Source organism: Mytilus edulis, chromosome 4, assembly GCF_963676685.1.
Source record: "Mytilus edulis chromosome 4, xbMytEdul2.2, whole genome shotgun sequence".
In the NCBI taxonomy this organism is placed as follows: domain Eukaryota; kingdom Metazoa; phylum Mollusca; class Bivalvia; order Mytilida; family Mytilidae; genus Mytilus; species Mytilus edulis.
The window spans coordinates 44,639,782-44,770,390 of record NC_092347.1 but is presented as its reverse complement, the minus strand read 5'-3'; the positions used below and the strand labels follow the sequence as shown (position 1 = coordinate 44,770,390).

Sequence of the window (130,609 nt, the reverse complement as noted above, 5' to 3'; positions counted from 1 at the left end):
GAAGCAATAGGACAGAAGGTTGATCTTTCATCAATTATGAGATGACAAAAAGATAGTTAATCACTTAAGCATTTAAATTCAACCAATAGATTTTATTTCAATAGAAGTGAACATAATTCAGTTCTGGTCAGTTACACCTGGAGCATGTAGCTTGATCAATTGATTTCTAAATAAAAGATTTGCATTTTTTTTTAGTTCTAGAAAAAAACAATGCTTCAGTTAATCATGCGTTGTTGTTCCTGAAATGCTTCAAGTATTTACAAATACAACTGATATGTAGTTGAAAATGCTCATAGGTAAATTTCATACCATAAATTTTAGAAAAGGAAGACCCTGTATACCTTTTCTAAACACTGGTACACTCTTAAACAGGGAATACCCCACTTTTTATACCCACGTCAAAGTTTTGACATATAATGGTATACAAATGTCTGGCTTCCCTCTGTCCGTCTGTCCCTTACTGTATTACTTTTTTGTCTGTCCAGAATCCACATTTCGCACTGTAACTTGAGAACCCCATGTCCAAATTTCATGAAACTGAAGATAGTTGTTTCTTATGATGGTCAAACAATCTTTATACTTTTTGGTGAAAATAGGATTTAAACTTTTTGAGTAACGGGACTCTATAACTAACACAGGGTGTGTTTTTTTCACATGTTGCGCTGTATCTCAAAAATGATTTCTGATTATTACTTTAAACTTTACACACTTCTTAATTATTCTAATCCAAAGATCTGTATACTTTTTGGTGATGATTTAAAATTTTATTTTAGAGTAATTGAGTTTTTTGTATAAAAGGGGGGGGGGTTGGTTTTTTAATGTCACTTTGTATCTCATAAATGATTTATAATTATTGCTTAAAACTTAACACACTTCTTAGTTATATCAATCTAAAGATCTGTATACATTTTGGTGATTCAAAATTTTACTTTAGAGTTATTGAGTTTTTTCTAAAAAAAAAAAAGGGGGGACTTTCACATGTTTCATCATATCTTAAAAACCATTAATGACTATTGCTTAAAACTTTACACACTTCTTAGTTATATTAATCTAAAGATCTGTATATTTTTTCCTTTTTTTACATGTCATGCTGTATCTCAAAACTATTTCTGCTTATTGCATAAAACTTCTTACACAAGACGAAGGCATATCATGCACTCGTGGCACAGCTATTTATTCTGACTTGACTATGTATTACTGGTAAATTATTAAACAAGGGATATCGTTACCATAAATTACTTAAAACCTTTACTAAATTTTTCCATAGATATAAAGATTTGGTTTTGAAGTTTGGTTGTACCTGTAGAAAACTTATTTCAAACAGGATAGCACATCCTCATTTTTACGGAAATGTTGTTAACCGTGCCTGGAAATTTAGAAAGGACCCATGTTAACTTGTCGCTCCTTTAAATAAACTTATTCTAAAAGGTTACATATTCAACACTGTAATGAGATCATTGAATGTTGTTTTTATTGGTATAAATATTGATTTTGTTATCAGTAAATTAAAAGCTAACTAAATATTCCTAGTTTGTTATATGTAAATACATATTCATGGATCTACAATCTGTCGATACCTGTAACTTGGCATTGCACAAGGTCATGTTTTTCTCTGGTTGTTTATGACGTCTTAAATACACTAAATCAATTGGATGTTGGATGTGTACGGATTGATAGTTTAGTCTTAGTTGCATGATTTTTTATTAGTTGTTAGTGGCTTTGAACTAGCTGTCAGATAACTGCAAGTACTCTCAGATCTGTTCATTGTGTCTTTTTTTGTGTCAGGATGTATAAGTACCGGGCCACATATTTTTGTCCATCTGATGAGTTAAGCCTTTTTCAACTGATTTTTATAGTTCGTTCTTATGTTGTACTGTTATACATCTGCCCCAGGTTAGGGGGAGGGTTGGGATCCTGCTAACATGTTTAACCCCGCCACATTATTTATGTATGTGCCTGTCCCAAGTCAGGAGCCTGTAATTCAGTGGTTGTCATTTGTTTATGTGTTACATATTTATTTTTCGTTCAATTTTTTACATAAATAAGGCCGTTAGTTTTCTCGTTTGAATTGTTTTACATTGTCTCATCGGGGCCTTTTATAGCTCACTAGGCCGTACGATGACCTATAGTTGTTAATGTCTGTGTCATTTTGGTCTTTTGTGGATAGTTGTCTCATTGGCAATCATACCACATCTTCTTTTTTATATTGACCCCAACTTGTTACATCTAAACAAAAGGTAGGGTACATTGTAGATAGGTAGGGATTTTAAATTTTTTTTACATTGAGTCTATAGTAGCAAATTATTCCGACTTAATGAAAAATCCCCTCATTAAATCTTTAAGGTAGGCTCTTATTAAGACTAAAATGTAAAATAGGTAGGGTAACTGGAAACACACAGATTTTAATTTGGCTTCATTAATATGTTTCATTCTTAAACATCATTCTTACTTAATTTTCAACTTCACTGACTTTCATGATAATTTTCATCTCACTTCAGTTTTTGAATTTTATGTACTTTATAAGACTTGCGGTTCCCTTATATAAGAGGATAGAAATGTTCTTTAACTCAGTTATCAAGCATTCATTTTCTGCTACTACATACTAATGAGTAAGTGTCAAGATGGTTAAAATTTGATCGTGATTTGTCAAAATATCCTAATCACAAATCATCAGAGATCTTAAATAACTAGGGTTACTGTTATTTTCTATAATGGTGGCCAATCAACTTTTTTGAAGAGAGTTATACCCCTTGGAAATTACAAATTTATGGAAAATGGCTGCATTAGCGCTCTTACAGCAATTTTTTTGACAGATTGTTATATATGACAGCAAACAATTTTGGTATAACATTGTAGCTGTCTAAGACACTTAGTTTCCAGACAATAACTTAAGTTTAAGTGAATGATTTTATGGGTTATGTTCACAACCATTTTGGAATTAAGGGCCTAAAAAGGGGTCCAAATAAGCATTTTTCCAGTTTCAAGACAATAACTTGTGTGTAAGTGTACAGATCTTTCTGAAATTGAACCACAAGGTTCCATACCAAAAATGGAAGGTTGGGATTAGTTTTTGGTGTTACAGCCCAAACTGTTTAGGAATTATAGGGGCAAAAAACAATACTTTTCTAATATTTTGTATAAATTTCTTGGTTCTTGACTAATTTCAATGGGGTTTTATTCTTGAATTCTTGGGGTTCTTTAATATGCTGAATCTAATCGTATATTAAGTTTTTGGAATTTGGGCCCCATTTTAAATTGGTCCACATGAGGTTCAAAGGGTCCAAAATTAAATTATTTGAGTCAAAGCTTTTACTTAGATTTTTAATTTTGGGTCCCGTTTTCAATTTGGTCTACCTTTAGGTCTTTTAAGTGTTCAAAACTTAACTTAGTTTGATTTCAATAAAAGTTGAATTCTTGGAACATTTTTTAGATTTTTTATTATGGACCCAGTTTTCAAGTTGGTCCAAATTGGGGTCCAAAATTAAACTTTGTTTGATTTCATTAAAAATTAAATTATTTGAGTCAAAGCTTTTACTTAGATTTTTAATTTTGGGTTCCATTTTCAATTTGGTCTACATTAAAGTCTTAAGGGTCCATTGATTTCATTAAAAGTTGAATTCTAGGGGTTCTTTGATATGCTGAATCTAAAACATGTTTTTAGATTTTTTATTATGGACCCAGTTTTCAGGTTGGTCTAAATTGGGGTCAAAAATTAAACTTTGTTTGATTTCATTAAAAATGAAATTATTTGAGTTCTTTGTTATGCTGAGTAATAATCTTCAATACTTGAAGGATCGCTAGAAACCTAAAGAAGAAGAAGAAAGCTTTTACTTAGATTTTTAATTTTGGGTCCCGTTTTCAATTTGGTCTACATTAAGGTCTTGAGTGTCCAAAACTAAACTTAATTTGATTTCAATAAAAGTTGAATTCTTGGAGTTCTTTGATAAGCTGAATCTAAACATTTTTTAGATTTTTTATTTTGAACCAAGTTTTCAAGTTGGTCCAAATTGGGGTCCTATATTAAACTTTGTTTGAATTTCATAAAAAAAATTGAATTAAAATGTATTGGGTTCTTTGATATACCAAATCTCACCATGTACATGTATATGGATTCTTAATTTTTGGTGCCATTTTAAAATTGGTCTACAGTAAGGTCCAAAGGATCTAGAATAAAACTTGAGTTTTGATTTTAACAAAAAATAATTTCTTGGGGTTCTTATATATGCTGAATCTAAACATGTACTTATATTTTTGACTATTGGCCCAGTTTTCAAGTTGGTCCAAATCGGGATCCAAAATTGAACTTTGTTTTATTTCAACAAAAACTGAATATAGGCTGAGTCTTGCAATGTATTTAGTTATTGATATTTGGGCCCCTTTATTAAATTGGTCCCCATTGAGGTCAAAAGGGTCAAAAATTTCAACTTTGTTTGATTTATTAAAAATTGAATTATTGGTGTTCTTTGATATGCTGAATCTAACTGTATTTAGATTTTTAATCTTGGGCCCAGGGTCCTTTTTCAAATTGATCTACTTTAAGGTCCAAAGGATCCAAAATTTAATTTAGAGTAATTCTTTAAAAAATTGAATTTTTAGGGTTCTTTGATATGTCAAATCTCACCATGTATTTTAATTTTAGCCTTTTTTTTTGAGACCCATTATTAAATTGGTCCACAACATTAAACCTTGTTGGATTTCATCAAAAAAATAATTCTTGGGATTCTTTGATATACTGAAACTTACCATATATATATATTTAGTTTTGGGTACTAGACCATAATAGGTTAATTTGTTTTTTTTAAGTTCAATTGGAACACATTCATTTTGTGTCAAAAACCTATGTTGTGTAAAATATTTAAACACAATCCAAACTCAGAGTTGTATAACGCTTGAATGTTGTCATACTTGTCCCAACTGTTCATTAAGGACAATTTTTACACAATTTCTTTATCATGTGTTCTAAATTTAAAAAATCTCCTCTACTGAACCAATTCCAACTAAATTGAAGAAAGTATGACAAAAAACTACATTTTCAAACACTTATCAATGTATATTAAAAAACCCCAAACTATGATGAAATTGGACACTTACACTCTTAAACGGAAGATAAATGCCAAAAATATAAAGGTGAGCGATTCAGGCTCTTGAGAGCCTCTTGTTTTTTTTTTGACAAACTCTTTAATTGGGGCCGATAAACAATTTTTAAAAGTGTTATGTCCCTTGGAAATATTGAATTTGTGGAAAATGGCCTCGTTAGTGCTCTCTTGGATACAATATTTGCCAGATTTTTATAAAATCTATACTTTGTAATTATCAGCAATATCAAACTACTTCTAAAATGGTGGTTGATCAACTTTTTAGCTCACCTGGCCTGAAGGGCCAAGTGAGCTTTCTCCTCATTTTGCATCCGGTGTGGTCCGCCATCGTCGTCCGTCTTTGTTTATCGGACAACCCGTTGTTAGGTTGCTGCCCCTGAATTGGTAATTTTAAGGAAATTCTACTGTTTTTTGGCTATTATCTTGAATATTATTATAGAGATAAACTGTAAACAGCAATAATGTTCAGCAAAGTAAGATCTACAAATATGTTTATATGACTAAAATGGTCAGTTGACCCCTTAAGGAGTTATTGCCCTTTATAGTTATTTTTTACCAATTTTTCTTATTTTTTTCTAATCTTTTACAAAAATCTTCTCTAAAACTGCTGGTCCAAATTTAACCATACTTGGCCATAATCATCATTGAGGTATCTAGTTTAAAAATGTGTGCGGTGACCCTGCCAACCAACCAAGATGGCTGCCATGTCTAAAAATAGAACATAGGGTAAAATGTAGATTTTGGCTTATAACTCTGAAACCAAAGCATTAAGGGCAATTCAAACATGGGGGTAAAATTGTTTTGCAAGTCACGATCTATCTGCCCTGAAATTTTCAGATGAATCCGACAACTGGTTGTTGGGTTGCTGCCCCTGAATTGGAAATTTAAGGAAATTTTGCTGTTGTTGGTTATTATCTTGAATATTATTATAGATAGAGAAAAACTGTACACAGCAATAATGTTCAGCAAACTAAGATCCACAAATAAGTTAACATGACCAAAATGGTCATGTGACCCCTTAAGGATGTACACTTCTGAGGAGTCAAATTTTCCTGTGTTAAACTTTTTAAATGGTCATTATATTTTGGAAGATAAGTGTTTTCTGAAGTGAATTCATAAAAAAAAATCATAGGCTTGTGCTCTTTTTAAGAAACTATGGCCATCTGAAAAAGGGAAATTTACAGAGTATGAGAAAAATGCTAATTTCCAACAAAAACAGCAATATATGGATTTTTTCAAAATCTATCTAATAAAAATTCATTTTGGACGTTTCATCTTTTCAATACCTTGTATCATAGACAAGAAATCATAGAACACATAATATATATGAATTTTCCAAAACTGTCTAATAAATACTTATTTTGGATGTTTCATCTTTTTAATAATCTGTCTCAAAGACAAAAAAATCATAAAACACAGAGTATAAAAACATACAAATTAACAATTTTCACCCCAAAAATCAGAAATTTTCAACCAAAACAGGCCTAAATTCAAACATTTACATAAAAAATGGCACACTTCCTCTGTTCACTTTTTTCCACAGTTAATATGCAGTTAAGCATAGACAAACATTTTAAGCCAAAAAACATTAGGGGTTAGTGCACATTAAAAAAAGTTCTTAGTTATTTACTATCACCAACCCGCCCAAAAAATTACATTTCTAACAAAAACGCAATATATGGATTTAAAAAAGAAAAATATAATAATAACCGAATTTGGGTGTTTTATCTTTTCAATACCTTGTTTCATGATCAAAAATCATACATCACATATGCAGTTGAAAGCATAATTACACTTAACATTTGAAACAATTTTAAACAATTAGATATGGGTTAGTGTGCGTTTTAAAAAGTTTCATGATATTTACTATCCTCCTATTCTAAAGTTTCATGATATTTACTATCCTCCTATTCTAAAGTTTCATGATATTTACTATCCTCCTATTCTAAAGTTTCATGATATTTACTATCCTCCTATTCTTAGTTATTTACTATCACCAACCCGCCCCAAAAATCACATTTCTAACAAAAATGCAATATATGGATTTAAAAAAGAAAAATATAATAATAACCGAATTTGGGTGTTTTATCTTTTCAATACCTTGTTTCATGATCAAAAATCATACATCACATATGCAGTTGAAAGCATAATTACACTTAACATTTTAAACAATTTTAAACAATTAGATATGGGTTAGTGTGCGTTTTAAAAAGTTTCATGATATTTACTATCCTGCCCCAAAAATCTCATGCTGTGCAAATACAGCACGTCGACTAATTATGTGTTATTAGATTAGTCTATAATTTTCAGATAAGATAGATATTTTTATTCTGAAACTCCCCCATTAAAGATATTTGTCCATCTGTCACATTTATTTAGGTTTAAAGCCTAAAAATAGCCAAAGTTATAAATTCAAGGGAAATAATCCCAAATTATATATATATATAAGACAAAGATTTTTTTCAAAATATAAATACCTTTTTCCCGCTACAGAAAGCCCAAACAAGAATAAAATGCAATAAAGTTCACCGTTAAAGAAAGATATAAAACAACAATAAAATGCAGCACTGTCATTTTATTTAAAATAGGTTTTTTTTTATATCTAAAATCAAAGATTTTTCAAGAAAACAAACCAAGTCGTTAACCTTTGACCTACAACTTTATACAAGAATTATGACACATCCTCTGTTGATTTATATACGTGTCAAGTATAAACACTGAAAGCATAAGGGTTGTCAGTTATAGAGCATACACGATCTTTACCATACATAGGACATAGGTTTCTGAACTGTAAATTAATTTAGTTAGTTTTTGACCTTTGACCTATAAAGTTGAATTAAATTATGGAACACTCTTACAGACAGATGGACAGAAAATTTTTATACAAATATAATGTTATTGCCCTTTATAGTCAACCTTTTAATAATTTTGTAAATTTTGTAAAAAAAATATTTTCCTCTTTAACTAATGGGCCAAGTTCATTATAAATCGACAGCAGCCCACAGTTCAAAACTTAAGTTAATTGACCTTTACCCAAATTGTCTTATTTATGTGAAACTAAATATATATATTTTTTTGTTTTTTACAAATACGGGCGGGGTCCAGACCGCCAGCACAGCTCCACAGTTCAAAAGTTAAGTATACCTTTATGTTAATGGACCCTTTTTCCAAAATTGTCGTATTAATGTGGAACTAATGTGCACTTTGTTTTTTCTTGCAGATACAGACCTACAGACCTACAGACAAGACGGAAGGGGTCTAGACCGCCACTGCGCAGACTCCCCAGCTCAAAAGTTAAGTAGACCTTAATGTTAGTGGCCCCTTTTTCCAAAATTGTCGTATTAATGTGGAACTAATGTGCACTTTGTTTTTTACTTGCAGATACAGACCTACAGACAAGACGGAAGGGGTCCAGACCGCCACTGCGCAGACTCCCCAGCTCAAAAGTTAAGTAGACCTTAATGTTAGTGGCCCCTTTTTCCAAAATTGTCGTATTAATTTGGAACTAATGTGCACTTTGTTTTTTTCTTGCAGATACAGACCTACAGACCTACAGACAAGACGGAAGGGGTCCAGACCGCCACTGCGCAGACTCCCCAGCTCAAAAGTTAAGTAGACCTTAATGTTAGTGGCCCCTTTTTCCAAAATTGTCGTATTAATGTGGAACTAATGTGCACTTTGTTTTTTTCTTGCAGATACAGACCTACAGACCTACAGACAAGACGGAAGGGGTCCAGACCGCCACTGCGCAGACTCCCCAGCTCAAAAGTTAAGTAGACCTTAATGTTAGTGGCCCCTTTTTCCAAAATTGTCGTATTAATGTGGAACTAATGTGCACTTTGTTTTTTTCTTGCAGATACAGACCTACAGACAAGACGGAAGGGGTCCAGACCGCCACTGTGCAGACTCCCCAGCTCAAAAGTTAAGTAGACCTTAATGTTAGTGGCCCCTTTTTCCAAAATTGTCGTATTAATGTGAAACTAATGTGCACTTTGTTTTTTCTTGCAGATACAGACCTACAGACCTACAGACAAGACGGAAGGGGTCCAGACTGCCACTGCGCAGACTCCCCAGCTCAAAAGTTAAGTAGACCTTAATGATAGTGGCCCCTTTTTTCCAAAATTGTCGTATTAATGTGGAACTAATGTGCACTTTGTTTTTTTCTTGCAGATACAGACCTACAGACCTACAGACAAGACGGAAGGGGTCCAGACCGCCACTGCGCAGACTCCCCAGCTCAAAAGTTAAGTAGACCTTAATGTTAGTGGCCCCTTTTTCCAAAATTGTCGTATTAATGTGGAACTAATGTGCACTTTGTTTTTTTCTTGCAGATACAGACCTACAGACTTACAGACAAGACGGAAGGGGTCCAGACCGCCACTGCGCAGACTCCCCAGCTCAAAAGTTAAGTAGACCTTAATGTTAGTGGCCCCTTTTTCCAAAATTGTCGTATTAATGTGGAACTAATGTGCACTTTGTTTTTTTTCTTGCAGATACAGACCTACAGACCTACAGACAAGACGGAAGGGGTCCAGACCGCCACTGCGCAGACTCCCCAGCTCAAAAGTTAAGTAGACCTTAATGTTAGTGGCCCCTTTTTCCAAAATTGTCGTATTAACGTGGAACTAATGTGCACTTTGTTTTTTTCTTGCAGATACAGACCTACAGACAAGACGGAAGGAGTCCAGACCGCCACTGCGCAGACTCCCCAGCTCAAAAGTTAAGTAGACCTTAATGTTAGTGGCCCCTTTTTCCAAAATTGTCGTATTAATGTTGAACTAATGTGCACTTTGTTTTTTCTTGCAGATACAGACCTACAGACCTACAAACAAGACGGAAGGGGTCCAGACCGCCACTGCGCAGACTCCCCAGCTCAAAAATTAAGTAGACCTTAATGTTAGTGGCCCCTTTTTCCAAAATTGTCGTATTAACGTGGAACTAATGTGCACTTTGTTTTTTTCTTGCAGATACAGACCTACAGACAAGACGGAAGGAGTCCAGACCGCCACTGCGCAGACTCCCCAGCTCAAAAGTTAAGTAGACCTTAATGTTAGTGGCCCCTTTTTCCAAAATTGTCGTATTAATGTTGAACTAATGTGCACTTTGTTTTTTCTTGCAGATACAGACCTACAGACCTACAAACAAGACGGAAGGGGTCCAGACCGCCACTGCGCAGACTCCCCAGCTCAAAAATTAAGTAGACCTTAATGTTAGTGGCCCCTTTTTCCAAAATTGTCGTATTAACGTGGAACTAATGTGCACTTTGTTTTTTTCTTGCAGATACAGACCTACAGACCTACAGACAAGACGGAAGGGGTCCAGACCGCCACTGCGCAGACTCCCCAGCTCAAAAGTTAAGTAGACCTTAATGTTAGTGGCCCCTTTTTCCAAAATTGTCGTATTAATGTGGAACTAATGTGCACTTTGTTTTTTTCTTGCAGATACAGACCTACAGACCTACAGACAAGACGGAAGGGGTCCAGACCGCCACTGCGCAGACTCCCCAGCTCAAAAGTTAAGTAGACCTTAATGTTAGTGGCCCCTTTTTCCAAAATTGTCGTATTAACGTGGAACTAATGTGCACTTTGTTTTTTTCTTGCAGATACAGACCTACAGACCTACAGACAAGACGGAAGGGGTCCAGACCGCCACTGCGCAGACTCCCCAGCTCAAAAGTTAAGTAGACCTTAATGTTAGTGGCCCCTTTTTCCAAAATTGTCGTATTAATGTGGAACTAATGTGCACTTTGTTTTTTTCTTGCAGATACAGACCTACAGACCTACAGACAAGACGGAAGGGGTCCAGACCGCCACTGCGCAGACTCCCCAGCTCAAAAGTTAAGTAGACCTTAATGATAGTGGCCCCTTTTTTCCAAAATTGTCGTATTAATGTGGAACTAATGTGCACTTTGTTTTTTTCTTGCAGATACAGACCTACAGACCTACAGACAAGACGGAAGGGGTCCAGACCGCCACTGCGCAGACTCCCCAGCTCAAAAGTTAAGTAGACCTTAATGTTAGTGGCCCCTTTTTCCAAAATTGTCGTATTAATGTGGAACTAATGTGCACTTTGTTTTTTTCTTGCAGATACAGACCTACAGACCTACAGACAAGACGGAAGGGGTCCAGACCGCCACTGCGCAGACTCCCCAGCTCAAAAGTTAAGTAGACCTTAATGTTAGTGGCCCCTTTTTCCAAAATTGTCGTATTAATGTGGAACTAATGTGCACTTTGTTTTTTCTTGCAGATACAGACCTACAGACCTACAGACAAGACGGAAGGGGTCCAGACCGCCACTGCGCAGACTCCCCAGCTCAAAAGTTAAGTAGACCTTAATGTTAGTGGCCCCTTTTTCCAAAATTGTCGTATTAATGTGGAACTAATGTGCACTTTGTTTTTTTCTTGCAGATACAGACCTACAGACCTACAGACAAGACCGAAGGGGTCCAGACCGCCACTGCGCAGACTCCCCAGCTCAAAAGTTAAGTAGACCTTAATGTTAGTGGCCCCTTTTTCCAAAATTGTCGTATTAATGTGGAACTAATGTGCACTTTGTTTTTTTCTTGCAGATACAGATCTACAGACCTACAGACAAGACGGAAGGGGTCCAGACCGCCACTGCGCAGACTCCCCAGCTCAAAAGTTAAGTAGACCTTAATGTTAGTGGCCCCTTTTTCCAAAATTGTCGTATTAATGTGGAACTAATGTGCACTTTGTTTTTTTCTTGCAGATACAGACCTACAGACCTATAGACAAGACGGAAGGGGTCCAGACCGCCACTGCGCAGACTCCCCAGCTCAAAAGTTAAGTAGACCTTAATGTTAGTGGCCCCTTTTTCCAAAATTGTCGTATTAATGTGAAACTAATGTGCACTTTGTTTTTTCTTGCAGATACAGACCTACAGACCTACAGACAAGACGGAAGGGGTCCAGACTGCCACTGCGCAGACTCCCCAGCTCAAAAGTTAAGTAGACCTTAATGATAGTGGCCCCTTTTTTCCAAAATTGTCGTATTAATGTGGAACTAATGTGCACTTTGTTTTTTTCTTGCAGATACAGACCTACAGACCTACAGACAAGACGGAAGGGGTCCAGACCGCCACTGCGCAGACTCCCCAGCTCAAAAGTTAAGTAGACCTTAATGTTAGTGGCCCCTTTTTCCAAAATTGTCGTATTAATGTGGAACTAATGTGCACTTTGTTTTTTTCTTGCAGATACAGACCTACAGACTTACAGACAAGACGGAAGGGGTCCAGACCGCCACTGCGCAGACTCCCCAGCTCAAAAGTTAAGTAGACCTTAATGTTAGTGGCCCCTTTTTCCAAAATTGTCGTATTAATGTGGAACTAATGTGCACTTTGTTTTTTTTCTTGCAGATACAGACCTACAGACCTACAGACAAGACGGAAGGGGTCCAGACCGCCACTGCGCAGACTCCCCAGCTCAAAAGTTAAGTAGACCTTAATGTTAGTGGCCCCTTTTTCCAAAATTGTCGTATTAACGTGGAACTAATGTGCACTTTGTTTTTTTCTTGCAGATACAGACCTACAGACAAGACGGAAGGAGTCCAGACCGCCACTGCGCAGACTCCCCAGCTCAAAAGTTAAGTAGACCTTAATGTTAGTGGCCCCTTTTTCCAAAATTGTCGTATTAATGTGGAACTAATGTGCACTTTGTTTTTTCTTGCAGATACAGACCTACAGACCTACAAACAAGACGGAAGGGGTCCAGACCGCCACTGCGCAGACTCCCCAGCTCAAAAATTAAGTAGACCTTAATGTTAGTGGCCCCTTTTTCCAAAATTGTCGTATTAACGTGGAACTAATGTGCACTTTGTTTTTTTCTTGCAGATACAGACCTACAGACCTACAGACAAGACGGAAGGGGTCCAGACCGCCACTGCGCAGACTCCCCAGCTCAAAAGTTAAGTATACCTTTATGTTAATGGACCCTTTTTCCAAAATTGTCGTATTAATGTGGAACTAATGTGCACTTTGTTTTTTCTTGCAGATACAGACCTACAGACCTACAGACAAGACGGAAGGGGTCTAGACCGCCACTGCGCAGACTCCCCAGCTCAAAAGTTAAGTAGACCTTAATGTTAGTGGCCCCTTTTTCCAAAATTGTCGTATTAATGTGGAACTAATGTGCACTTTGTTTTTTACTTGCAGATACAGACCTACAGACAAGACGGAAGGGGTCCAGACCGCCACTGCGCAGACTCCCCAGCTCAAAAGTTAAGTAGACCTTAATGTTAGTGGCCCCTTTTTCCAAAATTGTCGTATTAATTTGGAACTAATGTGCACTTTGTTTTTTTCTTGCAGATACAGACCTACAGACCTACAGACAAGACGGAAGGGGTCCAGACCGCCACTGCGCAGACTCCCCAGCTCAAAAGTTAAGTAGACCTTAATGTTAGTGGCCCCTTTTTCCAAAATTGTCGTATTAATGTGGAACTAATGTGCACTTTGTTTTTTTCTTGCAGATACAGACCTACAGACCTACAGACAAGACGGAAGGGGTCCAGACCGCCACTGCGCAGACTCCCCAGCTCAAAAGTTAAGTAGACCTTAATGTTAGTGGCCCCTTTTTCCAAAATTGTCGTATTAATGTGGAACTAATGTGCACTTTGTTTTTTTCTTGCAGATACAGACCTACAGACAAGACGGAAGGGGTCCAGACCGCCACTGTGCAGACTCCCCAGCTCAAAAGTTAAGTAGACCTTAATGTTAGTGGCCCCTTTTTCCAAAATTGTCGTATTAATGTGAAACTAATGTGCACTTTGTTTTTTCTTGCAGATACAGACCTACAGACCTACAGACAAGACGGAAGGGGTCCAGACTGCCACTGCGCAGACTCCCCAGCTCAAAAGTTAAGTAGACCTTAATGATAGTGGCCCCTTTTTTCCAAAATTGTCGTATTAATGTGGAACTAATGTGCACTTTGTTTTTTTCTTGCAGATACAGACCTACAGACCTACAGACAAGACGGAAGGGGTCCAGACCGCCACTGCGCAGACTCCCCAGCTCAAAAGTTAAGTAGACCTTAATGTTAGTGGCCCCTTTTTCCAAAATTGTCGTATTAATGTGGAACTAATGTGCACTTTGTTTTTTTCTTGCAGATACAGACCTACAGACTTACAGACAAGACGGAAGGGGTCCAGACCGCCACTGCGCAGACTCCCCAGCTCAAAAGTTAAGTAGACCTTAATGTTAGTGGCCCCTTTTTCCAAAATTGTCGTATTAATGTGGAACTAATGTGCACTTTGTTTTTTTTCTTGCAGATACAGACCTACAGACCTACAGACAAGACGGAAGGGGTCCAGACCGCCACTGCGCAGACTCCCCAGCTCAAAAGTTAAGTAGACCTTAATGTTAGTGGCCCCTTTTTCCAAAATTGTCGTATTAACGTGGAACTAATGTGCACTTTGTTTTTTTCTTGCAGATACAGACCTACAGACAAGACGGAAGGAGTCCAGACCGCCACTGCGCAGACTCCCCAGCTCAAAAGTTAAGTAGACCTTAATGTTAGTGGCCCCTTTTTCCAAAATTGTCGTATTAATGTTGAACTAATGTGCACTTTGTTTTTTCTTGCAGATACAGACCTACAGACCTACAAACAAGACGGAAGGGGTCCAGACCGCCACTGCGCAGACTCCCCAGCTCAAAAATTAAGTAGACCTTAATGTTAGTGGCCCCTTTTTCCAAAATTGTCGTATTAACGTGGAACTAATGTGCACTTTGTTTTTTTCTTGCAGATACAGACCTACAGACAAGACGGAAGGAGTCCAGACCGCCACTGCGCAGACTCCCCAGCTCAAAAGTTAAGTAGACCTTAATGTTAGTGGCCCCTTTTTCCAAAATTGTCGTATTAATGTTGAACTAATGTGCACTTTGTTTTTTCTTGCAGATACAGACCTACAGACCTACAAACAAGACGGAAGGGGTCCAGACCGCCACTGCGCAGACTCCCCAGCTCAAAAATTAAGTAGACCTTAATGTTAGTGGCCCCTTTTTCCAAAATTGTCGTATTAACGTGGAACTAATGTGCACTTTGTTTTTTTCTTGCAGATACAGACCTACAGACCTACAGACAAGACGGAAGGGGTCCAGACCGCCACTGCGCAGACTCCCCAGCTCAAAAGTTAAGTAGACCTTAATGTTAGTGGCCCCTTTTTCCAAAATTGTCGTATTAATGTGGAACTAATGTGCACTTTGTTTTTTTCTTGCAGATACAGACCTACAGACCTACAGACAAGACGGAAGGGGTCCAGACCGCCACTGCGCAGACTCCCCAGCTCAAAAGTTAAGTAGACCTTAATGTTAGTGGCCCCTTTTTCCAAAATTGTCGTATTAACGTGGAACTAATGTGCACTTTGTTTTTTTCTTGCAGATACAGACCTACAGACCTACAGACAAGACGGAAGGGGTCCAGACCGCCACTGCGCAGACTCCCCAGCTCAAAAGTTAAGTAGACCTTAATGTTAGTGGCCCCTTTTTCCAAAATTGTCGTATTAATGTGGAACTAATGTGCACTTTGTTTTTTTCTTGCAGATACAGACCTACAGACCTACAGACAAGACGGAAGGGGTCCAGACCGCCACTGCGCAGACTCCCCAGCTCAAAAGTTAAGTAGACCTTAATGATAGTGGCCCCTTTTTTCCAAAATTGTCGTATTAATGTGGAACTAATGTGCACTTTGTTTTTTTCTTGCAGATACAGACCTACAGACCTACAGACAAGACGGAAGGGGTCCAGACCGCCACTGCGCAGACTCCCCAGCTCAAAAGTTAAGTAGACCTTAATGTTAGTGGCCCCTTTTTCCAAAATTGTCGTATTAATGTGGAACTAATGTGCACTTTGTTTTTTTCTTGCAGATACAGACCTACAGACCTACAGACAAGACGGAAGGGGTCCAGACCGCCACTGCGCAGACTCCCCAGCTCAAAAGTTAAGTAGACCTTAATGTTAGTGGCCCCTTTTTCCAAAATTGTCGTATTAATGTGGAACTAATGTGCACTTTGTTTTTTCTTGCAGATACAGACCTACAGACCTACAGACAAGACGGAAGGGGTCCAGACCGCCACTGCGCAGACTCCCCAGCTCAAAAGTTAAGTAGACCTTAATGTTAGTGGCCCCTTTTTCCAAAATTGTCGTATTAATGTGGAACTAATGTGCACTTTGTTTTTTTCTTGCAGATACAGACCTACAGACCTACAGACAAGACCGAAGGGGTCCAGACCGCCACTGCGCAGACTCCCCAGCTCAAAAGTTAAGTAGACCTTAATGTTAGTGGCCCCTTTTTCCAAAATTGTCGTATTAATGTGGAACTAATGTGCACTTTGTTTTTTTCTTGCAGATACAGATCTACAGACCTACAGACAAGACGGAAGGGGTCCAGACCGCCACTGCGCAGACTCCCCAGCTCAAAAGTTAAGTAGACCTTAATGTTAGTGGCCCCTTTTTCCAAAATTGTCGTATTAATGTGGAACTAATGTGCACTTTGTTTTTTTCTTGCAGATACAGACCTACAGACCTATAGACAAGACGGAAGGGGTCCAGACCGCCACTGCGCAGACTCCCCAGCTCAAAAGTTAAGTAGACCTTAATGTTAGTGGCCCCTTTTTCCAAAATTGTCGTATTAATGTGAAACTAATGTGCACTTTGTTTTTTCTTGCAGATACAGACCTACAGACCTACAGACAAGACGGAAGGGGTCCAGACTGCCACTGCGCAGACTCCCCAGCTCAAAAGTTAAGTAGACCTTAATGATAGTGGCCCCTTTTTTCCAAAATTGTCGTATTAATGTGGAACTAATGTGCACTTTGTTTTTTTCTTGCAGATACAGACCTACAGACCTACAGACAAGACGGAAGGGGTCCAGACCGCCACTGCGCAGACTCCCCAGCTCAAAAGTTAAGTAGACCTTAATGTTAGTGGCCCCTTTTTCCAAAATTGTCGTATTAATGTGGAACTAATGTGCACTTTGTTTTTTTCTTGCAGATACAGACCTACAGACTTACAGACAAGACGGAAGGGGTCCAGACCGCCACTGCGCAGACTCCCCAGCTCAAAAGTTAAGTAGACCTTAATGTTAGTGGCCCCTTTTTCCAAAATTGTCGTATTAATGTGGAACTAATGTGCACTTTGTTTTTTTTCTTGCAGATACAGACCTACAGACCTACAGACAAGACGGAAGGGGTCCAGACCGCCACTGCGCAGACTCCCCAGCTCAAAAGTTAAGTAGACCTTAATGTTAGTGGCCCCTTTTTCCAAAATTGTCGTATTAACGTGGAACTAATGTGCACTTTGTTTTTTTCTTGCAGATACAGACCTACAGACAAGACGGAAGGAGTCCAGACCGCCACTGCGCAGACTCCCCAGCTCAAAAGTTAAGTAGACCTTAATGTTAGTGGCCCCTTTTTCCAAAATTGTCGTATTAATGTGGAACTAATGTGCACTTTGTTTTTTCTTGCAGATACAGACCTACAGACCTACAAACAAGACGGAAGGGGTCCAGACCGCCACTGCGCAGACTCCCCAGCTCAAAAATTAAGTAGACCTTAATGTTAGTGGCCCCTTTTTCCAAAATTGTCGTATTAACGTGGAACTAATGTGCACTTTGTTTTTTTCTTGCAGATACAGACCTACAGACCTACAGACAAGACGGAAGGGGTCCAGACCGCCACTGCGCAGACTCCCCAGCTCAAAAGTTAAGTAGACCTTAATGTTAGTGGCCCCTTTTTCCAAAATTGTCGTATTAATGTGGAACTAATGTGCACTTTGTTTTTTTCTTGCAGATACAGACCTACAGACCTACAGACCTACAGACAAGACGGAAGGGGTCCAGACCGCCACTGCGCAGACTCCCGAGCTCAAAAGTTAAGTAGACCTTAATGTTAGTGGCCCCTTTTTCCAAAATTGTATTAATGTGGAACTAATGTGCACTTTGTTTTTTTCTTGCAGATACAGACCTACAGACCTACAGACAAGACGGAAGGGGTCCAGACCGCCACTGCGCAGACTCCCCAGCTCAAAAGTTAAGTAGACCTTAATGTTAGTGGCCCCTTTTTCCAAAATTGTCGTATTAATGTGGAACTAATATGCACTTTGTTTTTTTCTTGCAGATACAGACCTACAGACCTACAGACAAGACGGAAGGGGTCCAGACCGCCACTGCGCAGACTCCCCAGCTCAAAAGTTAAGTAGACCTTAATGTTAGTGGCCCCTTTTTCCAAAATTGTCGTATTAATGTGAAACTAATGTGCACTTTGTTTTTTCTTGCAGATACAGACCTACAGACAAGACGGAAGGGGTCCAGACCGCCACTGCGCAGACTCCCCAGCTCAAAAGTTAAGTAGACCTTAATGATAGTGGCCCCTTTTTTCCAAAATTGTCGTATTAATGTGGAACTAATGTGCACTTTGTTTTTTTCTTGCAGATACAGACCTACAGACCTACAGACAAGACGGAAGGGGTCCAGACCGCCACTGCGCAGACTCCCCAGCTCAAAAGTTAAGTAGACCTTAATGTTAGTGGCCCCTTTTTCCAAAATTGTCGTATTAATGTGGAACTAATGTGCACTTTGTTTTTTTCTTGCAGATACAGACCTACAGACCTACAGACAAGACGGAAGGGGTCCAGACCGCCACTGCGCAGACTCCCCAGCTCAAAAGTTCAGTAGACCTTAATGTTAGTGGCCCCTTTTTCCAAAATTGTCGTATTAATGTGGAACTAATGTGCACTTTGTTTTTTTTCTTGCAGATACAGACCTACAGACCTACAGACAAGACGGAAGGGGTCCAGACCGCCACTGCGCAGACTCCCCAGCTCAAAAGTTAAGTAGACCTTAATGTTAGTGGCCCCTTTTTCCAAAATTGTCGTATTAATGTGGAACTAATGTGCACTTTGTTTTTTTCTTGCAGATACAGACCTACAGACCTACAGACAAGACGGAAGGGGTCCAGACCGCCACTGCGCAGACTCCCCAGCTCAAAAGTTAAGTAGACCTTAATGTTAGTGGCCCCTTTTTCCAAAATTGTCGTATTAATGTGGAACTAATGTGCACTTTGTTTTTTTCTTGCAGATACAGACCTACAGACCTACAGACAAGACGGAAGGGGTCCAGACCGCCACTGCGCAGACTCCCCAGCTCAAAAGTTAAGTAGACCTTAATGTTAGTGGCCCCTTTTTCCAAAATTGTCGTATTAATGTGGAACTAATGTGCACTTTGTTTTTTTCTTGCAGATACAGACCTACAGACCTACAGACAAGACGGAAGGGGTCCAGACCGCCACTGCGCAGACTCCCCAGCTCAAAAGTTAAGTAGACCTTAATGTTAGTGGCCCTTTTTTCCAAAATTGTCGTATTAATGTGGAACTAATGTGCACTTTGTTTTTTTCTTGCAGATACAGACCTACAGACAAGACGGAAGGGGTCCAGACCGCCACTGCGCAGACTCCCCAGCTCAAAAGTTAAGTAGACCTTAATGTTAGTGGCCCCTTTTTCCAAAATTGTCGTATTAATGTGGAACTAATGTGCACTTTGTTTTTTTCTTGCAGATACAGACCTACAGACAAGACGGAAGGGGTCCAGACCGCCACTGCGCAGACTCCCCAGCTCAAAAGTTAAGTAGACCTTAATGTTAGTGGCCCCTTTTTCCAAAATTGTCGTATTAATGTGGAACTAATGTGCACTTTGTTTTTTTCTTGCAGATACAGACCTACAGACCTACAGACAAGACGGAAGGGGTCCAGACCGCCACTGCGCAGACTCCCCAGCTCAAAAGTTAAGTAGACCTTAATGTTAGTGGCCCCTTTTTCCAAAATTGTCGTATTAATGTGGAACTAATGTGCACTTTGTTTTTTTCTTGCAGATACAGACCTACAGACCTACAGACAAGACGGAAGGGGTCCAGACCGCCACTGTGCAGACTCCCCAGCTCAAAAGTTCAGTAGACCTTAATGTTAGTGGCCCCTTTTTCCAAAATTGTCGTATTAATGTGGAACTATTGTGCACTTTGTTTTTTTCTTGCAGATACAGACCTACAGACAAGACGGGAGGGATCCAGACCGCCACTGCGCAGACTCCACAGCTCAAAAGTCAAGTAGACATTAATGTTAGTGGACCCTTTTTCCAAAATTGTCGTCTTTTTAGCATTACATATAGTGGCAGCTGAAGCTGAAACAAACAATTACTTTTCTCAGGGTCAAAAAGAATTTATGTTTTTCTCCAAAAACTGGAAAAAAGTTTATTTTCCAAAAATATCAATAGCCCCCAATCCCCCCAATCCCCCCTCCCCCCTCCGAAAATCAAAATGATTAGAGCTAAGAGCCTCTACTTTTATTTGGAAAAATTAATCAGGTTCAGGGCTTATATTTATAATAATTAATGAAATTTAAATTTTCAGAATTACACACTTGTAGTTCCCAAGATGTAAGTGGAAGTGAAATTATACAATGAAATGAATGAATTGATTAGATATACATGTAGATGAGACCCTATAGTTACAGTACATGTAATTGGTATGTATTTGTTACAGTCTATTTGTAGTGGTATGACAAAAATGCTGAATCATGTGCAAATTTAAAAAGGAGTTCACGCAAACTGACGAAATAAAAAAAACCACTTACCAATCAACAGATCAAGGGAAAAGTTAATCTGCTATATATATGTATGGAATAGGCATGTAGTTACATTTATTTACCTCTGTAATTTTCAGTCCATGTACATTTATGAGATTAAAATTTTATATTCTGGATATCCTAAAATTTCAATTCTTATTTCATATTAATATTATTCCCATGTGCTAATTTATGCTTGTAGTTTGTGGAAAATTATCAAAATAGCACGACTAAGATTAAACAATTATTACTGATATCATGAACTAGGTAATTTTTGCCTTGTCTGAAACTGATTGTATGGTGTACAATACTGTCTGGGCAGGGTTCATTTGTCAATATAAAGTGTCATATTTTGGTCTGTTTATTGTATACTACACAAGCTATAATCAATTAAGAAATCAGCTGTTTTTGGTGTAAGCTATGATTGTAAGGGGCTAAGACATGTAAGAAGGGGGCTTGAAAATGATGAGTTGTGTTTTTATAGGTACTAAGTATACTTATATATATACAGGTTATATGTAGTACACATATATAAGTATACTTGAAGACAGTTTGTTTTCATAAGTAATTTATTATAAATTATAAAACATGTAATGTGGTACGACTTCCAATGAGAACTATCCACTAAAGTCTAAATGACTGAATACTGCCAACTATAAATGATCATCTGTACAGCTTTCAACAATGAGCAAAACTGATACAGCATAGTGAGCTATAAAATGTCCTGAAACAGGGTTGGAAATTCAAAAACCTGGGTTTAATGAGTATTGCAATGCCCAGCCCAGTGGGAAATACTAGTAAAAAACCTAGGTCTGGGTTTTACTAAAAATCACCATAAAGTCACCAATTGATCATGTCAGAGCTTGATCGAGCTTAAAATGCAGTACAATTTTCTCCTAATTATAAGTTTAGTAAATCATTGGAGACTAAATTGATGTAATCTTTTTTGCTTGAACCTTGCTCACAGAAACAAACATTACATGTGGATTTTATTATATTACAGGAACTGTAGGAAGTTTTCCAAGAGTCTGATTGCTAAGTATGCATTACAGGATTTTATCATTGGAGCAACATCTTAGGAGGATAAACTTGTGCAAATGCATGAAGGAATCTTTGAGTACAAATAGCAATTATATGCAGAAGAGGGCTCTTAAACATTATTAACAGACATGAAGTAATAGTAGTAGTGTAATCAAGAATTAAGTGTAAACCACCTGGAATAAACTATTGTGTATATTTTTTCAACCACAAGTACTTTCAGAATATAATACAGTTCAAATTCAAATTGTTGTGTCAACAGACAAGTAATGTTAAAAAAATGAAAATGCATGTTGTTTTAAAATGAAATTTGTATATAAAAAAAACGAAATAACTATTTTTTTTAGCTTGTTGTGCAGCCAAAATTTGAGATCCTTTACTGGTATTATGCTTGTTGTTTTGTCAACATTTTCCTTAAATCTTAAGAGTTAAAATGAGAAAAACTATTTTTGCATATATGATAGTTATCAAAGGTACCAGGATTATAATGTAGTACGCCAGACGCGCGTTTCGTCTACATAAGACTCATCAGTGACGCTCATATCAAAATATTTATAAAGCCAAACAAGTACAAAGTTGAAGAGCATTGCATGCAGGATCAAAAATTCGAAACAAGAAGTAAATGGTTGTAAATAACAGAGAGACTTTCAATTTGGTACATTTGTATATCATCTTTATTTCACAGAACTTTCTATTTTAGTGTATTCGTACAATGAGATATGAGGTATACACCAATCAGACAGCAATAAAACAACAAAAACACCTGGAAGGCACTTAGTTTCTAACATGCAGTCCTCAAAAATTGATGACCACACAATATGACTTAATTGTACATACATATTAAAAATCAATTCAAATGAAATGTACATCATTGCAAACATCTTTTATAGCCAGTTCATAAATCATTTACAAAAAAGGATTGAGACTTGAACTCAATCCAAAAAGTTCTAGGAGTGAACTGATTGGTGCCCTGGATATTGTTCATAACTGTGATGCATTTGCTTGCCTTCTTTATTTTAAGACCAAAAAGTTTTGAATAGTAAGAAAGAGAAATAGAATGGAAGTATGAACACATTTTCATAGAATATTTTTCATGCTTATACATATCAGAATTTGTACTAGATTATGAATAAGCTCAAATCCTATGAAATTTGTGTGACTGAGGGCAAATTCACTATAATTTCATTTTAAAAAAAAGAGCTTGATTCATGTTAATTTCACGTGAAATCTCAATTCATGTGAATTTCACATCAGATACACGTGAAATTAACGTGAAAATTTTCATGTGAGTTTCATGTATGAAGCTCGTTTGAGGTGAATCTCAAGTGAAATTTACGTGAACAAAATTTGCCTGTAAAACTCTGTAAAATTAGCTGAATGTTTAAAACACAATCTATTAAGGAAATATTAAGCTCCTCAATGATCAAAATTGGTGTTTTCCAAATTGCTATGTATGATGTATCCAATGAATTTTTTTCAGACAAAGTGTGTGGTCCAAGTTTTTTGAAATTTTTATATTTTTGTCAAATGGTCAAAAGTAAATATTTTGTCAAATGGTTAAAGTAATAGACATACAAAAGTTTTTTTCAATGCAAGTGTGGACATAGATTTAAACTCTTATATTTTCTCGAGGAAAAATTTCAGAAAAAGACAAAATGTTATTTTTGTAATAAAGAAATAGAAATTGTCAAAGACAACTAGTATCTTGGTGTATATTTTGCTGGAAATGGATTTATCAAAATCATTTGGTAATCAAATAAATGCAATTAATGTCTCCATGATAATCTTGAAAATAACTAAATATTAAATAAACAATACTGCTTATAGTAAATGCTTGGCTTAGGTTAGCTGTTAAGCAACACAGTTAAATAAATTACCCTATGGGAAAAACAGAACTCTTTTTATCAGATTACACTGACGAACATCAAAACATACTATCCACACTGATCTGTGTCCACACTTGTATTGAAAAAACAAAAATCATGCAGAAATGAACCTTATGTTTTCCTCTGCATGCTATTCAAAATCAAAGATGTGGAACATAATTCATCATAATCAAATAAATGCAATTATGTCTCCTCTATGACAATCTTGAAATAAACTAAATATTGAATAAACAATACTGCTTATGTTTAATGTTTGGCTTAGGTTAGCTGTTAAGAAACACAGTTTGATATAGAATCCTTTGGGCAAAAACAGAACTCCTTTTGTCAGAAAAACGCGGTCAAACATACTATCCACATTAATATGTGTCCACACTTGTATTGAAAAAACAAAAATCATGCAGAAATGAACTTTTTTTTCTTTAGATTAGACCGTTGGTTTTCCAGTTTAAATGGTTTTACACTAGTAGTTTTTGGAGCCCTTTATAGTTTGCTGTTCGGTGTGAGACTAGGCTCCTTGTTGAAGGTCGTACCTTGACCTTTAATTGTTTACTTTAATAAATTGTGACTTGGATGGAGAGTAGTCTCATTGGCACTCTTACCACATCTTCCTATATCTATTTATGTTTTCCTCTCCATGATATTCAAAATCAAAGATGTGGTACATAATTTATCATAATTAATTGATTGATTGATTGATGGTTGCTTAATGTCCAGTGATAAATATTTCATACATGTTCAAAACGAGAACAAATTAACAACAAATACAATAGGTAGATCTTGTCATAATAGAGGACATTCGGGATTATGGTCGGGGAAATTTGGACTGCCTCTGGAAAATGAAGGTATATTGGATAGGGACAGAAATTTTGCCTTGGAACAGGCCGCCTACGGACCCCTTAAAGAGTTTTTGCAAGATTCTTAACGTACAAAGAGCGTGGCACTCTATTAACACGAGGCATGGGATTTAACGTCCCCATTCTGACCGGACGTGACTGCGAACTTGATACATCCCACACAGCCAAACGGACGCCCCACTTCGGCAAGCGTTTTACTGCTTGTCGGGAGAGGCCAAGTGACCATATTTCGTTTCCTCAGTCACCCTTGGGGGTAATCATAATCAAATAAATGCAATTAATGTCTCCTCCAGAACAGTGTTGAAAATAAACAAAATATTGAATAAACAATACTTCTTATAGTTAATGTTTGGCTCAGGTTAGCTGTCAAACAACACAGTTTAATATAGAACCCTATGGGAAAAACATAACTCCTTTTGTCAGATTACACTGACGAACATCAAAACATACTGTCCACACTGATCTGTGTCCACACTTGTATTGAAAAAAAAAGTTTTTTAAATGCAAGTGTGGACATAGATTTTAACCCTTATATTTTCTCGAGGAAAAATTTCAGAAAAAGACAAAATGTTATTTTTGTAATAAAGAAATAGAAATTGTCAAAGACAACTAGTATCTTGGTGTATATTTTGCTGGAAATGGATTTATCAAAATCATTTGGTAATCAAATAAATGCAATTAATGTCTCCATGATAATCTTGAAAATAACTAAATATTAAATAAACAATACTGCTTATAGTAAATGCTTGGCTTAGGTTAGCTGTTAAGCAACACAGTTAAATAAATAACCCTATGGGAAAAACAGAACTCTTTTTATCAGATTACACTGACGAACATCAAAACATACTATCCACACTGATCTGTGTCAACACTTGTATTGAAAAAATAAAAATCATGCAGAAATGAACCTTATGTTTTCCTCTGCATGCTATTCAAAATCAAAGATGTGGAACATAATTCATCATAATCAAATAAATGCAATTATGTCTCCTCTATGACAATCTTGAAATAAACTAAATATTGAATAAACAATACTGCTTATGTTTTATGTTTGGCTTAGGTTAGCTGTTAAGAAACACAGTTTGATATAGAACCTTTTGGGCAAAAACAGAACTCCTTTTGTCAGAAAACACGGTCAAACATACTATCCACATTAATATGTGTCCACACTTGTATTGAAATAACAAAAATCATGCAGAAATGAACTTTTTTTTCTTTAGATTAGACCGTTGGTTTTCCAGTTTAAATGGTTTTCCACTAGTAGTTTTTGGAGCCCTTTATAGTTTGCTGTTCGGTGTGAGACTATGCTCCTTGTTGAAGGTCGTACCTTAACCTTTAATTGTTTACTTTTATAAATTGTGACTTGGATGGAGAGTAGTCTCATTGGCACTCTTACCACATCTTCCTATATCTACTTATGTTTTCCTCTCCATGCTATTCAAAATCAAAGATGTGGTACATAATTTATCATAATCAATTGATTGATTGATTGATGGTTGCTTAATGTCCAGTGGCAAGTATTTGATGCATGTTCAGGACGAGAACAAATTAACAATTATTATAAATACAATAGGTATATATGTCTTTTCATAATAGAGGCCATTCGGGATTATGGTCGGGGAAATTTGGACTGCCTCTGGAAAATGAGGGTATATTGGATAGGGGCAGAAATTGCAACAGGCCGCCTACGGACCCCTCAACCAGTTTTTGCAATGGCTCTTAACGTGCAAAGAGCGTGACACTCTTTTAACACAAGGCATCGGATTTAACGTCCCCATTCTGACCGGACGTGACTGCGGACTCGATACATCCCGCACATCCAAACGGACGCCCCACTTCGGCAAGCGTTTTACTGTCGGTCGGGAGAAGACCAAGTGACCATATTTCGTTTCCCCAGTCGCCCTTGGGGGTTATCATAATCAAATAAATGCAATTAATTTCTTCTCCATGACACTCTTGAAAAGAAACTAAATATTGAATAAACAATACTGCTAATGGTTAATGTTTGGCTCAGGTTAGCTGTTAAGCAACACAGTTTTATATTGAACCCTATGGAGAAAACAGAACTCCTTTTGTCATTAAACACTGTCAAACATCCAAACATACTATCCACACTGATTTGTGTCCACACTTGTATTGAAAAAAAACGGACGAAAATTCTTGTATATTCTCGAGGTAGGCTTTCAGAAAAATAATAATTTTGTAATAGAAAAATAGAAATTGTCAAAGACTACAAGTATCTTGTTGTATTTTTTGCTACAAGTGGGTCGTTTTAACAACCAAAAAATATTTAAGAGACCAGGGAATAAATAGCAATGTATAGTTTATTTAAAAAAAATGTTGAATGTCATTTAGATATGTTTGATAAAGCCATTTTACCAGCTAGTGTTACTTTCCAATTCAGAGGTCTGGTGTTTTGAAAATTTAGTTGTTTAAGAAAAAGTATACTTGCGGTTTTACAAGATGATGTTAAATCTAAAGCAGACCACACCAAATAGCATTATTTATGGAGAACTCGGATGATTTCCGATCTACCAATAAAATGTGAATGATAAAATTTTGGTGTAGTTTTACTTTAGTAAATGATGAAATGGACAAAATCTCCTTTACAAATTGCTGTTTGTATATCATGAGAATGATGGTTTTGAAAGCAAATGGTTGACATTTGTTAAAAGCATTTTTGATAGTTGTGGTCTATCAAATATATGGAGATCACAATCTCATTTTTCCACAGATTGTCACTGGGGTAAAGCTGATGACCGTAACTGCATTCAAGGTCATCCCAAGATGTCGGATGAAAAATAAGGTCAGTATCTGTATTGTGTGTTACAGTGTTTCTATATCTTTTTCTTTACAAAGTATACATCGATACGATGTAAATTTATAAAAGATTCACACAGAAATCACAAATTACTACCGAAAAATGTTCAGGAAACGCGAAATTCAATTTGAAAAAACCGCTAAGATGTCCGTAAATCATTATCAAAATATTTTCAAGATGACCGTAACATAAAACAAGGATGACCGTGATTGGTAAACAGATGACCGTAACTTGTAAAAGATGACCGTAATTTGTAAAGAATGACTGTAATTTATAAAGGATGATCGTAACTTTTAAATAATGTCCCTCAATTCTAAGAATATCCGTATTTGTATGCATAGCTTTTTGTTGTAATTTGACAAAGACACAAGCGGGACAAGAATGTCACACATTGTCTTATATGTTTTACTAGTACTATATTTGTTATTGGCTTTTATACTGCATTCGTTCTATTTGAGCAGTTAAGTGCGTTGACTGTATATTTCTATGTCATATACAGTCACTGCATGGCCAGATATCACTTTTCCTCATGAATATTTAAATAGAAGTTGCCGAAATGTTCATGTCCGTCATATTTGTTTTTCGTAAGAGCACATATTTCGTCCTATTTGTCCTCTTATTTTTTAGGATCTGGGTATGTGTTTGTCTCTTTGTTTTTCTCATTTTGACGCTACATTAGTCCCTTATTTCTGTGACAAAATCAATTTAAATAAAACTCAGATGATTGACACAAGGGATAGAAAGTGTTCCGACCAAAGAGGGCGGGTAGTATTACCCAACTCCGATATATTCATGTATGTAGTTTATAGTGGTGAAACCTCACTCCCCCGATACGCTAAAGCGGGAAACCAAAAAATCAAAGTGAAAGAAGGTAGATCAAGACATCAACAAACAACGAACTAGAATAGCACAGACTGACAGTGGACACAAAAACGATGAAATATAAAGACAAATGAAATACCCAGACACGTAAAACGAAAGAGGGACGAGGTTAAGGACTGAGCAGTTGCAATAAGCATGTATATCAACACTGATATACTGAGACAAATATACCGCATGAAAAGAATAATTGGAATCAAAACGGACAACCACAAATATTAAAGAGAACGGAGTTGGTCTTTTTAGAGAAAATTTACCCATAAACATAAGACAGATGCTTTGCCGGAATAATGGGCTGTCGGAGTAATGGGTTGTCGGAATAGTGGGCTGTCGGAGTAATGGGCTGTCGGAATAGTAGGCTGTCGGAATAATGGTTGTCGGAGTAATGGGATGTCACCGTACATGCAGCATATAGGGTTATATAATGACCAGTGTAAAACAATTCAAAAGAGAAAGACTACGACTTGATATATAAATGAAACAAACAAAAATATAATAGGAACTCAGCAATAAAAGAAAACTATTGCCTGAACCACATCCGCATTACGCCATCGGAAGTTAGCGTGTCATATCATCGGACTTAAAAAGCAAACAACCATCGCACTTTCAGGGGCGGATCCAACCATTTTAAAAAAGGGGGATCCTAACACATGATAAAGGGGGAGGGGTGTTCTAACCACATGTCCTCATTCAAATGCATTGGTCGTCCAAAAAAAGGGGGGGTTCCAACCTCCGGAAACCCCCCTTCTGGATCCGCCAATGACTTTAGTGTCCGACACCATCGCACTTTAGCGTAGCCGTAGACCATCTTAATAAGCGAAACCATCGCACATTAGAGTACTTTCGCACTTTACAGTCCTACATATATATTTTTTTTAAAAGGATGAAAATGTCTCATCTGTCCCAAAGACCCCGTATCTAATATGGTTCTAAAGATTTTTATATTGTATATGATGATGTCTATTAGATTATGACACTATATATAATAAATTAAACTATCGATTTACTAACTTACCTTTCTGTAAATATATATAATATGGCGTAACACATCCAACGACTGAATACAAATATACAGGTATGGAAATATATTACAGGTAAGCAGAGATTTTTTGGCGGTAACTAGAAAGCATGCAGGTAAAAAGGTGTACTTGATTTTGAATTAGTCATGCGTCTAGCATCCGTGTGATAGGATGATGAATAATAATATAACATATGAAAAATACGTGTAAAGCATAGAAAAACATGAACTTCATATATGACCAATTTACTATTTTCCTTATAACGTCAATCCATAGAGACGTTGTTCTTCAGAAGTGATTTTTTTTTTTGCACGGCGGGCTTTGAGCAGAATTGGCTTCCGTTTTTCAAGTCAGTCTGGTATTTTAAAAGCGCTTCAAATCATAAACTGGTTATCAGACGGTTTTATTTTAATAGATTTAGGTTTCGAGCTTCACTTAAGACACACACATAGGAGACATAACGTCCAGTGCTAAATATTTCACGCATTATTTGAATTAAGAATGAATACTGTAGATAGGTTACTAGTATCGTACCGGGAATGATGGATTGGACCTAATATTTGACGTTTATAAACGGGACTAACACTGGTTGGAGTTTTAATCTTAAAAAAAATTAAGAGCTCGTAAAGACCGATTTTTTTTATATGACTTCAGTAAGAACTTCTGCAATCTCCATTGTTTTTTTTTATGTAATAGGGCCGTTTTAAATAAAAGTCGTTAAAATTTTAAAAACATGTTGCCTTCCGAAATATAATGGCACCATGAAAGCGTGAAATGCTACAAAGGTTTGATGTGCAGAGAATAGGACATTCTCCCTACAGGAGGTATCTGGTTTAACATCTACAATTTTAATAGCTGGGCTTGACTGCTTACATTAACATCCAGCATAGCCGGACGGACGCCCCAACTTTTAATAAGCGCCTGTATTATGGGAGGGAATATCCGCCATAATTATTCAATTCTTGATTTGTGAAATGCAAATTCTTAATGTGTAAAGACAATTTCTTAATTTGTTCTCGTATATTCTTGATTCGTTGCATGAATTTCTAAATTTTTTAATTTGTGAAATGTAGTTAATTTGTTTGAGTCACGTATGGTGAGATCGCGTCTTTATAATTGTTATAGTTGCCAGTCAATGAGAAGTTCCGTTTCTAAAGAAAAACTACAAGTTAGAACACCCTCTTTTTTAGAAGTGACTGACTGACTCAATCCGGCTTGAAAACTATAATATAAGATTATTGATTACGCTTTTCTTGTTTTCTCAGGAGGTTTGTCCACTCCAATCAATTTCATGCTAGACATCATGTGGCAAAATTTACAGCTGTTTTACTATCAAGCTGCCCCCCTCCAAAAAAATAGCCTTGCATGACGTCATAAGTACTCACCCCTCCCCGTCCTGGATTTTCAGTAAAAAAAAATGAAATCCAGCCCCTCTATCCAGATGTTCAAAATGCATAACCAATGTCCTTCAGTTAACCCATTCAGGTCTTATTCTAACAACTTTTAGGGAAACATAGTGTCCTAGATAAAAAAAAAAAAAAAAAAAAAGTGAAGTTGAGCACTCGCATGTTAAACCCGGCCACACTAGTCTTTATTAGTCCAAATAATTATGACGTCTGGCAAAATGCAAGGAAGGAAGGAAGGCGTCCCAGAAAAAATAAAAGAGCCTTGTCAGACGTCATGATTATTTGGAGTAGTCTTTATGTGCCTGTCCCAAGTCAAGAGCCTATCTAAATCTTTGATATTAACCTGTTCTTGTCCTGAATATACATATTAAAATTTGTCGCTGGACGTAATAAAGTAGCCATCCATCATCATCATCATCCCTTGTAAAAAAAAAGAAGAAAGAAACGACGTGGTCTCAACTTATTACAATAGGCTATTACTTAACAACAATGGGTTGATTTTAAGTCAGACTCACTCAAGGTCATAATATCAGAACCTGGCAGAAAAACACACCCTTTTCAGCTTTTGGCATGCAATTATCCGCTCGACATCATATGTTTCAGGTAAGACTTCTCTCCTTTCGACTGTCTCTGTCGCTGTACGGTCAGTGCCACTTAGTTTCCATCGGGTAGTCGCTTGAAATCAATTTTCCTTAAATTACGTGTGTTTGGCATGTGAGTTTTTTTAGTAAATAAAAGGGAGATAACTCGCACAAAGGGGCGGATTTAGTATAGGTCACGTGATTTAGCTAATAAATAAAGTACCCGCAATTTTGCCGTATGTGAAGTCATGATCAGTCAATCATTGGTTCATATTAGTCGTATTTCTTTTTCGTAAATTGTTTTGCTATAATAATGGTTTCTTATTTTTCATGTTGGGTCCCATAGGCGGATCAAGGGGGTGCCTCAGGCCCGGGTCACCCCTTTTGTGGGAAAAAATTGGTTTATTATGTAGGGAATCACTGAATCATGACACCCCACCCCCCCCCCCCCCCCTGTTCTGTGTATTTTGGATCTATGTATCCGGGATCTAATCCATCTTGCCCCTTAACATTATTATAGGGAACAAGCTATTACATATTTCACCATACATGTATATATATAAGCTCACTACTGTCTATATACTAGTAACGAAGTCCGTTTAATGTTCATCAGTATGTTTAAGGTGGTATGGGAGACTAAAATAAAAATGATGGAATTTGTTCATACTTTGCCAAAACGTAGTGTGACGTTTTTGACAGATAGCAGTGCCTAGATTTTTATTGATATTGTCTACATAGTTTTCTCTATATTTCTGCCAAACGTACTTTGTATTATTTTATTAAAGCAGTAAATGTGTGTATTCTATTTCATTATTACCTATATATTGTTTAATCGTTTTAATATTGTATGTTCCAGAACGATAGAAAACGTCTGTTTTCTTACCGGCAGCTTTTGATTAATTGTACGTTACTTTCACTTTCTCTTTTACCGGAAGTCACGAGTATTATTATAAATATAGTGACCCTAGAAATCGTATAATATGTAGACTGTCCTGAACATGTTGTAGTTATAGTTTTGTATGTTTTTCAAATTAGGAACACATGTTAGAGTATTTTATGTAAAGTTTATTTAGAAGAGAGCTTTATTTCGATTATTGTAATAAGTTCTTATGAACTATTTTTGCACCGACGTTGCGCACCTTTTCGTAGTTATTGGGCTGTATCGACGTCATTTGATCAGACGTTAAGTGCAAAGATATGTACCTTATAAGGAAGTCTCCTTATTAGGTCATTGATTTCACCCCATATTTGGCATATTTCTCACGCGAAATAACAACACTAGCGTAAGATTTATAGTATTTTACGTTAGTTCCAGCTTGTCCCTGCCGCCGGCTAGCAGCTTTATTTACTTTCACATAAATTTCAAGGTACAGTTATCTTTCTAAAGCAGAAGTTTTAATATCTTTTAAGTTCCAGAATATTGCAATATTTATGCAATATAATTATTTATGCAGTTCATTTAATTGTTCCAGTTTCCAGTTTTTAACGGAGGCAGAAATTTAATAGTTTTAAAGAGAATAAAGTTTGATAATGAATTTTAACTTTAAATAGGAGAAAGGTGCGTAAAGTCGTCAATAGTGTCCGTTTGTTTTAAATAGTCAGGGTTGTTGTTAAGGGGTTAGGAACATTGTGACTTATTTATTTGCGTAGTATTTTACTTGTATTTACATAGAGAGTTGCTGATAGTATCTATTTGTTGAATGCTGATTTTGGTGTAGCTGTTTTAAAGAATTCTCTGTTTGTCTAATCTATACGAAATATTGTTAATTATTGATCGCTGCTTTAAGAGATTTATATCTGTTCATTCTTGTTCCTGTTGTTATTAATATTATGTCTGGTGAATAAAACTTGTTATACATTTGAAGCGACTTTGTGTTTACATTCAGAACATCAAACTGATCTGAAACTTAATTACAATACATATAAAAATACCATCGTGTTACACACACACATAAAAAGGAGACCGTTTGCCGACCTAGAAACTATATTTGTGTGATATGCAGTATGCAATAGCGGTAGCAGTAGTAATTCTGAGCATTCATATTTCCTGTTTATTTCTTTTGGTTTGTTGTTGGTGTCTGTCTGGTCTGTTGGTTGGTTTGGTTTGGTTGGTTAGAAAGGTTCTCTCACCGGTTAGCGAAAACGTTACATTTGGCGTCGTCGACAGGATTCTACAGTTTCAAAGTGGAATTAAAAGATCCTTTATAAATATGTTGTTTTATTTTTATATTTTTGTGATTCATTATGGGTGAGAGGGCAGTGGCATATCAGTAAAGATATGACAGACAGAACACCTCAGCGGCTTTAGCGTTATACCGGTGCTGGTGGTAGGGACGACTGGAACTCAACCCCTCTCATGAGATTAAGGGGATATTCAATTAAGGGAAAATGCAGACTTACGTCAGATATTTAAAAGCTGAGCGCGAGGAGTTTAGGGTAGAGACAGATGGTTCGGACTCTGTGGATATTCTATATCCGCCTTCACATCCTAGGCAGGTGCAGGGGCGGAGTAATCGCGAACTGGCGGCATCGGGCAACAAGGGGCTACACCACATTAGTAGTACTGATCTTTGGACCCTACTTAGATCAGGGTTGTGCTAATGCTGCTGAGGGGTCCACAGAGGGGTTCCAATCAACCGGGAGTGTACCTGGGCCTGTGCATCCAAGGGGTGAGACTTCGACCGCGCTTCTGCAGGAGCCGGCGGGGCTACGGGGCAGGTACCAGATTTTGTCAGCTGGTGGCAGTGAAATTTACATCAGTGCCGAATTGTGATTCTCCTCCTCATTTTAATGAATATAACAACTTTAACAATGTTTTTTAAAGAAAAGTAATAAATTTTATAATGTTTTCTATTTTTATATGCTGGGGCGGCAAGTATTCTCCTACTTGTGGGATTGATACAGATCCTACTATATTAATTGTAACTCTTGGAAATTTCATCAGATTCCTGAGACAGATAGACCTGAACTTACAAGTCGGTGAAAAATGGCCAATGGTAGTATTATACGCCCCTGGGAAAGGCTGAATTTATTTTTGATATTGGTTTTAAATGATAAAACATGAGATGACCGTGGCTGATATTAAGTCACAAGTAATGTTAAGATTTGATTTTTATACTATTTTGTCCAAGTATAAATGTAGTTTAGACTTCCAGGAGAGGGAAGTTTTAACTGTGGGAAGCAAGTCAATTAAATCTAATAGCGCATGTGCAGAGCAGTATGTTTGCAGAACCTGAGTTGCTGAATATGTTTTTGTTCCAGCGGATTCTGAACAAGATTGTTATTAAATTCTTTTTTTAAGAGACGGATTCATTTATTAATTGTCTCGTTCTCATGGAACAAGGTCTCTTTTTGGCTTGTACTATTTTTATATAGCTAAGTCGAAAAAAAAAGAAGTTTTTTTTGTTCCTCTAAGACTTATTGATATATAAGTTAGCAAGTTTTACAGAAAACAATGTGCTTGCAGCCGTGTACGAGTATGTAGGTTCTATTTACTCTCACGAGGATGATATAAATAAAATTTGTTATTTTGCCGATGTTCCGACTGTATCCTGTTTAGTTCCTGTCATGTATGTATATTGTTCAGTTCCTGGCATTTCTCTCGTGTCGACTGTATCCTGTTTAGTTCCTGTCATCTCTAGTGCCGACTGTATCCTGTTTTATAGTTCCTGTCATGTCTCCCGTTTGGTCTGTATCTTGCTCACCTGTACGTGTGAGATTGGTGTTGGTTGTATGCCAAGCTTACAATAATCTAGTAACATTTGGTAAGATAGCAACGATAGGTAGTACGTTTTTTTAAATGGTAATTTTAAAATAAAAGTTTAGAATTTATAATTCAAATGTTTTTCTTTTAAGTATAGTTCATATTATAAAATTGTAATTGTTTAAGTATTAACTTTATCCAAATTTGAAAATATGCAAGTGGAACAGTATAGGTACATGTAATATTTTATTTGTATACTAGGACATCATGTTTAATGTATGTAAGTCAGTCACAAGAACTTTCAAGATCTCGTCTACATAGATAATTCTGATGACCGGCAACAAAGAAGATATTTAGTGGACTCTCTAGTAGTGATATGTTATCATGAAACCACTATGGACTTAATGTATACTTATTATTTATTGTTCGGAATTTTAAAACTAAATTTAAAACAGGGGAGGGAATAAGAAAGAAAATTGTAGTTTACATGTATATGGGTTTTTAAAATGATTACGGGTAAATGTGTGGGTACAATTTATATTGGACACCATTACAACTTTAAAGCTCAAATAGTGTTGTTTTATTATCTATGGATATTGTCATAATGTTAGCTACTATATGTATATATAACTTGGAACCAATTATATATGTAAAATCAGGTAGCGACAGTTACCGTATTTGGTTGTGTATAACCCGCGGTCGGGGCGACCTCTGTTTGTAAGGAGGGGGTAATGTGACGTTTTTGACAGATAGCAGTGCCTAGATTTTTATTGATATTGTCTACATAGTTTTCTCTATATTTCTGCCAAACGTACTTTGTATTATTTTATTAAAGCAGTAAATGTGTGTATTCTATTTCATTATTACCTATATATTGTTTAATCGTTTTAATATTGTATGTTCCAGAACGATAGAAAACGTCTGTTTTCTTACCGGCAGCTTTTGATTAATTGTACGTTACTTTCACTTTCTCTTTTACCGGAAGTCACGAGTATTATTATAAATATAGTGACCCTAGAAATCGTATAATATGTAGACTGTCCTGAACATGTTGTAGTTATAGTTTTGTATGTTTTTCAAATTAGGAACACATGTTAGAGTATTTTATGTAAAGTTTATTTAGAAGAGAGCTTTATTTCGATTATTGTAATAAGTTCTTATGAACTATTTTTGCACCGACGTTGCGCACCTTTTCGTAGTTATTGGGCTGTATCGACGTCATTTGATCAGACGTTAAGTGCAAAGATATGTACCTTATAAGGAAGTCTCCTTATTAGGTCATTGATTTCACCCCATATTTGGCATATTTCTCACGCGAAATAACAACACTAGCGTAAGATTTATAGTATTTTACGTTAGTTCCAGCTTGTCCCTGCCGCCGGCTAGCAGCTTTATTTACTTTCACATAAATTTCAAGGTACAGTTATCTTTCTAAAGCAGAAGTTTTAATATCTTTTAAGTTCCAGAATATTGCAATATTTATGCAATATAATTATTTATGCAGTTCATTTAATTGTTCCAGTTTCCAGTTTTTAACGGAGGCAGAAATTTAATAGTTTTAAAGAGAATAAAGTTTGATAATGAATTTTAACTTTAAATAGGAGAAAGGTGCGTAAAGTCGTCAATAGTGTCCGTTTGTTTTAAATAGTCAGGGTTGTTGTTAAGGGGTTAGGAACATTGTGACTTATTTATTTGCGTAGTATTTTACTTGTATTTACATAGAGAGTTGCTGATAGTATCTATTTGTTGAATGCTGATTTTGGTGTAGCTGTTTTAAAGAATTCTCTGTTTGTCTAATCTATACGAAATATTGTTAATTATTGATCGCTGCTTTAAGAGATTTATATCTGTTCATTCTTGTTCCTGTTGTTATTAATATTATGTCTGGTGAATAAAACTTGTTATACATTTGAAGCGACTTTGTGTTTACATTCAGAACATCAAACTGATCTGAAACTTAATTACAATACATATAAAAATACCATCGTGTTACACACACACATAAAAAGGAGACCGTTTGCCGACCTAGAAACTATATTTGTGTGATATGCAGTATGCAATAGCGGTAGCAGTAGTAATTCTGAGCATTCATATTTCCTGTTTATTTCTTTTGGTTTGTTGTTGGTGTCTGTCTGGTCTGTTGGTTGGTTTGGTTTGGTTGGTTAGAAAGGTTCTCTCACCGGTTAGCGAAAACGTTACAGTAGTATCTATCAATATATATTCAAAAATATAATAAAAATGATAGGTCATCGTGCATTTTCTCAAGCTACAGGTTGTGACAAAATGACACATTTTGTATGGATTAAACAGGGAGAAAAAACAGATTTTGTGATTAGAAACCAAACAAAATGATAGAATTCTAAAATAAGTTAGGAAAAGATATCTTTCAGACAGTGCTTTGAGAATATCAAAAGAAAAGATAGGGTCACCGTACGTTTTTTTCTGGCTAAAATACAAAATAGAAAAATTCCATGTTTCCTTCAGAAAATGCACTATTTATAATTAAATGCGGTTCCTTCAACCAACATACGTAATAAATCCCAAGACTTTACATCGTTTTTTTTAAATTTCATTTAACGAAAGTGTGTTGCCTATAATTAAAATAATAACTAACAGTGTTTCGGGATTTTTTGCTTATACTATTTAAGCATGGGTCCCTTTTCAAAAGTCTCCCAACTATTTCTTTGATTTAGCAAGGTATTCTTTGATATTTTTGTTACGTTTATACGCTATGATGGGAAACTGGGTGAAGATTTCACTACATTGTTTGTCTTTTTGCAGATTGCTCAAATGTTTTCTTATAACCTTACTAAGGTTTTTAACCATTGGATTATATTTAGTAATGAAACTCAAAGTGAGTGGGAAATCCGTTGTCCTATCGGCCTTCAAAAAGGTTATTTTTCTGCTTGTGGTATTTTTAACGTTTCTAATAACATTCTCTGTTTTATTTTTACAGTATCCTCTTTCAACTAACTTATCTTGTAAGTTAGTTAAATGTCTATCTAACTCATTGATGTTTCTATTATTTCTAATATGACGTATAGATTCACACACTATAATACTTGTGAATGTGTGTTTCGGATGTGCACTAGTGATTGGTAAATATTGATACGTTTCAGTTTTTTTAATATGTGATTTAACATCAAGGATGTTATTATTATGGAATCTTTCACCTTTGTACACTTCGGTATCTAAATAGGTCATACTAGAACTAGATACCTCAAATGTGAATTTAAGTAGAGGGTCAATTGTGTTCGCTATATGTTGCTGCTCACAAGGAAGCTATTAAACCAAGAGTTCCAAATGGTGAAGTTGAAATCATCCCTTCGTAAATTTTACGGACGCCATCACGAGTTGGTTGACAGTTATGGAATAATCGTTTCACAAATGATATCGGATATGTTCCTTACGACGTAACTACAATCCCCTTCCCTTTCATGAATGTGACCTACCGAATTAAACTATTTACCGGATTTGTTATCTCATATCTGCCACATGTGGAGCAGGATCTGTTTACCCTTCCGGAGCACATGAGATCACCACTAGTTTTTTTATGATCACGACAAAAAGTCCCATTTTGTGTTTATTTTGTAGCCGTATCCTTCCTTCTTTTTAACATAGGTACACCAATTTGATTTTCAATATATATGGATCATAGAAAAAATGCCGGTCTGAACTGACCTCTAAACCATCAATGATTCTGTAATGAGGAGTTCCCAAATTGCATCTCTGCTTATATTCGCATCGTCAAAAGTCGAATAACAGAGCTTTTGTTTAATTTTTTCAAATATTTTGAACAATTGGATATTTGTCCATGCTTACTTTTCATGTTTTAAGATATGGATACTTGTAACATATTGTATTTGCTAATTTGGAAAAAATCATATTAAAAAAAAATAATAATAATACAAATTGTTCATAAACTATCGTAGTGTATTACTCTTCGTGAAAGAAAGTGATTTCAAGTGGAATTGAAAATGAATCTTATTTGCCTTCTTCAAGGAGGAGATCAGTTAAAATTTCCAGACAAATTCAAAGACTACTATATTTGGTCTATGTTAATCTGATTAAAATAAAGTTAAAGTCTGTTTAATTTATTCATATGTGTTTAAACTTATAGTAAGTAGTCTCAGATAGTTTAGATAGGACATATTATAAAGTAGATATTTCATATAGGGCAGAAACTTTTTTGGTACATTCAGAGGGTAGGATATAAATTTTTTAAGGGAGAAATATGAACTGCACCGGTCCCAACCCCCCAATAAATATTGACCGGTTCTAACGGAATACTTTATTTATTTATTTATGAAATGCACATTTATACCCCTGGGGGTTGAAGGCATATAGTAACAAAGAATACAATACAATATACACAATGGAAAAATGAACATATTAAACATCATATATAAAGTGGTAAAACAGTAATATTTTATAAAAAACATGTTCCTGATTATACGACCATCTGTGTCGATTACTGTTTAGTGGCGAATACCTCACCGTAGGTATCGACTCTTTCCGTTTAAAATTTCCGGCAAGCCGGAATTTACCGAACTTTTGTGGTTATCTCCCAGTGGTCACGTCAACGCCATCTTAAAATTATCGAGAGAGATGCCAATGCACAGAGATAAAGATATGAACCGAAATAATTCAAATGAAGCTGGGTAAATGCAATATAAAACGGTTATTGATATCTCACTTTTAAAACATATGTGAAAATAACTACCACGAAAAAAACAATCATTAAGGGGAACTGGCTTGGGCACTTTCATTAATTATCCATGTGATTTTTTTTTGGCTTTAGTCAGTTTCTAACCTTTCTTGTTTCCATTTGATGAGCAAATGCCAATATTCAAGCCTACCGTCAGGAATCTGGGTGGGTTCAACCAAAATCATGTTTGCTCCCATTCAGGTTCGCACATACTCAGTCCAAATGATTATGAAGTCGTGAAAGTGGGTATAAAAAATCCTGTTTGCTCCAATTCAGGTTCGCACATAGTCATAGTCCTAATAATTATGAAGTCGTGAAAGTGGGTATACACCTTATCGCTAATCCTGGATGACCCGGCCGCTTGAAGTTTTGACGTCATTCAACAATCACTTTTCCATTGTGGTGTCAGATATTTTTATTTATGACGTCTAAATTTTATGGGAACCTGTGTGATATCCAGTGATGGCGGACATATAGCGATAAAGTGAATTATTGTCACAAAAGCACAATCAAAAAAAAAAAGAAGCTTTTGAACAACAGATAATTCGGTTTATCTTGGGGTCTAAGCGTGACACAGGATTGCCGATTTTTTTTTGTAAACATGTCATACGCATGAAAGTCCAATTATTGTGCCGTAACAGGAAATAAAGTCTTAGTGGGACACGGAACGTACATAGTAAGTGTAAGCGGGATATGGGATTCTGATAAAACAGTAAGTGGGATACGGAAATCTGACAAAATAGTAAGCTGGATCCGGGATCAGAACCCCCATTCAGACCCCCTTGAAATGCTATTTTATTTTTATGTCCCTGTCCTAGTCCAAATAGTTATGACGTCTTGAAAGGCCTATATATATTTTTCTTTGACGCCTTACATGGTTGCAGGAAAGTGTTGAATCCAAGATGTCTTAATTATTTGGACTAGTCCATGACCCTGGGGCACATAGTCTAATAAGTCATAGTCCAAATAAGTATGACACGTTTTAACTTCAGTTTTCCACAACTAAATTTTTAACTTGTACACAATGTCAATGCTTATTACGTGTACCTCAAAACACAGATCAAGTTTGAATTTTTTTATGCCCTTCACAGACCAATAAACTTGATTTTTTTGTTTCCATTCTCTAACTTTAGTAAAATTTTAAATGCCTTAACCAAATGCAATGAAACTTATACACAATGCTTATTACCACAAAATACAGATCAAGAATGAATTTTGGGGGCGTCACTTTAACGCCTTAGGGGCATCATTTTAACCACCTAGAGTTATGCCCCAAATTGCTGAATATTTTAGTTTCCCTACTCTGACTTTAGGTTACCTCAACCAAATGCAATGAAACGTATACACAATGCTCATTACCCAAAAGTTTGAATTTGGGGGTGTCACTTTAACTATTCTAGAGTTATGCCCCTTCACAAATGGAAAAATTGCTGAATTTTTCGTTTCTGTTTTCTTAATTAGGTTTGCATCAACCAAATTTTATGAAACTTATACACAATACTTATTACCACTCCCAAGGGTGACTGGGGAATAGAAATATGGTCTCTTGGTCTTCTCCTGACCGGCAGTAAAACGCTTGCCGAAGTGGGGTGTCTGTTTGGCTGTGCGGGATGTATCAAGTTCGCAGTCACGTCCGGTCAGAATGGGGACGTTAAATCCGATGTCTTGTGTAAAGAGTGCCACGATCTTTGCACGTTAAGAACCCTTACAACAACTCTTTGAGGGCCTGTAGGTGGCCTGTTGTAAGGCAAAACTTCTGTCCCTATCCAATATACCCTCATTTTCCAGTGGCAGTCGAAATTTCCCCGACCATCATCCATTGTGGCCTCTATTACGACAAGACCTACCTATTGTATTTATTGTGAACTTGTTCTCGTCCTGAATATGCATGAAATATTTGCCACTGGACGTTAAACAACCAACAATCAATCAATATTACCACTAAACTCAGATCAATTACGAATTTGGGTAGGGTCACTTTTACTGTTCTTCAGTTATGTCCCTTTATAACTTTATACATGTATGAGTTTTATTTGTCAGATGATTACATTTTAATTTTATTTTGTTTATCTTGTAGAAAATTGTTTATTGGAGGATTGAGTTGGGATACGGATCAAGGTTAGTTCATTGTCTTTTCCATGATAATTATAAAATAAATTTTTACAGATTCTTTCAAAGAGGACATTCAAAACACACATACTGTAATTGCAGTAAAGACCCAAATTCTTCTTATATGCAGGGCTCAAACTTTATGCTTTCATGTTTATTACTATTTACTATTTTAACAACAATACTAACAGGACTAATAAAAATATATTTTGTATATTTTTAGATAGTTTATTAAACTACTTCAGTCAGTTTGGAGAAGTATGTGACTGTGTCGTTATGAAAAATCCCCAGACTGGTAAATCACGAGGATTTGGTTTCGTCACATTTAAAGATCCAAACTGTGTGGACACAGTTCTCTCAACTCAACATTCCATAGATGGAAGACAGGTGGGTGTTGAATCAAATAAGGTGAATGGATCCTTTAAAATACATTCTGATGCAGGGTTCTCACTAAGGTGAGTTCAGGAGTCCTGGCCTTGTGGTCTTTAATTATCATACTCGGGCCTCAGAAATTAATCTAATCGTTGGATTTGGCTTCTAGTTCAAATTTGTACATGTATGTACTTATAAAAGATTAATGAAGAAGGACCTTGGACCCACAAGACTCTTTTCAAAACTTGTGAGTCCTAGGATTCATTAAGGTTGTAAAATGTTCAAAAGGTTAATAATCTAAAGTTATGTGATTTTCTTGCTCTTTTTTGTGATGGGGACTGAAATGAATGAAATAGCAATACAATTTCTTCTTACAATTCGACTCGCAATAAACAGTCTTAACGATGAACTGTAAAATCTACAGGCCCGGAGCTCAATTTTTGAAAATTTTTAGCTAGATTCTGTTGGCCTGTAGATATGATTTTAACAGGCCCGAGAGCAATTTTACCTGCCTGGGCTGCCACTCAGCGTGAAGACTGAATGAACATTGTTAGTGTGAACCCTGTTGATGTATTGTGGATACATTTCTATATGACCTGCTGTGGTATTATGAAACACACTTCAGTACATTGATGTTTGATTTCCCACTACTTAAGTTGAAGATACAATTCCACTAGAGTTATAAACTTTGTACGTAAAAGATTGTGGTACATAAAACTTTTTATAATTTTGTTTTATCATGTTAACAACTATAATGTCAGTCCTTATCTAAGATATAGTACTAGTAGAACATTTGATGTTGTCTTTTTTTATGCCCCACCTACGATAGTAGAGGGGCATTATGTTTTCTGGTCTGTGTGTCCGTTCGTTCGTCCGTCTGTCTGTCTGTTCGTCCGTCTGTCCCGCTTCAGGTTAAAGTTTTTGGTCAAGGTAGTTTTTGATGAAGTTGAAGTCCAATTGACTTCAAACTTGGTACACATGTTCCCTATGATATGATCTTTTTAATTTTAATGCCAAATTAGAGATTTTACCCGAATTTCATGGTCCACTGAACATAGAAAATGATAGTGCGAGTGGGGCATTCGTGTACTGAGGACACATTCTTGTTTCTTTTTAGTCCCAGGGACAAGGATACAAGGGTTTCACTTTTAGTTCCAAGGACAAGGATACAAGGGGCTCACTATTAGTCCCAAGGACAAGGATACAAGGGGCTCACTTTTAGTCCCAAGGACAAGGATACAAGGGGCTCACTTTTAGTCCCAAGGACAAGGATACAAGGGTTTCACTTTTAGTCCCAAGGACAAGGATACAAGGGGCTCACTTTTAGTTTATTCCCTAATACAACTCCATATTGGAATGTGTCTCGCAGAGTTCGCGAAAACTTTATTTGACCCGTCGGTCATGGGACCGACAAAGCAAGATTATTTGTCAGTCCTACAAAATTTTAGCCAGTCCTAAAAAAATCTGTCAATTAGATCCTAAAATAAAACATGTAAAAATAATAACATATTTTATCCAAAAGTAACTTTATTATTATTAGTTTTATTTTTCACAGCCACGGACAAATTAATAATGAAGGACCAGTTCTGATCTTCTGTTTGTTCTTAATTAAAGTAATTTTCTCTATCCATTTCATCATCTGAATCATTTTCACAGTATTTGTTATCTCCATCTAAGATTTCAATCGCCGATTGTTTGCCATGAACAAATTTAGCAGGCCACGTGTAGTACGACACTTTGGTTTCCATAGGTTTCAGTTTGTTTATAACAGGAAACCAGTACCGGAAATTAGCAGCAGGTACATCTGAAGACCGATGTAAACACATATTGGAATTAGTTGCGGTACAACTAATTACCGATAAAAAAAGGCACTGCAACGGCCGTTTTTACATCGGTCATCGGGACCGGCAGTAGCTTTCAAAATACTGGTCCGAGCCTCATTTTGACCGATAGGACCGACAGGACCGACCATTTTCGCGAACTCTGGTCTCGCTAAGGTCAAGGATAAGTTTGATGTACCTCTTATATTCAAATATATAAAGTAAGATTCTGCTATACGATTGATTGCTTCTATTTACTAAGCTGTGACATAGCTATGATTGTTATTACTTTCACATATTCAATTTTTTTTTATCTAAGGTTAAAACAATTTTTTTATATTTTGCTTTCAGGTAGATGCCAAGGCTTGCAATCCAAAAGGAGCTCAAAAGGTAGGATTTCTAGTAGTAATTAGAAGTTAATAGAAATTGACAAGTGACTTTTATAAATTGAAATTTATTAAACGGAATCATTTACATTGTATTTGTATTATTATATAAGAAAAAAAATACCCTTAAAACAACAAAGTTATTTGATAAAAAAAATCAAGATTACAGCAAGTTAGATAAATCGTCATGAAAATGCTTTAAAATTGCCTCTGCAGTGGCAAGCAACAAGTGAAGATTGTCTACACATAGGCATGCAGCAAGATTGGATAGAGGCGAAATATACGGAAGGGACATTCAAACTCATAAGTCAAAAATAAACTGACAATGCCATGGCTAAAATAGAAAAAAACAAACAGACAAACAATAGTATGCAAAACACAACATAGAAAAGTAAAGAGGGAGCAACAGCTTCATGATGAGATGTCTACTGCAAACATTGTACACATTAAACATTCACCAAACATTCATCATATAGGTAGTTTTGATCCTTGTACAACAAATATAGCTTCATGATGAGATGTCTACTGCAAACATTGTACACATTAAACATTCACCAAACATTCATTATATAGGTAGTTTTGATCCTTGTACAACAAATTTGAACATGTTATTTAAGTTTGCATGGTAAACAGTTTTGTCAGGATATACCGTTTGTGGTGTTATATGAACTCTTTGATAACCATAATAGTTTCCTTTTGTGAAACGATTTTCAGTCTTTTCAACAGGCACCAAGAACTAACAAAAACTTGGACAACCATCCAAAGATATTCATGGGAGGTCTGCCAAATGTGGATGCTGAGTATCTGACTAACCACTTCAGTAAATATGGAAAGGTAAGACTTAGGCCAAATAAAAAAGTATGTGTGGTTCCAGTTACATCTGAAAAAAACTTAGGGTAGGTAGGTAGGGATTTTTTTTTATTTTATGTTTTTTTTTTACATAGTCTATGGGAGCAACATTCTGACTTTAACAGTGCTTAATGAAAAATGACAATAAAATCTTTAGGGTAGGCTATTTTTAAGCCGAAAAAGTAGGGACGGTAGGGTTACTGGAACCACACATATATTTTTATTTGGCCTTACCAAACATGACGGAAGGCAACATTGTTTTGAAGAATTTTATTAATGAGTTAATTTACTTTACTTTGCTTTCTCCCTCACAGACTGAAATTAAAGTTCAAAGGATAAAGTACCCAAAAAAATTAAGTTTGCTGCCAACTTTATAACTTAATTTCTATAAAGTTGATAATCATGAAAGTTTTAGAATTGTAATTATTTGGGAATTTTTTTTTTAGCTTGTATTCGTCTTTGCTTATTGTTGAATGTCGTATGGTGGCCTATAGTTGTTAATTTCTGTGTCATTTGATCTCTTGTGGAGAGTTGTCTCATTGGCAATCATACCACATCTTCTTTTTTGATATCATAGAAACTTAAGAAATGGAGAAACTGCATGATATTAGGCATGGATGCCATTTAAATGTCTTCCATACTTGTCCATCAGTAAAACAAGACTAAAAACTATTTATATGCTGTGTTTGTACAAGATGAAAATGTATATATCTGTGGTACACTTATTTAAAAAAAAAAAAAAAAAAAAAAAAAAAAAAAAAGAGGTACCACTGCATTGATTATCATAAAATATGAACATGTGGTATAATTGCCCATAAGACAACTATGCACCAAAGTTAAAATAAATTGGATGTAAGCATTTATAGGCAACAATGAAAAAAAACAATATTGTAAAGTCAGCTATACATTAACCAACAGTGTCAGTCAATGCACATGGCATGCTGTTAACTTTTTCTAATTTAAGAATTTAATTCTTTTTATAGGTGCTTGATGTCAACGTTGTGGTAGATCAAGAAACCAAAAAATCAAAAGGTAGGTCATGTTAAGAAAAAGAAAGTCAGAATGCTTTGTAAAGCTTTTACTGTGGCAATACAACAGTTCAGGCAGTGGTTACTAGATCATGTGATCAAAGTTGTATATGATCTATCTCCTCCGTCTCAACCATTTAATTTGCCACAGCCAAAGCTTGAAATGGAATTCAGTAAAACTATTAAATCATTGTGAAGAGCAGAGAATCAGCTAAGTTAAATGAACGATTATTGACCCTGAAAAAATTATTTAGCTTCACACCTATCCGTTGTCCTATTCTTAATCTATTATTTGTTCCCTTCTGATAAATAACATGAAAACCTTATTTAAAAAAAAAATCAAATCAATTTGAATATTCAACAAAGAGCACAATTTCCAAACATTTTTTTTACGAAATCTTAGTAGAAATGTTGTACTGGCAATTGAAAAATAAAACCTTACAGTCAAATAAGTATTCCTCTTGCTGCAAAAATTGCATTGAACAATTATAAGTTCTTCCCATGTAAATAATTAAAACTGCTGGTTTCACTTTTTTGGTAAACTTTTAACTTTGGTCCAAAACAAAAATCAGCTGACATTTTATTTTAGACTAAGGCCACACCAATTTAATTTCTTGTTCTACAGATTTTTGGACTCCAAAATTTGGGGCGAGCGAGCGATTTGAAAATTTTAATAAAAAAATATTTAATTTGAAAATTTCTGAGGCGAAGCTTGAAAAGTAAAGGCGAGCGATTATAATTTTTTTTTGTAAACATAAAATAGTAGGTTTTGACGATATTAAAGCTTGATTTATCACTTGTACTTTGACATTTTTTTAATTTCTGAAGTATTTTTTCCCTATTCACCAAGAAATAATTAAATCTGGTCTATGTACACATGTATGTGTGACTGACAATGAGACAATTCTCCATCCAAGTCATAATCAGTTTGGGGACAACCCCTTAATGTTATAAATATCCCTTTTACATGTTTATAAATGAGGGATCAATATAAGTTATAATATATATTTGTTTGTACAAAAGGGCTCATATTTTCTCAAAGAACTATATATCTATCTGGTATTAAATGGTCAAAACATGTCCAAGAATTGTGTAATATTCCTGGACTTTAACCATGTTAACACATTTACCTTAACAGTTTAATATTATTCAAAATAAGTGGACCCCTCTTTTAGAAAAAGTTGTTTAAAATATGATGGAACTCTCCTCTTTTTGAGTACAAAATTCTAAGTTTTCAAAGGTTTTGTATAGAAGAACTATACAAATCCTTGGTATTTATATTTTCTTTTCTACATCTACCCCTTGTCTGAGGGAGGGTTGTTCTCAACCTGATAATAACAAACACAGGTCAAAGTACGGCCTTTCACACAGGGCTTTGATACAGACCAAACAGCAGGCTATAAAGGACCCCAAAATTATTAGCGTACACAATTCGAACAGGAAAACCAACAATCTAATTTATGTATCATGTATATCCAAACGGGAAAATACCAATGAACAACATCAACAAACGATAACTGCTGAACGACAGGCCCCTCAATCAATCAGGACAGGTGCATAAACATGCAGCGGCTATGGATAGTTTTGTTTCGCCAGCATACAATATAATTGCAGTTGAAGGCAAATCCTTCAGTAGTTCTTTGTACTTTATTCTAACAACGAGCATTTTATGATAGGGAATATAAGTAAGGGGGAAAGTAACCATTTTTTTGTTCTTTACGGGTATTTCTGTTATAAATTTATATCGGAGCACTCCCGCTTTGGATAAATAGGTTTCATGCTGAAACAAATATTCTCACAGATATTTACAAAGTGTGGTGGGGTGCTTTTATGTTTAAAATCGTTATATACAGGTTAGACTGTGATTTTAAAAACAAATGTTGATATCTTTTTATAATATTTACAAAAAAAAACGGTGCGGGAAATGGATATGATTACATTTCCGGATGCGGGAAGCGGGAATATAAAAAAAATCTGTTTTGAAAAAATAGGTGCGAGCGGGTCCGTCGAACAAGGAATCAGATTGGTGTGGCCTAACAGTAATCATTGAACTGTTAAAGTTACTTTTTCTGAAATGGTTGATTATTCATTGATAAATACCTTTATCTTAGTACATCTAATGAGAAGTAAAATAAAAAAAATCCAACATAAGTCCTCTCATTCTACATCTACATCTACATTCTACGTTGATCTGTCAAACTTGACCAATACTCAAAGCTTCTGGTGGGCGCAAGAAAAAGAGTAATTTTGTAAGATAACCAAAGAATATACAAGCGAGTATAAAGTATAGACACAAACAAAAAAAATTATTATAATAAAGCAATGTATAAAAAAGGGGGGGGGGGGGGGGGGGGGGTTCCCATTTGCTTTTCGTTTGACAGAGTTGGAGAAGAAAATAAGATACTGATAACAAAATTAATGATTGTTAATGAGGAATTATTATTTGGTTACTTTTGGCAGAAAATGTGTTCCTACACATAGTACTGGAAAGGTTGAAGATAAGAAAATAAAAGTAGATTTACATATAGGGTATCAAGATAAATAACAATAAATTTAGGACTATACGTATTTGAGTAGTTTTCTAGTGAGAACCATTGATGTTAAAAAAAAGTTTGTTCTTTCACATGGTAGACATATATTAATCTTAAACAGAACAGAATAAAAACCTTAGGGTTATTCCAAAATTTATCAGTTGCATGGGATAGGAGGCACTCAAATTAATTAAATATGGGTTGTGTTTCCCTTAGAATTTTGAAAGAATTATAAGTAAAACCAAATTTTTATATAATGGGGCTTAAAACAAGTGCCTCAATGCCCCAATGCCTTTAATTCTGGAACAATCCTTTGTACTTATTCTTTATATATTAAGAATACATGAGTTTACAGTTGGTTACAAGTAATCATTTATTGGCCAATAACATGATCATGATGATGACACTCATTTTTGTAAGATTTTACTTACATATTGGAAATATATGTTGAAATAAAAAAAAAAAAAAAAAAAAAAAACCCACGTTTTTAATTATCACTCAATAGATATGCTTCAATGGAAATGAACCTCAAATACATCTCTAATAGGTGAAAAGAAAACAACAATTCTCAAAATTATATTTAAATCCTCATTCATCAATTCACAGTCCCAAGTTAATGAAATGTGTCGATGAAATGAAAAATAAAAAAGGAATGTTTGATGTTTAATTCCTATCTAGCATACCATCTGATTAAAAACAGATCTTGTTTACACACTTTGCTTCATACGAAGATCTGACAACTATCTGTTCCATTTTTGTTCTTGTAATTATAAGACAAGCCAATGATATTTTAACCTTCATTCTTTTTAAAGGCTGAATCATTACCACAAAAACAGAGGATCTTAAAGGGTCCTTGAATGTTTTCAAATCATGTTCTATATTTCAATCAGATTAATTTTACATCCAACTTGTAAGAAAAGTCTTATGAATTTGGTGACATCACCAATTTACTTGAACTCAACTTTTTCCTCTGATCATAAATAAACTCATCATAGATACCAGGACTAAATTTAGTATATACGCCAGACGCGCGTTTTGTCTACAAAAGACTCATCAATGACGCTCGATTCCAAAAAAGTTAAAAAGGCCAAATAAAGTACGAAGTTGAAGAGCATTGAGAACCAAAATTCCTAAAAGTTTTGCCAAATACAGCTAAGGTAATCTATGCCTGAGGTAGAAAAGCCTTAGTATTTCAAAAAAATCAAAAATTTGTAAACAGTAAATTTATAAATATAACCATATCAATGACAATTCATGTCAGCAAAAAAGACTACTGGGCTTGTGATAGTCATCACATAACAAACTATAATATCAAAGTAGATAAAAAAAAAAATTAAATGACTTCATTTAACTCATTCATATGAGATTATTTTGAACACCTAATCATCCTGGGGGTCATCATTCTGAGACGTCCAAGGCTACAACTGCATCCAAATTTCTTTAAAGTAACTTATGGGGCTATTCCATGGAAAATTTATGGGAGGGCAATTTCACTTCTATCATCATATATTAATATGTATACATGCCTGCTCTGCGTATATTAAAAGACGGTAGTTAAGGCTGATAGAAATACTTGAAATACAAGCTGTCTGCGTTCTACTTATTTTATGTATGAATTATACCATGACAAGTAGTACTTATGATATTAGATAATTGTGAATTACTGCAACACATATTTAAGATAAGATAAAGTACTTACTATTTATGGAAAGGCTGAACCCATATTTCATGAGGAATCATATGATATTATTTACATGTACATGCATAAGTTTTTGTTTTTTTGAAATTTAAAGATGTAATTTAAGTTATTACTAAAGAATATACTTGTAACATGTTGTGTTAAAAATTATACATGTATAGAAATTATTTCTGTAAATTCTATAATATGCTAAGTTTTATTTTCAGATTGAAATAGATTTACATGTTATTATTATTTATGTACTTATATATACATTAGGATTTGGATTTTTGACATTTGAGTCAGAAGATAGCGTAGACGCCGTGTGCAGTGAGCACTATGTGGTTATCAGTAATAAGAAGGTTAAATTTTATTTTAAATTAATTATGAAATTACAGATCTCAACTTGGTTTTTTTTCAAAGTGAGTTTGCTTAAACTGAGAAATAACATTGTTTATAAAGTATTGTGTTTGGCACTCAGAACTGGCTCAGATTTTTAGAAAGCTTTATACTTATATTGAAATTGTTCAACACCAAGTTCTATATTTATTTTATACACAAAATGTTGTCTTTGGATTTTTTTTTATTTTTTTTTTAATCAAAACAATGTTAAAGATGACCACTTGTAACATGTGGTGTAACTTGTAATAGTATTCAAAACACTTGGGGAAAAACCCAGTTGAGATCATGTAATTTATTTATAACAATTTGACAATATTTTGCCTACAGATCTGACATTTACAAGTTAATTTTTTGCTTTCACAGGAGATTTACTATAAAAGTGTGTTTATACCTTTAATACATATGCTTAAAAGTATTAGAACATCTATGTAGATACACTGGATCTTAATTAATGATTATTACAAGTGTGCAGGTGTGGTGTTGCTATAGATAGATATTTTATCTTTGGGGATTTGTATAAAAAAGTGTATTACAAAGTCTAGAGATCCCAGCAATTTATTGTATAAATGCATTAAACATGCTACATGTATAATATATGTTATGCATCTGTCTGCTTCATAAGTTACTGCAAATATATACTTTAGTGTGTACAAAGGGCAACGAAGTTAAGTTTTCTTGGTTGCTAATTAGAGCTTTAAAAAAAAATCCTTTGTTAATTTCCTATCAAAAGAGTTATTTCTAGCCATTCAGATCATGGCACAGTTAGCAAAAGGCAGAATAAAACCAGTTTGTTTTACATTTATAATCGCTGATAAAGTATTAATGGTCCACCCCCCTAAACAATCAAGCAAACTTAATGTTGTGCACACAAATTACACACTTTAAATAATGAAAATTAGATATAACTAACATTCAATTAGTTGTTGTTTATAATACATGTCTTGTCTTTGGTTAGTTGTACAATATTTATCTTCCTCTTAGGAGATAATGTGATTAAGATGTATTTAGATTTAAGCACTTAAAAAAGGATTTTTTTAAATTTATTTTGAATAAGTATATGCAGAAGTTATGAATATTTTTTGGGGTCTGATCAATTGAATCATCAGTGTAACAACACTAATTTCTACTTGAATCAAGGTGAGTATTTTGTAGATTTGCTTTCATGGGCTTTACTACTTTGAAGTCAGATCTGTAAGGCAAAATATTGAATTATGAAAGGATCATCAGGCAGTCTTTATACTGGTATGGGATTGCTATTTATTTTATTGGTTTCTTGTTGAAAATTTAAAAACAAAAATGTCCATACTAAACTACTAGGAAAAGATTTATCTTGTGCCCTGAGATTTACAGGTCCCTAATAAGTTCAGCTTGCACATTTTTTGTCCTTAATAATGGTAAACGATATAAAATAAAATATTAAACAAGAAGACTGTCTGATATATCCATTAAAATGTATTGAATGGGTACACATACTGTTTAAATCAACCATTGTTGATGGTGATGATTTTAAACAGAAATGAAAAGGACTTGTTATAAATATGTCAGCAAATTGAGACATGATTGACTTAAAGGAATAAATATTTAAAGGACTTGCTACACACATCTTGTAGCAAAGCTTTTGAATCCTCCATAAGGAAGGGGGCAAAAGGGGAAAGCATCTTTTTAAAGAAAACAGTTAAATGTTCTTGAAGCTTACATAGTCACAATTTGTTAACATTATTTTTATTTAAAGTCTGTCCTGCATAGCTTTATTTCTCTGCAGCCTTCTGTCGTAGATATTTTCACCCCCAGATTGACAACAGTGAATATATATTTACGATCTGTATCCATTTCTCTACTTCTGTAAAAAAAAGAAGATTCTGTATCTCTAAGTCACAGGATCTTGCTGCTAGTGATTTTCATGTTAGATAATAAGTAGATAAATGAGTTTTTTTTTTCTTTTCAACACTTTTGTCCATACCTTACCGTCTTCAGGCATATTAAAAAAAAAAAAAAAAAATGAATGGTTAACATGATAAATGTATGAAGATTTCATCATAAAAAAAATGGAAAAAATATTTAATTTTCATGCTTTATGTTAAAGTGATTTTTGTGTTTTACCCTCTGAACTCAGAAAAAAAATGGATACAGATGCAGTGAAATTCACCATATTTTATAAACAAGATAAAGCAGATCTCATTGGTAATAGGTAGTTGTATGTTTAAAGTAGAGTATGTCATTTATTTGTTATGGTTGAGATAAGTTTAGATTGTGTCAACTATAGATGTATTCATAAACATTGCAAATCAATATGTATATGCATAATACAATGTAAATACACTGAAATTATTTAGGCCATTTTTAAGTGCACAAATACCAGATAAGATTAAAAACTTTGCAATAGAATTGAAAACACTGTAAGGAATAAATACATGTATAGGCATACAGGTAATTAGGGAAACTATGTATTTACTTGTTTCACTTGGGTCACTATGTTTTACTGAAACTTCTGGTGCTATACTCATGATATTAATGGTAAAAAAAAGTGAAATAACAAAAATACTGAATTCCGAAGAAAATTCAAAATAGAAAGTCCCTTGACAAATGGCAAAATCAAATGATAAAACACATCAAAAGAATGGACAACAACTGTCACATTTCTTTTTGGTACAGACTGGATAAGTGTCATAACTATTTAACCCTTGTTATTCAAACCTTGACTATTTCTGTGTTCATAATATACCAATTTATAAATGCAATTGCAATATGGAGATGGGACTATGTTGTCCAATAATGGTTAGATGAAGCATTTTTTTTTACTAGGATGCTGCTCAAAATAATTTACTATAACAAAAGACAAATTTCTGAAATGGCCCTTAAAGCAAAAATTATTGTTAAAAGTCAACACATGGTTGTTGGCATTACTCATATATTGATGTTTTATTGACCCATCCCTCAGTAGTCATATTAAATATTTAATTTTTTATAAATTTTTCTATTAGACTGTTTTTCATTCCACCAGGAATTTCTTTGGAATTATTTTCTAAAACTGTAGTAGATTACTAGATCTTGATAAAAACAACTAATTTGGAAGATTTTTTTTATTCTTTAATACATATAGAATAATGGCGTTACTAACTTTATCAGCAAGAATATCAAGCAACCTCATATGGCAAGTTGATGGAAGTCAGTATCAAAACATTATTTTTTATCGGGTATTTGCCTTCACAAAACATGCAATACATTGTATATAATTTTTGGGTTGATAATTTTTAGTAAAACTATTTTAAAACCTACAAAATGTTGTGATAGATGACAGATGTTTGGTTGTATAAATAAAGTCCCTCACATTTCATTTCATTGACTTGGATGAACATGAACGTGCGACATCACTCCTTGGTATATATTTTAGAGCATTAGGCCTTGTCCATGGTCTAAATGAATATAAAGCAGTAGGATCAAAGGGAAATGTAAAAATAGCTGATAAAGAGACATACAAATGTTGACATAAGAGGCCTACAAAAAATAACAAAGCTATAAAATTGAGAATGGAAATGAGGAATGTGCCAAAGAGACAACAACCCGACCATAGAAAAAAACAACAGCAGAAGGTCACCAACAGGTCTTCAATGTAGTGAGAAATTCCCGCACCCGGAGGCGTCCTTCAACTGGCCCCTAAACAAATATATACTAGTTCAGTGATAATGAACGCCATACTAATTTCCAAATGGTACACAAGAAACTAAAATTAAAATAATACAAGACTAACAAAGGCCAGAGGCTCCTGACTTGGGACAGGCGCAAAAATGCGGCGGGGTTAAACATACATTAATAATTTAAGTCTGATTATAGTCATTTGATCACTTACTGTCTTTCATGTCATTTCAAAGATAATCATATAACAACTCCAAAGACTGTTATTTGATTACCAAAATTAAGAAAATTGTAGAACTTTATAAATGACTTTTACCACGAATAAATATGATAATCTATAAGGTCTTCTATTTTTATAATGTGCTTCAACTTTAGATAAAATCAATGTATGAAAATAAATTTTCTTTACTACAATGCATATCACTTATTGACATAAATATGTTTATATTTGTTTCATTTGAGTACAAGTTAGAATTTAAACAATGTTAGATATAGAGTAGGTACTTACATGTCTGGTATTTAAGAGTCACAAACCTACCACCATGATCATTGCTTTCTGTTAGTTTGCACATGTTTTTTTTAACCCTATAGACAAATATCAACGTTCCTTTTATATAGATTTAAAGCTACACTTTTTTTAATGCACCTATTCAGATTTACAATATATGTGATATGTCTTCATTCCCATGTATTCTATATATATGATATATATGTGTGTATGTATGTGTTTAAATGTTTGAAAATTCATGTAAATTGGGGAAATTATTTTTATTTGAAATGTTGAGATATAATGAGATCTGCTTTGTTTTGGCGAGAAATCTGTGCATGTTTTATCTGTTTTAACAGTATTTTGATGGTGATAATCATATTTGTGTAGCTGCTGATTGATAAACATGTATATTTCAGCTTTTTAAATGTATTTAAAATGGATTTATATTATGATTTTTCTTTAAGTTGATTACGTAACGATAAGTAATTTATTTAGTTATCTAGTAATTTAAGGTTATAGAGATAATTCATTAGTATTAATCCTAATTTAAGACACAAGAGTAATAGAAATAATTCAAGATATGCAAAGTAAGTTTACTTAAGAGTTTTTAATTAAGTTGTATTTAATGTTAAGTGGTCATGTTTTGAATGATAATTACTTAAGGTCCATAATAAGTTAGGTCATTGTATACTAGTATAAGAGATGAATGAATGATATTGGTTATGATTTTATAATGTTTTGATCATTTCAACAGGTTGAATGTAAAAGAGCAGAACCCAGGAATGGAAAACAGCATCAAGAGGCTATTACAGCTATTCAACAGATGATAACTGGAGTTGGTACCCAACCCACACCAGAGACCTGGCAGGAGGCTGCTACACAGTGGACCCAGCAACAGCAACAGGCCCAACAACAAGGTGGACCACCAGGATATGGACCTAATGGTGGAGGATATCAACCTGGATATGGTGGACCTCCACAAGGACCACCCCACCAGCAACCATATGGACAGGCCCCTGGTTACCAAGGTTATGGACAGCCACAAGGAGGTCCTGGCTGGGGTCAACAACCTCAGCAAGGTATAGCCCAGAAAAAATTAGCAACAAAATAATAAAGAAAGAAAAAAATTTACAAGAAAATTAGATGCACAATCTGATTAAAATTCAGCTCACAAGGATCTTACAAAATTCCATTTTACTTTGGATTGCTGATAGTGTATATGAATTGACAAAAATACAGAAATTAAAGTAAAACAAAGCTTGAACACAGGATCTCTGTTTAAACCAGCTTGATCAAAGCAAATCACAAGTTCTTCAAAATTAGCTGGATTATGAAACAATTGCACAGTTTTTACATCGTGCTTGGAAAATAAACTCTTGACACCTAGAAATTTATTTAATGTCTTGAAAATCTTGCCGTTTAAATTTGTGTTCTTAATGAGAAAGAAAAGAGTACATCTTGTACTTATACATATTTCATTTGTATTTATGTTTATTTTCTGCACTGAAATTTGTATTTTTCTTCTTAGTGAAAATTTTATTGGAAAGAGCATATGCTAGTGGATATTAAACAATTTTGATTTTGATACAAAGAAATTTTATAAAGATTTTTAGCTACTAGCAACATGCCATACTATTTTAAATGAAAACAGTTACCTTTTTAGATGTACATGTTAATCCTTTGGGGTTACAAATTTTATGCTTAACAGCTTTTCTTGTTTTATTGATAATATAAGATATTTAAAAGTATTTAGAAATAATCAGAAAAGTAAATAGTTGTCATGTACATAATGAATTGTACAAAAGGAAAGATTTAGACAACATTAAAATGACTGACTGTGCAAGACAATAGATCAATGAATAGTTGTGTAAATAAAATCAAATCATTATGTTAACTCCACGAGGAAAACAATTTTGTTGTTAGTTGCTTGCATGTGTATGTTGTAATAAGTAAACCTCAATACACACACTCACAAAAACAAAACAAACGCAACATGTTAAACACATTTCAAATGGATTTCTGACAATGCAAATAAGAAAATTTATCTTTTACAAGTGGAGGGGGATAAGTTAAGCTTGAAATGTACTTTTAGTTTATCTGATCCGTGATTCATTATGAGCTTTTGTCACTATTATAATCTATTTTTTTTCTGTTTGTTTAGGCACCATAAAACTTAAATTTTACCCTAGAACATTGTGTCATAAAGATATGAACTTGACCAAAATCACTATTAGAATTTCTGTTTTAGATTAATATCCCAAACATTGTTACTGTTTTATTTGATCTTAGTACATACATGTATTGATAAAATCTCAAAGAAATTAAGAAGTTTCCAAATGAAGGCTTTTTTCTGAGAAATATTGTTTGAAAAATTATTTGATAGCATAAATTTCAACAAGAATGAGATCTGCAGTATTTTATCTGTGTCCCATAGATTAATCCATTTTGTGGAGTTGAAGCAATTTTAATCCAGAGAGTTTCTTAAACGTGGTAAATAAACAAGGTCTCAAATTAACTTGAACATTAAGCACTGTGATAATACAATGTCCAATATGCTCTCAGCTGGAAAGCATGAATAGGTTTATATAACATAAATATTTGACAAAAAACTAGTCCATGCTTTTTATACCTGTCGCTCACATTCTTTCAAGAAAAAGACAAAAACCTTGAAGAAAGGAGTACTTACAAAATGTACTTTTAAAAACATAAAAGTTTGATGAAATTTATTGTTCACTATGGTAGAATTTAAGTTATTTTGCATTTTTGTCAGATTGTAGAGCATGGCAATAAATTTTGAGCTGCTTTAAGTTACGTTGTCTGGTATAAGTTGTGGAATATATACACCACATTTAGAAACACCATTGAAAGTTCATTGGAATCTTAGAATAGGTTGTACTCTAATCCAAGTAAAACTTCCCCTGGCTGTGGAAGTTGTGGTAAGGTAGAAAGAGTTACAAATTTTTTGTATTGACTGCTGCTGGGTATATCCACATTAAATATCTACATAAAACAGGGAAATCGCCTACAAAACTTTTCTTCTTACCATGGGAATTACATGCAATTATCTGTTATCAAATATTGAACTGACAATGGTGTTTTTAAATCATTTGTAATAAGTTTTTGTTGTGGCAAGAAAATGAAAATGGATGGTGAAGTTATCTGTTTTGTTCTAATTAGATAATTGGGTCTTGTTTGAAGCTCTGACCATTGCATGTTACCAAGAGTTTATTGAAATTCAGATTAAGAAGATTTCAGAAGTGCATGAGGCTTTTTACCCTGATTTTTCTTTGTTGTTTGAGTTGAAAGACATGGCCTTTCTAGTCACCTAAGCACATACATGTTTGTCAAAGATGCATGAAGGTTGCTGCCTTTTTCAGTTTCATAGCTTGCATGGCTGTTGTTCTTCTTCACGTCAAAGAACTTTGTCTATAAATGCAGTTATGTTTTAGGAGGATGGCCCCCTCAGAATCCCCCTACAGTGGCAGCAGCACCGACCCAACCACCTGCCCCTGTTCAGAGTTCAGTTGGTAGGTTTCACTTTGTACCAAATTTATTGTGAAAATCATGTTTATGGATTAAGTCTAAGAGAATTAACATTTCCTAGTGAATGATGGCTGTCTTCAAAATCAGTTCATCTGTGATTTTTGTTATTCTTCATCATTCAAATCATTTCTGACTGAACATTTTTTTATCAGAATTTAAGAAAATATGTGCTGCATGATTTTTGTGTAACTGGTTTTCTCTGTTAAAGGTAGGATTTCATCTTACTAAAATATAAGTCAACATGTGTAACCAAGAGCTATAATATGTGATATTTGTAGTAATATTCAATCCATACATATATAGGGGGAGGGAATTATTAATGTCTCACATTTTCATGTTTGTATTTGAATAAGGGACTCTAATATTTCAAATGGGACAGGAAAATTCTGTAAAATTGATTTGATTATCTTTCGATTTCCTGTGTTTTCTGGAAAACTTGTAAATCCATTGAACTGTTTCTTTTTTTAGAAAGGAAAGCAAAGCATTGCCATTGGGTTATTCATATTATTTCCTTGAGAGAAAAGTTAAGATTTTCTTAATATGATAAAAATTGCTATTGTTACCTTTTAAGAGTTACATGTAACTTTGTACTTGGCCTATAACTCTTTTCTAAATAATCTATTGACGATTAAAATTGATTGTTAGTTCAATGTTCTGGACTTCTGAGAATTTTTTTATGAAAAGATCTGTAGAGGTAGTTATCTGTTGATATACAAGTTTCTGGATGGATTTTTTTGTGGTGTAAAATTTAAACACAACATAAGAATCTAAAGCTTTTTTTTTTTTATAAAGAGTTATTCAGCCTTTGTTTATGATAAATTAGAATATTTATGATAAAGTTTTGTTTTCAGACCACTATTGCACAAAATATCGGTAAATTTTGGGAAGTGACAACAAAATTGCTTGTTAAGACGAATACAACGATTATTGTTAATATAAAAAACAAATTAGAATGATTTCATATTATCAGGTTATCAAGGATACCAGCAACAAAGTTATCAGCAGGGAGGTGCTAATCCATATGGTTCATGGCCAGCTACATCACAGCCTGGCCATCCATCTGCTGGAGGACAGCCAGGGGCACCAGGGCAGCCACCATCAAGTCAGGCACCATATGGTGGAGGATATGGACAAGCACCAGCAGGTGCACCATCGTCTCAGGCATACTCAGCCCCTGGGGGACAGGCACCACACCCTACATCTCCCCAGACTGGGGCACCTCCAAGACATTATGGAGATTATAGTAAGGAATTCAGTCTTTTATTGCCCTTGCCACTTTATAATGGGGTTTATAGGGATACCCATCCATGACTTTTTATACGATCACAAAAACATTTTGGGGTTAGTAAAATGTAATGATATTGTCTTCTGCGTTTGCATCGTCAATGTCTAAAGACACATTTTTATGCCCCATTTATGGGCATTATGTTTTGTGGTCTGTGAGTCTATTTGCCCATTTGTTCGTTCATCAGTCTGACCTGCTTCAGGTTAAAGTTTTTGGTCGAGGTAGTTAATGATGAAGTCCAATCAACTTGAAACTTAGCACACATGTTCCCTATGATACGGTCTTTTTAATTGTAAAACCCAATTTTCACGGTCCACTTAACATAGAAAATGAAAGTGCGGATGGGGCATCTGTGTACAGGGGACACATTCTTGTTTTCTGGACAATAACTTTACTTAGAGTTAATAGATTTCAATGAAACTAACAAGAAGTTTCAATACCCCAAAAGGAAGGTTGGGATTGATTTTGAGGGTTATGCAACCAACAGTTTAGGAAAAAAAAGACCAAAACAAGCATTTTTCTAGTTTCAAGACAATCACTTGTGTTTAAGTGTATGGATTTTTCTAAAATTTTACAACTTGGTTCCAAACACAAAGGGAAGGCTGGGATTGAGTTTCAGGGTATTAACTCCAAGGGGGTGGGGTATAAAAGATTGGGGGAGGGGTTTTTCTTCAGAATTTTAAAATTTCAAATTTTGAAAAGTTTCAAGAAGAAATCTTCAATTGCACAGTATTACGCAATTGATTTCCAAAATCTTTTAGCACATTTATCTTGTGTCAGAAACCTATATTATGTCATAACTTGATCACAATCCAAATTCAGACAGTATCAAGCTTGAATATTGTGTCCAAAGTTGCCTCAACTGTTCAGAGTTCAACCTCACTGACATTTCAGGCTGCGCTTGGCAAAGCATTTTATTACCACTGGGCTTTATGAAAACAGCAATCAATCAAACACCTTGATCTTGAAAAGTATTCAAATTCGGCTGATGTAATATGTCAAAAAATAAAGTCATTGAATGAGTGGGGATTGTGTTTTAACAGAATAAAACATAAAAGTTATAACTACTGTATTAAAGACAAAATCACACAGTTCATACAAACTGTATTTTATTTCTTGCTTAGCTGTACTGAACATTTAAATATTACACCAAAAATCTAAATATATGGGAATGATAGATCTGATGGTATCAATGACCATGAAATTTTTAAATTGTTATTGAAATAGTGTTGGTGTCTGCCTTCAAACTTTTGTTATAAATTGATGTATTATTGAAGCCATTTATTGTATGCCAGATATGTGACTTTTAGACCCCCTACCTCCTTCCAAATATCAAATTTGTTCTCCATTTTATAAGTTACATCAAATGTAAAAGTCTCTAAAACAATTTCAAGTACATAGGATAAGGTTAGCTTTTTTAGTTCCAGTTGCTTTTGTTTTTGTTTATAGCTTATTTTTCTTTTTAAATCTTTATTGAATTTGTAAACTAATTTGTTGTAAGACCTAAAGCCTTTGTTGTGCATGTTGTGGACAAAGAAAATAAAATCCATGTATTTTATTTTCAGGCTCTCCACAGCCAGGTCAGCCAGCTTCAGCTCCTGGGGCCCCAGGCTACAGTAGTTATGGTTCATACGGTGGACCACAGGCACCAGGGGCAGATCCTTATGGCCAGCCCCAACCAGGGTCACAACCCCCTCATGGTTCAGCACCAGGTATTTTATAAATCCAACAGAAAGTTGGAAATGAAGTTTTGTTTCCTTGCTTATTCTTGCATTCAAACAAATAAATAAAAAGAGCTAAAAAAAATTGTTCAAAGCTACCAGGCTTTAAAATATTGTAAGACAGACATATGTTTTGTCTACAGAAGACTCATTAGTGGTGTTCAAATAAAAAATTTAAGGACCAAATAAAGATGGTGTAGAAGTTCATTGAAGACCAAAAAATCCAAAAGATTTAGCTAATGCAGCTTAGGTAATCTGTTCCTAAATTTCAATTGCTCCAGGTCATTTGAAAACTTAGAAAATTTAACATGTATTTTTCACTTTTGCAAGTACATGCCAAATCTTCAGATGATCAAATATCCTGAAATAGCATTATGGAATAGTAAAAGGACAGATTGACTTAAAAAAAAACAGTTTAAATGAATTTCTATATTCAAAATAGCAAATAGAGAATTAATGGTTCGTGCAACAATCTAACAGGTCTGGCATATTAGATTTTCGTAAATTGTCTTGTTAGAAATTAGGCTATAGTTTTCTCACTGGAACTTTCATATTTTTCATGCAGGGTCTGTTTTTGCCTACTAAAAGGTATTTGGTTTTCTCATTGTTGAAGGCTGTACAGTTTCTGATAGTTGCTTACATCCACTTGGCTAAGTCTCTGGTAGATAGTTGTCTCATTGGGAATCATAGCACATCTCCTTATTTTCAAAAAGCAAATAACTTTTATGCAACAGTCCAGCTGTTGGTGTTATTCAACACACATACCTACACTTTTGTGAGTGTCTGTAATTAAGAAATCAAATGACTGTTGGATTAATGGATTGGTGTCATTGTAGGATATGGACATCCTGCTGGTGGCCCTCCTTCAGATCCAGGAAAGCCTGCTGATTATAGTGGATATGGGTCTTCTTATGGTATGTTTCTCTAGTTTTAATATTTGTCTTGAGTTCAAATATATACTAGACATTATCCTTATTGAATGTAAGCTTGGTTGACTACTTTTAATTGTCTACCATAGGAATAGATTTGGCAAAATCTTGTAGAATTTTTGGTCCTCAATGTTCTCCAGTTTCATTCTTTATTTGGTCTTTTTAATTCTTTTGACTTTTGACTTGAGCCTCAATGATGAGTCTTTTGTAGACAAAACATAACAAAACGAACTTACTGTTTGTCATGATGGATGACTAAACGGTGTACACAACAATTTTAATCCTGGTATCTGTGTTGAGTTTATTTACTAAACATATAAGATATATTTTAAAAACGCAGTCCATATAACACACGGCTTTGGTATTTAAAGTATTTATTTTTTAAGAATTTGAAAATAATCTGCTTACAAGTTCAGTCATTGCTGTTCAAGAGGAAGGCATCATTTATATAAAAAGAAGATGTGGTTTAATCGCCAATGAGACAACTCTTCATCAAATGACATAGAAGTTTACTTGTATAGATCAGCATACATACAGCCTTCAACAATGACCAAACCCATACTGCATGGCTAAAAAAGGCTTCTAAATGATCAATGCTAAAGAATTCTAACAAGAAAACCAATGTCCTGATTTATGTACAAAATAATGGACAAAACAAATATGATGTACAAAACAACAACCACTGAAAAACAGGCAATCTGACTTTGAAATAGTTCTAAGTGCTGCAAACACGTGTAATACAACGGATTGCTAAGGATTAAAATACAAAGTAGAAATATATCCCTATAATTGTCAAGTCTTATAATTTGTTTTGTAAGATAAGTAGACATAAGCTAAAAGAAAAAAACTTCTAGGTTGTGTAGAAAAATTGGCCAGCATGATAACTGACAGTATCATGATTTGTTATCCCTAATTGTCAAGACTTATAATTTGTTTTGTAAGATAAGTAGACATAAGCTAAAAGAAAAAACTTCTATGTTGCGTAGAAAAATTGTCCAGCATGATAACTGACAGTAACATGATTTGTTATTACAGGGGGATACGGTGATGCAGGAAATTATGGAGCCCCACAGTCTGCCCCAGGATACGGACCTCCAGCCGGTGACAACCCTCATGGAGGATATGGAAGCCCACCAGGAGGTGGATACCAGAGATCAGGACCCCCATCATCAGCTCCATCATACCATCCATACAGACGATAATCTCAATAAAACAATCAATGCTGTAAATAATCTTTTATCATGTCTGCATCAGACTTTTTATTATCATGGTTGGACGTTAAAGTCAAATTTTCATGAAATCAAAATGTCATAGACGTTAATCATTACAGATGGTTTTAAACAGTTTTAGAATCATAAGTTAGTATTATTGTTAATTAATGTTACGGACAATATAGAATGTCACATGTTTTCTATAAACAGTGATTGACAAACATCATATTTGAATTTCATCATATTATGTATTTATAATATTCTTCTTTTAATTGACATCAAACATAAATTGGCAGCTATGTTTTAAAGAAAAAGCTTGATTGAAAAGTACTCCTCTTTTTACAATAGTATCATCTTTTTTAGACTAGGAATGCACATTTTTCTTGCAATAATTGAACACAGAAAATATGGTAAATTTGATTCAACATCATTGTTATTGCACAGATATGCCAAATATTAAGTAACCACATATTTCTGTTCTTCAATCCCACTGTTGGTGGAATCATTTGATAAAAAAATGTTATATTCTAACTGAGAACATTCAAATATTTACTTGTCATGGATCTTAAAATGTCAATTGTTTTATTAAGATGTTTAAATATGGATGACTTGGTGTAATAAAATTATAAACCTTAAGTTTTTGTGTTGGTTTTTGTATCTCCTAAAGATGAAGTAAGCATACATAGGGATTACTATCAGGGGGCTGTGTTAACTTTTTGTATTATATAAAAATAAGATGTGGTATGATTGCCAAAGAGACAACTCTACACTAGAGACCAAATGCCACAGAAGTGAACAACTATAGGTTTATATTTCAGATGTATTCAGATACCTAATGTTACTAAGTTTCATGCTGTAATATGCTCATTTTCCTTGACCTCATTTTCATGTTTCAGAAGATTGAAGTTTTATCTGTCGTGTGAATTTATCACTTATTATGAGTAGTAGGAAAACTTCATTTGGTATATGGGATCCTTGCAACATCTTCATATCCATTCTTCAATGTTCAGCTGACCTTGACCTCATTTCATGAATCTGTGATCAATTTTAATGTTACACAATAATATTTGTTTCTCAGATACTATAAGCAGTAGTTCAGCTATTTTAAATGGTTGTAAGGAGTACCTGTCAGTCTGGCATGTTTCATCTGGCCATGACCTCAATTAAAATCATTTTCATGGTTCGTTGGTCAATGTTAAGTTTTTGTGTTTTTGTCGAGCCTGCAACTTTTGTTGCAGAAAGCTCGATATAGGGATAGTGATCCGGCGGCGGCGTGTTAGCTAACTTCTTAAAAGGTTTATATTTTAGAAGGTAAAAGACCTGGATACTTCATACTTTGTATATAGATGCCTCATGTTATGAAGTTTCCGTCAGTCACATGTCCAATGTCCTTGACCTTATTTTCATGGTTCAGTGACCACTTGAAAAAAAAGTTCAAAATTTTTGTAATGTTGAATTCTCTCTTATTATAAGTAATAGGATAACTATATTTGGTATGTGCGTACCTTGCAAGGTCCTCATGCCCGTCAGACAGTTTTCACTTGAACTCGACCTCATTTCATGGATCAGTGAACAAGGTTAAGTTTTGGTGGTCAAGTCCATATCTCAGATACTATAAGTAATAGGGCTAGTATATTTGGTGTATGGAAGGACTGGAAGGTGTACATGTCCAACTGGCAGGTGTCATCTGACCTTGACCTCATTTTCATGGTTCAGTGGTTATAGTTAAGTTTTTGTGTTTTGGTCTGTTTTTCTCATACTTTATGCAATAGGTCTACTATATGTGTTGTATGGAATGGTTGTAAGGTGTACATGTCTAGCGGGCAGATGTCATCTGACCTTCATCTCATTTTCATGGTTCAGTGGTCAAAGTTAAGTTTTTAAGTTTTGGTCTTTTTATCTAATATTATATGCCAAAGGTCAACTATATTTGGTGTATGGAAAAATATTATGATCTATATGTCAGTCCCGCAGGTTTTATTTGACCATGACCTCAATTGCACGGTTCATTGCACAGTGTTAAGTTTTTATACGACCGCAAAATTTGAAAAATTTTTCGTTGTATATTGCTATCACGTTGGCGTCGTCGTCGTCGTCGTCCGAAAACTTTTAGTTTTCGCACTCTAACTTTAGTAAAAGTGAATGGAAATCTATGAAATTCAAACACAAGGTTTATGACCACAAAAGGAAGGTTGGTATTGATTTTGGGAGTTTTGGTCCCAACATTTTAGGAATTAGGGGCCAAAAAGGGCCCAAATAAGCATTTTCTTGGTTTTCGCACTATAACTTTAGTTTAAGTTAATAGAAATCTATGAAATTTTGACACAAGGTTTATGACCACAAAAGAACGGTTGGGATTGATTTTGGGAGTTTTGGTTTCAACAGTTTAGGAATTAGGGGCCAAAAAAGGGCCCAAATAAGCATTATTCTTGGTTTTCGCACAATAACTTTAGTTTAAGTAAATAGAAATCAATGAAATTTAAACACAATGTTAATGACTACAAAAGGAAGGTTGGTATTGATTTTGGGAGTTTAGGTCCCAACAGTTTAGGAATTAGGGGCCAAAAAGGGACCAAAATAAGCATTTTTCTTGGTTTTCGCACCATAACGTTAGTATAAGTAAATAGAAATCTATGAAATTTAAACACAAGGTTTATGACCATAAAAGGAAGGTTGGTATTGATTTTGGGAGTTTTGGTCCCAACAGAATAAGGGGTCCAAAGGGTCCAAAATTAAACTTTGTTTGATTTCATCAAAATTGAATAATTGGGGTTCTTTGATATGCCGAATCTAACTGTCATGACTGTGTATGTAGATTCTTAACTTTTGGTCCCGTTTTCAAATTGGTCTACATTAAGGTCCAAAGGGTCCAAAATCAAACTTAGTTTGATTTTGACAAAAAATGAATCAGTTAGGTTCTTTGATATGCTGAATCTAAAAATGTACTTAGATTCTTGATTATTGGCCCAGTTTTCAAGTTGGTCCAAATCGGGGCCCAAAATTAAACTTTGTTTGATTTCATCAAAAATTGAATAAATGGGGTTCTTTGATATTCCAAATCTAACTGTGTATGTAGATTCTTCATTTTTGGTCCTGTTTTCAAATTGGTCTACACTAAAGTCCAAAGGGTCCAAAATTAAACTTAGTCTGATTTTAACAAAAATTGAAATCTTGGGGTTCTTTGATATGCTGAATCCAAAAATGTACTTAGATTTTTTATTATGGGCCCAGTTTTCAAGTTGGTCCAAATCAGGATCAAAAATTATTATATTAAGTATTGTGCAATAGCAATTAAGTCTTTTCAATTGCACAGTATTGCGCAATGGCAAGAAATATCTAATTGCACAATATTGTGAAATAGCAAAAAAAAATTTAATTAGAGTTATTTTTCTTTGTCCAGAATAGTAAGCAAGAAATATCTAATTGCAAAATATTGTGCAATAGCAAGATTTTTTTTTAATTGGAGTTATCTTTCTTTGTCCAGAATCAACTTAAATCTTTGTTATATACAATATACAATGTATATTCACTTTTTACTACCAACTGATAAATTAAAATAATCTTTACCATTCAGTGATAACAAGCAGTTTTTTTACATCTTAATTAATATTTTATGATGTATTTAAATGAGTAGTTATTGTTGCAAACTCCATTAGAAATTTTAATTGAGATTAGTTTTGGAATAAGGGAAAGGGGGATGTGATTGAAAAAAATGGGTTCAATTTTTCTCATTTGAAATTTCATAAATAAAAAAGAAAATTTCTTCAAACATTTTTTTGAGAGGATTAATATTCAACAGCATAGTGAATTGCTCTAAGAGAAAACAAAAATTTTAAGTTCATTAGAACACATTCATTCTGTGTCAGAAACCTATGCTGTGTCAACTATTTAATCACAATCCAAATTTAGAGCTGAATCCAGCTTGAATGTTGTGTCCATACTTGCCCCAACCTTTCAGGGTTCAACCTCTGCGGTCGTATAAAGCTACGCCCTGCGGAGCATCTGGTTGTGTTTTGGTCTATTTTTCTTAAACTGTAAGTAATAGGTCAACTATATTTGTTGTATGGAAGCTTTGTTAGCTGTACATGTCTGCCTGGCATGGTTCATCTGACCTTGACCTACTTTTCATGGTTCATTGGTCTTTGTTTAGCTATCTTGGTTAATGTTAAGTTTATGTGACAGTTGTAATCAAGCTTTATGCTTAGGACTATCAACATAAAATCAATGATTAGTAAAGAAGGCGAGACATTTCAGTGTGTGCACTCTTGTTATCTGTTTTTCAAATACTATAAGCAGTAGGTCAACTATATTTGGTGTATAGAATAATTGGTAGGGCCCATATGTCTCAAGTCTAGCATATAACCTTGACCTCATTTTCATGGTTCATTGGTCAATTTTAAGTTTTTTGTAGTTTTGGTCTGTTTTTCAAATACTGATAAAAATGGGTCAGCTATATTTGTGGAATAATTGTTAGGTGTACATGTCTGTCTTGCAGGTTTTATCTGACCTTGACCTTATTTCCTTGTCATGGATCTTAAAAATTGTAGAGTATGTGATATTTGTAGTAAATTTTATTTTTAATACTTTCAACATAAATATAATGGTCAGTAAGACTCCTACTGTCAGAAAGATCTTGGGTAAAAACTTTGAGGTTTTTATACGACCGCAAAAATTACAAAAAATTTGGTCATATATTGGTATCAAGCGTCGTCGTCAGCGTCGTACGAAGACTGATGATTTCCAGATAATAACTTAAGTATAAGAAAATAGAAATAAAAAAAAAAATAAAAAAAAGTTTATAACCTCTAAAGGAAGGTTTGGAATGATTTTGGGGGTTTTGGTCCAAACAGTTTAGGAATTAGGGGCCAAAAGGGTCAAAATTAAACTTTGTTTGATTTCAACAAAAAATGAATATATGGGGTTCTTTGATATGCTGAGTCTAACCATGTATTTAGATTCTTAATTTTTGGTCCTGTTTTTAAATTGGTCTATATTAAGGTCCAAAATTAAACTTAGTTTGATTTTAACAAAAATTGAATTCTTTGGGTTCTTTCATATGCTGAATCTGAACATGTTCTTAGATTTTTTTATTATGTGCCCAGTTTTCAAGTTGGTCCAAATCGGGGTCCAGAATTAAACTTTGATATGCTGAGTCTAACCATGCATTTAGATTTTTGATATTTGGGCCCAGTTATCAAATTGGACAACATTGAGGTCTAAAGGGTCCAAAATTGAACTTTATTTGATTTCATCGAAAATTGAATTTTTGAGGTTCTTTGATATGCTGAATTTAACCATGTGTTTAGATTTTGGATATTGGACCATAAAAGGTAAATGTCCATTTTAAAATTTTTAAGTTCTTAGACCACATTCATTCAGTCTGTGTCAGAAACCTATACTGTGTCAACTATTTAATCACCATCCAAATTCAGAGCTGTATGAAGTTTGAATGTTGTGTCCATACTTGCCCCAACTGTTCAGGGTTTGACCTCTGCAGTTGTATAAAGCTGTGCCCTGCGAGCATCTGGTCTTAGTTTGATAAGAACTGCTTGTGATCGATCATTGATATTTAATATAAAGTTGCAATACTATTAGTAAATATCAGTTTGACAACTATTTTGAGTCCATGTCTCCTGTGCCATGGTCCAGTGACTGAAATAATAAGCAATGTTGATGTCCATCTGATATGCAGACAGGCAAGACATATCTGTGTCAATAGTTTCTCTAAATTGATTTTTTTTTGTCAGCTTGAAAGAAAGAAATTGTATAGAATAACAGTGTAACACCAAAAGCAACATATTTAGTAACACAACTTCAAATGAAATTAATTTATTGTTATTAAAGTTAGTATAATCTAATGGTATTATGAGGGATAAACATTAATTACATAATTACATAATTGATAAATTACTTGTGTCAAAAAAGTTCGAAAATAATCTTGATGGCATTCTATTAACAATATAAAATGAGTCAAAAGAAAACAACATTGAAGTTCAAATGAATGATATTCCAAATTTACGATTTCAAGAGAGCCACTGGCAATTCGAGAAATAGTATGTATAAAGTGGGTGGGATGTAACATTTTTAGGGAACCTCTCAACCCATAACTTTGATTTTCATCTGTAATAAAATTGTTTTTGCTTTCACTCCTATTATCAAACAAAAAGCATATGTGGTGTCCAATTCTACACAGGCACTTGTTTCTTTATTTTTTTTCCAATATACAATACAAGTGCCTGTGCAATCCCCCCCCCCCCCCCCCCAATATGTTATTGGAATAGTACATAGTGAAAAATTATTCAATGAGTTTTCAAAATAGAAAAAGACAACAATTGTATAAATACGAAAAAATGGAATTGCTAAATTCGGATTTCCTTTTATAATGTCATTCATTGCAGTCGGGTTAAAGTAATGTGCTCCACCTTGTTCTAGTTTAGCTTTTTTCAATGAATGTCTGTTCTGCCGCTCCACTTGTGCAGAACCAATGACTTGATCTTCTTCCAACATTGATGCAAAGTTTTTCATTCACAATACCTAATCAGGACGTTTCTTTGTCATTGTTAACTTGCATTACAGAAGTTTGTTTTAAATACTCTATTCTGAATATTGAAACTTCTAACACGGAACCATTTTGTTTGTCATTCATGAGCTTCGAGAAGGCATCTTCAATTGTTTCTAGTCTGCAAAAAGAAATATATATCTAGAACTTTACCATGTTAGATATAATATATACATGAGTGCTGATTTTCATATTAATTAGATTCAATTCAATTCAAAGTTTTATTTAAAGTCGATATTTTAACATAAAACTACATAAACACAGCTCTAGTGAGCTTTTCGAATCGACTGAATAACAAAATATATACACAACATACAAAAGTCATGAATACAACACAAGTTTTAACATATAATGCACGGTAAGATACCATAGATGACATATAAAAGTTAAAAGTATAGTATATCTTAAAACATAGCACAAATTTAAGAAAAATAAGCAAAATAAAAAAAACCTCAAATAGTCGAACAAAAAATAAATAGAGGCTCTGAAGAGCCTGTGTCGCTCACCTTGGTCTATGTGCATATTAAACAATGGACACAGATAAATTCATGACAAAATTGTGTTTTGGTGATGTGATGTGTTTGTATATCTTACTTTACTGAACATTCTTGCTGCTTACAATTATCTCTATCTATAATGAACTTGGCCCAGTAGTTTCAGTGGAAAATATAAGTACAAATTTACAAATTTTATGAAAATTGTTAAAAATTGACTCTAAAGGACAATAACTCCTTAGGGGGTCAATTGACCATTTTGGTCATTTTGACCTTTTTTTTAGGTCTTACTTTGCTGTACATTCTAAATGCTTTTGTTTTCGAGTTATAATAAGCCCAAAACTGCATTTTACCCCTATGTTCTATTTTTAGCGGTGGTGGCCATCTTGGTTGGTTGGCCGGCTCATCGGACACATTTTTTAAACTATATACCCCAAAAATGATTGTGGCCAAGTTTGGATTAATTTGGCCCAGTAGTTTCAGAGGAGAAGATTTTTGTAAATGTTAACGACGACGGACGACGACGGACGACGCCGGACGCCAAGTGATGAGAAATCTCACTTGACCCTTTGGGCCAGGTGAGCTAAAAATGAAAGAAGCATAGGCATATAACACTATATGCATGCACTAACTGCACTGGCATGTGCTGTTATTTGGATCCCATGTATCAATTTTGTGAATTGGTAAAAGATGTTTCCATTCGAAAAAGGTACGGCAGCTCATTCCAGATTAGTGCAGATTTTTAGCGAAATGATCTTAAGCCATACCTAGTAGTTGTGACCTTCGGGAGTACTGCTGTTTCTTGCGATCTTAATCATAATTGTGAATTGTTATATCAATCAAATCATGAAAGAAGCTCTGACTTTTTTATGAATTATTTTTAAAGTTACTGTTGCAATTGTTTTTATTCTTAAAGATGGTATATTTGATTTTTCTAACAGTTTTTCGTGTAGACTATCATAATCTTCATAGATGAATCTAAGAGCTCTTTCATGATTTTCCCCATTTCAAAGCATTTGCTTCACTATGATAGTGCCAAATTACTATACAATAGTTAAAATTCGAAAGAGTGAATGAGTATATTATGCTGTTGACCTAAATATATACCCATACGTTTTAGAATGTTTAATTGTCTTGCTGCCTTTTTACATATTTCAGTGTTATTTTGTACAAAATGAAATATGTCATTTATGAAGACATTGAAAAGAACTGGATCATGAATTGACCCTTGTGGTAAACCTTGAAACATATGATCCCATTCACTGTAAAAACTTAAAATTTTAATGCGTTGTGAGTTATGAAAATTGGAAACATTATTCGCACTTCTAAACAGTGCGGGATACAAGAAAGAAAACCACACATTTGAAATCATGGTAAAACACTTCATGTGCATATGAACATACAATTTCAGCTCTGACTATTTAAAACACTTTTGCAGCTTTGGATGTAAATAGGGTGCATTAAACAATGTCTGCCTTCCTTGGGTATAAACATTTTTCTTTCAAGGAAATAAACCATCACAATTTAATCGTCTCTCGTGTGGTGATGGCTCCTGTCACTATCTTCTAGTTGTTGAATGTTATTTTATATTTGCAGTTAAAAAAAATGTGTAGGTATTTTTTTATTGTAATGCTTCAGAGTATGATAGAACATAGTTCAGTTTCTCTGATATTCTTAGCTAGAAAGGCAACTATATTTTGGTGTATTGAAGGGTTGGAAGGTGGACATATGCGTCTGGCAGGATTTATCTGACCATGACCTCATTACATGGGCCATTGATACAGTTAAGTTTATGTAATTCGTATAGTAAAGCCTTTATCTTAAATATAATCAGCATACATTCAATCATTATAAGTAAAGCAGCCAGTCGAGACACTTCAGCGTGTTATACTTTTCTTATTTAAGTATACTTGTTTAAATACTGTCATTGTCTTCGTTTGATGAACCTTCCATATAAGTATTCTTTACTTACTTCAATAGCCCTGACGATTTTGCTAATTCAAAAATGTCGGGATTTAAACAGTGTGGACCTCCTGAGCGTACCATTTCTGTATCAACAAAGCCTGGACACAAACACATAAACGTCAATCCATATTCTTCACATTTTGGGTTTTTCTGAAAAATTATTGTTATATTTTTCATGTTATTCACCAGAAGATAATATATAAAATTCGGATTTCATGAGTCTTGTATATAAACTACAAGTTGGTCTAAACTTTCAAAAAAGTTTAAAACATTTGTCCAAGCTGTGTCCCAAATGTGACCTTTCGAATTATACTTATTACCGAGGTTGTACTAACATATGAGGAACACGACAGGTGCCACACGTGCAGGCGTATCTGATTACCCTTCTGGAGCCTCTGAGATAACCCCAGTTTTTAATGGGGTGCATGTTGCTCAGTTTTTAGTTTTCTATGTTGTGTTTTGTGTGCTAGTGCTTGTCTGTTGGTCTTTTAGTCTATTTTAGCCATGACGTTAAATTATCAGTTTATTTTCGATTTATTTTCGTATCTTTCTCCTCTCTTTTATGATAAAGTATTATATGAAATTCGAATATCTAGCAATGTTTAAAATTGTTGTTAAACGTATATTCTTTACATCTGTTCGTGCAACGATAATTCTGATTATATTTTCGCTTTCTTCCACCACTGTGGTGTTTTCCTTAATATTTTTGGTTTCTTGGTTTCAAGACATTTTCTTTAAAGGACTTCTAGAGTGGTGGTTCATGCTAAAAAGACTCTTGTTAAGCATTTTTTTTTTACTATTGTGGTAACCATTATATGATATGGATTCATTCATTATTGGGGTACCAAATTTCGCTGATATATACGAAAATATTCATTTTCGTACATACTTGATTTTGTGGTTTGACTCAAGTATGTATACAGATCTATAGAAAGTTTGCAATTCGTCGAACATTTAAATTCATGTACCAACGACATTCACGATATTGATAACTTTCGTTAATAGATGCCGTGAAAAGACTGTGCGGTTTGTCCGCTAGATAGTCTTCCTGCTCCTATGACATCTCATATGGCTTTGTGGAATTCAACATCTTGATTAATTTCATCTGACAATCTGTTCATCAAGATCATACATATCTTCTTGTCTCATGGTTTCTGTGAAGATCTGGTCCTGTATGCGGACGCTATTTTTTTTTTAAATTTGAAGAGTGTTTTTATTTCTATCGTTGGAGTCGCTTATGCTTCTAGTTAATTAGTTAGGATAATTTTGAGAATCTTGGTCTTGGGTTTTGTTCCTTATTGACATAAGGACAAAATGTAAGCGTTATCCTTGGTAAAATATTTAGATTACACATTCCCCGTGCATGAGTGGTTTAATACCAGATTTATTCTTAAGGAACATTGTGAAATCACTTGATACACATATTAGCGGTCATGTGATTCATATGTTATTGAATAATTAGTAAACAATTGTGGTTTAATTATACAGTTGCGTAAATTGTATTCAACCTTCAAACAACAGGTTATAAAAACTAACAAAGACGAACATAACGGGTTTTTTTTCGATACTAGTATGTACAAAAATCTATCATACATTTTGTCATTTTCTTTTTTTTTATAGAAAATATTTTGTTTTAAAATAAATTTTATTAATACGTTTGAATACATACAAATAAGTAGATGTTGAAAGATTGCAACAAGCCAAGTTTCCACCAAAGACGTAAACAACTATATGTCGCTGTAATTTAAGCCTTCGACAATGAGCAAACACAATACCGTATATTAGTTGAAGTTTAGTCAACGAAAAGACATTTGCTACGAATATAGAATATACCAAAGTGCTCTCGACCAACGAAACTGTTGGATTTGATGTTCCTTAATTATGAATAAATTAATGAATGTAAATCATGTTCCTTTTATTTAGACCTATATGATCCAATATATATAGATAGTTCAAAACAAAGAATTTCTACAAATGATCACAAATGAGTTCCAACTGCCCTGGAGCCCATTTATTAACTTAAAAGGATAACAGTTGTATTCCAAAACAAACAAAATAAATCTAAATAAGTTTGAAGTTTTACAGTTCAGTAAAATTGATAAGCAATGCTATTGTGTGAAATAAGTTATAACTTTAGAATTATGAAAAATTAATATTAATAAAGCAATGCAAAATTAAGGAGTAATTTGAAATTCAATATAACCTTAATGTTCAGCAAAGATGCAGATTAATGTATTCGCAGGCAATTAGAATAACAGTGGTTTTTTTCTCCATTTTCACATAAACTGCATTTGTTCAAACATTTTAATTTTAGATGATAACGTAGTACTAAATGTATTTGATGTTAGAGCAGGAATAAAATATTGACTAAGAGATAAAATTTAGTTGTAACTCAGATTTTGAATTTATTGATTTTAATTGTAAATACATTTTGTATACAAAAAGATAATTCCTTACTTTATTATTACACAATTTACATTCCCCAGTGGAAAATTGTCCGATTTATAGGACAGTAAGTAATAAAAAAAGTTTTTCATCAGGCATGTTTGCTATAAAGATACTAAAAGTTATTGGATTGATATTTATAATTTCACACCAAAAGTTATCACTTGCATTTTTGGTCGAGATAGTCACATGAAGCAATAACTTGAACTAATGGATCTCCAAAAACATTTTTCTACATCTGTCACAGAGGATGTATTGTCCATTGGCATTGTCTCTTACTAAACAGCAAACAGAAATCAAATAATATGCCATGTCAGGAGCCTCTGGCCTTTGTTAGTTTTGTATGTTGTTTTTTCAGTTTAGTTCCTTTATATATGTTTTGAAGTTTAGTGACGTCCATTTTCACTGAACTAGTAGACAATTTTATTTAAGGGCCTACCTCCGGGTGTGGGATTTTCTCGCTACTTCGAAACCCCATTGGTGGCCTTCGGCTGTTGTCTGCTCTTTGGTCGAGTTGTTGTCTCTTTGACATATTCCCCATTTTCATTCTCAATTTTATTGTTTTCGTAGGTTTTGATGCTTCAATGCTACAGTCCATGCAGAGTGAGTTACACATGCGTTTTTTTAATCGTTTTAAGAGCAAACAAATTATCATCAAATTTTATACGTAACAAACACGGTACATGTATAAGTTAGGAAAACGTGTATTTATCATTGTCAAATTCGAGGGAAATAGATAAATCAAACACCCAGTATAGTCATTACATTCCTGATAAAATTTTGCAGATGAAAAACCTCCATGCAAGTTTTATTTTTTCACATTTTCTGTCCATACCTGTAACTATCTGAAGACATACATTATGGAAAAATAAAAACTGAGGAAAAAACATTTTCTTCAGTTGTTTTCAGAAGTTAGGTTCAACGATATTTATAAAAAAAAATCCATTGAAAAAGTACGTTTTCAGTAAATTATATTTGGTGTAGGCTAAATGAAGTTTGTCAAGAGTAAAGCTAGGTTGTTGAAGACTAAGTAACTTAACATTGTAATTATATTTGCAACCTCTCCCTATTTTGTTATCGCTTCCCCAAACTCATACTTTAGAGGAATGTAGTTTTCCTGTATAAGGTCCTCTTCCGTTAAACAGAGAGGCAGCGTATGTAAATGAAACACTAGTATATAGTTTAATCATTTGGGATCATTTTGCTATGATCTATTACATGTGTCTTTATAAAAAAAAAATTATGTACATACATCAGTATACTATAGCCATTAGTAGTCTTTATCCAGACTAATAGATGCATCAATATTGAACTGGATAACTGAAAATTAGTCCCATAATCAGCAACTGCCTAGATTATTTGAGCCTTAAGGATGTACACCTGAGAAGCCAACAATTTCTAGAATTAAACTCTTTTTCTAAACCTGATTTTTGGATTTATATGAGTGTAAATAAATAATTGAAGAAGAAAAAATCATATGGTGGCGCGCTTCTTTTTTTGCTACGGCCCTCTGAAAATTTTTTCATCAATTTTTACCCATTTTTGGGGTAATTGTCGTGAAAAAAATCACAGTTCCACAATTAAACTTTTTTTCATACTCTCAATAAAGATGAAATGGACCAATCCGAATAAATTCAACTAAAAAAACTATAGGTATAGGTGTTCTCAAAATTTCACTAAGAAAGACTGACTAATAATGTTTGAAAATTTCATTACTCAAAAACTACTTATTGGAAATACACATTTCTTTCACAGAGTTAAGTTTGATTATGATAATTATCAAATTCATTGATATTTTCCACTTGTATCACATGTTTTGGAAATAATTCCAGAACGAGATTTCAATGAGACTGAATGAGACTGAAATGTCAGAACAAAACATCCTTAATAAACACTTTTACATTAATTTAAAGTTTGTAAGAGAATATTAATCCTTTTCTTCATGGTAAACGCTAACGCTTGTACTTTAAGGGAATGCGATTCTCTTACATGTATAGATAGTGCGAGCGGCTTTTGAAATAGTATGTGTTAATTAAGAATGTTGACAGAAAGGAATTTGGTGTGCAATTTAGCGCAAGGATTACATATTCACGCACAACGCACAGTGGTGGATCCAGAACTTTTCCTAAAAGGGGGGGGGGGGGCGCTGACTGACCAAATGGGGGGCCCGCTCCAGTCATGCTTCAATGATTCCCTATATAATCAACCAAATTTTTCCCACGAACGGAGGGGGGGCGGGCTTAATCTTATAGCTGGTCTTCAATTAACGTCCGGTCAGAATGTGGACGTTAAATCCGATGCCTCGTGTTAAGAGAGAAAAAATTTCTTTGCACGTTAAGAACCCTTGCAACAACTCTTAGAGGGGTTCGTAGGTGGCCTGTTGCAAGTCAAAATTTCTGTCCCTATCCAATATACCCTCATCAGTAGTTCCTGTGGCAGTCCAAATTTCTCCGTCCATCATCCTGTGGATGGCCTTTATTGTTACAAAACCTACATATTGTCATGATTTATTGTTAACTTTTCTCGTCCTGAACATGCATGAAATATTTGCCACTGGACGTTAAGCAATCTATCAATCAATCAATATAATTGATTGCTGATTTTGAAAACTTCTTATTTAAAAAAAAATCGTAAAAAGGAGTAAAAAATATGTTTATTGTATTGTTCAGTAATTGTAACTGATTGGGGGTTTGAAAATCTTCTAAGTGCTAGATAATATAGCTATAGGTATATATAATCAAGTGTTTAGTGCCTACGGTATTAGTAGTTGACCTCCTACATGTTGTTTGAGCTGAAAGCTATTTTTAAATCTCAAGTAAAACTATAACGGTAAAAACAGAATTATAACAATCAATTTTAATATATCATCATATTGGTAGCAAGTGGCAGATATTAACATACTGCTATGAATTCATAAAAACATGTTCTGAAGGAAATTAACACTATTGTAATCATTTTGTGAGATGTAAGCTTATGTGAAGTAGATGATTGAACCATGCTTACTATAGCTATGTCGTAAATGGAATTCATTTTTTTTCACTTTTTTTAACAGGAAGTAATTGGGCCAACAACAACAAAATTGAACTCCGATGTTATTAATAAAGGCTTAAATCACATTAAACGACAACATATGTTTGACGGATTAATAATCGTATTAATTAGCGTTCATGTTCCCCGTCAGAACCGCAATTAACATGGTGGGATATATGCCAACGTTTCTAAAAAATAAAGAGAAAAGCTTTAGAGTTTTTAAAAAAGAGCCTATTTTGAAAAGTATAAAAATACAGAATTCTTTTTTTTGGGGGTGGGGGGTTCTTCAAGAAGTATCCGCTTTTCGTGTTAGTAGAGCTGGGGATAGTCCTGATCCTGCCCCATCCCAATTGCGCACAGAAAAATTTGGCATCGGTGAAAAATGGCTTTTCTAGGACACCAGTAATATGATATTACTTGTATTATTATTTAAAGATATAGCTGTACTCACAGACCATGCTCTAGTAAACTGGAGTGATCCACTCTTTGTCGCACAGTACGTTGGAAGGATGAAGTGTGCATCAACAGCTGAAATAAACGTTAAATAAAAAGTTAGCTTAATGAACTAAATTGTATAAATTTACATACATTTTGTATATATAAGCTACAGAGCAAAAATTCCTAATGTTTTACGGATCTTTCTTCTTTTTAACGCTTAAATGGCAACACATTGAATTACCATCAAATCAACGATATTTCAGCGAAACAACAATATCATAAATTTTTATTCTTAGCATTATTTTCTAGACTTTTCAATAAAATTGAGAATGGAAATGGGGAATGTGCCAAAGAGACAACAATGGCTACCACAACTGATATCGTGTTCATATTCATAGTTTTCTCCTTTTATTTTCAATTTATAAGAATAAACATTTGCCAGCTATTGTTGCTTTAATGTACCTGCCATTGACGCCACATTGACTATTATTCCTCCTTTTCCGCCTTTATCTTTCCTCATATGGTCTATAGCAAGGTTACAACCCTGAATCACTCCAATCTGAATATCACAAAAAGTACTTTTCAATAATGGGTTTGCTTTCAACATTTAACGAGATATACTAGAATGAAAATGTTGTACAAAGCCTGAATTATAACATGGTTCTGTGCTTTTTTATGCTAACATATGATTTTTCATATTTCAATTTATTTTAAAAAAAAATTGAAGGAAGGAAAATGGTCAGTACAGCAACGTGATATTTGTAACCCCCTGACTTCTTTAAACAAAAAATAAAACTTTTTTTTTTAAATCGGTGTACCGAAATGACAATGTAAATCATTTTCGCTCCCATTGTCTTGTCTTTGCGCTATGATATCAACACCATTTGAAAGAATGACCTTTAATACCTAAAGTAATTATGATTCCTATCTTAAAAAATACCTTTTATATCATTGAACCCTTACGAAATTTTGCGGTTATCTTAGTCATTGATTAATTAAAAAGTGCATGTATTTGTCAATAGATTTTCCATACCAACCTTTACTGACTAACACAGTGGTTTGTTTACATGAAAAAAACGGGTCAAAAATATTTAAATGAAGAAAAAAAACTTGATGATATCATTTATAATTATAGCAATTGTAATTATTGGGGGAAAACCAAAAAGTCTATATTAAGGATACCCGAGAAAAGCTGTCGTTAATTTCTTATTTTTTTCAAATCTTCTCCTGTTTTACTCTATTAAGTTTTCTACAACAACTCTCAAGTTTATATACTAAAGCACTCATTCATAACTATATTTTAGACAGCTGGTGTCGATATCTGATCGTATTTGACATATACATCAAATAGAATATAATTATTAGATCTATTTTGATGATAATATGAAATATGTAATTTTTATTTATTTAATATATATCATCACGGGTTTCGTAAGCCTTTGGTAGGTAACCTATATCGTTATTTTTCAATCGAAGTTGCACTGAAAGTAATAATGTAAATATACAGCTGTATTTAATCAATAACTGCATCAGGAAATATAAATTAATGTGTCCGTTATAAAGGTTAAGTGCCGACCGTTTGTTAAGGACGGATTCAATTAATAAAAAAACAAGAGGAAATCGGAAATAATATTCAAGTGATTGATAACAATATAAGTGAATGTAGATTGATATTGAAAAAAAGAATGTAATATATAAAATATATCCCTTTTAGATTTAGACCAATCTTCGCTATCCGGGAGTTACGATCCACTCCCCTCCGGCTCTCTAGATGGAGAGGAGGGAGTCAAGACGGAGAGGAGGGGGAGTTGTTCGTAACCCTTGCTAGAGAAGAGAATATTAGACGAACTAATGAAAATAATAGATATGAGAATCTGCTTACCAAATTCACAGCTATACATTTTTCAAAATTGAATTCGTCAGCTATACCTGCGTTATTGACCATCACCGATATATGACCACATGTCTTCACTGCTTCGTTAAAAGCTCCTGGAAATATAAACGAATGGAGGTTTGAACATATAACAATGCAATACAACACTCTACTTTTGGCACAAATTTGAAACTTGGCGGTATGTAAAAACAACTTAAAAATAAATAAAAGTTCAGTACATAATAATCTTCCTTTTCCTTATTTGTCATAAAAAAACAAATATCGTAAAATTGTGTATTCTTTGTCATCATGTGATAAAAATATTACTAGTGAAAATAACAAATAGCAATTTTGATCATCTCTTATGTAATTTAAGATACAAAATGTCCTTATAATCGAGGTGAATATTCATACTATTTGAAAGAGCAGACAGCTAAAATTTTAAACATGTCTATTAAACACAAAATACATATATACAAACCAATTTGTATGTCCCATTTATGGGCATAATGTTTTCTGGTCGGTTCGTCCGTCCGTCTGTTCGTCCGTCCGTCTGTCCCGCTTCAGGTTAAAGTTTTTGGTTGAGGTAGTTTTTGATGAAGTTGAAGTGCAATCAACTTGAAACTTAGTACACATGTTCCCTATGATATAATCTTTTAAATTTTATTGCCAAATTAGAGTTTTTACCCCAATTTCACGGTCCACTAAACATAGAAAATGATAGTGCGAATGGGCATCCGTGTACTATGGACACATTCTTGTTTTAAAAAAAAAACAATACCTTCTCTCCATAAGAGGCGGCTGCAAAACTTTCAATCTTCTTGATTTTAAAACCATTTAAGGATATCATGTATATTTAAGACTAACCTATAAATTGTTCCTTGTCTGTGACATCGCAATTTATGAACGTCGCCTTTGATTCACCAAACTTTTGACAAAGATCTGTTTCTGTGGCCTGTCCCAAATTTGAGTCCAGGTCAAAAATGAAAATCTATATAAATGTAAGAAAAAAATATATGTATTTTGTATTTATATAAACATAAAAGGTTCAAATTCCAAAAGACTATTTACTGAACTGATAGTAGTAAAACAACAACAGCAGCAACAAAAACCACAAAAGAAGCAGTTTAGTGTATAAGCACTTATGGTCAATACCCCTGCCAATGGTTCGATGGCTTTGTTTTTGGCATCGAAATGATAAGATATATTTTAAATGGATTAATTGAAATTACATAAAGAGCCATCTCATTCAACTTAAGTGGCCTGGGAACTGGTTCTTATGATTATATGATCCAACTATCTTATACTCGTACGAACTTCCTCAAAGTTAAAAAGAGTCAGAAGCTAACAGAGGGATAATCAAATCTCGTAAGACAGGAGACAGACAAAAATCATAGCACAAAACTAAAAACGACGTAAATACACCAGTCTATATACAACACACTAAATTTTGTAAAAACACTAAAGACTGAGCAACACCAATACCGAGGTTAATATCATGTGGTCTATATATATATAAGAGTATGCATATCCTGCTCTACATGTGGCACACGTCGTATTCCTCATGACAAAGAGATATGTCTTCATGTGTGCACTTTAAGGTTCTATCAACTTTAAATTAAAAAATGGGAGATGTGTTGGTTGCCAGTAATCCACCAGAGACCAAAAATCAGAATGTTTTTTTTTTTTTTTTTTTTTTTTTTTTTTTAACGATAACAAATATTTTTATTCAATTATTTCCTGCTATATAAATACCTAAGTAGCCCAGGTCGCATACTTAGGGACCCCTGTTTTTTAACAGCCTCACTTGACCAGGGAAAATATAAAATGAGTTTAAACTTCCCATAGTTTTACATAAGTAATATATCCGGTTCACTGACTTACATAATACTTGTGTTGATTTAAACGTGAAAACTATATATTTGATTGAAAACAAAAATAATAGTTATAGTTAGAATTGGAAATTATTGAATTAATGTGAATGAACAAAAGTTTTTTTTGTTAAAAAATCAGAATGTTAACAACTATAGGGTACCTTAAAACTATATATAACAATAAACAAATTAAGCATTAAATGGGCATTGCCATAAGACAAAATGGCTTACACATAATTCAGTCACGGACCCGCTATATCGCGGATGTGTTTTTAGTTCAATGTATAAATCTAAAAAGCATAGGGTTATTCTTTTTGCCCTCATCCGCAAAGTGAATGATTAAATATTTGATTATGATTTACAGATGTTTACAGATGTTTATTAACGATGTTTGAATATCTTTTTAATATACTATTTAGACGTTTTTAAAATATTCTTAACATGTCCAATATTGGATTACATCGATACTAAGAGTGAAACAAATACGGTGTTAGGTTGCAATACAACTTCAATGAAAAAATCTTAATACACAGAAGCGTCACCAAAAAATTAATCATCGGATACCAAAAATTAATGCAATATGATTTATTCCGGCTTGTGATCAGTTAATTATGTTTCTTCATCAATATCACTATAAAGTATATTGTTGACAGAATCAAAACACCTGTTGCGCGAAATCGTTCTGATTTTCAACAAGACACGAACACGTCTTTTTGACAGCGATTTCCATAAGTAAACAAAAAAATCTTCATTTTATGGTAATCTTCAAGTATTTAATCGCGGGCAAATATGGATTAAAATACATGTATACAGAATTATGAAAACTATTTATAACTAAGAACCTTTATATATCTACAAAATTTCTATCAAGGCATTGTTCCAAACCTTTAATACTGCTATAACAATAGTTTTAAGACAATTGGGATTATCGGGTTTTATTTCGCAATCTTTACATCATAATTTACCTGTAAGACACAATATAAATATCATAAGAAAGTTTTTAAACTTAAATTTTATTCGATCCTTATTATTTCAACACACGTACTGCATTTGAGCGGAACCAACATTACATAAATGCGACCTTAATTAATAGAATGTCAATCCGAGTAACAGAATATGTCCCAGGTTAAACTCAATTTTTAACTAAAACCTTCGATCGAAAAAATGGAATACTTACCTTATAGCCTTGTTTTAGCAAACTTGTGGCGATACTTTTCCCTATTCCTTGAGCAGCTCCCGTCACTATAGCTGCTTCCACCCCACTTGCCATTACTATTGATAGCCACGACCTTCTTATCGATATAGAACGGTGGTAATTTTCTTTGAGATAAAAAAAAATATCGCTGACGGTATGTTCCCTTTATCTATCAGATATGTATTTATAAATATATTATCTATATATTTGTTAAACACGGATGATTAACCTCAGAGTTAATATTGATTAATCACAACCTGTTCAAAGTATATACCGGAGTAATATTTTTATTCAAATCATGTGTCCTTTTATATAGCATGCAGTGCTACAGTTAGTACGTTTAAGAGTACGCTATTATAGAGTAAAATGAAATCGAGATGCGGGGGCACATTGAACATGCTAAAAAAACTTAAAAACTTCCTTTAGATTGTCAAAAAACTAACAAAAAATAACGGGAAGTGTGGTCGGTTTGTGTACGTTTTGACTAAGTACACATATTGTAGATTAACAAAGTAACAATTTACATTGTTTAAAACTTGCCAACTCCTTGAATAAGATGCTGTAAGTGGAAAAAGTGCATGGAAACAATAAAAGGTCTTATGTTATTACAAAGCAAGGAATATAGCACAAGTTTCATTCAATGACACGGTTTTGTTTTATTTGTATATAATTGCATAAGGAAGACGAAAACTTGTAGTAAATGAATAAATTTGAGATATATAAGTGTTTCGATACAACACGTACATTGTACCTAGGACTATATATATGGGGGCGAATATTTGTGTTAAGTAGATATTTGTCAAACTATTGTTCGTTTCGCCCTAATGACATATCAGGCTCGTAACATGTATTATGAGATAAACAACCTTTGGGCTTAAAATGATTTTAGAAATCTCATGATATAACTCTTTGCTAGTAAGTAAAATTACTGAACAAGTAAATTAGGTTCATGTATAGTAACATCTGTGTCACTGAATATTTTAACTTCAATACATACGATAAACAATACACATACGCTTAAATAACAATAGGAAACAATAGAAAACAAAAGACAATCTAACAGAAGAAAAAAGTATATACAAGCAGTTAGTGCATTTATTTCTTAATCATTTCTTAAACAAGAGTGCAAAGGCTGAAATGTCTCGCTTTCTTTACTAATTATTGATTTTATTTTGATAGTCCTAAATATAAAGCTTTATTACAACTGTCACATAAACTTAACATTAATCAAGAAAACTAAACATTGACCAATGAACCATGAAAATGAGGTCAAGGTCAGATGAACCATGCCATACAGGCATGTTCAGCTAAAAATTCTTCCATAATACAAATATAGTTGACCTATTACTTATAGTTTAAGAAAAACAGATAAAAGCACAAAAACTTAACACTGAGCAATGAACCTTGAAAATGAGGTCACGATCAAATTTAACCTGCGCGACTGACATGTAGATCATAAAATATTCCCGGTAACCAAATATAGTTAACCTATTGCATATAGTATTAGAAAAAAAGAACAAAACTCAAAAACATAACTTTGACCACTGAACTATGAAAATGAGATCGAGTTCAGATGACACCTGCCAGCTAGACATGCACACCTTACAATCATTCCATACACCAAATAAAGAAGACATAATGCATACAGTATAAGAAAAAGAGACCAAAACACAAAAATTTAAACTATAACCACTGAACCATGAATATGAGGTCAAGGTCAGATGACACCTGCCAGTTGGACATGTGCACCTTACAGTTCTTCCATACACCCAATATAGTAGACCTATTGCTTATAGTATCTGAGTTATGGACTTGACCACCAAAACTTAACCTTGTTCACTGATCCATGAAATGAGGTCGAGGTCAAGTGAAAACTGTCTGACACTGAACCATGTAAATGAGGTCGACATAAAACATGTGCCTGCATTTCCTATCATGATTTTCTTGATAGAGGGTTGCTGCTCACAAGGAAGCTATTAAACCAAGAGTTCCAAATGGTGAAGTTGAAATCATCCCTTCGTAAATTTTACGGACGCCATCACGAGTTGGTTGACCGTTATGGAATAACCGTATCACAAATGATATCGGATATGTTCCTTACGTCGTAACTACAATCCCCTTCCCTTTCCTGAATGTGACCTACCGAATTAGACTATTTACCGGATTTGTTATCACATAAGCAACACGACGGGTGCCGCATGTGGAGCAGGATCTGCTTACCCTTCCGGAGCACCTGAGATCACCCCTAGTTTTTTTGGTGGGGTTTGTGGGGTTTATTCTTTAGTTTTCTATGTTGTGTCGTGTGTGCTGTTGTTTGTTTGTCTTTTTCATTTTTAGCCATGGCGTTGTCAATTTGTTTTAGAACTATGAGTTTGACTGTCCCTTTGGTATCTTTCGTCCCTCTTTTATGGAAGGACAGACTAGAATTTGTCAGAGAATGCAGATGAGATAGCATAGAGAACACTAACAGAAATAAGATTGTTTAGCTTTTTCATTTCAAAATTCCAAAATAAATATTTTTGATAAAGAATTAAGGTGGAGGGAGTGAACAATGTGTCCTACTTTTTTATATTTAAATAGTTTTGTGATAAAAATCAAATGTGCCTTAATTCTAATTAAAAAAGAGTAAAAAAAGGGGGTAAAAATACAATACTAAGAAATAACACCCCCTAAAAAAACAAGCCGGGTGTAGGCGGTTCAGAGATGCAAATTAAGTGCTTAGATCAAAATTTTATCTTTTCGTGTATGGTTTATGACGCCTATTGTGGATTGTCAATTACGAAATATGCAAACTACAATACGGTATCAAAACAGCAAATACAATGAATCATAGAGATGGACCATTTTGTACATGTCAAGGGAAAACTTCTTGCAAAGCATTATTATTTATAGTTCAGTTGTATTTATCAGAAAAAAGAGAATTTGGTGAAAATATAACAACTATTTTTGTAGAAAAATTCACTGACTTTTGTACAGAGATTTTTGTTATGTTTAGCATGGGATCAACATAAGGGTACATTATCCTTAAAAATCTATTTAAAAGTATTTGCAACTACTGTTTGTTTTGTTAATTGTGCCTTCAATTTCAAAAATTAAAATATCTCATCGTTTCATACTACTAATTGAGTATAAAACAAGTTTATAAGTTTAAAAAAAGAAATTCTTAGATTAAACACCTACATTTAACTTTAAAAGGCCATATCAGTTTAAACCAATCCAAATCTACACACACAAAACTGGCTTAATTTCCACTGGTTATCAACCCGAATCGCTATAAGATCATATAAGCTCACCTGTATCGAGGGGCCGTGTGAGGTACATGTATTGACTTGGCGTCCGCAATTACAAAACTATCTTTTCTGAAATTACTTGACCAAATGTTACCAAATGATTTTTCAAGAATGAATCTAGGAAAAACAATATTCATCAACAAACATGACCACTGTCTGTTAAAATGTATTCGAGTCTTTAGTAACAGCCGATTGCATTGAGTATGTAGGCAAAGGTAATATCTTTGGTAAGCTTGCTTGTTAGTTGAACCGTGAAGTCATTGTTAGGTAAGGAAAACTACCCTCCTTTCGAAGTAGCCTGGTCCTATTGACAGATAAATAAATGTGTTATTTGTCGGACTAGTCTTCTCTTAAAGTAGGGTAGGGTAGTTTACATAACCTAAACATGACTTTTCGGTTCAGCAAGCAAGATAACCAAAGATATTCCCTTTGTCTACACACTCATTGAAATCAGCTTTAATATTGCAAAAGTTCAAGCAATTTTTATTGTAATTATTTTATTTTTCAAGATGAAACATGTGAAATTACATAATACAGTATTAGACACAAGTATAAAAAGTTAAATAACACTTGTAAGATCAATTAAATCATAATGGTATAATACGATATACATATTACAATTGATTTTGTTAATTCAATGCTGCTTCTAACAATTGCCACTTCTGATCCATTTTTATTTTTGTGTAGAGGTTAAGAAACATACAGAGTATTTTTCTATTTTGATCCAATACTTTAAATATTCTATCCCACCATATTTTGTGCGCAATACGCTCTTACATCTACATTCATATATATAGTATTTAAGTAACAACGTTACAAAATATCATTAACTCTGTTTTCTGTTGACAAAATCCTCAGACACACCTAAAATGACCTCTTTTGCACTAAAAGGCAAGGAGATGTCATAATTTCTAATCCAATCTATAATGGAAAACCAGAAGTTTTGTGTTACATTACATTCCCAAAAAATGTGAAAAATATTTTTCTATTTTCTGAACAAAATGTACAAAGTTCAGTTACTTTTAAAAGTTCGAGCAATAAGGGCAAAACTTAGCGAGTAAAAAAATCAAAAGGCCAATGTCTATTGAAATGAAAATTCAGATCAGATAACGAAACTGGGTCCAGCAACATTTATAAGCAATTTAAGATTTTTACCCTCACAGTTTCGATTCAGCACAAATATTCTCGTTACATTCAGCACAAATATTCTCGTTACAACGAATCATTTTAAATAAAAAAAAAACCAGTTGATATATATGAATAAAGTTATGAAATACAACAGGGTCACCAGAGTGTCCATACCATCTGAAATAAATGCTAAGCATAGATCTAGAAAGCGACAGAAAATCACGACATTAAAAAAAAATCTCTTCTTTTCGACTGCTTTCGAACAGATGACACATAAAATGAATATAGTATTGAGGAATTTTAAACTTATGTTCAATACATTGGTTACACTGGTTACTTTGATAATAAAATGTCAAGTATGAATTGGGTAAAATATTTCAGAAAAGAAGAAGGAAATCTGAAAGTTTACGTGCGTCAGATGCAACAGCAACAGCATACGAACAGCTAACATGTCTCGTCAGGATGGAAGCTAAAAAGTGGATCAAAGACCACGAAAATTTGATTAAAAACCTTTTTTCGTTCCAACAAAGTAATTGAGATTTTGTTGAGGATTTTTAACCATCTACGACAACAAGATTTCTTTTTATAATTTACAGCTCTTCTATAAAAGCAAGCAAAGCAAATCATTGATCAACTTGCTTGCTATGATTGTTTGGATTTTTGTAAACGACAGGTAAGTAGTCTGTTTACTATACTAGAATTTGTTTGGACAAAACAAACATTAACTTCAATTCATGTCAGTTTTTTTTTTATAATTTTTTTTTTATTCATCATGGATTAACAGGCATTTACATAAGTTATCTATAGAGGCACATAATAAAGAAAGCGAGAAAAATAAGCATAATCAAGCAAAAAAGAGTAAACAAAAATAATACTAATAATACGATATATGAACGAAATATGGATGAAGTATAACATTTTCATCAAAAAATATATAGTGATAATGGAAATTACATTTCAAGCACATCTATACATAATAATTCACTATTAAATTAATTAATGATTTTATCCCAGGGGTTCCCGTACATGTTATAATCTTTCACACTCATATTTTTTGAGGAAATATGTTTTTCTAAAACTAAATTTTCTTTGATATAATTTTTAAGTCCCTCTATATGAGGTTTTTCCTCTCGCATCTTTGATCTGTATATAAAATACTTTACTAGTAAAATGACTTTATTTTTTATAAAATTAAGTTTATAGTTATCATACAGACCAAACATGACTATATCTATATTTAAAAGTGGAATTTCAATATGTGTTGTTTCAAAAATCCAGGCATTCAGGTGGTGCCAAATGTCTGCTACAATATGACAGCTCCCCAATAAGTGTGCTATGCTTTCTGGTTCTTCCTTGCAAAATGTACATAAATTACACTGTACTCGGTTCATCTTTAAAAGTAAAGTATTAGTACCTAAAATACGGTGAATAATTCGATATTGAAACCAACAGAGCTTGGTATTTTTTGAAATTTTAGTGACACAGTTATGGATTTTTTTCCAATCCCCTACAACGTTATTCAATATACCCTCCCATTTTCGCTCAGCTGCTATTACAACTGGTATCGCACCTTGATTTAATATATTATACATGTCTTTTGAACCTTTGTTTGACTTGAAAAAAATGTTAATATTAAAAGGTAACAGAGCTTGTTGTTGTTTTTCCCTTTCAGTGTTGATTCCCATAGATTGTAACCATTTTTTTAATGCTACTTTAATACCATAAATTGTAAAAATGTGGGTTTAAAAGTATATAACTGTTCAAAATTTTGATAAGACAATATATTTCCTTGCTCATCTAGAAGGTCATTTACAGTCCATACCCCGTTTTGTGCCCAACTTCTATAATAAACACTGACGTTATCAATTTTAATGTTCTCATTATTCCATATAGATGAAGATATGACTTCCTCAAAATAACGAGGATGTCGGAATCTCGACATGTTTTTCCAGGCACAAATAACTTCTTTCCAAAAAACGTTATCTAATTTTTTAGTTGTTCCAAAATAAGCCAACTCTGTAAAATTTATATTTTGTGTAGCAGTAAATAATTTGACCCACTTTGAATTTGAATTAAATAATCTCCTAAACAAGGTCAATTTTAGCCCTTGTATACAATTTCTCAAAGTAATCATTTTTAAACCACCTCTGCAGTATTCTTGACATAAGAGCTCCCGATTTACCTTGTCGGGTTTACCATCCCAAATGAAAGCATAAATTTTACTATTGAGTTGTTGTAGTACATTTTCATCTGGACTTGGGATGGATAAGAACAGATGATTCAATTTTGATATAATTAAAGATTTTATAATAGTTATTTTACCAAACGGAGTCAGTTTTTATTGTCCGATCAAATCCCAGTATGTATTGAAACTCCGCCTACCTATTGTTTGAAAACATCTAAGCAAACATAGCAAGCAAGTCGATCAAAGTTTTGTTTTAAATGCTTTTATAGAAGAGCTGTAATGCAAAGAAGCGTTAAAGTCTTTCGTCAAAAAATACTATCAATTTCTTTTTATCCTATGTAAACTCTCGGTACCATTTCCATCCCTTCATGATCATTAAATTGACCCAAAATCACCAGCACCGTATCAGGACCCACCAGCACATTGACAGGACCCACCAGCCAGTGTCGGATCCAGAAATTTACATAAGTGGGGGCCCACTGACTAACTTAAGAGGGGGCCCGCTCCAGTCACGCTCCAATGATTCCCTATATAAGCAACCAATTTTTTTCCCCAAAAAAGGGGGGGGCGTTCCCCCTGCACCCCCTAAATCCGCCTTTGCCAGCACAGTATCAGGACATGAATAAATTGAGAAAATGCAAAATTTTAATAAATTTCACTGTTTTTTCACAAATAAATTTGTCGTGTGGACTGCGGTATAGAAAGCGGACTCTAGGAGTAATTTTGTCTTATTTTTTCAGTTCTAGATTTTCTGAAAATGAGCGCTTTTGTGTTACGCTTACTGATAGATATAGGAAGATGTGGTGTGAGTGCCAATTGGACAACTTTCCATACAAATAACAATTTAAAAAGTAAACCATTATAGGTTAAAGTACGGCCTTCAACACGGAGCAGTTAAGAGGGTCACATTTTTAATGGTTTGCATAGGAATCCATATTAAACAAGATTTAAAAATCACGACTGTGTCCTTTCATTTTTTATGAGAGAAAACGTCAAAAATCATAATTTTCGTCTTTGTTTACATATTTTCGATGATCACCAGCACCCGTCAGGACCGAATCACCAGCACAGAACGTTTTCTCGTAGGACAACCTTACCCACCGTGCTATACCCAATATACTGCATGAAACTATTTGTTGTGGCAATGGGTTCCTATCTAAAACTGTTCACGAATGACACTGATAATTTAAAGCTGTCTTAAGGTGTATGTATTATGCCCAAATGTCTGGTTCTGTTGTCTAGTGCGGGGATCAAAATGGCAGTCAGTAATGTGCACATGCGGTGTAGGGATTGCAACAATTTTTTCTTCTTTCTTGCTATGGACTGGATTCTTTAAAAGAATGTTTTAAGTCCACTAGACTGAGAATGAGACAGCAATTCTCCTGTAACTATTAACAGTAAAAGGTCATAAAACATTCCGAATATATATATACAATTTACAGCGGATTCCATTGAGTGTGTAGCAAAAGGTAATATCTTTGGTTAGCTTGCTTGTCAGCTGAACCGTGATGTCATTATTAGGTCAGGTATACTACCCTCCTTTCGAACAGACAGATAGTCGGACTAGTCTATTCTTAAAGTAGGGTAGTTTACCTAAGCTAACAATGACTTCACGGTTCAGCTAACAAGCAAGCTAACCAAATATATTATCTTTAGCTACACACTCAGTAGAATCCGCTGTAAAACTCCTCAGGCAAAGTTGGCTTTAGATGAATTTGGCTATTTATGTTAGGTTTTTTTTACATATAGCACAACGATTTTCGGTACTTATACATCTCCGGATTTCAAATGTTTGACTTTGAGCGTTCCTGATGAAGGTAAATCCAGAAAGGCGCTTCGGACGCAAGTAATTAATAACGTGCTGTTTTCAATTTAACTACTAGTATGTACAATTGGCTGCTGTTTATGGTGTTGGTTTCTGAGGTACACTATTGTTGTCTAGTGCACTCTGGAACCCCTCTATTGTCAGAGGTTCATTTGTAGCTGTTGGGAGGTGGTTCTACTCTTGTTCAGTCCGAGTACTTATATACTCACTGGTTTGCGAATCGTTTGCTGGTGGTTGATATAGGCGTCGTTAGCCTCTAGTAAGACAACCACTGAATTACAGGCTCCCGACTTGGGACAGGCACATACATACATTATTTGGCGGGGTTAAATATGTTAGTGGGACCCAACCCTCCCCTTACCATGGACAGTGGTAAAACAGTACAACATGAAAAAGGCTTAACTCATCAGATGGACAAAAATACGAGTGGACGTGGTCGGGTATTTTGTATTCTATCCGTATTATGCTTGAAATATTTACCAGTGAACGTTGAGCGTGCACAAATTAAATTGTTACTATGGGCAATATATACAAAAGAACGTAATTTCGGGGCCTTTTATCATAGCGGACTATGCGGTATGGGTTTTTGGTCATTGTTGAAGTCCGTATGGTGACCTATAGTTGTTATCTTGTATGTGATTTGGTCTCTGGGGAGAGTTGCTTGATAAACCATGATACTACATCTTCCTATTTCATTTTATATGCCACACATCTCTCCAACCTTTGTAAATGAAAATTAACTTTGATAAGTTTGCCAAAGACAAAATATTAATTTCATGGTGAACAGTTTTATTTGAAGGACCTGAACATCGCAGTTGTAACATATCAACCACGACACTAGTAGCTGTGAATAAAATATGGAAATAAGTTTTCTTAAAAAAATATAATGCTAATACAAGCAAACGGTGTCAACTATCAGGCCTTGTTCCAGTATCAGGATAGTCTAGATCACACATTTATAAAGTTATAACTACATATTCCTAGATACATCTGTATGTATGGCAGTCAAAGCTTTCAGCACATATTTTGTGCTAACAAGACTGCACAAGCTCAAATGTCTCACCTTCTTCACCATTCATGATTGGTTTTATGTCGATATTTCTAAAGGTTTAGGTTTTAGGTTAATTTTACCAGAGACATATAATACATGTAATAATTGTATTATATGTCTCTGATTTTACTACAAATATTAGAGGTAGGGGTAGGGGCAGGGGGTTGGCAGAGACTGCCAAAAAGAGGCCAGCTCCAGCTAATCCATATACATGAATAACCAACCAACGATCCCTCGCCCTAAATCCGACTCTTTTACAATCATCCAATCAACCAAATATTATTAAACATATTTAGTTTCAAGAAACAGATAGATCTAACCATGAAAATGAGGTTAAGTTCAGATAAACCCTACAAGACAGGCATATTATTTTGTCATTCATTATTGTGTACATAAATCATGGCATTAGTTTTTTTTTATTTGAATTGTCTTAAATTGATCATTTGTCATTTTGATGCCTTTTATATCCAACTATGCAGAATAGGTTTTACTCATTATTGAAGGTCATATGGTGACCTATAATTATTTCTGTGTTAATTGGTCCCTTGTGGAGTGTCTCATTTACAACCATGTCACATTTTCTTATTTAATAATTCTATTTATACATTAAATAATCATTCCATACACCAAATATAGTTGACATATTGATTACACATTGTAGTATATTATAGAGGACTTACTATTGACCAATGAACCATACAAATGAGGTCAATGACATCTGCAAGACAGACATGTAATCCTTACATTTGTGAATCATTGCATACATATAGTTTATGTTCTACATGTACATGTACTTCTAGTATTTGAAAAACACACATTTTAAAACTTGACATTGGTATTTGAAAAACACAAATTTTAAAACTTGACATTGGTACATGTATTTGAAAAACACAAATTTTAAAACTTGACATTGGTTTTTGAAAAACACAAATTTTTAAAACATGACATTAACAAATGACATATCACCTTATAACAGTATCTGATAGACAACCATACTCAGGTAACTTTTACCTTGATCACTTATATCGATAATTTAACTAGAGGCTCTAAAGAGCCTGTGTCGCTCACCTTGGTCTATGTGAATATTAAAGGAAGCAGATGGATTCATGACAAAATTGTGTTTTGGTGATGGTGATGTGTTTGTACATCTTACTTTACTGAACATTCTTGCTGCTTAAAATTATCTCTATCTATAATGAACTTGGCCCATTAGTTTCAGTGGAAAATGTTAGTAAAAATTTACAAATTTTATGAAAATTGTTAAAAATTGACTATAAAGAACAATAACTCCTAAGGGGGTCAATTGACCATTTCGGTCATGTTGACTTATTTGTAAATCTTACTTTGCTGAACATTATTTTTGTTTACAGTTTATCTCTATCAATAATAATATTCAAGATAATGACCAAAAACAGCAAAATTTCCTTAAAACTAACAATTCAGGGTCAGCAACCCAACAACGGGTTGTCTGATTCATCTAAAAATTTCAGAGCAGATAAATGTTGACCTGATAAACAATTTTACCGCATGTCAGATTTGCTCTAAATGCTTTGGGTTTTGAGTTATAAGCCAAAATCTGCATTTTACCCCATGTTCTATTTTTAGCCATGGCGGCCATCTTGGTTGGATGGCCGGGTCACCGGACACATTTTTTAAACTACTAACCCAAAAGATGATTGTGGCCAAGTTTGGATTAATTTGGCCAAGTAGTTTCAGAGGAGAAGATTTTTGTAAAAGATTACTAAGATTTACGAAAAATGGTTAAAAATTGACTATAAAGGGCAATAACTCCTAAAGGGGTCAACTGACCATTTCAGTCATGTTGACTTATTTGTAAATCTTACTTTGGTGAACATTATTGCTGTTTATAGTTTATCTCTATCTACATGTATAATAATATTCAAGATAAAAACCAAAAAGAGCAAAATTTCCTTAAAATTAATAATTCAGGGCCAGCAACCCAACAACGGGTTGTCCGATTCATCTGAAAATTTCAGGGCAGATAGATCTTGAACTGATAAACAATTTTAGCCCATGTCAGATTTGCTCTAAATGCTTTGGGTTTTGAGTTATAAGCCAAAAACTGCATTTTACCCTATGTTCTATTTTTAGCTATGGCAGCCATCTTGGTTTGATGGCCGGGTCACCGGACACATTTTTCAAACTACTAACCCAAAAGATGATTGTGGCCAAGTTTGGATTAATTTGGCCCAGTAGTTTCAGAGGAGAAGATTTTTGTAAAATATTACTAAGATTTACGAAAAATGGTTAAAAATTGACTATAAAGGGCAATAACTCCTAAAGGGGTCAACTGACCATTTCAATCATGTTGACTTATTTGTAAATCTTACTTTGGTGAACATTATTGCTGTTTATAGTTTATCTCTATCTATAATAATATTCAAGATAAAAACCAAAAAGAGCAAAATTTCCTTAAAATTAATAATTCAGGGCCAGCAACCCAACAACGGGTTGTCCGATTCATCTGAAAATTTCAGGGCAGATAGATCTTGAACTGATAAACAATTTTACCCCGTCAGATTTGCTCTAAAGGCTTTGGGTTTTGAGTTATAAGCCAAAAACTGCATTTTACCCTATGTTCTATTTTTAGCTATGGCGGCCATCTTGGTTTGATGGCCGGGTCACCGGACACATTTTTCAAACTACTAACCCAAAAGATGATTGTGGCCAAGTTTGGATTAATTTGGCCCAGTAGTTTCAGAGGAGAAGATTTTTGTAAAATATTACTAAGATTTACGAAAAATGGTTAAAAATTGACTATAAAGGGCAATAACTTCTAAAGGGGTCAATTGACCATTTCAGTCATGTTGACTTATTTGTAAATCTTACTTTGCTGAACATTATTGCTGTTTACTGTTTATCTCTATCTATAATAATATTCAAGATAATAACCAAAAACAGCAAAATTTCCTTAAAATTACTAATTCAGGGGCAGCAACCCAACAACGGGTTATCCGATTCATCTGAATATTTCAGGGCAGATAGATCTTCACCTGTTTAACAATTCTATCCCATGTCAGATTTGCTCTAAATGCTTTGGTTTTTGAGTTATAAGCCAAAAACTGCATTTTACCCCTATGTTTTATTTTTAGCCATAGCGGCCATCTTGGATGGTTGGCCGGGTCACCGGACACATTTTTTAAACTAGATACCCCAATGATGATTGTGGCCAAGTTTGTTTTAATTTGGCCCAGTAGTTTCAGAGGAGAAGATTTTTGTAAAAGTTAACGACGACGCCGGACGACGCCGGACGCCGGACGACGCTGGACGCCGGACGCCAAGTGATGAGAAAAGCTCACTTGGCCTTTTAGGCCAGGTGAGCTAAAAAGAGGTTGAGATCTTTGTTGCAATCTGTATCAATTTCAGTGAATATCTAATTTTACAAAACAATATTTATCTGATTTCATGATTAGTAATCTGGATCATCATCATAATTATGATACTGTAAATTCAGAAATTATTGTGATGTTTTAATTAATGCAAATAATGCAACAGGGTGAGTACTGCAATAATAAAAACTCACATTCCGATAACTGAATTAATAAACATCTTAATGCAGAATTTTTTGTTATCCCAATAATTACTGTGGATTCATTCATTTTCGTGGGTACCATTTTTCGTGGATTAGGGAAAACTTGGATGTTAGTAGATATTTAATTTCTTAGTTTTGCCAAAGTCTGCATTCAAGTCTATAGAAAATATGCCATTCCTTGAAAATTTAATTTCGTTGTTCACCTGTACCCACGAAATCCACGAAAATTGGTATCCAACGAATAATAATGAAATCCACAGTAAACTAAAAATTTAGTTGATTCTTGAAAATTGCAATAATAAATGCAGCCAATAATTTCAGAATTTCAGGTAAAAGGTTATCAGTTAGTGAGACAAGTTTTTCCTGACAATACATGTACCGGTACATAATTCTTTTGTTTGGTTGCTGTCTCATTGAACACAACTATATTTTATTTCTCCTTATATCTGGAAAGTATAACTTTTGAAATAGAAACTGAATAGCATATGGATGGACAACAAATGCCAAATGATGTAAATTATGGCCAATTAGGTCAGAGGTAAAAGATGAAGCAAAGGCATGTGCATTTACCACAACGCGACTAGGTATTGTGATTTCCAAAATGTACAAATCTCACTAGCTACCTTCTGTATTAAAGACAATTGTATATTATTGCAGTTTGCAACTCATGAATCAAGTTTGCAGAAAACTTCACAACAGGCAGCAAAATAATTAAATTAAAACATCTCATTTAAAATTCATTTTTGAAACATTTTTTTATTTTAATTCCTCATATGTCTATAAGATCAAATTTATAAGACATTTATTAATATTGTTAATTTCAATTTACTAGTAATTGTTGACATGTATACATTATGTAGTTAGTTTCAATACTAGTCCAGTCAAACTAAGGTTTAACCCTAAACTAATTGCAACAGAAAATGTTTTAGTTCTAATCTATAGCAATAAGCCCTTAATATACACAGAAACAAGAATGTGTCCAAAGTACACGGATGCCCCACTCGCACTATCATTTTCCATGTTCAATGGACCGTGAAATTGGTAAAAAAATATAATTAGGCATTAAAATTAGAAAGATAATATCATAGGGAACATGTGTACTAAGTTTCAAGTTGATTGGACTTCAATTTCATCAAAAACTACCATGACCAAAAACTTTAACCTGAAACTCGCACTTTCATTTTCTATGTTCAGTAGACCGTGAAATTGGGGTCAAAAGTTTAATTTGGGTTGAAAATTAGAAAGATCATATCATAAGGAACAAGTGTACCAAGTTTCAAGTTGATAGGACTTTAACTTCATCAAAAACTACCTTGACCAAAAACTTTAACCTGAAGCGGGACAGACGAAAGAACGAACGGACGCACAGACCAGAAAACATAATGTCCCTCTACTATCGTAGGTGGGGCATAAAAAGTCCCACAAAATCTAACTTGAGAAAAACTCAAAATCTGAATTTTTAATTTCCTATGGAAATTAACATTGGAAGGGGAGATAACGCTGCAAAAAATGAGACTTTTTTTGGTTGATTTTCTTAAAATTTATGTATAACTAGAACACACCCGTGATATCGCGGGTCCGTGACTGATTTAAGTATATAACTATGTGCAAGCCTTATTTTAGTATTTTTTTTATCTGATAGTCATGCCGATTATAAGATACACAGTTTTCTCTGCTTTCAAATCTTTCTGTTTGAACCCGTCGAACTGGAACTTATCAATTATTGGTAATATTAATTATTTGGATAACAAAAGATCCTGGAATGGAGTATTTTTTAATCAACAGCATTGTCCTATGTTAGTTATAAATAAAGTTGAATTCTTTGATTCACTGTTTTATGTCATGCCCGCTAACAAATTGAAAACGGTTCATATATGCACCTTATTTTTAGTCCAGATTTTTAGTATTCGTATTGTTATCTTGGAAAGTCTTACTGATTAAAATACTACAATAGGTAACAATTTAGTAGTGTCAACCCTGTGATTATGATCCGTGTATATAGCATAATCCCAAATACACCGTTTGGTGGTGCACCTGTTAGATGCGGAACGTACAGATAAGGTAATAGGTAACAGGTAAATATACTATTGGTATCGGTATCGGACTCGACCCGGAACTTCTTAATTATTGGCAATATTAATTACGTGGAAAACAAAAGGGCCTGGAGTGGTGTAATTTTTAATCTACACCTTTGTACTATATTAGTTATATATAAAGCTGAATTCTTTGATTCGTCGTTTTTACGTGATGACGGCTGACAAATTGGACCTCATAATTTTAGTATTATAGATATGATACTTTGATGGGGTTATAAGTTCGTATTTTACTAAATTATATAATCTTCTGCTCATGAAATGTACACAACCGAAGTGTTATGGGTATTTTTATTTTTTTTGTGCATTTTTCATTAAAGAAATTGCAAATTTGTTGCTTTGTAACCATTTTGAAAAAAATAATTTGAAAATTTGGTATTGTTTATATCTGTATATTATATTTTTTCAGCATCTTACTTATTTAAAGAAACTTTAAACCACAAAAAGAAGAATACCTGCTTAATTATTTTTTATTAAATTTGAGATTCTTTACCTTTACATGTTGAAAAATTCAATAAATGGTCAACGAATGAATTACGAAATCTAGATTGTAGCTTGATAAAACATATGAAAACACCTTAAGAGTTGTTTATTATACTCTAAAGACGGCTTAGATATTAAGAATCAATACATTCTGATGAATAGAAGAGGTAAAGTTATAATTTTGTATCAGTTTTTCTTGATATTTCTGCCTTTTTTGCAGAGTTATCTCCCTTTTAAATGAAAATCTCCATAGGAATTTTAAATGGCAATTTTTTTAGTCTTCCCGAAGTAAGATTTTTATGGGACTTTTTTTCTGTGAATATTTGGGGTATAATGCTAAAGATTTAAACTTAAAAATCTTCTGTTGCAATTACTTCAAGGTTAGGGTCAACTAGTAATTGTTGACATGTATACATCATGTACATGTACAATCCTTATTTTTCATTATTTTTATATCAATTTTCTTCTTCACTGTTTTTTTTTACAAGAGTCAATAATCTGTATTCATCATTGGGATATGTAGGTAAAGTAGGTCCTTTTGTGATCTTGGATTTTTTTATGGATTTTGCCAGCACTAAAGCATACACTTCTAAATTATAATTGATCTTTGGCTTCTTAAGTGCATGGATTCTGACAACACATTGGATATACATGTAGACACCAAGTGTAGATTGGTTCTCACATGGATTCTGACAACACATTGAATATACATGTAGACACCAAGTGTAGATTGGTTCTCATATGGATTCTGACAACACATTGGATATACATGTAGACACCAAGTGTAGATTGGTTCTCACATGGATTCTGACAACACATTGAATATACATGTAGACACCAAGTGTAGATTGGTTCTCATATGGATTCTGACAACACATTGGATATACATGTAGACACCAAGTGTAGATTGGTTCTCACATGGATTCTGACAACACATTGAATATACATGTAGACACCAAGTGTAGATTGGTTCTCATATGGATTCTGACAACACATTGAATATACATGTAGACACCAAGTGTAGATTGGTTCTCATATGGATTCTGACAACACATTGGATATACATGTAGACACCAAGTGTAGATTGGTTCTCATATGGATTCTGGCAGTACATGTACTTTGATTATACATGATGATGTAGTTTCAAGTATTGTTGATCTTGGCTTTTAATGTTTTTCTCAGGTTTCAGCAGTTTACATATAGTTTCTATTTGCAAGACAAGATGATACTGGCTTCTGGTGTAAATTCTCTGTCTGTACTTATCCAATAGTTTCCAAATAAAGTTGAACATTCCAGGATCTTTCACAATATATCACTCATTCCTCTTACATATAATTGGAGCCTGAAATTAAATATCCGAATAATTTTGTCAGAAAAATGACATAATATAAATGTTTATTTAAGGTTATACTATAAAGACAAACTTAACTATTGTTCTTCTCAAAATATTTCTGTACACTGAACCAAGCATTTCAGTGCAATCGTTTCAGCAGTGCAGTTTAATTGGAGCCTTAACTTTCTTGTTTATCTGCTTAAGCAGAGATAGGAATCTAGGTATCTTCATGTGAGTTATTCGACAAAAGCTATACAAAAAATGTTTAGTTCGGCAAAATGTTCGCTACCTTTCAATAATTTTATATTTGTTTGGATAAATATATCCCACTATTATAAATTATTCATATTTACCTACCATGCAACTTTGATAAATTGCATTATCTGTTCTTAGTCATTTGATGGACAAGGTCAAGTTAGTTCCATTATATAATATCTTTAAAATGCAAGTGGGGATAGAAATATGGTCACTTATTTTGTGATGATGGAGAAGCTTATGGTTTACAGTATATGTTTTACTCATTGTTGACATATGCTGACCTTTAGTTTGCTTACATCCATGACATTTGTTCTCTGGTTGATATATGTCTTATTGGAAATCATAACACATCTCTTTATTCTAGTACATGGAGGCAATTTAAGATAACGAAAAAACATAAGGTTTCCTAAATTTTTTACATCCCTTCGAGATTATATATTCAATTATAACTTAAGAAAACATTAAAACGTAAGATGTACATCTATAACAAGAGTGCACACGCTGAAATGTCTCGCCTTCTATACTAATCATTGATATTATGTTGATAGTCCTAAGTAAAAAGCTAAGCTTTATAACAACTGTACCATAAACTTAACATTAACCAAGATAACTAAACAAAGACCAATGAACCTTGAAAATGAGGTCAAGGTCAGATGAACCATGCCAGGCAGACATGTACAGCTAACAATGCTTCTATACAACATATATAGTTGACCTATTACTTATAGTTTAAGAAAAATAGACCAAAACACAAAACTTAACACTGTGCAATGAACCGTGAAAATGAGGTTACGGTCAAGTAAAACCTGCGCGACTGACATTAAGATCATTAAATATTTCCATACACCAAATATAGTTGACCTATGGCATATAGTATTAGATAAAAAGACCAAAACTCAAAAACTTAACTTTGACCACTGAACCATGAAAATGAGGTCAAGGTCACATGACATCTGCCCACTAGACATGTACACCTTACAATCATTCCATACAACAAATATAGTAGACCTATTGCATATAGTATGAGAACAACAGACCAAAACACAAAAACTTAACTATAACCACTGAACCATGAAAATGAGGTCAAGGTCAGATGACACCTGCCAGTTGGACATGTACACCTTACAGTCCTTCCATACACCGAATATACTAGCCCTATTGCTTATAGTATCTGAGATATGGACTTGACCACCAAAACTTAACCTTGTTCACTGATCCATGAAATGAGGTCGAGGTCAAGTGAAAACTGTCTGACAGACATTAGGACCTTGCAAGGTACGCACATATCAAATATAGTTATCCTATTACTTATAATAAGAGAGAATTCAACATTACAAAAAATTTGAACTTTTTTTTCAAGTGTTCACTGAACCATGAAAATGAGGTCAAGGACATTGGACATGTGACTGACGGAAACTTCGTAACATGAGGCATCTATATACAAAGTATGAAGCATCCAGGTCTTCCATCTTCTAAAATATAAAGCTTTTAAGAAGTTAGCTAACGCCGCCGCCGTAGCCGCCGCCGGATCACTATCCCTATGTCGAGCTTTCTGCAACAAAAGTTGCAGGCTCGACAAAAACTGTGGCATTAACATTCTCTAGGATGAATAGTTCATAAATCTTTGTTTTTATTCTTACCATTAAAGTCCTATCCAATGGCCATTCTCAGCCTCAATCCTTGTGGAAAAGCTGTGATGCTAGCCTGAAATGTAAAATGCTTAGTTATTTAAAATGGTTTGAAAGGACCATCATTGTTGATATACTCTGGGACTAATAGATATATGTATAAGTTCCAGACATACTATATGTATATCAAATAGACAAAATCTACAAATGTGTAATAGATGTTGAGAACTTTTAAGTAATTACATCAGACATATAATTGTACTGATAGATGAAAGAGGAGATTTCTGATTAGATCTAATCATACAATCAAGTCTTATTTCCACACCTGAATCGGAACATCATCATAGAACCTGAAAAGAATTGAAAATTGACATTTTACATCTTTTGTGAAAATGATATGAAAGATGGAATACAAAAAAAATATTCAAAGGTTTATGATTTGAATTTCAACTGCACAAGAAATTATTTACAGATTTTACAGAGTTATCTCCCATTGAATGAAATAATCTTGCTGTTGATTGTACTGTAAGAAACAATCAGTTAAACAATCTAATGTGGATTCGTTTATTTTTGTGGGGACCAATTTTCATGGATTAAGGAAAACTTAATATACATATTCATGGATACTTCATTTGTGGTTTGGCTTGAGTCTGCTTTCAAGCATTACATAAAAACAGTTATTCGTTGAATATCTAATTTCATGTTTCACCTGTTCGAAGGAAATCCACTAAAATTGGTATCCAATGCATGACAATGACTCCATAGTACTTAAGGAAGTACACCACTAATTCATGGTCCCATTGCTTTCTATGTTAAATTCCTCCGTTTCAAGAAGGCACACCTCTATTGTTTGAAGTTCAAATAAAGTGGCAATCATTGCATTTCAAAGCAACACTATATGATGTCTTGTACTGAAAAAATCAACACACCTTTAATGGCATATAAGAAAGAACTGGTTCCCAGAACTTTGGATGTATCAAAACAGGTACTTCAGGTTACAAGAGCGCAATTATTTGTAATGCATTTTCCATAGGGTACCACTAGTGTTCCGTATTTTTTTTCTCGAAGACTACACAAACTAGCGAAAAACGGGTGGCAGTTCCTGTTACTAGAAATGCCAGTGTTGCATTACAACCAAAAAAAAATATAGGGTCATGCGGCTCAAATAGCCTTAAAATGCAGTTGAAAAAAATCGTCTACTTTTTTCGCTTAATGAAAAAGGCATATTTTTAATGGCTCCGACGTGCAGAAATTGAAGATATTTTCTATACTTCGTAAAATGTGAATATGATTTTCAGCAATTTTTAAACCTAATTGGATAAGCTTTCGATTAAATGTAATTCCAATCCTGTATCAACCAATCAGAAGCCGTATAGGATTCTATTCTTAGTACCATCTTGGGGTAAAAAACTTGCCGGTTAAATGTAAAGAAATAATTGGGCTCTTGTAACCTTCAGATCTGACAAACAGACAAAATGTTCCCTCTTTTTAAAATTTGGTGCAGTTTTTTTAATATTCAAAATTAAAAGTCCAAAAGTGTTCTACAATGATCACCAGTCCTTCAGCTTTCATTTGATACCAAAAATACCTAAATATTCTACACATTTTGAAAGTTACACTCATGCGTAGGAACTATTTTGTGTTAAATATGTACTACTTTCTGGCCGGGCCTGAATTAGTGGTGTTACACCTTAATGACTTAAGTACTTACAAGGGGTAATGGGGTCATCTTCACACTTCTATTAATCATCATATCATTTGTTTGGCATAATTATCTTTCCATGTGGACTGCTTCCAAAAGATAAAACCAGATGATCTCCAGAAATACTTCAGCATGACATCGGTCTCTTTCTACTTTCTTTGCACTTTGTAAATCCAGCTGTTTCTCTAACCACGCCTCTTTTGGGGAGATCTAGAATATTCATAGAAAAATTAAATTTTGTTAACATACTGGCTCTCAGTTATGCTCTCTTTGTTGCATCTCACAGAGACATAACTTTGGAATGTTACCAGTTAATAGACCTCTGCATATTGTTTATATTGAAATTTATGGTAACCTGACTGTCAAGGTAGGGGTAGTTAAGCAAATTGGTGTTAGTTTAAACTCTGAGGAGTACAGGGCATATAAACATTGAAAATATGCGGCACAGCCCTATATTTTGACCTTTTGAAAAAAATAGTAATGCATATGAACATTCAATTCCTAGATTTTTTTCAAAACTTCATAGTAAAAGTGGTACAGTGTTAGATGTAATAGGAGTTCCTATGGGAAATTGCATTGTCAATATTTACAGAAATGCAACAGTACAGGCATAAGCAGGAAGCTTGTAGGTTATTGGCCACTAGCGAAACATCTAAGCTGCCCGTCTCCAAGGGTCTGTGATGGAGGCCATCTATACATAGATGAATGTTGGAGGTAGCCAACTAATTAAAGGAAACACCACATACAGCAAAATCACCTGCCGTAATCGTACTTACATTGCCTATATTTCTTCAAGTCTTTCACTTTCTGCTGGTTCTTTTACCTTCCTTGGTATGATTGGAAATATATTAAAGAAAGTCATTATTATTCAGATTAATCTACAAAAATCACAAAATTTGTGATTTTCATCATTCCAAAAAATATTTAAAAATATAGATTATAGTTATTTTAATTCTAGATGGTTAAGTAGTCTTTGAGAAAAGATTGAGGAAAAAAGATTCGATTTGTTTTTTTAAGCACTTTAAAAATTCAAAGTTGTTCAGCACTTTATAAAAATTCAAAATATAAACAAATAGGAAATGGGCAAATGACAGAACTTACTTTAAATATGCTAACAAGAAAAAACTAGTCATGATTATGCTGTAGACCAAATTATTAAGTCATTCTATTCAGTATCTTAAAACCAGTAAAATTATTGGTAATTGACATTTCATACAACTTTCATGTTGCACATGTTTGAAAAATATTTTACAACATTTTGACAATGATTGGTACTTTTTCAGTTGCTCTGGTATGTAATTGATAAGGAAATATATAAATGCCAACGAATTGCATATAGGAACAATCTGAGAAAGTGTGAATAAAAATTCAATGTAGATTTTTGTTAAAAAATTAAGAATTAAAAAAAAGTTATTCACATATCAAATATTCACCTTAATTAAAACAAAAATGAGAAAAAAAAATGAAATTCAAATGAAAACAAACAAAGTCTTTTAAGTACAGCTCCATGTTAGAATCTTGCAGGGGATGATTCACTTAGGTCATCAGAATTGGATAAAATTTCACATGAAGATGTCATGTCCCAACATAAAGCAAATTAGTTTTGAAAAATTGAATGTCAATTGCATTATATAAGCAACCAAAACAATAAAAAAGGCCAATTTCTAAAATTTTTAATATAACACCAAAACCCCCATTTTTGGGCCCTCATTTTGGATGATTTGTAACAATTATGACATAAAGTTAAAAAATTTATTAAGTTTAAATTTGAATGATTGTAGGATAATTTGGTGGAAGCTGGTTTGATAGAGAAAGCAATTCAAAAAGGGGAGATAATTCTGTTGATTTCTCTATATTTTCCTATTTTTTAACATTTCAGTGGGTAAAAAATGGTAAAACCAAAAAAGAAGGAAATCCTAAACACAGAGAGGGATTTAATTATTTGAGTTACTCCTGCGATAAAGTTCTATATAAATTCTTTCTTTTGAGAGAAAATCATTTTTGTGTAAATATTTTCAAATTTCCTGTAGGCTGACTAGAATTACTGACTTCTTTTGCTATCAAGTTTTTTCCCCAAAATATACTATATATCTTATGTGAACTCTTTGTTATTTGTTATCTATTTATAATTGGAATTACATGTACTTTGTATATTCTGAGATTTGTTATTACTATCTTTTAATGAATAACATTTGTTTAGGTTCCATTTAGTGCTTATATATAATTATGAACCACATATATATTTGCCAGTTTCAAAAATGGCTTTGATATATATATATATTCTATTTATGCTGCAAAGTTATTTTCATTAAAATGTATTCAGTATGAGGTAAAATTGTACGGTTTCAGTTTTATTTATATTGTACTTTTGTAACTGTACAAGCACAAAATATTCTGCCCCATAGAACAACTTGACAAAACAATATGAGTATATTATTTAAATTTACTAAACTTAGATGCAACTTAACAAAACAAACAAAACTAGTTAAGTAAAAAAACTTACATTAAACAGTTCTACTTAATTCCAAGTTGCAGGAATTTTCTATAGCGCCTCCAAAATAAACATTGAAACATATTGTTACTTAACATTAACCACCCACATACAACATTTTATTACTGTGAACCACCTGGCATTACTTTTTTGCAAATTCAAGGAAACATAAATCCATAACATTAAACATGTCCATACCTGCCAACTGTCACTATTTGCAGGGGATTTCCCCCATGAAAGCTCCCAAACAAATTTTTTAAAGAGGAATTTTGTCCCAATTTTAAACAAAACAGTTAATTTTACAATGTCTTTAGGCTTTAAAAAGTTTGAAGAAGCCAAAACACAACATAGAGATGCATTTTAAGGACCCTTTGAAGGTTTTTTATGACTGTAAGAGCCATCATGGAAGCAAAACTTCTAAGGGCATTTGAAAAATTTGGCAGGTATGCATGTCCCATTTGTGGGATTTTAATGATATTTGTAATATCAAGTGTAACATATGCTACCTGACAACCAACAACACTTGACCCATCATCAATAGTAACTTTTATATCTTTGGCAGTTAGCATGTTTTTTTCCTGAAGCCACAAAGGTTTTCATCTTTGTTCTCATATGGGCAATTTTAGATTCACAACAAGATTTTCTAGTCTGTGGTTCACTGTAACTGTATTCTTTAATAATATTACCTGTAAAAGAAATTATGTTGGCATTAAATATCAACAGTTGTTTTCTTATTTAGGGGCTTATCAAGTAATTATAGGGGGGATAAATCTGACATATAAGAAATAATTAAGATCTGAAGATGCAGCAACTTTAAATTTGCTTTACTTTACCGGTAATCAATGTTATACATGTAAGATAAGTATTTTTTTTTAAAAGATTTTCATTAATGCAAATAATGCAGCTTAGTGAGTAAAGCAATAATAAGAACTTGCATTCTGATATCTGACACAAAAATCAGTATGAATTACAATAATTATTAATCTTGTATTTTTGTCCATTCTTCAAAAATCACAATAATGAATGCATGCAATAATATCTGAATTTACAGTATCTAGCTATACCAAAATTATCAATTGAAATAAAGATTACTAATTAATCTGGAAGAATCAGTCAATTTACTGTTTATCCCACAAAAATAAAAATAAACATCATGTGGTCAGAGTTATCTCCCATTGTCTAAATGTAAAAAATTTAAAGTACCGTAGAAACTGTAAAATAGTTTCAAAGACAGGGTATGGGCTATTTAAAGAAAAAATATACTCAACTTTCAATGTTCTTCTTCTGTACGGTTCCCATTCGGCATCTGAAAGAAAAATAAAGAGTATGAATTAGTAAAATAGTTTCAAAGACAGGGTAGGGGCCTATGTAAAGAAAAATATACTCAACTTTCAATATTCTTCTTCTGTATGCGTTCCCCAGGCATCTGAAAGAGAAAAAAAAGAGTATGAATTAGTAAAATAGTTTCAAATAGAAGGTAGGGGCCTATGTAAAGAAAAATATACTCAACTTTCAATGTTCTTCTTCTGTACGCGTTCCCCAGGTATCTGAAAGAAAAAAATAGAGTATGAATTAGTAAAATAGTTTCAAAGACAGGGTAGGGGCCTATGTAAAGAAAAATATACTCAACTTTCAATTTTCTACTTCAGTACAGTTCCCTTCCGGCATCTGAAAGAAAAATAAAGAGTATGAATTAGTAAAATAGTTTCAAAGACAGGGTAGGGGCCTATGTAAAGAAAAATATACTCAACTTTCAATGTTCTTCTTCTGTACAAGTTCCCCAGGAATCTGAAAGAAAAAAAAAGAGTATGAATTAGTATAATACTTTCAAAGAGAGGGTAGGGGCCTATGTAAAGGAAAATATACTCAACGTTCAATGTTCTTCTTCTGTAGGCATTCCCCAGGCATCTGAAAGAAAAATAAAGAGTATGAATTAGTAAAATAGTTTCAAAGACAGGGTAGGGGCCTATGTAAAGAAATAGTATGAAATTCAAAACAGTGTAGCTGTGGCCATTGATTGACACATTAAAATCATTCATTGACTGGGACAATTTAGGTGAACGTTTGTATGTAACGACCAATGCTCACTATGTACTTTTTAAAGAAACTTAAACTATGGGGCTACCAAAGGTTCTCAAAACCTAAATAAAGTAATTCGAAATATTAATCAGAAATAACACGATATTTTGATTTATATCAATTATATAAATCAAAACACAGAGTTTACTCCTGATTAATTTTTCGAATTATTTTATAATTAAAGGCGTTAAGAAACCTTTGGTGACCCCACAGTTTAAATGTCTATCGTAGGTACGTCATGAACAGTGGTTGTTACAGACAAACGTTCACGTAAATTGTCCCAGTCAATGGATGATTTTGATGGGTCAATCAATGGCCACAGCTACACTGTTTTGAATTTCATACTATATACTCAACTTTCAATGTTCTTCTTCTGTACGGTTCCCATTCGGCATCTGAAAGAAAAATAAAGAGTATGAATTAGTAAAATAGTTTCAAAGACAGGGTAGGGGCCTATGTAAAGAAAAATATACTCAACTTTCAATGTTCTTCTTCTGTACGGTTCCCATTCGGCATCTGAAAGAAAAATAAAGAGTATGAATTAGTAAAATAGTTTCAAAGACAGGGTAGGGGCCTATGTAAAGAAAAATATACTCAACTTTCAATATTCTTCTTCTGTATGCGTTCCCCAGGCATCTGAAAGAGAAAAAAAAGAGTATAAATTAGTAAAATAGTTTCAAAGAAAGGGTAGGGGCCTATGTAAAGAAAAATATACTCAACTTTCAATGTTCTTCTTCTGTACGCGTTCCCCAGGCATCTGAAAGAAAAGAATAGAGTATGAATTAGTAAAATAGTTTCAAAGAGAGGGTAGGGGCCTATGTAAAGAAAAATATACTCAATTTTCAATTTTCTTCTTCTGTACAGTTCCCTTCCAGCATCTGAAAGAAAAATAAAGAGTATGAATTAGTAAAATAGTTTCAAAGACAGGGTAGGGGCCTATGTAAAGAAAAATATACTCAACTTTCAATGTTCTTCTTCTGTATGGTTCCCATTCGGCATCTGAAAGAAAAATAAAGAGTATGAATTAGTAAAATAGTTTCAAAGACAGGGTAGGGGCCTATGAAAAGAAAAATATACTCAACTTTCAATGTTCTTCTTCTGTAGGCATTCTCCAGGCATCTGAAAGAAAAAAAAGAGTATGCATTAGTAAAATAGTTTCAAAGAGAGGGTAGGGGCCTATGTAAAGAAAAATATACTCAACTTTCAATGTTCTTCTTCTGTACAAATTCCCTAGGAATCTGAAAGAAAAAAAAAGAGTATGAATTAGTAAAATAGTTTCAAAGAGAGGGTAGGGACCTATGTAAAGGAAAATATACTCAACTTTCAATGTTCTTCTTCTGTAGGCATTCCCCAGGCATCTGAAAGAAAAATAAAGAGTATGAATTAGTAAAATAGTTTCAAAGAGAGGGTAGGGGCCTATGTAAAGAAATATATACTCAACTTTCAATGTTCTTCTTCTGTATGGTTCCCATTCGGCATCTGAAAGAAAAATAAAGAGTATGAAGTAGTAAAATAGTTTCAAAGACAGGGTAGGGGCCTATGTGAAGAAAAATATACTCAACTTTCAATGTTCTTCTTCTGTAGGAATTCTTCAGGCATCTGAAAGAAAAAAAAGAGTATGAATTAGTAAAATAGTTTCAAAGAGAGAGTAGGGGCCTATGTAAAGAAAAATATACTCAACTTTCAATGTTCTTCTTCTGTACGCGTTCCCTAGGCATCTGAAAGGGAAAAAAAGAGTATGAATTAGTAAAATAGTTTCAAAGACAGGGTAGGGGCCTATGTAAAGAAAAATATACTCAACTTTCAATGTTCTTCTTCTGTACCCTTTCCCCAGGCATCTGAAAGAAAAAAATAGAGTATGAATTAGTAAAATAGTTTCAAAGACAGGGTAGGGGCCTATGTAAAGAAAAATATACTCAACTTTCAATTTTCTTCTTCTGTAGAGTTCCCTTCCGGCATCTGAAAGAAAAATAAAGAGTATGAATTAGTAAAATAGTTTCAAAGACAGGGTAGGGGCCTATGAAAAGAAAAATATACTCAACTTTCAATGTTCTTCTTCTGTAGGAATTCTTCAGGCATCTGAAAGAAAAATAAAGAGTATGAATTAGTAAAATAGTTTCAAAGAGAGGGTAGGGGCCTATGTAAAGAAAAATATACTCAACTTTTAATGTTCTTCTTCTGTACAAGTTCCCCAGGAATCTGAAAGAAAAAAAAAGAGTATGAATTAGTAAAATAGTTTCAAAGAGAGGGTAGGGGCCTATGTAAAGGAAAATATACTCAACTTTCAATGTTCTTCGTCTGTAGGCATTCCCCAGGCATCTGAAAGAAAAATAAAGAGTATGAATTAGTAAAATAGTTTCAAAGACAGGGTAGGGGCCTATGTAAAGAAAAATATACTCAACTTTCAATGTTCTTCTTCTGTACGCGTTCCCTAGGCATCTGAAAGGGAAAAAAAAGAGTATGAATTAGTAAAATAGTTTCAAAGACAGGGTAGGGGCCTATGTAAAGAAAAATATACTCAACTTTCAATGTTCTTCTTCTGTACGCGTTCCTCAGGAATCTGAAAGAAAAAAAAAGAGTATGAATTAGTAAAATAGTTTCAAAGAGAGGGTAGGGGCCTATGTAAAGAAAAATATACTCAACTTTCAATGTTCTTCTTCTGTATGCGTTCCTGTGGCATCTGAAAGGAAAAAAAAAGAGTATGAATTAGTAAAATAGTTTCAAAGACAAAGTAGGGGCCTATGTAAAGAAAAATATACTCAACTTTCAATGTTCTTCTTATACGCGTTCCCCAGGAATCTGAAAGAAAAAAAAGAGTATGAATTAGTAAAATAGTTTCAAAGAGAGGGTAGGGGCCTATGTAAAGAAAAATATACCCAACTTTCAATGTTCTTCTTCTGTTCACGTTCCCTAGGCATCTGAAAGGGAAAAAAAAGAGTATGAATTAGTAAAATAGTTTCAAAGACAGGGTAGGGGCCTATGTAAAGAAAAATATACTCAACTTTCAATGTTCTTCTTCTGTACGTGTTCCCTAGGCATCTGAAAGCAAAATAAAGAGTATGAATTAGTAAAATAGTTTCAGCCAGGGTAGGGGCCTATGTAAAGAAAAATATACTCAACTTTCAATGTACTTCTTCTGTACGCGTTTCCCAGGAATCTGAAAGGATAAAAAAAGAGTATGAATTAGTAAAATAGTTTCAAAGACAGGGTAGGGGCCTATGTAAAGAAAAATATACTCAACTTTCAATGTTCTTCTTCTGTACGCGTTCCCTAGGCATCTGAAAGGAAAAAAAAAAGAGTATGAATTAGTAAAATAGTTTCAAAGACAGGGTAGGGGCCTATGTAAAGAAAAATATACTCAACTTTCAATGTTCTTCTTCTGTACGCGTTCCCTAGGCATCTGAAAGAAAAATAAAGAGTATGAATTAGTAAAATAGTTTCAAAGACAGGATAGGGGCCTATGTAAAGAAAAATATACTCAACTTTCAATGTTCTTCTTCTGTACGCGTTCCCCAGGCATCTGAAAGAAAAAAAAAGAGTATGAATTAGTAAAATAGTTTCAAAGAGAGGGTAGGGGCCTATGTAAAGAAAAATATACTCAACTTTCAATGTTCTTCTTCTGTAGGCATTCCCCAGGCATCTGAAAGAAAAATAAAGAGTATGAATTAGTAAAATAGTTTCAAAGAGAGGGCAGGGGCCTATGTAAAGAAATATATACTCAACTTTCAATGTTCTTCTTCTGTAGGTGTTCCCCTCCGACATCTGAAAGAAAAACAAAGAGTATGAATTAGTAATAGTTTCAAAGACAGGGTTTGGGTAGGGATATTATGAGATTGAAAAATGTTTTCTTTAGATAAACCACAAATACTGGCGTATCCATGTGTAAAATGTATCTTGGAATAGACTTGTGTAATGGCATAAAATATCTGATATGTACTTTCTCTTTTTTTCTCCAAAAAGGGCTTTTAACTTATCTACTATATATGTATACAATTTTGTGAATTGTAAGAAATGGCAATCTTACCTTTCATACCTTTAGTTTCTTTTGTTAAAAAAAACAATAATATTGACCCAGAGTGGGCCCCCTCTTAGGCAGTCAGTGGGCCCCCACTTATGAAAATTTCTGGATCCGCCACTGGTTCGAAAGTCATTTAAGTTATTCATATAAAAAATGCGTCAAGGTTCTGCTGAACCCAGTGTCTCGCCTACTCTATCTGTTAATCGCAGGCTCAACAAAAATGAGGAAATAAATCAATAAAATATTCCTGTTGATACTATCTTTTGATTGTAAGAAGCTTCTGTCCAAGTTTGGTATGTTTATGAATCTAATAAATGTTTAAAAACATAAACTGTAGACTGAATGTACTTTTAACTGGAAGAAAACAAAGTTTCTTCTAGTTTCTAGCTTTTGATCATTAACAAGCTTCTGTCCAACGAAGTTTGGTACAAATCCAAAATAGTATAAGAAAGTTATTAAAATTTTAAAAAATTTAACCACAGAGTGAATGTGGTGTTTCCTTGCAGAAAATCTAAGTCCATTTAAAAGTAAACTACGAAAAAATAGATAATTTTTTTTACAAAATTTCCTTCTAGATAGTAGTTTTTGATCATAAACAAGCTTTTGTCCAAGTTTGGTACAAATCCAAAATAGAATTAGAAAGTTATTAAAATTTTAAAAAGTTTAATCACAGAGTGAATATATGTTGTTTCCTGGCAAAAAATCTCAGTTCATGCTAAAAGTAAAATACAGAAAAATGGATTTATTTTTTTAACAAAATTTACTTCTGGATACTATCTTATGATCATAAACAAACTTCTGTCCAAGTTTGGTACCAACCCAGGATAGTTTAGGAAAGTTTTAAAAATTTAAAAAAAACTTTAACCACAGAGTAAATGTAATATTTTCCAGCAGAAAAACTAAGTCCATTTATAAATAAAATACCAAAACAAGAGGCTGTCACAACGACAGCAAACCGGATTTATTAATATTTATTTGTGTCCTGGCAATATCACAAGAACCATTACTGATGAATGGTGAAAGTGAAAATCGTCAATATCAAATTTTACCTCCATTTTGTCATCAGTATCAACATATTAAAATTTGAAAAGCTTAGATTGAATGGTTCATGAGTAAATGCAACAACGTGAATGGAAACGACATTTTACAATCTTTCAAGAACCATAACTTCTGAACAGTAAAAGTCAAAATCGTCATTATTGAACTTGACCTCTATTTTGCCATCAGTAACAACATATAATAATTTCAAAAGCTTTGGTTGAATGGTTCATGAGAAAATGCAGGGACACAACTGGAAACACCATTTTTCAATCTGTTAAGAACCATAACTCCTGAACGGTAAAAGTCAAAATCTTCTTTATTGAACTTGACCTCTATTTTGTCATCAGTAACAACATATTAAAATTTGGGAAGCTTTGGTAGAACAGTTCATGCGTAAATGCACGGACACGACTGGAAACTCCATTTTTCAATCTTTCAAGAACCATAACTCCTGAACGGTAAAAGTCAAAATCGTCATTATTTAACTTGACCTCCATTTTGTCATCAGTAACAACATATTAAAATTTGGGAAGCTTTGGGAGAACAGTTCATGCGTAAATGCACGGACACGACTGGAAACTTCATTTTTCAATCTTTTTCAAGAACCATAACTCCTGAACGGTAAAAGTCAAAATCGCCATTATTGAACCTTCATTTAGTTGTCAGTAACAACATATAATAATTTCAAAAGCTTTGGTTGAATGGTTCATGAGAAAATGCAGGGACACAACTGGAAACACCATTTTTCAATCTGTTAAGAACCATAACTCCTGAACGGTAAAAGTCAAAATCTTCTTTATTGAACTTGACCTCTATTTTGTCATCAGTAACAACATATTAAAATTTGGGAAGCTTTGGTAGAACAGTTCATGCGTAAATGCACGGACACGACTGGAAACTCCATTTTTCAATCTTTCAAGAACCATAACTCCTGAACGGTAAAAGTCAAAATCGTCATTATTTAACTTGACCTCCATTTTGTCACCAGTAACAACATATTAAAATTTGGGAAGCTTTGGGAGAACAGTTCATGCGTAAATGCACGGACACGACTGGAAACTTCATTTTTCAATCTTTTTCAAGAACCATAACTCCTGAACGGTAAAAGTCAAAATCGCCATTATTGAACCTTCATTTAGTTGTCAGTAACAACATATAATAATTTCAAAAGCTTTGGTTGAATGGTTCATGAGAAAATGCAGGGACACAACTGGAAACACCATTTTTCAATCTGTTAAGAACCATAACTCCTGAACGGTAAAAGTCAAAATCTTCTTTATTGAACTTGACCTCTATTTTGTCATCAGTAACAACATATTAAAATTTGGGAAGCTTTGGTAGAACAGTTCATGCGTAAATGCACGGACACGACTGGAAACTCCATTTTTCAATCTTTCAAGAACCATAACTCCTGAACGGTAAAAGTCAAAATCGTCATTATTTAACTTGACCTCCATTTTGTCATCAGTAACAACATATTAAAATTTGGGAAGCTTTGGGAGAACAGTTCATGCGTAAATGCACGGACACGACTGGAAACTTCATTTTTCAATCTTTTTCAAGAACCATAACTCCTGAACGGTAAAAGTCAAAATCGCCATTATTGAACCTTCATTTAGTTGTCAGTAACAACATATAATAATTTCAAAAGCTTTGGTTGAATGGTTCATGAGAAAATGCAGGGACACAACTGGAAACACCATTTTTCAATCTGTTAAGAACCATAACTCCTGAACGGTAAAAGTCAAAATCTTCTTTATTGAACTTGACCTCTATTTTGTCATCAGTAACAACATATTAAAATTTGGGAAGCTTTGGTAGAACAGTTCATGCGTAAATGCACGGACACGACTGGAAACTCCATTTTTCAATCTTTCAAGAACCATAACTCCTGAACGGTAAAAGTCAAAATCGTCATTATTTAACTTGACCTCCATTTTGTCATCAGTAACAACATATTAAAATTTGGGAAGCTTTGGGAGAACAGTTCATGCGTAAATGCACGGACACGACTGGAAACTTCATTTTTCAATCTTTTTCAAGAACCATAACTCCTGAACGGTAAAAGTCAAAATCGCCATTATTGAACTTGACCTTCATTTAGTTGTCAGTAACAACATATTAAAATTTTAAAAGCTTTGGTTGAACGGTTCATGAGGTAATGCACGGACAACATTTTGCCCGCCGTACATCCCCAAATCAATAACCGACATTTTTGTCACAAAAATCCGGTTAAAAATGGAATTCTATTTTTTTTTTAAATTTACTTCTGGATATATCTTAATTATGATAAAAAACACTCTTCTGTCCAAGTTTGGTTGAAATCCAGGATAGTTTAAGCTATTGAAATTTCAAAAACTTAAACCACAGAGTGAATATTTGTGGACGCTGACGTCGACGACACGGACGACGATGGAATGTATGATCGCTTAGTCTCGCTTTTTTTTTTACTAAAGTCAAAGGCTTGATAAAAAGAATATGTGGTATGATTGACAAAGAGAAAACTCTCCACAAGAGACTAAAATGACACAGAAATTAACAACAATAAATAATTCATCATAGATACCAGGACTAAATTTTATATATACGCCAGACGCGCGTTTGGTCTACAAAAGACTCATCAGAGACGCTCGAATCCAAAAAGTTAAAAAAGCCAAATAAAGTATGAAGTTGAAGAGCATTGAGATCCAAAATTCCTAAAAGTGTTTTTAAGTCACTGTACAGCCTTCAACAATGAGAAGAGCCCATGCCCTATAAATCAGCTATAAAAGGCCCTGAAATGACAATGTAAATAATTCAAACGAGAAAACTAATGGCCTTATTTATGTACAAACAAAATTCTCAGTAGGGCACAGCTTGATATTACCACAGTTAAGGGCAAGTATGGACACAACATTCAAGCTTGATATAGCTCTGAATTTGGATTGTGATTAAATTTTTCACACAGAATGAATGTGGTCTAAGAACTTAAAAATTTTAAATTGGATATTTACCTAATATGGTCCAATATCCAAAAAATAAATCAGCATATCAAAGACTACAAAGAATTCAATTTTTTTGTTAAAATCAAACTAAGTTTACTATTGGACCCTTTGGACCCTAATGTAGACCAATTTGAAAACAAAATCAAAAATTAAAAATGTAAATACACAGTTAGATTTGACATATCAAACACCCCAAATAATTCAATTTTTGATAAAATCAACAAAGTTTGATTTTGGACCTTTTGGACCTTCAAGTAGACCAGTTAACATATGGGGCCCAAAATACAAAAACTTAATACATGGTTAGATACAGCTTATTAAAGAACCCCAAGAATTTAAGAATAAATCCCCATTGAAATTGGTCAAGAAATAAGCAATTTATACAAAGTATAGAAAAAAATATTGTTTTTTGCCCCTTTTTGGCCCCTAATTACTAAACAGTTCGGGCCATAACCCACAAAATCAATCCCAACCTCTCTTATTTGATATAAAACCTTGTAGTACAATTTCAGAAAGAGCTATACTCTTACACACAAGTTATTGTCTGGAAACTAGAAAAATGCTTATTTGGACCCTTTTTAAGGCCCTTAATTCTGTACCTGTTAGGACAATAACCCCTAAAATCAATCCCAACCTTCCTTTCATGATTTCATACCTTGTGTTTAAAATTTATAGACTCATTAGAGATGCATTCACTTAAACTAAAGTTATTGTCCCTAAACTAAGTATCTTCAGATGATGCAGAAAACAACTATAAAAATGACCCAAAAACAATTATGTAAAACATAAACAAACAACAAGCGCTGAATTAAAGGCCCCTAACTTGGGACAGACACATACATAAAGAATGTGGCTCAGGGCTTAACAAGTTAGCGGGATCCTAACTCTCCCCCTAACCTGGGACAGTGGTTTAAGAGAACAACATAAGAACGAACTCTAAGCTTAACTTATCAGATGGATAAAAATACAAATACAACAAAAACAAGTGGATGTGGCCGGGTACTTGTACATCCCAACAACAAAAAGACACTAAATAAAGATCTGAGAGTACTCACAAATACTGACAGCTAGTTCAAAGCCACATCAACTAATAAAACAAGAATGCACATGTGCACACTGAAATGTCTCGCCTCCTTTACTAATCATTGATATTGTTAAGATAGTCCTACATGTAAATATAAAGCTTTACTATAACTATCACATAAACTTAACATAATCCAAGAAAATGAGGTCAAGGTCATATAAATCAAAAAAGAAAAACATTTACACCTTACAATCATTCAATACACTATCATGACTATATATACAGTTGACCTAATTGCATATAGTTTCTAAGAAACAAACTAAACCATGAAAACTAAACACTGACCAATGAACCATGAAAATAAGGTCAAGGTCAGATGAACCATGCCAAGCAGACATGTACAGCTTACAATTCTTCAATGCATGATACAACAAATATAGTTGACCTATTGCTATATAGTTTAAGAAAAACAGACCAAAACACAAAAGCTTACTGAGCAATGAACAGTAAAAATAAGGTCATGGTCAGATTAAACCTGCGAGACTGACATGGACATCATAAAATATATCCATTCATCAAATATATTTGACCTATTGCACATAATGTTAGAAAAAAAGACCAAATCTCAACTTAACTTTAACCACTGAACTAAGAAAATGAGGTCAAGGTCAGATGACCCCTGCCAGCTAGAGATGTACACCTTACAATCATTCCATACACCAAATATTGTAAACTTATTGTATACAGTATAAGAAAAACAGACAATTCTGATTTGTTAAACACAAAAACTTAACTTTTACCACTGAACCATGAAAATGAGATCAAGGTCAGATGACACCTGCTAGTTGGACATGTACACCTTATAATCATGCCATACACCAAATTTACTAGACCTATTGATTATAGTATCTGAGATATGAACTTGACCACCAAAACTTAACCTTGTTCACTGATTCATGAAATGAGGTTGAGGTCAAGTGAAAACTGTCTGACGGGCATGAGGACCTTGCAAGGTTATCACATACCAAATATAGTTATCCTATTACCCTTATACACGTCATAAGAGAGAAATTTACATTACAAAAAAATACCACTTTTTTTTAAGTAATCACTGAATAAAATTTTGAATCAAACCAAAAAGTATACAGATCTTTAGATTAATATAACAAAGAAGTGTGTACAGTTTTAAGCAATAATCATAAATCGTTTTATAGATACGGCGCGACATGTAAAAAACTCTCCCCCTTTTTTACAAAATACTCAATAACTCAAAAATGAAATTTTGAATCATCACCAAAAAGTATACAGATATTAAGATTAATATAACTAAGAAGTGTGTAAAGTTTTAAGCAATAATCAAGAATTATTTTTGAGATACTGTGCGACATGTGAAAAAAACACACCCCTGTTTAAGTTACAATGTGCCGTAACTCAAAAAGTTTTAATCTTATTTTCACCAAAAAGTATACAGATCATTTGACCATCATAAGAAACAACTTTATTAAGTTTCATGAAATTTGGATAAGTCGTTCTCAAGTTACAGTGCGACATGTTTACGCCGGACAGACGGACGGACACCGGACATTTGTATACCATAATACGTCCCGTCAAAATTTCACGGGCGTATAAAAATTTGCGAAAAGCAAAGGAGTAGGTTCAGTAAGACCCCTTTTTGGACCCAAAATATAGCAGTTTTACAAAATTGTGAAATTGTAATCTTTTAGTTATTTATTGGAAAGAAGAATGCTTCTGCTACATAAATATAGGTTGTTTTTGACAATACAATGTACATAAATTGGGTATTGGCATCATTAAGTCATGCTTAATTACTGAAATCTTCACAATTTGAGCATTTTAGTTAAATTTTAAACGGTTTCTGTCTTAAATGAAAGTGGCCGCATTCGTGTTCATTCATAATATTGAAATGTAAGTTGTTTTTGATGGTAATACATAACATATATAAATGTTGAGGATGAACACGGATGCGGCCACTTTCATTTTTGACAAAAACCATCTGAAAAGTGACGTTATTTGGCATATTTGATAGATTTTTCATATTTAAGCTTGAATCAGAACGTTTTTAATGACTCAATCAGTTAAAATCTTTCACAAAAACTAATCAAATCAATTAAAATAGACACTTAATTAAGTGTTTAATCTTTCGTTAGATGAACTTGAAATTTGAGGCCAAATTCGGCTCTTACTGGACCTACTCCTTTACAGATCTAACATTGTTGGGTTGATGTTTAGACAAGTTGTATATACTAGTTTATATATATCAATAATATTTAGTTTGCTTTTAATTTACTGATAACAATATCAATATTAATATCAATGAAAACAATATTCAGTGAACTTATTATTACATTAGTTTAAACATATTTATTTATAGTGGATTGGGAAACAAGTTTTGCAACTTATATTAATCCCTTTCCACTTTGCGGGTGCGAGTGCTGCCTTGTAGCGGCATTAGCCTGCTCTTTTTCCAAATCTACAAGGGTGTCTTTAACGTTGTTGAATTTTGGTAAAGTTTTAGTATAATTTAAGTTTATTTAAAGGATCAATAAGTTTACCAGGATTGTTTTTAAATTTCAAGGCATGGTAAACAATAATTCTACAAAAATGAGGATGTGCTATCAGTTTTAAACAAAACTTCAAAACCAAATCTTTATGTCTACTAAAGAATTAAGTACAAAATGTATTTGGTTTTAAGTAATTTGTGGTAACGAAATCCCTGGCTTAGTAATTTACCAATAATACATAGATTACGTTTGTTAAAATCAAAAACATCACTACAGACACGGGCATTAAGCATACAAGTAGTGACATATAAACACTGTATGAAGGTGCCAAAGGACCATCACAATCAAAAAAGGTAAAATTAATTATACAATATGAAAAATCTAGGAAAGGACCATTGTAATTACTGTTAAAATTTGGTTTATTTAAAGTAAGTTTGTTTGTGTATTTCCACAGTATATTGATACAATTCTTGATCATTTAACAGAAAAATATCATCAAGATTAAGGTAAATGTTGTTGAATTTATCAATAAAATGCAATTTAATCAGGTCTTTACAGAGTTTAGTCCATTATCACTGGACTGGTATATATTTGTTTGGGGGCCAGCTGAGGGACGCCTCCGGGTGCGGGAATTTCTCGCTACATTGAAGACCTGTTGGTGACCCCCTGCTGTTGTTTTTTATTTGGTTGGGTTGTTGTCTCTTTGACACATTCCCCATTTCTATTCTCAATTTTATTTAGTCATAAACTGTGATTCATAATTACAACAGTACAAAATCAAGTCTGCTATAAAAGTGGTGCAATAAGTGCCTAAAGGAATACCTACAACCTGTTGATGAACTGTGTTGCTGAAACGTACATAAATATTATCAAGGAGAAAATAATAACAGCTTCAATCATCTCATCAAACCTCCAGTAAAAATATCTAGCAATGACTAGCATATTTACCATGATTTACCTTTCTCATTAGGGAAGAATTAATAGTAACTTCTAATGTCTAAATATAAATTTTCATCTTATCATCTCAAGACAATCATCATTTCTTAATACATAATTTTAAAGCAGTGTAAGGGAGTTCATCAAACATATATATAACAGTATTATTTTAATGGAATTGGCTTACCTCCCTTACACTACTTTTAAATTGTCTAAATTCTCCTTTAACCTGAAAACCCCTTGTTTCCCCCTTTTTTGCCCTTAATTGCTAACTGATTTGAGCCATAACCCTCTATAACCATCCCTTAGTGGTATGGAAACTTGTAGTATAATTTCAGAGAGGTTCATACACTTAAACACAAGTTATTACTGGAAACTACAAAAATGCTTATTTGGCCCCTTTTTTGGCCCAAAATTCATACACCATTGGGACCATAACCCCCAAAATCAATCCATACCTTCTACCTGTGGTATTAAACATTGTGGTACAATTTCTGAGAAATTGAACTACTTATACACAAGTTCAGATATCCTGAAAGTAGAAAAATGCTTGTTTTGGATATCTGCATAAAATTTTCTAAAAGGGTGTAATTTTTGTTTTGTTTAAAGTCAATAAAGATGTAGACATTCTCAATTACATTTTGATGATCTAACTTTCTATCGCCTTAAATATATGCAGAAGAAAGTTCCGAAAACTATACCAATACAGAATGAATTGGGCCCCAATTTTAAAACGCTTTAAACCATCATCCCCAAATTCATTCAAACCTTCCTTTTGTTGTATTGAACCTTCTAAACAAATTTCATAGAGATCCATTCACTTAAACAAAAGTTATTGTTGAGACAAGTTCTTGACTGGAAACTACAAAAATTCTTATTTGGGCACTTTGTTTGCCCTAAACTCCTAAACTGTTGGGTCCATTACCCCCAAAATCAATCTAAACCTTCTACCTGTGTTATGAAATATTGTGGTACAATTTCAGAGCAATTGAAATACTTATACACGTCAAGATGATATCCTGAAAGTAGAAAAATGCTTTTTTTGGGCCCCTTTTGGGCCCCTAATTCCAAAACGCTTGGGACCATCATCCCCAAAAATCAATCACAACCTTCTTTTTGTGGTAGAGATTGATTCACTTAAACTAAAGTTATTATCCGAACAACAAATATATGTTAATTGTCGGATGACGCAGACGACGACAACATCATACATGTACCATTTATATACGAACACAAAATTTTTTGCGGTCTTTTAAAAACATGTCATTCATTCTGTATTGGTATAGTTTTCGGAAATTTCTTCTGCATATATTTAAGGCGATAGAAAGTTAGATCATCAAAATGTAATTGAGAATGTCTACATCTTTATTGACTTTAAACAAAACAAAAATTACACCCTTTTAGAAAATTTTATGCAGTGGCGTATCCAGAAGGGAGCATAGAGGGCATACGCCTCCCGCCCTCTCCCCCCCCCCCCCTTTGTTTTGTTCTTTCAATTTAAACTTTAAAATTATTAATCAGACCATAATGTGTACAAGTTTCATAACATTTGTTTTAGTAATATAAAGAACAGAAACCAACTTTGGAATGACGGACGGACTTACATATATATGTACAGAAAGGCACAGGTAAAACTTAATGCCCAGAGGCGGATTTAGGGTGGGGGGGGGGGGGGCAAAAATTTTGGTTGCTTATATAGGGATTCACTGAAGCGTGAAGCGATCAGGCCCCCTCTTTAAGGCAAAATTTCTGGATCCGCCACTGATGCCCCCAATCTATTTTATTATAGTGTCACATATTGCTCAGGTTGGGAACAAACCCCCTGTATGGTGATTATACCTGTATAGAGGGATAATCCTTCTTTAGAGTGATAAAATTATCCCTCTATAGAGGAGTATTTTTGTTTACACTGGATTTAAAGCAAATTAGGGCAGAATGGCATTTTCTAGTTATATTGACTATAATCTCTAGAATTATATGCATCAACATATGCACTTTACTAAAAATTGGGATGACCAGTTTTCTGTTAAAGTGACAAAACTTGCAATCTATTTTATACCTATCATCAACAACAAAAGGAATAGTTGACCTTTAAATTTCATGTTAAATCTAACAATAGAAATTATGTTCAGTGAGGCATAAGTGAGTGGAATTTACCTGATCATCAATTAGCTTTCAATCATGGTGAACAATAGATTGTATATTTAGTCAGATAAGCAACAGAGTGGGCATGTGCATTTTAAATTAAGTACAAAAATTGGTGCATCAACTGTTGCAGGCTACTGCCATAATAAGTAGAAAATGCCATTCTGCCCTATTTTAAATCCAGTCTAAACAAAAATACCCCTCTATAGAGGGATAATTTTATCTCTCTATAGAAGGATTATTCCTCTTTACAGGTATAATCACCATATAGAGGGTTTGTTCCCAACCTGTTGCTTGGCATTCATAATATACAATTAGATTAAAACCTAATAGAACCTAATAGAAGTGCGGTTTACTATCCACACAATCATAATTTTTCATTTGGTACAGGTGTCACCATGTGGAAAGTTAGCGCACATTGACAGACACAAGTGCCTGTGAATAGACCAATAACTTTAGATTTTTTTTAATTTCTCAGAACTAATATAAACTGTATGTACATTGTAAGATAGTATTTTCAAAATAAAATAAAATGAAATAAAATAAAAAAATTATATTCTCAACAGAGTGGGTGCAAATTCTGTGTTCTTCAATTGTTTTTTTTACAAAATTATCGATTTACATTTTAAATAACAGCAGTCATATCGGTGTACTCGATCATAAATGATTATTTTTTTGGCAGGAGGATTTTGGACTAACATAAATATCGTGGACTTGTAACAGTAAAAGACATTAATCTAGCCATAAACAAGAGGGATATGTATATTCTGCCGAACAAAATACAGACTAGTTAACAATTTGAACAAAAGGCCCAGCAACAGGCGAAAAAAATCCGTCCGAGAAAACTGAAATTCCCTCAACAGAAAAACAAATTGTCGTACCATAAATATATTTTAAAGTGATCGTAACATACATAATCTATTTCTTCTTGAGTTTTAAACTCGTCCTCGGCATTAAAGTTAAACATTCATAATGTGTTAATAATAATTACCCCGGCAGTTAGACAGTAGAGAGATCGCCATTTGTGTTGTCAATAAGGGAGCTTCCATTTGATTCTTAGGGGGGTAGTATGAAATTTGAAAACAAGACAAAACACGAGGTTCGGGTCATAAAAAGGCAATAAGATTTTTAGGGGTTTAAAAAAGTCAGGACTGAAAAAAAAAAATAATAAAAAGGCATAACAGAGACTACAAGTAAAAAAATGCAGGACATATTTATTTTCATCCTAGCCTCCCTAAGTATCAAATGGTACCTCCTTAAAAAAAGACTGACCTAATGTTGTATGTCCTATATGGGGGAGGAGGGTCCTGATCCCGAAATTTTGGGGTTAAAAACATGAAATCCCGAGGTCCCGTATTTAAATAAATTTAAATCCTGACATCCCGAGATTAGAAAAAAGAATTCCCGGATCCCGAAATCCCGAGCTTAAAAACACCCGATCCCGAAGTCCCGATAAAGGTCCTATCCCCCTCCTATATGTCTTAAATGTTGTATAGTTTTGTTGTGCCTTGTGTCATTCTACATATATATAGAGGCCCATTTTACAATGGTCACTCACGGCTGTTCTTCTCAGTAGCGGATCCAGAAATTAACACAATCGGGCTCTTACGGGGGGCTTTCCGGTCATCCTTTAGCAGTGGCGGATCCAGAACTTTTCATAAGGGGGGCCCGCTCCAGTCATGCTTCAGTGATTCCCTATATAATCAACCACATTTTTCCCATGAAAGGGGGGGCGGGCCCCCCAGGCCCCAACTGGATCCGCCTATGTTCAGTGATCTCTATATATGAGACAATATCTGAAAAAGTCTAATTTCCATGTCCCATCTTTCACCAGCAATTTTTTTTTTAATTCGGGCATCTTTTTGGAAATTTTAAGTTTCAGTATTAACTCGAGTCTATAATGCACCAACTGCAACCAATTAAACATTCTTTTTATTATTTCGTCTAATAAAATATTTTAATTTAAATGGTCAACCTCCTCCCAAAAAAATCAAGTTGTCCCCTGTTATTTTCTGAAAACTAAATCATTAATTCAATATTGTTTCTTGTGTATCATTGCATGCCAAACGTAATTGGATTTAGAAGCATAGCATCAGATCGGGAATGAAACGTGAAATATATACGAAAATTATCGCAATTAGTGATTAAAATTATTAAAACTACTATAGAAGTTTTATAAATATTTATATATAGGTAAGTGACCAATTTTTCTCAGTTGATAAATATTCTTAAAATGGAAGAGAGTGATGGTCAGTGATATACATGTGCAGTGGGGAAGACATTTCAAAGTTATCATGAATTGGAACAATTTGTTCAAAACTATCAGTCGATATTAATTTTATACAATTGTATTAAAGAAACTTGGAGTCAATTGCAGCTGATCATTGCATTTGAATGGGGACATATAGTTGGAACCCCCACTTTATCCTGGGTTGGGAACCCCCTTTTTAAAATGGCTGGATCCGCCCCTGCAAAGGACGATGCCAATTATCTTCTAGAAGCTTCGTTAATAAATAACAAAGACTAGTATTTGACGAAAATTTAAACCTTCAGTGCATCAAAAAATATTTTACCTCTGAAGATCGGAAGCAACTTACAATTCGGATAGAATCATGCGAATGGACATGTAACAAATGTCAAAAAACCTACACAATCAGGACTCTTTGGCCTGTGAATGTTGTTAGAACTATCAACATTTGAAATATGTGGTAAAACAATCCTATTGGATATATGTAAAATTTGTTCCAAAAACTTAATTTACTTACATGAATCGTTTTAAAATTGGTTTACTATTAGACCTTTATAACTTGCTGCTTTAATTTTTATATAGACACCCATGTTTTAATTTTACTCGTAAAGATATTTTAAAATTTTATGCAGTTTCTGTTTTACATTTTACTCTAAAATTATTTTTAAATGGCATACAGGTATTTTTCAAATTCAGTAAAATTTGCATTTACATTTGATAATAGCAGAGACATATAGAAGCTGTATTATATGTCTCTGATAATAGTGTTAAAAGAAATCATGTTTACAGGTAGTCCTATAATATATGCCTTGGCATTATATATTCGCTATTTAAAGTTTTCATGCTCATGCTGATATTTTCATATATTTTTTTTCAATACGGATGGCACGTTGATAATAATAATAAACTGGAGGCTCTTAAGAGCCTGGTTCGCTCACCTTGGTCTATTGCATATCAAACAAAGAAAACAGATCGTCGGATGGATTCATGACAACATTGTGTTTGGTGATGGTGATGTGTTTGGGGATCTTGCTTAACTGAACATTCTTGCTGCTTACAATTTTGTCTATCTATAATGTACTTGGCCCTTTAGTTCCAGAGGAAAATACTTTGTAAAAACTAATGAAAATTGTTAAAAAGTGACTATAAAATGCAATAACTCCTTAAGAAGTCAACTGACCATTTTGGTCATGTTCACTTATTTGTAGATCTTACTTTGCTGAACATTATTGCAGTTTACAGTTTATCTCTATCTATGATAGTATTCAAGATAACCAAAAACGGCAAAAATTTCCTTAAAATTACCAATCCAGGGACAGCAAGCCAACAACCGGTTGTCCGATTCATTTGAAAATTTCAGGGCAGATAGATTTTTACTTGATAAAATTACCAATTGCCATTTTGAGGTTGAGGGCAGCAACACAACAACCGGTTGTCAAATTCATTTGAAAATTTCAGGGCAGATAGATATTGACTTGATAAACAATTAAATCCCTTCAAGTTGTCAGATTTGCTCTAAATGTTTTGGTTTCAAAGTTATAAGCCAAAATCTACATTTTACCCCGATGTTCTATTTTTAGCCATGGTGGCCATCTTGGTTGATTGGCCAGGTTATCGGACACATTTTTTTAAAACTAAATACCCTAATAATGATTGTGGCAAAGTTTGGTTAAGTTTGGCCCAGTAGTTTCAGAGGAGAAGATTTTCGTAAAAGATTACAAAAATTTACGAAAAATTGGTAAAAAATTACTATAAAGGGCAATAACTCCTTCAGGGGTCAACTGACCATTTTGGTCATGTTGCCTTATTTGTAGATCTTACTTTGCTGAACATTATTGCTGTTTACAGTTTATCTCTTTTTATATAATAATATTCAAGGTAATAACCAAAAACAGCAAAATTTCCTTAAAATTACCAATTCAGGGGCAGCAACCTAACCAGCTGTTGTCCGATTCTTTTTGAAAATTTCAGGGCTGATAAATTTTTACTTGATAAACAATTTTATCACACGTCAGATTTGCTCTAAATGCTTTGGTTTCAGAGTTATAAGCCAAAATCAACATTTTACCCCTATGTTCTAATTAAGCCATGGCGGCCATCTTGTTTGGTTGGCCGGGTCACGCCACACATTTTTTAAACTAGATACCCCAATGATGATTGTGGTCAAGTTTAATTTGGCCCAGTAGTTTCAGAGGAGAAGATTTTTGTAAAAGTTAACGACGACGGACGACGACGGACGCCGGACGCAAAGTGATGAGAAAAGCTGACTTGGCCCTAAGGAAAATAGCACAATTAGTAAAAAGAAAACAGAAATAGATAATAATCCCCCCCCCCCCCCCCCCCGAGTTCATATATTATAGGACTAGTTGACAGGGACTGTAAAGTTTCATTTTGAATCAGTGTGTATTTAATTTTCAATGTTTATTAAGTATTATTAACTAATAAATACAATTTGAAAAGATTACTTGAATTTTCGGGTGTGGCTAACTGGCGGAAACGGAAAACGGAACGGAAAGAAATGTTTATATGGACGGAATATTTTAAAGGTGAGAAATGGAAAAAATACGAAAAAAATTACGACTGAGTATAAATTTTATGAAATCATACAACAATTATGTTGACAATAGAATAGGATTTAGATAGCAAAGAAAATAGCAAACCATTTTGGAATACATGACATTGATAGCTAAACAAAAATCAAGATGATAGAAAGAGCACGTGCCATTCATCGTAGAGAAAACAAGTAAATGGGTTAACATTGTAAAAGACTGGTTAAATAAATTAGGTTTTGGTCATCTCACTTTTAATACTTTTAATTTAAAATATCACATAAATAGTATCCAACAAAGAATCTATGACCAGGCTTATCAAATTATGAATTGTTCTATCAATAAATGTGAAAAATTAAATATCTTTTGTCATACTAAAAGAATTAGAAAAAGGCCCCCATATATTGATATATGTAAATTCAGAACCGACCGATCAGTTTTCAGTAAAAAACTAAGTGCGCATTCCCTAGCAATTGAAAGAGGGCGTTATTCCAACATTGAAAGAAGTAAACACATTTGCTTATCCTGTAACAGACAAGAAATTGATGATGAATACCATTTCTTCTCAATCTGTCCATGCTATAAATCATTAAGGGATACCTATATACAAAATATTAATACAAATTTTAATTTCAATTTTATTAAATTGCAGTCCACTATAACACTAAATCATTTGACTGTACTTTTAAATAGCAGTCTACCAGTCATTATAAAAATCACCATAAAGTATATTAATGATTGTCTTTTATTAAGAACATCTGTATAACTTTTTTTAATATGCAACCTAATTTTTGTTTGTGTTCTTTTTTAATTGTTCATGAACATTAACAATGTGTTAACTGTTGATATTTATAGCCTTTTTCTTCTTCGCTGTGAATACCACTGTCACTCTAATATAATTATAATCAATTAATTAACTGTTGTCAATTTATTGTCTCAATTTTGTATGCCATAACCATTTAATGTAAATGTGTTTGTGCGAATAAAATATTGTCTATACTCTATTCTCTATTCATCTAGGTTAATGTGCATCTTAAACAATAGAAACTCTCCAACATTATAACCTTGAATAGTTCATCATAAAAGTCTCTCTATCTTCCTTCGTGTTTATTATTTTCATAATCATTCCGCCCCTGCACTTGTTGTTTCCTGTTTTCTAAGAAAGATTTTATCCATTTCCTGCAGAGGCAGATCCAGCCATTTAAAAAAGGGGGTCCTAACCAAGGACAGAGAAAAGGGGGTTCGTTCCAACTACATTTCCCCATTCAATTGCATAGATCGTCCCACCCCGGCCGCCCCCTTTTCAACCGTCTGGATCCGCCACTGTCATGTTTGAATTTGTAAAAGAGAACTAGACCTATCTTAATCGTCTATTTTCCAGTAATTACCAATTTATGTCCATCATCATTTTACCAGAAACTGGGCTATTATAAGAGGGGGGGGCCGGGCCTTTTTTCGGAACATCGTGTTCGGGTGTTTTTAACTTACGGATCGGGATTTTGGGATTGATCCTTAGTTCAGAATCCGGGAATTATTGTTTCTAATTTCGGAATGTCGGTTTTTAAATGTCCTGGACCTCAGAATTTCATGTTTTAAGCCCAGGATTTCCGCGGAATCAGAACCCTCTTATGATAAGAGACTGGGCGATTGCGTCAAGGTGCCCGCGGGCGGGCTGCTATTTTCGAGCGATAACACCCCCTTTTCCATCTTAAATTAATGTTCTATACAGCAAAATTCATTCAATATAATGTATTATATATATGTTGTGTACAAGTTATCATTTTGTACAAATTATAATTTTAACAAAAAAATTGTACAAATTATAATTTGTATTTTGACTTTGTACAAATTATAATTTGTACAAAAAGTGCTTGTACAAATTACAATTTGTACAAAATAAGGCTTAATTTCACTTATAACTTGTACAATAATAGTAAAAAAAATGTACATGTATACCAAATCCTAGAATTTTAAGTGATTGATTGGTGGTTGCTTAACTTGCAATAGCAAATCTTTCATGCATGTTCATGACGATGTATCAAATTATACTATGCAGTATTACATACAGAAGATTGCTGTCACTATGGCCGCACATCAACCTAAAATCGTAACTATATGATCACAGTTAATAAGGGTGTACAAGTATTATTTAAAGAACATTAGGTCACAAAACAGGAGACCATATGAACTTAACTGTTTCACAGATCATTAGCCGGAAAGCTATACGCATATTTACAACCAACTGTGAACAATGTATCTTGAATCGAAAACGTACTGACATATCAAAACTTATTGTTAAACCTATAATTTCTGCTGACTTCAACTGTAAAGGTTGACCTTGTAGACCTGCAATCTGCCAACGACCATGAATTTAAATGGATAATGCACTATCAAGATCATCTTATTAAAAGCGTCCTTAGAGCTCTGAAATCTAAAAGAGCTGCTAAAGTCGCTTATAAATTACTTGACATTTTTCTTCTCTTTGGTGTGGAAGTAGGAAATTTTGGCTATGGTGTAAGAACAATAGCTGGTAATTTATCAGGAGTCTTAAGCAGAAACCAACTAGAATCAA

At 33.7% G+C, this 130,609-nt stretch overlaps 2 protein-coding genes and 2 long non-coding RNA genes across 20 annotated transcripts; 2 read left to right on the top strand and 2 right to left on the bottom strand.

Annotated features, from left to right (window-relative positions):
* Positions 1 to 18,399: 18,399 nt before the first annotated feature.
* LOC139519755 (uncharacterized) lies at positions 18,400 to 22,041 on the top strand. Its single transcript, XR_011663668.1, has 3 exons — positions 18,400 to 20,211; positions 20,503 to 20,617; positions 21,720 to 22,041. It is a non-coding gene; the product is annotated as an uncharacterized lncRNA (long non-coding RNA).
* Positions 22,042 to 39,427: 17,386 nt separating this feature from the next.
* On the top strand, positions 39,428 to 64,234 carry LOC139519777 (DAZ-associated protein 1-like). Of its 17 annotated transcripts, none has more exons than XM_071312024.1 (13): positions 39,428 to 39,564; positions 41,689 to 41,729; positions 41,944 to 42,107; positions 44,264 to 44,302; positions 45,013 to 45,132; positions 46,131 to 46,179; positions 50,664 to 50,746; positions 55,664 to 55,988; positions 58,359 to 58,436; positions 59,423 to 59,695; positions 61,303 to 61,449; positions 62,295 to 62,372; positions 63,423 to 64,234. In XM_071312024.1, exons 1-13 carry the CDS (start codon positions 39,512 to 39,514, stop codon positions 63,587 to 63,589), a joined length of 1,617 nt encoding a protein of 538 aa, XP_071168125.1. In that variant the 5' UTR covers positions 39,428 to 39,511; the 3' UTR covers positions 63,590 to 64,234. The 17 variants fall into 17 exon arrangements, with proteins under 17 accessions (XP_071168125.1, XP_071168126.1, XP_071168124.1 ...); XM_071312025.1 differs by having other exon boundaries at positions 41,944 to 42,111; positions 44,268 to 44,302; XM_071312023.1 differs by having other exon boundaries at positions 41,944 to 42,128.
* Positions 64,235 to 69,411: 5,177 nt separating this feature from the next.
* LOC139519753 (15-hydroxyprostaglandin dehydrogenase [NAD(+)]-like) lies at positions 69,412 to 83,838 on the bottom strand. The gene is made up of 7 exons (XM_071312007.1): positions 83,454 to 83,838; positions 81,270 to 81,393; positions 80,412 to 80,518; positions 78,992 to 79,088; positions 78,543 to 78,619; positions 72,624 to 72,766; positions 69,412 to 70,278 (listed from the first exon to the last, which is right to left on the bottom strand). Exons 1-7 carry the CDS (start codon positions 83,544 to 83,546, stop codon positions 70,137 to 70,139), a joined length of 783 nt encoding a protein of 260 aa, XP_071168108.1. The 5' UTR covers positions 83,547 to 83,838; the 3' UTR covers positions 69,412 to 70,136.
* Positions 83,839 to 98,799: 14,961 nt separating this feature from the next.
* LOC139519752 (uncharacterized) lies at positions 98,800 to 108,455 on the bottom strand. Its single transcript, XR_011663667.1, has 6 exons — positions 106,998 to 108,455; positions 104,777 to 104,827; positions 104,010 to 104,210; positions 103,008 to 103,209; positions 102,311 to 102,374; positions 98,800 to 100,421 (listed from the first exon to the last, which is right to left on the bottom strand). It is a non-coding gene; the product is annotated as an uncharacterized lncRNA (long non-coding RNA).
* Between the last annotated feature and the right edge of the window lie 22,154 nt (positions 108,456 to 130,609).

Coding starts and splice junctions, on each gene's coding strand:
- LOC139519777 (XM_071312023.1), top strand. CDS start 39,512: ATGCCAATGCACAGAGATAAAGATATGAACCGAAATAATTCAAATGAA. Junction 46,180..50,663: donor AGAAACCAAAAAATCAAAAG/GTAGGTCATGTT, acceptor TATATACATTAG/GATTTGGATTTTTGACATTT. Junction 62,373..63,422: donor TGGATATGGGTCTTCTTATG/GTATGTTTCTCT, acceptor TTGTTATTACAG/GGGGATACGGTGATGCAGGA.
- LOC139519753 (XM_071312007.1), bottom strand. CDS start 83,546: ATGGCAAGTGGGGTGGAAGCAGCTATAGTGACGGGAGCTGCTCAAGGA. Junction 78,620..78,991: donor CAATGTGGCGTCAATGGCAG/GTACATTAAAGC, acceptor CGTTTATTTCAG/CTGTTGATGCACACTTCATC. Junction 72,767..78,542: donor AGTTTACTAGAGCATGGTCT/GTGAGTACAGCT, acceptor ATAATTTTTCAG/AAAAACCCAAAATGTGAAGA.